Raw genomic sequence first — 144,179 nt, forward strand, 5'->3', positions numbered from 1 at the left:
AGAGAGAGAGAGAGAGAAAGAGAAAGAGAAAGAAAGAGAGAGACAGTGTGTGTGTGCGTGAGTGTGTGTCAGTGTGCGTGTGTGTGTGTGCGTGTGTGTGTGTGGGGGGGTTAGTAGTGGGTATAATGGGGGATAAACGAGGGATAATTGGGCAGATCGAGAACAAGAGGAGCGATTGATCAGGTTGATTTGTGTCTGCAGAGAGAAGCGATGGGAAGAGAGGAAGGGTTAAAGGTTGCACACTCCTTGTATGTATGTACACACATGTCTGTGCACACCCATAATACAGATAACACACACCTTTGACATGCATGATTTTAAGCTCTTTAGACCCACACACACTGGAAAAAGTTGTGTTACACTGCTATTGTTGTTATTATGTGTTTAACTTATTTAAACTTGAGACACAGTGGTGTGTGTGTGTGTGTGTGTGTGTGTGTGTGTGTGTGTGTGTGTGTGTGTGTGTCTGTCTGTCTGTCTGTCTGTCTGTCTGTCTGTCTGTCTGTGTGTGTGTGTGTGTGTGTGTCTGTCTGTCTGTGTGTGTGTGTGTGTGTGTGTGTGTCTGTCTGTCTGTCTGTCTGTCTGTCTGTCTGTGTGTGTATGTGTGTGTGTGTGTGTGTGTGTGTGTGTGTGTGTGTCTGTCTGTCTGTCTGTGTCTGTGTGTGTCTGCTGTGTGTGTCTGTGTGTGTGTGTGTGAATTCCATAATGTAATCAATCAGCCTTTAATCTCTCTGACAGTCACTGTTGTCTCTTTCAGATGGTGTAACACCAGCATCACCTGCAGGTTGCACACAAAAATCTCTCAGCCTGCCTGACCTGCTTTCCCATTAAAATCTGAAACTCCCGCGATCAAAAACACTTTTCAGTCAATTTTTTCTTTTTCAATTAAACCTCAGCCATTAATCTAAACTTCCTTCATCAGTACATAAAGGTGTAATATTAAACCTTCAATGTGGTTCTCTGACATCAACTCAAAAAAATCTTCGTCAAGCAAACTTTATTTACTTGAGGAAAAAGAGATTCAAGTTATTTTGATTTCATCTGTGTTAAACTCTTACAGCTCTATTGACAGTTGTGAGAGTGCAGGCTAAATGGACTGCGTCGTTTGGACCCGTGACAAGTATACAATTATTAATTTCACTTTCAACTGTCATTCTGTCTTAGAAATTTCAAACTGTAATGTTTATTTGTTGCAATGGACACATTTATTATCAAGTAAATAGATTCAGATTTTCTGGTTTAATTTTGTATTTTTGAACTGCATAGATTTAGTAAGACAGTTATACTTTACATATTAACCAGCTTATATAAACAATAAGACGTTGATGAGAAATTTATTTAAAACAGTGAAAAGTAAAAGTGTGAAAGATACAAAGTAGCCCAAGATGACACCCTCTAAACCTGTCTGTGCAAGAGTTTGAATCTGTGGTTTTATATCACCATCTAGTGGCAGGACTGTGAACAACCACTGACAGAGACAAGAGAAGATGAGTTACAGTCAGTCAGTTGTGCATGAATTAAGAAGTTTCACATCACTGTTGGTTCACCTGCAGGGCCACCTGACAACAGTACAATTTCCTATACCATAAGACAGATTTATTTTCATTAGAAACTTGCAGTAGTACTTTGGGATAATTTTAACAAACCTATTAGAAGCATTGCATGACAGATTCTAGTTTCTCTACATTCATTATAAATAAAGCTCATGTGAGGAAACAGACTGAAATGACTTTAAACCAGCAAACGAGACCATTAGTGCAAAGATTGTCTATTTCTAAATAGTGATTTCTGTAATGGGTTAGCGTCGGACAATGCAATGTACTGCACGCTGCTGAATCAGCTTTTGTTTACATTCAGTGATAACCTTGGTGAGTGGTATGTTTGACTGTAACAAGACCGATTTGTTTCCCCGAACATAATATTAGTTAAGCATGTACAGGACAAGATCAGCAGGAGTTTGTAAGATTGATTGATTGTATTTTATTTACATGTCATGCACAAAGTGCCCAACCCTCATGGGTCTTTCATGGGGCGGCTGTGGTGCATTGGTAGAGTTGGTCGTCTCGCAACGGGAAGGTCAGGGTTCGATCCCCCAGCTCCTGCAGCTACATGTTGTGTTTGTCCATGGGCACTTAACCTCAAGTTGCTCCTTCTGCTTTGTTGGCGGCATATGAATGTGTATGAATGGGATAAGCTAATACTGGTTGACACTTTACATAGCATCCTCTGCCATCAGGCTTTGACCTTGCAGTGTAAAAGCGCTTTGAGTAGTCAGAAGACTAAAAGCCATTTACCAAATTACCAAAAGTCGAAGCGTTTCACATTTATGTCTGGATATCTACACAAGATTAAACTGCCTCACAGGAGCTTTAAAAAAATGTTCTATTTTTTGGTTGATAGTGTGGAGAAGGTATTGACACAGGATCTAGATTAAGTGATTAAATGAATAGAAACCTAACTGAAGAGGTCATTATGATTGTCTTACTTTATTGATAAATGGGTGTGGAGGTGGATATTTTTAGGGCACTAACATTTTAGCTATGGCTTTGGTTATGACAGTCATTTTCAGTGAAACCAATTTATGTCCAAAAAAACCCAAATCATATTTTCTTATTTTGCTCACGTGCAAACGTGCTCACAGTCTTTGAGCATGACGTAACGGAATAAAATGAATAAACTCCAAATCACTGGCACATAGTTTGTGTCTGTTAGGGAAACATAAATGCATCTGTGTGTGAGGCAAACTGCCCTATTGATCGATCCTGAAAAACAGCACGTAGCGACTCCTGATTGGCTGTTTCTGTGATGGACTGAAGAGGGAGAAGAGAGGAAGGCAGGACGAAACCACTTATCCTGTACAACTGGAAAATATGTAAAGATCTGTGTGGGCTAGACGGCATCTAGATTCGGATATCAAAGGGGATTATGTTCGCGTAGCGGAATTAGATGGTAAGATTACAAATACGGGTAATTTCAGTGTTGATTAGCCCCTCTGACACGCGGTCATCGACGTTTAATCCCCCCTCATCCACGTGAATAAAAACATCCAAACAGGCTATTAGGATGCGGAGATGATTCTGGTGACGCTGCGATGGATACCTGCGAGGATATTCAAATAATCATGAGAAATCGATTTGATTTCAAGTTGTTACGTTGTTTTATTATTGCCTTTTAAATAAAAATCATTATCAGCCATGATTTTCTTACGGAGGCTGCTGCAGCTGTCGGTTTTGGTGAGCCATATTGGATGGTGGGGGGTCGCGTCGAGCCCCACCGATGAGGGAGCACTCCGGGCCGGCCAAGGGGAGCACGGAGAGCCGGGACACCATGAGCCTCACAAGGACTCCTACAGCACCTTCGCGTCCGAGTTCCTGGAGTCCAGATATCTGTCAGACGACGGTAAGGATGGAGCCGAGTGCTTCGTACTTAAGGCTGCTAGCTAGAGGATTTTGTTTACGTCTCGTGCTAAATAAGCAAGATAAGAAAAATGCACGAGGTGATAGCATGGGCCAGAGAAACAGAAACGAAGCATATGCTGTTTATTTTGTCCTGCAACCAACCTGTCTGCACTTTGCAAGGCTTTTCAGCACCCAGGCCAGCTCCCCTATGGGGCTGCCCACCCCCCTCTTCCTCTCTCTCTCTCTCTCTCTCTCTCACACACACACACACACACACACACACACACACACACACACACACACACACACACACACACACACACACGAAAAACAAAAGCAGCAAGAGAGAGAAAGTGCAGATGCCCTCATCCTAGTTGGCCCTTTCCTTGTTGGATTCTGTGTCCTGTGTTAAAAGACAAAACAAGTGCTTCTTTTGCCTTTTTGCAGGTTATCCGTTCCCCACTGCTCCACCAGTCGACCCCTTTGCCAAGATCAAAGTGACTGACTGTGGAGTCACAAAAGGCTGCATAAGGTGAGAAGAGGAGACATCCTTTTCCTTCCCTCGCTGCCTGAAATCAGAGCTCCAGTGCAGCTGTTTTCCCTGAGGACGCTTTATCCTACATGCTGTGTCCTAAATTATTATTTTTTTCAACTTATTTTTTATTTCATTCTTCCAACTTTAAGAGCGCTGGAGCGACACATGGACTTCTTCTCAGTGCAGTCTTTGTTCTCTGATATCAGTTTGAAATTGATTAAGCCCTGTTGTAAGCCTCACCATCTCAGCCTACATCTCTACTTCATGTAAAGAGAGTGTTTACATTTGTTTATCTTCATAAAGGTATGGAAAGCCAGGTTGTGATGCAGAGACGTGCGACTACTTCCTGAGTTATCGTCGTATCGGGACAGATGTGGAGTATGAGATGAGTGCAGACACAGACGGCTGGGTGGCTGTAGGTTTCTCGTCTGACAAGAAGATGGTGAGAAGCTGCCAAACTTTTTCGGCTTTGTTGAGAGAGTCCTTTGTCCCTGACTATACTTGTTGTATCTGAGCAAGTTTCTGTAAATTGCATATGATGTAATAATACGTATTACGAATTTTGAATCTTTTTAAGGCTTGCTGTCCAACCAAATATGACAGAAAGTATCATAGCCTCTATTTCAAACTCAGTTTTATTTGGAATATAACATTTTTTTTCTAAATTACTTTCTGTCAACCCTTCTCATTAGAATAAACTTCAACATATTCTGCTAGGAGATGAGTTTTACAATAAGTAAATAAAATGATGGTCAACTGTGCTGGATGGTGAACAAAAGTTTATCGATACTGAAGTAACTGTATATTCCCCAGTAATTGTTATTGCTATTATTTTTTAAACATGTATGGCCTCCTTTTACAAGGCATAAACCTCAGATGTAGCATCATGTGCATTATAATAATATATATATATATATATATATATATATATATATATATCTAGGGTAACAGTCTAGAAAGTAGAAAACCCATCGTCTCTCCTTTGATGAGCAGACATAGTCTCCTGCTGTCTCTTCCTCTAACTGTGTTTGTACTTTGTATCAGAATGGTATTCTTTCAAAATTCAACAATTCAAAGGTAAGCTCATTGCTTTTGTTTTCTTTCCCCAGGGAGGGGACGACGTCATGGGTTGTGTCCATGATGATAACGGACGTGTGCGGATCCATCACTTCTACAATGTGGGCCAGTGGGCTAAAGAAATAAAAAGGAACCCTGCGAGAGATGAAGAGGGCATCTTTGAGAACAACCGGGTGACCTGCCGCTTCAAACGGCCGTTATACGTCCCCAGAGAGGAGACTCTTGTAGACTTACACCTGTCGTGGTATTACCTGTTTGCATGGGGACCTGCCATACAAGGTGAATCATCATGCTTAAGGATACACTTGGCTAGCTTCTCTTTGTCTTTCATGACATTTACTACATCTTCTTACCTTTTCCAACAGGTTCCATTACAAGGCACGACATCGACAGTCCACCTGTCAGTGACCGCATGATCAGCATCTACAAGTATGAGGACATCTTTATGCCTTCTACAGCCTACCAGACCTTCAACTCCCCCCTCTGCTTACTGCTCATAGTAGCTCTCACCTTTTATCTACTAATGGGAACACCGTAATAAAGCTCAGCATGTGGTGGCGGGAAAAAAAGAGGGAAAGAGAAGAGGAAGCAGCAATAAAAAATGTTGTCGTTTCTGTCAAGTGTGCTTTGCACAGAGAGACACTATATTAGATACATTTAAGAACTTAGAGAGAATATATTGTTTTTCAGAACTCAAACAGAGGATCAGGATAAAATGATGAACCAGTACTGTAGAGCTATCATGTACTGGTGTCAGTAAAAATACAGGGTCTGATAAAAAGTAGTATCATAGTTTAAGCACACCAGTTATTTTCAGTATTTCATATAACTACCAAGTATCAATAACTATCAGTACCGATGACTTAGCCTGGCAAGTCTTCAGAATACTGCATGCACTAAAAAGTCTGGGAACAGCCCCTGTTCACTGGAGAAGAAGAAGAGAAAGAAGACAGTATCTCGTGTTGAACTTGACTACATCATGAAAGATACCTGTGGAAAAAAAGGACATAAAGCAACCACACTTAATGTTCTTTCACGATTATGTTTTCAAGGATATCATCCTTTGCAAAAGTAGCAGGAAAAAGATGGTCTATTTCTTTGTTTTCACTATAACAGCATGTAGTTTCTAGGGACTGAATACAGTATGTGTTTACCACGTTAAAGCTCTTTATTTCTTTTTCAAATGTTAATGTTGATGGCACTGACAAACTCTTGGCTCATCTTACTCAAACCTTTTCCTTTAATTATATTTGTTTTCTCAACCACAGTGGTTGTGACTTTGGCACTGTGACTATGTTTAGCAGACAGAGAGAGACTTCTACCTGAGTTACTATTACCCACATAAGCAATAACACACTGACAGGAGCAAACCAACGAGTGAAGAACAGTTTACTGGGACTGAGACACATTTTCCCTCCAGTTTGTTATTGTAGGAAATGTCATTATGCCTCTCACTTAAACGAATCTACAATGTTTGAGTTTATTATCAATAAAACTTTTAATGAAAACAAATACAGTATACTCAAAGAGAATAATGATATTTCTTTGCATGAACAGACAGATCTGACAGTCAGATATTATGAGGCTTTATACACATTTTTAAAATTGCTTTATTTACAAACGCATTTAACCATTTGAGTTGATATTTCATTTTATATTTCACTTTGAAAGTGAAAGCAGTCTTCCGGTGAAGTGCTATCCTTACCCCACTTGAGACTTGTAAACTTCATATGCACAATTGACTATTATTCACAGTTGCCAATGCCAAGTATAATTGATTTAAATAAAAATGAACATTGCTTAATGTACTTTACATTAAAAGGGATTCAAGAGACCTGCTTTCTTTGCCACCCATGCATGCATTAGCAACATTGACATAAAATGTGGCCATTTCCTAAAAATGTGTCTTATCATGATGGTCAAATATTGTCTAACAATATATTTTATGGCCCCACTAAATCAACTTTTATCTGTGAATGTCACATGTAGGACTCTTATAGGTCTATTATAACGCATATTTACTGACCGTGATGTAAAACAGTTGCTAGGAATTCAAATCTAACATTTTTACATTAGTGACTTGCATGGCTTTCCTCCAACGTGTCATGAGTTGGTATTACCACTGCGGGGCACCAAACTCTGACATTAAAATATCTCAACATCTCAACGTTACTTATGATAGTAAAAAAAAAAAATAATAATAACATAGGTCTATATATAGGTCTATATACAGCCTGTTCAGATGCAGAGATGAAAAAAAAATACGCTGTCGATTATTCTAATTATATTTTTAATATCAATTTCAACAACGGTAATACAATACAAATATTAACAACAACAATAATAGGTATAACTATAATTGTTATTATATCAATAATAATAAAAAATAAGTCCCCGGAAGCGATTATCTTTTTTTACACAGACCGACCCCACTTCCCACAGTTCCGTTGGCAGCTTCAACGTGTTACGTCATATGTTTTCCTTCGTCACGCGGTGGATCCCTCGGGTGGAGCGACGTTACTGGAGCGGAGTTGGAAACATGGCAGACGAGGAGGACTCGGCACCGGAGCCTGCCGCTGTCTCTCCCCCGACGAGCCCTCCCTGCGAGCGGCCTCACTTCGTCTCCTTTTCCGAGAGCGTGCAGCCGGCGGTCGGGATGATGAGCCAACTGCTGAGCCAGCCGTCTTCTCTGAAGTTTGATAAAAATATCAAGCAGGCCTTCTATAACACCGGGGCGATGATCTTCGTAGCTATCTGCTGCGGAGCTGCGGTGCTGGTCTACTTCATCCTGGAGGCCTTCCTCCGTCCGCTGCTGTGGGCTACGCTCTGCGGAACCTTTCTCCACCCCTTCAAGCACTCCCTGGCCCGGCTCGGCCGCTCCTGGCTCAGCGGCCTACAGGAAACCGGGACGCCCATCGTGCTTGGGACCCTGCTGGTCCCTGTGTGGTGTGTGAACCACGGGATGGAGGCGATGGGTCGGCTGGTGCTGGAGAGGCTGACGGTGCTGCTGGTGATCGGTGCCGGAGCGCCGCTGATCTACTTCCTCTACCTGTTCTGGAGCGTCATCGGCATGCAGGTGATCCTCGGGCACGTCTGCGGGATCATCGGGGCCGTGCTGGACTGTTTCCACACCGTGTGGGTGAGTAAGTGAACAGTGGCAACTGGGTGCACACATGCACCCTTCTCTAATGACAACAAAAGCCCCTCTGTGTGGCTGCGTGGATGCCACTGGTGGGTGAGGTCAGCATGTCAACCCAGTCACCCAAAACTGGCTGCCGACGGCTCAGAGAAGAGCTGGGCCAATTGGTTGAGATCATTTCAAATATTATTGATACTGTTATTATTTATACCATTAAAAATGTATGTACACAAAATGATGCAGTACAAAGAGCCATGTAGAAAAGTATTATTTACTTTACTACTAATTTATTATCTGTTTAATTAAAAACCAGCAACAACAACAACATGTTTTATGTACAATTTCTCATTTAATTTCTTTTAAGAGTAAAAATGACCACAGAACCATCTGCTGTTTTTTCTGAATGTGTACAAGTGTACATGTTCAAAGATTGACTCTATGTGATGTTATAATCTATACGCTATCCTAGAAATAAATACTAGTCTTAAAATGTATGAATTGCATTTCCTTGAACATGTGTCTGTAATGAGTTCATATTTTAACCACATTTTAAAAACAGAATATTCTAGGAACTTGTGACTTAAATTTTTCCTCAGCTGATCTAATCTGATCAAAAAAGAGTTTTTTTTGTTTTTTGTTTTGATCAATGCCTCATGATTCCCAAACAGCTCCAGGGGCATGAGCACATCTAAACCTGGTATAGTTACAAATAGTGTTAAGTGGTCTTCCTAAGGCAGTCTGTCCTTTCTCTAGACGTAGCGGTGGATCCACACAGGGTCCCTGACTATTAATAGGCTGAAGGACGGTGTATTAAATTACTTTCAAAGCTGCATTTGTGTGGAAAGAAAGACGTTTGGACCATTGTGACCAGACCAGAAGACGTCTTATTTCATACTTTTCCCCTTTTCCCGTTATCAGAGGTGTGGGAGACCTGGAGGTCGCAGTTTGATCCCTTCAAGGCCTTAAAAAAATGATATTGAAGCAGTTTAAGAAATGATCAGGAAAATGACATTGTCACTGACTTTTCTAATGCCTTGGATTGATCCAATCCCATCTGCCAGCAATCACTACTATAACACAAAGTTGTGGACATGATACAATACGGCTGAAAACTTCTAGACAATAATAATGAATCATATGATCATCACAAACACTGGCCATGTTCTTTTAACTCAGTCAGAAAGTTCAGAAACTCTGCAGCAAAACATCCTGTGATGCAGGAGTCACAACATTTGCTTGTACCCTGTGTTCATAATGATTCTTTGGCTTCTCCTCAGGTGTGCACTTTGGTGTTTGGCTACCTGTTGGCTGTTTGTTTCAAATGGGGTCCTCACACTGAGCATTACCTGCGGGCTCTGGCTGTTCCTGTTTGGTCTGTCCTGCTCTTCTACATTGGTGAGTGAATGAGTGAGTTTGTGTGAGGGGGGAATCTGCTCTGACCTGTTCGATTTCATTTCATACATTTTTGTAAACATTGACTTTGCCGATGGGTTGATTTTTTACATTTTTGCAAACTTGAGTAGACATGTCACTGCAACATTTAGTTTTTCTGAAGTGGAAGGAGTAAAGTTGTCCTCCAGTAAATGAAAGAGGGTGTGTCTACAGGTCCTCTATCAGACGGCGCACATGCCGAGTAGATGAGGAAGTCCCCAGTATTTTTAGCACACTTGACCTTCAGGCGTGAAATGTTAAAAGTGACTGAGTGCATGTTCAAATGTTGCTATATGATAGTGTGATTATAATATCATCTTAGAGTATCGTAAAGACTTTAAAGACTTTATAGTTGTAAAACAATTTTTTTTTGCAGTGCACCTGAAGTCAGTATTTTCCAATAAAATGACCAGCAATGTAAGTAAAAATGCATTCAGTCTGTTAATATTCAACTCTTTTTTGATTTCTTCATGTGTTTTAGTGTCTCTGACTGGCTCGTGGAAAGTGCCCATATTTGTGGTAATGGTTATTCTCATGATCCTTGGCTCTCTGGAGAAACCGCCTGTCCCTGGCAGAGGTGAATACTTGTGAACACACGCACACACACACACCACACACCACATACGCACACACGCACACCCACGGCCTCACACACACACACACCACACACCACATACGCACACACGCACACCCACGGCCTCACACACACACACACCACACACCACATACGCACACACGCACACACACACACACACACACACACACCACACACCGCACACGCACACGCACACACACACACACCACACACGCGCACACGCACACACACACACACACACATACACACACACCAGTTGTCTTTACAAATATTTACTAATGATTAAAACAATAAAGAAGTGATTTGTTTGTCTGTGATCTTTAAATATGTTGGTACAGTAGGATTATGCTACATTCAGTCAACGCTAAGCTAGCTGTTTCCCCTATGTATAACCAGTATGCTAAGCTAACTGGCTGCTCGGTATAGCTTCATATTTACTGTTCAAACATGTTAGTGGTATTCTTCTTCTAAACCTACAGTTGTTTGTATTGTAATTTATGTATACAAGGTATTGGGTGGAGAGTTTGTCATTCAAACGGTGAACGAACAGCTAAGAAATGTAAACACAGAAATGATAAGTGTGTCTGGCATAGTGTGTGACTGTTCTCTGCCTCTCTACCTCCCCAGGAGAGCTGTCAGGGCAGGTGTTGTCGTTCGCTGCTAACACTATTTACATGGCTATCTCCTGTAGCAACCTTCAGCTGAAAACTGAGCCCAGTGGAAACTCAACTACAGGTAATATAAGGCAGCTTCATTTCATTTTCACCTGTTCGCACCTTGATTAACTACATAACTGCAACAGTGATCAGCACTTGCTGCATGAGACCAAACCAATGTCAGTCCTTGTTTCTTTTTCTTATTATCATCCCCTGTGTTTTCTCCATGTCCTCCTACAAGATGGAGTGCAGTCTGTTGGCCCACTTCCCTCCACGCCTGGATTCCCTCGCGGCTCTCGTTCGTTTCCAGCCGGCCTCTTTCAGAAAGAGAAAAGCTCCCACAGAGCCAGTGACATCTACTTCATTCTGCTTGTGTGGGCCATCGTGCTGGTTCAGGTGTGGCTAAACCTATGGATCCTACAGCTGCTGCCCATTCCTCTGGCCGGTATACTGAACACACTGCATACACATGCATGCATGCACTGTTTTTTTCACCCTCCTTTTCTCACACCTGCTCAGACTAATGTTGCATTGATGATTCAGTGTGGGTGCTAAAGAAGCTGGTGGTCCACTTTGGCCTGAAGAGCTTTGCAGAGCGGACTCTCAGCTCGTGGTGGGTGGTGCTGGAGAAGCTGGGACGTGAGCGAGAGGAGGCCCTGCTGCCTGGACCAATCAAAGGCCTGGCACAGTTCCTGCTGCGTGTGGACACTAAGGTAATGTCTCTGACCGATCTCCAAGTGCCAGATGTGCAGGTTGCTCTCCTTAATTACACGATCTCTTACTTTCACACATCATCGTCAAACTCACACACTTCTTGTTTTGTAAACTGGAATATTTTAAACATGTTTAAGGTCCTCAGTGGCTACGAAGGTCTCTTCGTACTATAAATGTTTCAGCTCAGCTCAAAGACCACACCATAAAATATTCAGCAAGTGTTGAACAGCTTTGGAATTCTAATTCTAATGAGAGAACTCACAATGTTTGGAGCATGCAGAACTTTCTTAGTGAATAACTTTCTGGGATATTTTGAGGTTGAAGAAAATACATCTCTGGTATGTAGTCCACTAAATAAAAAACAAACAACTAACAAACCCTACAAAATAAGGTTACTGCAATCATTCATTCATTCAGAATCTGCTCTACACTATTCCACAGAAAATATAGCTCTTCGTAAATAAAGTTTAAATACCCGTACATATTTGATACATTTTTTAAAATTGAAATATTAGAGATTAAATAAAAAATGAGAGCAAAATCATCAGCCTGGTGGGGCGCTGTGTTGCTCCTTGGCCACATGTCATTCCCCACTCTCTCTCCCTGATATCTGACCCTATTCAATGTCCCATCTCTGTGATAGAGGCATAAAAGCCCAGGATAAATAATAATAATAAATAAATAAACAAAACATTAGCCTGTACGCATATAAATCTTTTGCATCGCTCCAGTCCTCAACCCCTCCTTAAATAATATTGATTACATTGTTAACATACAAAAAACAACAAAAGCAATACATTCTAGTTTAAAATAAAGATTTTGGGCCATTTGAACCATCATGTATTTCTCATTCTAGTTTATTCTTAATTCAGTCAAAAACACACTGAAACTGAAAAGATGTTTTTAATATTAAACTGTAGTGAAGATTGAGCTCTTATGTGAACGGTGTCGGTTATTTTGATGGTCTGTTCACTGCGCTGTCCTTGCAGGTTTTAGTTTTTACTGGGTCTTTCTGTGATCTCCTTCCAGCCAGAACTGGCTTCGTTCACTGCTCACATAGTGTTGTTTCGAGACACAGAAAGCTTCTGTACACTACCTGTCTAGGACAAACAGAGTAAGTGACTCCTGCTGGTGAACATAGTGGAGCTTTAAAAAAAAAAAACAGATATTTCCAGAAATATTGCACTTTGCATTTGTCAAAGAAAACAAACACAAAACTCATAGCTGACAACTTACACATTAAAGGATGTCTCTCCCTTGATACTAATGGAGAACATTCTGTCATGTGTTTTCCACAATGACTGGCATCCCCCCTGTAAAGCCACACTCCTGTTTGCTGTTATCCTTCCTGTCACTCTTCTCTACCCGACCACTCAAACCCCATAACAAAGAGGCTGTGTTCTTCTTGCACGGGTACTTGTGATGACTGCTGCACAGATCTTTCCAAAAATAATCTTCCCAATGTCTCTTTGTCTCCTCCCCAAGCTCTGGCATTGGCTTAACAAGCAGGTAATGACTTTGGGGAGCAGAGTGCTGAGAGAAAGAGTGTGTATGAGATAACTCAGATCAACCTGTTTATATGTGTGGGTGTAGGTGAAGGTGTGAGCACACCTCGTAGTAGCTTGGACTGGCACTTTACCCATCCACTGTCATCACCCTGTCATCCTGTTTGTGTGTTTGTCCTCACACTGCTTTCCTGCTGCCTGCTTTTATTTTGAAAGGAAGCTACGGTCAGGTCGAGGACTATTTTGTCCCTAGGCCTCATCCATACCTTCCCTGCTGTGATCTAACCGGCAGGTTTGGCTTGAGAGTGAATGGGCCGCATGGAGCAATGGCTGATGTAAAGAGCGGAGATGGAGGAGCGGGCAATGTTTCTGAACACATGTTGGTCCATAACCCTGAGGTTGATTATGCTCTAATACAAATGAAGAAGAAAAACGGCTCTAGGTGGGCAGGGTTGGGATGTGATCACGCTGGATGGGAATGGGGCAGGGGATTCGCAAAACATTGGAAACACCATAAAGTTTGGATGGATGTGAAAATACTTGAATAACAACCTTTATCTTTAAAAGAGCTGAATTTCTTTATAATATTATATGATAATGTATCTAGCAACATTTTATATTATATTTATAATTTAATCTACAGCCAACACAAAGTATGTTTTACAAAATATTTGAAGATACTTCAGGCTCCCCTCTTTAAGTCAGTGGTCCCAGTTGGGCCACCTAAGGTCTGCTTACCTGTTTTTGTCACCTGGCAAAACTTTTCACATTCGAAAGGAACAGTTTTGATCAGACTTAGAAATGGCTCATCAGACTGTTCTCCTCTTTAATTCATCTTCTGAAGGACAAGATTAGCATTATTATACATGAATATGTTCTTTATTATTATCAACAAATTCCATGAAAAGACAAAGGCTTACACAGACAAAAACGTACTCTAATAGAGTATTGTCTGGGCATCCAATCCAAGCAATGGAGCTCCAATGTTGTTCAATGGTTAACCTTTTGGCCTTATTGGAGAGAAGTGTCCAATGGAACACATCCTCTTTCATAAAGTAACTATAATGTCCAGTCACTTCATTTTAACACATGGCTTTTGTGACATTAACACACAATCATACAGATACTGACGCTGTCATAGGTTTGCTGTTGATGCAGTTATTTGGAACACTGAGAAATCTGAGTTAAGAATCAACTTTGAAATCATGCAAAAGTCTTTGGATTAAACATTCTGCACACAGCCTGAGTTTTCACTCGCATGTTTGCTAGTGTAAGGATGTGTGCATGCTTGAGACGGACATTGTGGATGTTGGTTGACTCAACTTCACTCAGGGCCAAAGTGAGCACTTTTAGATCCTAAATGGGAAGGACGCAGGTTTCTCCATGTGTCTGCTCTCTGTATGTTTTCAGTGTCTTCAGAATCCCAATGACTTTTTATCTTCTCTTTTTCCACACCTCCCTGTCTTTCTCGTATATGGCTTCTCCTCCTCTGTGTCTGTAGATGATCGTGTGGTTGGAGCGATCTCTGGATAAAATCATCAGCATCTTCATCATCTTCGTCCTGGTTTCAGGGACGCTGCTCATGGCTCTTCTGCTCACTGCTATGGTATGTTTGTTGCTCCTTTGAGTCACTCGATTGCTACTCGGAGACATGGTCCTGTAGAAGTGTTTAACGTTGATCTTTTTAGGTTCATCATGAAAGCGTTCACATCGTCGACGTAACGAGTAACCTCATCAACGAGACCGTGTCTAATCATCCAGAATGGGCAAAGTATGACGGTTTAAACTTTTTTCTTAGTATCTTTATCTTTTGGGGTTTATAATTCATCTGCTGAACTCTTCCTGTCCTGTAGTTGGCTTCCAGAGGCTCATGTGGTTCAGAAGGCTCTAAATTCAGCTGCCACTAATGTCTATCAACACGGTCGAGAATGGATAACACAGAAGGTAAGAATGATGACTGCCACTGTACTTTTTCATTGATTTCTCAGACTTAAAATATGGAATCAGAAACAGAAAACTGCTCAATTCATTGAATCTTTCCTCCTTTGTGCAGCTCCATAAGATGTTAGGAGACAAGGTGAACCACACAGCTGTGATTGAGAAACAGGTTTTGGAGCTTTGGGACAGACTGTATCACTCCTGGTTTGTGAAGGTATTGTGAGGAAGACTGACGCCAGGCCTGTCTTTTTTTAAGTCCCCCCCCCCCCCCTTTAAATTCACAAAATATTTCCTGCGTTTAACAGAACACTACCCACACTGGACGCCTTCGTGGTCAGAAGATGATGGCTCAGAGACAGAACAGCTGGTTAGGCGACATCCTGGACTGGAAGGACATCGCCTCCTTTCTGCAGGAAAATATTGAGACCCTGCTGTCTGTAAGTATTTGTGTATAACTCTGTCTTTAAGTAGCATTTATTCTGGTTTCTTTGAAAAGTGTTTGCCAGAAAAAAGCAACATCACGTGTCCTGATATTTTCTTAGAATCAGTGAAGAGATAAAAATGAAACATGTTGGATTTCATGCCCTGGCTGGCCTTTAATTGGTGTCGCAACATCTGGAAGTTGTTGACAGATTTGCAGACGTGTGTCTCAGAGGGTTGTTTTCACAGTTTTCCCTGTGGCTGACATGTTTACCGTCTACTTGTTTTATAGATCCTGGAGTCTCTGTGGGTGGTGATGAGCAGGAATGTCGGCCTCCTCATCTCCACCACGACCACTCTCTTCACCGTCCTGTTCCACAGTGGCACTGCGCTGCTCAACTTCGCTCTGAGTCTGGTATGAGACATTCACTGATTTGAACTATTAACATAATAATCAATGAAATGACTTCATGAATATATCACCTGAGGTGGTTTTAGTTTTGCTTTTTGACAGTTTGAACTCAGTAAAAACTACAACTTAGGGTTTACAATCAGAGAAAAAAAGTTAATATTTGCTGCGTCTTTATACTTTTTATTACACAAGAGTGACACGTCCAAATATTTCACTTCAAAATCAAGTTGTCAGACCTCATAAGGAATGAAACAGACTATATTTGTGTTGCAACATTAGCATTGCATTGGTGTTTTTTGTTGATTATTGATCAGTTATATTTGCTATCATATACATGTAAAGCTTTGTTTTAAAAATATGAATATATGTAGTCTTGGTCTCAATGGTGCAGATTTACCTTTCATTCATCCTCTTTTCTCACTTTGGGATCTGGAAGGATGGATTTAGTTAAAACAAAATAAGCTAAAGCCCCGTTCAGAGTCAGAAAAGGCAAATAAATTATATTGTTGCTGCATGCTTTATTGTTTTTAACGCTAATCTTCTGATTTCTGCACAGTTGTTGAATAATATTGATCACTGTCTTTGCCTTTGTCCGAGTAAAGTAAATCTATGTTTACTCTTTATGTGCAGGTGATTTTCCTCACCACTCTCTTCTACCTGCTGAGCTCCAGCGGTGAATACTACAAACCTGTGAAATGGGTGATCAGCCTGACCCCCCTCTCCCAGCCTGGACCCTCCTCTAATATCATAGGCCAGTCTGTGGAAGAGGCCATCAGGTAGACACACATACAGAATCTCCTCGCAGCTACGCAATCACATGTAAACAGTCTAAACAAAGACATTCATTTTGCCCTTGTGTGTGTTTTATCTTGAAAGAGGAGTGTTTGACGCATCTTTTAAAATGGCCGGCTTCTACGGTCTATACACTTGGCTCACTCACACCATCTTTGGCATCAACATTGTTTTCATTCCCTCTGGTGAGTCTTCATGTTTACAGCAGATTGTGACGTTTCAATACCTGGACTTTACCGGCCACAGTCAGTGATTACTCACTCTCTTTTTAATCTCTTCCCCCCCACCCCCCCCCACCCCACCCCACCCCACCCCACCCCACCTGAAGCCCTGGCTGCCATCCTGGGTGCTGTACCATTCCTGGGGACGTACTGGGCAGCGGTGCCAGCAGTGTGCGACCTGTGGCTTGCACAGGGAGAAGGCGCGAAGGCCGTGCTGCTGCTGATCTTTCACCTGCTTCCGACCTATTTTGTAGACACGGCGATCTACTCGGACATATCAGGGTGTGTACGCCATGTTTTGGATGTTTATTGTTCCCCAGAATAGCATTGGCACATTTGTCCGACAGACTTCGATATTCAAACGGCCTTGTTAGTAGGGGAAAACTGCTTAGAAAGGAAAGTATTCAGTGTGAAGTCTATAAATAGTGTTTCTATTAGCAATCAGTTTCATAAAAATCAGCTGTTTGAGATCCAAAGAAAACAACACCAGACAGCCGGCCAGATTATGCTCCAGATTTTATTGGCAGCCACCTCTTTATTAATCACCAAGGGGAAATCAGCTTTTTCACTTTGTTATTGGACATGCTCCACAAGCACGATCCTATGGACGTGCACTTATAGAGAGAAGCTCCTCTACAGTTCTTTGGGAACTTCTCCATTAACCCGTCCCAGATTCCATACTTTGGTCCGTATTGTGTTGTGGAGAGATGTTATGAAAAGGATGTTTTTGAGACATTTCTGTGTTTTGATCTCTTGTCTTTGTCTCAGGGGTGGACACCCATATCTGACAGGTCTGGCGGTGGCAGGAGGAGCATACTATCTGGGTCTGGAGGGCGCCATCATCGGGCCGATCCTCCTCTGCATCCTGGTGGTTGCAGCAAACATCTACAGCGCCATGCTGATGAGTCCCAGCTCGGCTGCACCAACACCCGTGCAGTCCACCTGGCCGCTCCACCCCACGAGGTAAAATTGAGATCTGAAACCCTTTTATACAATTGATTGGAAAGCACCCCTACCATTATTGTCTTTGTTAACTGTCGCTTATAGGACCTTCACAGACTCCACCCCTTCGGTCCTGAAGAAGAGCAGTGAGTGAGAGGATTTGTTCCTGTGGCCTCTTACTGGCTGATTCCTCGCTGGAACTGCTCTCCTCCATGAAGCTCCTCCTTCGCCGCTCGCCCGGCTCTACAGGAGCCCCCGGCCCGGAAGAGAAGGCAGCCGACTGCTTACCAAAGCTCTTTCTCTGAGCAGTTTGTCTCCAGCTGCTCTCAATCTAGACCCAAAAAATGACGGACGTGAGCGTTCATCCTGATCCCAAATATTAACCAATGACTGCACATTGGACTTTGAATGGTGAAGATGTTGGTGCTAATCAATCATCACTCTGTGCCATGTGCCTAAATAGGTTTTGATACATTTGAAAAAGCCTAAAATGATCGTCCAGTTTGTGGTGAATAATAACTTCATATGCCCCTGATGTCCACCTTCACTCCCCGGCTGTGTTTCAGCTCCAGAATGTGCTCGTGCAGTATTTGTACTCCCTACCTCTCTCCTCATTGAGGCTCACTTAGAGTTTATAGCGACGGTTGGGCTGTGTGGAGATAAACCTAAGTCCTCAAACCTGGCCGGGGGGGGGGGGGGAGTTGATAACTGTTTTTATTAACTTCATTCACGTTTCAGTGATTGTAGCCCCAGATCGCTGCTAACAAGACTCCTACTCCTGCTCTCCTGCACCAGGATCCGTTACCACTTTGTCACTTTTTTTCTTGTTTTTTTTACTGTATGTCAATGTTTCATCTTTTCTTCTAATGTCTACAGGTTCAGACAGATGACGACTACTTTAGAGGGTCGGACAAGTTGTCCGGTTAGGGAATTTGGTCTGAATTTGAGACCAGGGGATTAACGAGGGATTATGTTTTAACATTTTTCATTGTTTTATAAAACACTGAGTGCAATTGAACATATCGAGCTGATTCAGAAGTGAGAATATCGATAACCTCATTGACGAGATTGACTGAGTAATTTTGTCAGAATTCCAAAGTCTTGGTATGACTGTGATTTTTTTTTTTCAGTAGTTGTAAATCCAACAGGAGAGTCTTTATGTTTTCTATTCACCTCATCCACTCTTCGCTCACTCCATTCTTAAACATCAGTCTGCGCACTTTGAACAGAGTATGAAGTTGTTTACATCATTTGAAGCAAGCTGTACATATGAACTGTGTATGTAATGTGACACACTAATCAAACTTGGCTACTATGTTAGCTGCCTGGGGGTGGGATATGTCCTGGGTTTGAACAAGCGTTAGCAATAGTTCACTGTTCAGCTGAAACTGTTTGCATTTGGTCCTGTTGTATTTTATATCACTGGATATGCACTGACACAATAAACGTCATTTAAACCAATGTGTCCTTGTTGGTACTTTACTTCTTGGTAAAGGATCCAACTTCAAAGTATTTTCAATCATTTTTCATAAAATGTAAGAAAATAGTGAGGAGTACTCTTCACAATATGACTTTTTGTTTCCAGCCCCCAGCTTCTATTCCATCACTCTTAAATGGAGGCTGTCATATGATTAAATATAAGGATATCACGTTATTATTATTTTTGGGGAAATTTATTTCATTCATCGACCAAACAATAGAGTATAATACAAACATAAAATTTCAAATCTTGAATTAAAAGGAGCAGAAAGAAGAAAAATCTTGAGATTCTTTGGTATCTCTGTTGAGATTGTTACATAAACTGATTCCTTTCAAAGTAAAACAACGTTCACTCAATGTGGTTCTCAATGTCGTTTTTTTAAAGATCTCTGTTGCCTTAAAGGTACATATGAAAAATCCACTTTTACAGTGTTTTTGAACATATATTTGGGTAGAGTGTCTACTGACCCACAAAATGTGAAATAAACCCATCCAGTCCTTTGTTTCCGGACTGCACAAGTGTCATTGCATTTAAAGAGACACACACCAAAACGGAGCGTTCTGAGAGAGCTGATTTTATACAGGGTCACAAACCTCCTCTGGTGCTTGATTCATGTTATATTTCGAACAAAGCACAGCACAGATGTTTCATTTAGACCAAAGGGGACTATTTTAAAAGGTGAAAAGGGGGTATAATATGTCCTCTTTAAAGCTATAACGGCTTTCCCTTTTTTCAAATCTTTTTTGGGTGTTTGTTGGCAACGTTTTCTTACTAGCTTTGTACATCATTTGCAGAATACTGTTATCTACTAATTCATCACATTGAAACAACTTTAACTGATTACAGGTTTGACAGATCTCTATAAACGCTTTTTATGGCTCTTTATTGCTAAATGAAAATTGAACGGTTGTTATAATTACTGACGGATTACAGTCTGGCTTAAAGGTTGCAGTAGGTTCAGACTGAGCTCATTAAACTGCTTCTACAACGTATTATGTTTTACTAATTAAAAACCAAACATGTTTATTATGGGTCCATTTTTGTCTTGGGAGCAAAATCTTAATTTCTTAAGAAACTAAAGATATTAAGTAAATGTAATGGATATAAGGTTTAACTTCATATTAAAGCACGTATAAATACTCAAATAAAAGACAAGTAGCTCTTCACTGTACTTTTGTAATGTAAACACATTGAACAGAATGCAAAACAAACTTCTCATTTGAGGAAACACTGAGAACGTTAATGTAAGATCGTTTGGCTCTGCAGAGGTAGTACTGTGAACAACTTTTAAATAACTAATGATCTGCTGACCGATTTATTTAATTATTTAATTATTTGTTTGAGGAAAAATATTTACTTTTCATTTCAACGTCATCGTCACAAAATCAGTCAGTCCATGCAAACAGCAAACCGGTTGGTCTGAACGTTTGTGTGTTAACTGCTGATCCTCCTTCTAAAGTGCTAAATGTAATTTAAACACATTATTACTTCAAATTTTGCATAAGAGTGACGTGAGTTACAGAATATTTGATTTAGTGCAAAATTAGAACCATTCATGAGCAACAAGGACTCAGAGGAAATTCTCGCTCTAAAACCATTTTCACCTGTGATCACAGAACAAGCTCTGTCCAAAGGGAAGAAGAATACTTTTTATTTTTTATTTTTTTACAAATGGAAACGTGAAATCTCCCTTTACCTAACAGCCCATTCTTTACTTTCTTTTCTTTTACTTACTGTCCTGCAGTGGAAGACTTACAATAGTAGCTTATGTATGGTTCTCTGCAGCTTTCAGGTGGAAGATATGCTGAACTGTGTAAATATAAAGCTAGTATATACAGGCTTCAAATTAGACTAAAACAACATGCATTAAAAGCTCGTCCCCTTGATCAATAAAAGTAAAACCCTCTGTGTTTGTGTGAGCTGAGTCACATGGTGTCGTCTGTTCTGTGAAGATTTGACAGATTGTCGATGTGTCAGCGAGGCTCTGGACAGATGGACAGAATAAATGAAGACACAGCACAGCTGCTGCTAAATCCACAAAGAACCCTCTCATTTGAAGTCTCCAGTTAACTAATTAACAAACACATTGATCACAGGATGATATTCCTAAAACAGATATCTCAAGTCAAATGTAAAAGCACTCTCAATAAGTGATCTGAACAGGAAATAGAGGAATGAGTTCTCGTCTGAGTACTCAGTAACCCCTGTGATCTCTGTATTATACTGCAGAGACTAAGTCAACTACAGAGAGAGAGAGAGAGAGAGAGAGAGAGAGAGAGAGAGAGAGAGAGAGAGAGAGAGAGAGAGAGAGAGAGAGAGAGAGAGAGAGAGAGAGAGAGAGAGAGAGAGAGAGAGAGAGAGAGAGAGACAATGTGACCTGGATGAGATGAGCTTTCAATGTTTTTGACAGGAGGTAAAGTGAGTGAAGGATGCATCGTACTTTAAATCTAAAGAGGATGCTTTGTGAAGTTTGTTAATTTGGACTTTTGGGATGATGCACATATTCAAATAATGATGAGTAATAAACATCGATTTGACAGAGGCGTTTGTGTAAGATCATAAAGTGTTACCTGAGAGCCGATGCTGACATAAACCATCGCCCTCCAGGTGACGGCAAATAATGATGATCTGTTAAATCACAGATCCCATTTCATTGGATCTTATCCCAAGATCTACATCTTTATACAAATCATTGAGACAAATGATCAAAAGACCCAGAACTTACTGCTTGCAAACCTCAACTAGAATTCTTCACCGATGACGCTGCTGGTAGATCTTTTTCAGGTTCAGGTTTCAATTAAGAGTGGCTTGTAAAAGCTGCTGGACAACAAGATACCTTTGAACAGTCCAAAGAATGATGTCAGTTCTGTCAGTACTAAATATGTCTATGATTAATTTAATTCCAAACTAATTACTGCAATAATATGTAATGACATCATCAAGAATATAGAGTACATTTCTCAGTGAGGAAACCACTCGGTCCTAAGGTGCAACAAACAATTATTTCAAATAAAGAAAGGATTCATTTATATTAATTAGTGAAGTTTCCCAAAACAAGAATAAGAGGATCAATAAAACAACAAAATCAGAGGGACCCACAGCTGAGTTCATAAATTCCCATCCTTCATTATTCTGAGTCTTGGTGGAGTTCTCCTCCGGGCTGCAGTCTGATTCTCTCTAATCCATTTCTTCACATCAAAGGCTCCACACAGTCACAGTTCCTCTGAAGTCTGCAGCACACACACACCACAGCAGAGTCTTCCTCAGCTCGAGCAGCTTAAAGCTCTACACAAAAGATTCAATCGTACAGTGTTTCCTTGCAGGAGACTCTTTTTGAATCTCCAGCACAGATCAAGTCTTCATCAAGGGGATGACATCAGAATAATTCTTCTTTCTCATCACTGAATATGTGGGGGGAAAATTCTATTTGGACATCCATTTTTATTTTGGCCTTACTGAGGACAAACGTTTACCGAGACTGATTCTCTTACTATACAGGATATATTTAGAAAACAAAATGCATATTTTATTAAAGATGTGTATGGAAGCTCTGTGATGGCTCTCTGTGGGTGTCATCCTCACACATGAATTATTCAGCAGATCAAGTCTAGGAGTTGAAATAATCCAACCACAACACAGTGAGTCTACTGCTCAGCTCTGTTACCTCCACACAGCACCGTCAAGTTTATAGAAGGACAGCACTCATCGTGCTTTATGGCACAATCACTTCTGCTAGAGCTATATGGGGAGAAAAAGTGAGATTATGATCTCTTCACACCCATAGGTGCCTTCTGCAGCAGCAGTGCGAGTCCTTATCTCGGTCTTTCTATAAAAACAGAACCGTCTTAAAGGAGAAGTTCCTTTTTGTAATAATAAGACTTCTCACATGACGACACACGTTTGCAAAAACTTCTCACCACTTGTTTCAACATTTTCCCGCCCGCAAAAGAAAGACAAAAGGCAGCAAGAAATGTAGCAAATATTTAGAAAATGTGATTTTCAAATAGTTTATGAGGAAGTTATTGCAGTGCAAGACATTTGTTACACCTTAAGGATAGACATAGGGCTTGTTTGATTAAAGAAAAACTTAATAGTAACCAATATATTGGTTGTTTACAAGCATGGGGAGATTAAATTATTTTCAGTCATGAATGAAAGTCAGGGGCAAAATTTGCCAATATTTGTTTCCCTCTCATGAAAAATCATTGGCACTTTATTTACTTTGTTCAGCCTTGGCCAACACTGGTCAAAAAATGTCAGCACCAAAGTTAAAATTCACTCCTCACTGACAGAAAAGAAATGGTGTTTGTTGGTGTGTGCAAACAAAAAGAGGCAGAAATCCACATTTCTCCCGTATTGTTCTGTAAACTTTTTCACTTTTATTTTCTACATTTGGATCAGCTCAGTGTGGAAGCTTGGACAGGTCAGTTGAATTAAAATCCCCCACCCCCAAATATCAGAACAATCGATCCACTTTCTCTGTCTCACAATATAAAAACAAAACAAGAAACGTTCACATCTTCAGCACACAGTCGTTCACTCCGACATGAAATCAGTCAGTGGCCTCATCGAACTACTACCACGTCCAGGACAAAGATGAACTGGGGACTTGTCCTACATGTAAACCCTCCTCCACTGGAGGAAGCTGAAATGGTAAAAACCTTTATGAAATGACCTCTCCTGCCCTGACTCGCAGCGGCAGGAGTGATAGAGAAGAAAGAAAGCATGATGGTTGAAATAAGATTGACACACTGATGTTTCTGTTCAGCAGTCTGTGATATGAAATGGGAAATACTGCAGGTGCATGAGATATACAGTCATGATTTCAGATATGTCTGCTGCTGCTGTTCTTTGTAACCAACAGTTCAACCCTTCCCTCCCCTCGGCTCTCTGCATTTATTATTCCGTCCCTGATTAAGTCACCGAACACACCTCAGCAACATCTCTTTGATATTCTAATAACGGCTTCCTTGGCTTCCTCTCCTATTGTAGAAATGTCCTCAGGAGAGCGTGGAAAAAAGAAGAAAAGCAGCATTTTGCTTTTTATATGAAGCATCTGCAGTCAGTCTATGCTACCGAGTCTGGCTGTCCAACAGCGAGGAATCAGAGAGCCATTTGTCCTGGTAAACAGGGAGCTGATGGACTGGGATTAACAGAAATCACACACTCTCACACGCACGCACACATGCATCCACGTACTCACACACACACACACACACACACTCCACTGGAGGAAAAAAAGCCCTTGGAGTGTCTTGAAGAGGTCATTGAGAAGAAGATATGACAAAATGGATTAAAGTATGAGGCTAGTGCAGCCTGTTTCCTATATGTTTACAGGTCATGTGTATGTTTGAGTTCCTTATGGTTGAACACATCATTAGGCAGTGAACATCAGTTACATATGCAGAGTTCCTGTTTGTGTGTTAGCTCTATGTTAAACATCTTAAAAGTCAACAGAGACTGATAGACATACTAATGTTACTGCTCTGTGGCACTCTCACAGGACTGTAGAAACACAAAACCATAGAAAAACAAATGGACATAGAAATCTCAAGATATCGCAAACATAGTTCTCTATCTCCAGTTCTCTGCTGACAGCAGAGGTCAGTCCTCGTTCTCTTGTGATTCGTTTGTGAAATAACTTGGAAATTCCTCAGTAGAGAGGCTTCAGTCTGAGGGATGAAATACTGAGGTGTCACACCAGAGGGAGACACACACTGCTGCAAGACTGTAGGAGGGGCGCTCTCTCACACACACACAAACACACACACACACACACGCACACGCACACGCACGCACGCACGCACGCACACACGCACACACGCACACACGCACACACACACCCTTCTTCATTGGAGTTCACCGGAGTTCATTTCATTACAAGTTTAAATAAAAAAAAAAAAAAAACATAAAACAAGGAATTTAGCCCCCCCTCTCATTGCATACATTCATCTTAGAATACACATGCACGCGCACACACACAAACACACACCTAAGTGCACACATTCTCTCATCAGAGGCAGTCAGTAAACGTTTAGTGATGAGTTGAGAGATGGACTACTTTGTCCAGGGAAGCTGTGAGCACAGAATCTCGACTCTGTCCGTCAGTCTCATGTTCACTCCCAGGAGTCACGTCACACTCAGCGGTTAAAATCTCTTTAAAAAAACAAAAAATACAAACGTAAAATAACCAACCACAGTCTCCTGGTGGGAGTCTTTGCTCTTTTGTCGCACTGAGGGGGGTCAAACACACTCCTCCCTCCAATCCCAGTCAGAGGTAGTACCATCCGATCCATCCTCCTCTCTTCCTGAATCCCTTCATGGGAAGTCTTTTCTTTCCTTGTGCCCAATTCTGATAAACACCGACTGTTCCCCTGATTGCTCACTCTGGGCTGCTGTGTGTGTGATTGTGTGTGTGTTTGGGAGTGTGTGGAGCGTGGTCAGAAGACCTCTGGTAGTGTGACATTGCGCAGTAGCCACTGTTGGGAGCGTGTGTGTGTGCAGTCTCTGACGCTGGGCACCTGGCTATCCTCCTCGCTGGCCTTGTCCAGACACTGGTTACTGTTGACGTGGATCAGGGTCAGCTTCTGCACAGAGAAAACAGAGCGTGTGTGAGAGGGCATGCAAATCAAGCTGGTTCATATTTAATCACAAGGACAAGTACATTTATAACTAGATAGATAGATACAGTATATCTGTTTACAAACTCTGTCACACTTCGTTTGAGGCTCAGTGGAATTTTGGCTCAGCTCTCAGCGAGAGAAACTCTTTGGTTAAGTTGGGTAATGTGTCATCTACAATTTATATCAATCACTAACTAAAGACAATAAATATTCCACCAACTGAAATGACAGCTGGTCTTAATTTTTTGTCGCTATATCGTGTGACAGTGGGTTTATAATTTTGATATGATGAAAAATGGGAATTCATTTTTAAGGGCTTTAAATTTATTACAAAACTGTTCAAAAATGCAGTCAAAGAAACATTGGTGCACAATCAGTAACCATGGAATGTATCAAACATGGACACTGTTTCAGTGACGTCACCCAATTGATTCTAAAGAGACATTTGAAGGTGAATGATGTCTGTCACCATATAGGTAATACTGTATCCAAAAAACTTTCAACAGATATAGTAACAGGAAGGAGTTAAAGTGGACCTTAAGCTTACAACACCCCCACCTCCCTGGTAAATCAGCCACGCCCCAAAGTATGCAAATGTAAGCATAAAATAATATAATCTCAACAGATGAGTAAAAAAGAACCCCCCCCGCCCCCCTACATTGTGTATGTATAAATAAATGAGCTAGTAAGATCCATAACATGAGGACATTCAGCCCCACATGTGTGAGCCTCAGTCAGACTCAAATTCAAAAGATGATGCACCAAAGTCAGTGGCTGTCAGAGGTATCAGTGACAGGTTTAGTTTGAGTCTTTTTTATGTTGTTTGTTAGCTCGTTAGCTTATAGCTTGGCGTAACTGACACAACTGGTAAGTGTTCAGAAAACAAACTGACATCAGCAGATGTGTTTCATAGTATTTATGGTACATAGGGGAAAATAGCTCCAGGGTCTGGTTTGATGAAAAACTGACAATCATATTTGCCATAAAATGAAAAAAGGGTTCTATATTTTTTTTTCTGTTCCTTTAAAGAAAGTCTTAAAGAGAAAATCTGCACACTGTTCTTTTCTCTTTTCTGCAGTTTATCTTATTTTTGTCCTGCACCTGTATGCATATTACAATTTTTTTCCTCTTTTTGAAATGTTCCTTTAAAGACACAAATGTTACCTTGTTGTTTCTGTTAGTATTTTCATGTTTAGATTCCTTATTTCATCACATATACCATAATGTGTTATGTGTAATATTTCTTCCACTCACTACAGGGTCGTAATCCCAGAGCTGGTTGCCTTTGAGGTGATGACACTTGAGCATCATGACAGGTCCGTTTAACTTGGATACATCTAGACACAAGTCATCCGTTCTGATCTCCTTATTGGCCGTGTAGGAAAAAACCTGAAAGTCACACAAACAAATGTCAGATGAAAAAAAAACCCAAATAATTCCCATCATTCTACTCCATAGAATTTATTCTAGTACTAAGCTTTCATTACTTCTGCCAGAAATGAGGCTAAAATCAGTTTGTCAAAAACCTTTCACTGTATGCATCTCATGAAAAAATCTGTTTATTGCTTTTTGAATGATTTTTCAAAGTCATGTTCCTCAGATACCTGGTTGCCTCCCATGCCATGGCAGTTGAAAATGCCAACTTTTTCATTCTCTTTGCGTGCCATGTTGTCCAGGCACTGGTTGGTCTCCACGTTACGGATCTGAGCAGAACACACAAACAAAAACACACATCAAAAAAAGACAATAACTTGATTCTTTGTGAGTGCTTGGAAGTCAGACTAAAGGTGTTGAAGCATTGACACTTTCTGTCATTCTGTCATGTGAATTACAATATGTTCAAGTATATGAGTCATGTGTTATTTATGAGTCGTGTGTGTGTGTGTGTGTGTGTGTGTGTGTGTGTGTGTGTGTGTGTGTGTGTGTGTGTGTGTGTGTGTGTGTGTGTGTGTGTGTGTGTGTGTGTGTGTGTGTGTGTGTGAGCGTACCTCTCCCAGAGAGTAGTAGTGTCTGGGGATCTGGGAGTCAGGATAGACGTTCTCCAAGTACCAGCTGAAGGGTTTACATTGAAGCTTTTGTCTCAGAGCCGAACGAGACGTGATGTCACCATAGTCCACTTTGGTCACACCTGCACGCACATGCACACACACACACACAGACACACAAACAGACATTAAAATGAAAGTCAGCAAATCAACCACCAAACTAGGATCCAGAGCTAATGTTTCCATTAGGCGTTATTTAAAGTGTGTCACTGCTGGCGAAGGAAAAGACGAAAAAATGATTTAAAACACACAAACACAGACTTAATTTCAGAGCTTATGGTCTGATGGTAAAATACCTAAAAAGCCTAATGTTTAAAAGTGACACTTGGTCAAAAATACATTTGGTGAATATCAAACTTACATAGATTGAGTGGAGCTGGCTTTTTGCCGGAGGGCAATTTAGTGGAATAGTTTCCAAATAAATAATAAAACCTACCTGCCTAAATTATTCAATTTGCTAACACTGTGCACAACAGGGGTCTTCCACAAGCTCAAGCTAGTAAGCTAGTAGCACAAGAATGCTGGATTCCTCTTGGCGCTCTCTTGAAACTTTTGAAAAACACATCAGGGCCCCTACAGAGCCAGTGTTTCGTCTGCATGTTTTGGGTTCCTGTAGAAACAGGATGTAGCAACATGACAGACTACTTTAAAGACAATCATTCTGTCAATAGCTCATCATAAGTGAATGAAACATAACTTTTCTTATTTCAGGTGATCATACACTAATGAACACATGAGAATCATAGTCCATTTCTTCCTGTCAATTACAAAACACAACTGCTTTAATAACCCATAGGTTGCAGTGACTCTGACAGCTTGGTGGAAACTTATGGGACATTACACCACATAAATGAATCCCAAAGGGCACTTAACAGACTTTCAAACCAATAATATTTAAAATAAAAAGGAAATCCTGCCATTACACATCTGGCTCGCTTATTTGAAGACAACTTAACAATAATATTTCATGAAACCCTCAAACAGACAGGTGTGATATCTGTGGTAACAGCTTACTTCAATACTGACAACACACTCTCAAAGATCAAATCAGCCTAGTCAATAAAGCTCTAGAACCACCTCAGGCGATTGAGCAGATCACACAGATAAAACATTCACACTAGGCAATCTGTACCGTGCAGAAACTCGTTTGACCCCCAAGTCCAACTGGCACAGTATGAAGAGGTGTGCTTCAACACTGACATGACTTATAATCGATCCCTGTCTTGCATAACTGAGAAATCCAGGATTGTAAGAGGGTTGTATTTTTGAAAAAATACTAGAGCGCCATTCCTGGCGTGCTCTGGCAGCATTACACGTTGGGCCTGGAGCAGTGTGATTGCCGGCCTGCGGGGTCTGGGGAGTTCGGACAATTGTGCTTCAGCATGGTACTGGGCAATGTGGCCTAATGTTAGTGAGCCCTTAATATTAAATGAAAACAGCTGTGAGTATCCTTGTCTTCAGGTGGCGATATCAAAATGTCCACAGACCTCAACTGTAAGTGCAGACTTTACAAGTTCAGAACTTATTTGACAATACCAGAACAGCTCCCCCTTGTGGAGACTCTGCAGCTTCAAAAAAAGAAAAGAAAAGAGTGACGGTACAGAGGGAATCCTGGGCTAGCTCTAAGAGCTGCTTCGCCTCTAAAATTATTCTCTTTAAGGTACTTTTGCTTAACTTTTAGTTGTTTTTCCCGAGCCAGCTCGTGTGTTCGCCTGTGTAAGCGTGTGTGATTGCATGAGTCAATTGATGCTTTGCAGCGTGAAATTACTCACCGCCCCCGTCCCGCACTGTTAGGTCACCACTGCTATATCACACTGACGCAGGGTTAATGGATAGATCAAAACCGCCACGGAGATTAACCTCCACACATGAGCACATGCATGCATACTTTCATGAGCACAATCACACACACACACAGTCGTGCACACACCTGGAGAGATGATATAGAAGAAGTTTTTGAATTCATCCATCCAGACTTCTGCCAGGCGCCGGTTGTTTTTGTTGATGATCTGTCCTGTTCCCCCAGGGAACGTGTAGGGCGTTGCCTTTCTGAACACGTGACCAACATGAGAGCATGTGACGATCTCTAGAGTCCCACCACACTGCCAGATCTGTGAAGTAAAAGCCTTGTGAAAACACTTGTACTCCATTCTGTCTCGAGTAGACACACTGCCTGACAGTGAACAAGTAGAGGCTGACCAGTGACACAGAATGGCTCTGCCAGTGTTTTGACAGTCTGAATAAGTTTGATTAATCGGCAGTCAGGATGACGCCTGAGAAAGTATTAGTCAAGTCAACAATTTAGTCAGACAAGTCAAACTCACAAGTATAATGAGAATATGTGAGTGTGTGTGGGTTTGTGTTTCAGACACTCCTGAATGCCTGCCAGGCCATGGAAGAATACAGTCATGTCAGTTGGCTGCGGGTACGTTCACTCACTCTGAAAGAGATTTCCAGGTTCTCTCCTCCCCAGATGTCCATGCCTGCGTCATATGTGCCGATCTCCTGGAAATAATCTCTGTCTATGGAGAACAAGCCACCCGCCATGGTGGGAGTTCTGTAGAGAGACAGGAAGTAGATTAAGAGCAGGGTAAATTCAGAGCAAGGTGGATCTGTGCAACTTGATTCACCAAAGGCCAACTTTCTAAAAGGTCAAACAGTATCTAGAATATTGTATTTCACTGCTCTCATCCCCTGTTTATTTGCAGCTTTACTGGTTTTTGATGTTGTCTTTTTGATCTTAATACTCTTTTGGTTGTTCTCCCACTTAGATAATGGTTCCCTCTCTTGAAGAGCCTGATTATTTTCCTCTTTGGTTGTTTTTGCTTTCATTTGGCATCAAAGTTAATTTACCAACATGTAACATTGCAGACAAACTGACAAATTCAGCACATCTGATAGCAAAGAGGTTAAAGGATTTTTCTGGCAGCACTCATAGTACAGTGAGTGTTTTTACTGAACCATTTTTCAAAGGTCATTTGTGATGCTAAATAAATACACTTTACAATGTTTTTCTTACACTAATGTGTCCCTAGTCTGTCCACAAACCCCCAAATTAAGAGAAAGGTCCATCCTCTCTGTCTTTTGCTTACTCCACTTTTCAGAGAATGTGAACTCAAACAGGCCGTTTGCAGATTTTGTCTTGTCACAAAGGGCAGTAACCCCTCCCCCTGGTGGGTGACACTCCCACAGCTAGGTGTTTGTTCTGTCCTCTGAGTCTGCCTTTTCACCATAAACAATTGGGCATGGTGCTAAAAAGCCCAAGCCACCCAAACCCTTCCAGAGGGGCGTGGTCTATTACAGCTCATTTACATTTAAAGCTACAGACACAGAAAAAGCCTGTTCTGAGTAGGGCTGAAATAAAGGGGTTTATATGTATGAATCAATACAGGATCAAAGTGGATATTTGGCTAGAAACTTCACAGACATGTTTTAAGGACCTCTAAGAATGATTTAGTACATTATTTGAAAACAGCTTGTGATGCCCCCCTAACATCCAGTTTAAAATCAGACACAGGGCCAATGAACACCCATGTCAGTCTACACTGGTGTGAGACACATATATGGTTTACTTGAGGGACTTTTATGCTTGAAATACTAAACTTTGTTTAAAATCAAGCCTGGGGACCGCCAATGTGGAGCCTGGCCAGAAAGAAAATGGGTGTTCACCATTCTCAGCCCCATTCTTCCACCATACAATCTGCAGTCAAGCTCAGGTCTGAAACCCCTACATCAGCTGCTAACCGCTCATCCTCAACCCCACCCATCCCCTACAACTATCACCTTTCACACAAATATGTGTAAAAATACCTACTCATCCACAGATACCTATTCATACACCCCCCTCTCATTCTTTCTAGCCAACCTCTTAAATGCCTTCAAATATAAATGACACAAGGTCATTTCACATGTTAACATGTTCAAGTCTCCTTTAGACCTTGGACACATGTTTTCTGTCCATTATATTTCCAGAGACTTTCCAAGTGACCTCAGACTTTTGTTAGTTCAGTAAATTACAGGGTAGACGAGGCGATAACGACCGGTTTAGTAGTCAAGGTTTTTCTTCTGTAGTGACGCTCTATGGGGTTTCGCATATTGTGTCAGGAAATGGTTGGTGGTGAAAACATCAGTGTTAATGGTTACATAATGAATCGATTCTTCACCAAAGGAAAACTCAGTGAACTATATTGAAACCTAAAACATAAGCGTTAACTAAACCTAGTTTTCATGTCATCTCAATAATGTAGAAGCCCTTTGTGGCGGGAGAGGGCTTATGTAAATTAAGTCATTTATGTATAATTGTTCTTAATTCCTGACCTGACACTACAATCCCTTTCTTGTTTATTTAGGCCACTTAGAAGAAACCCTAAGGAGCGTTTTGTTATGCAGAGCTGTGAAAAACAAGTGAAAACAGGGGCACAGTGTTATATAAGATATATTATGTGTGTGACCTTGAATATTGGCATCAACAACGCTTAAAAACAAGAGCAGGAAGAAGAGATGATAGACAGGCACAAATATGTTTCATTCGGGTTCCAGGATCGGGGTCATGAGAAATCATACAACAATATTATACTGAGTCTTACATAAACATCTTGACTCAAGCTACAGAGGAAGTTCAACCTCTTTCTTCAGTGTTTCTGCCTTCACAACATGTTATGACTTTTAAGTGGGATAAATGAAACGCTGCTCAGAGTGCAATTACTCTGTGCACATCAATTGTAAATGCCTATCAGCAACACTGCAGCTCACAGCATATAAGTTATGTTTAACAGCTGACTGACTGAGTTAGTGTGTGTGATTCATGAGATATTTTACTAATGGATTCATTTTGTCCCTGTAGGCAAATTCTCTGCAAATTCTCTTCACTTGACCCAACAGTTAGGTCAGGGTTAACAGTTCGCCAGCAGCCTCAGAGCTGCCGAGGATTAAAGATGCCTCTGAATTTCTCTTACCCCACATCAGCCGATTTTAAAGTTTCATCTCGCTTTATCACGTACCTGACAGGCAGCGTGCGGTCTCCTTTGCGGCGATCCATCTCTCTCTGGGGTACAGGGTACCAACGGAAGTTTAGCTTCCAGTTGAAGCCCCCATATGTCATGTCGGATCCTGCCATGTACTCAAATGTATCATCGCTGATCACATCGATGATGGGGCAAACCACCGTTCTCCTGAAGCAAACACAAATACAGAGAGAAAAACCTCAATTCTCATATATGGGACCATGCTGCACTGTGACTTCTCATCAGCTATCATGTGATCTTTTTACCCCTAGGGTCTGTAGCACATGGTCTAAATAGCATTCAGGGTGTTGTCCCACCCCTGATTTTCTAGTTCAAACAGTGAATGAAGTAAGGCACAGGACACAAATGATTTTTATTAAGTGTCTTATATTTACTATGGTGTGTTTGAGGCTTTGTATAAATGAAAGCAATCAGAATGTAATCTCACAACTGTTGCTTTGCTATTTATTTGGCCATCATTTTTATATACCCCACTTGAGCCCTGGTTATTTGGGAATTTACCCAGGTCGTCAGTGGTTCACTACATTGATTATTTGAACATGGCCAAAGAATTAGTTGTATCAATGTAACATTCTTTGTGAGTACAACAAAGAAATGGAGGCTGTTTATCTTTTTTTTTACCCATTTTTGCTACTGGTTTGTACTTTGTTTATATTCTCTTCTGAGTGGACCCTGGACATTCTGTGGAATGCTTCCCTTTTTATTGTCCCTCATGTGACCCACACAAGCACCAGGGAGAGAGCTGTTCTGTTTTTATGCTCCTAAATTGTGGAACTCACTGCAGAACAGAAAGCTCTCTGGGTGTTTTTTAAAAGTAAACCAAAGATCTACCTTTTTAATCTGGCTTTTCATTAGGAGTGATTTTACTGCCTTTCCTTTTTTCTTAATCATTTTGTTTTTACATTTCTCATGTTTTTTTATCGTCTTTGTCAACTTCTGAACCACGTCTTATTCTGATATTTTTTCCCTGTTTTATACATTTTATTTACTTTATTTCATCTATATCTTTTTAAAAATACATTTGATTCTTTTTATTATTGTATTACTTTCCCTCTCTTTAATTACTGTTCCTTTCTGTCTCTTTTGTGAAGCACTTTGGGCAGCATGTTTTCATTTGAGTTTTTCGTTTGAGTAGTCCTTTTCAGATTGCAGTTCTGCAACAGTGCAGTTAGTTCCGCCGTCAGTACACCAATATTACATTCGCAATGTGTGCAATTTCACATTGCGTTACAGTGTTTGGAACAGTGTGCACGCCTTTTGGTGTGGTTTGGGTTAGTTTGGTTTCAGATGTACAATAAATATTTATCTGAGTGTATGTTTCACTGTGCAGAGAAAGCATGCAGCAGTGAGAGTTTTGCTCTGTCTCAGCCTGTTGGTTGCAGCCCATGCAGGTTTCTATCATTGATCTAGCAAAGTTCCCTGAGGTGAGGAAGGTGTAAGGAGGTAGTTGTGAGTGTGTAGTACCACAACAGCCACACAATGCTGACGGTGGTATATTGATGGAAGGAGATGTGAAACAAAAGCTTGCCATCTCCCAACACCCTTTTCCATCAACAACTCAATTTGATTGCCTATGAAAAATGATATATCACATACGTTAACTGAGGAGTAGGACTGTTTCTGTCTCTGTGTGAAACAAACAGAGGGTAAGTGAGTGATGAACCTGCCTGTGTAGGCGATGATGTATCTTAATATCTGAAAAATTCACTGTTCAAATGGCAGGATTCTGCACATCTTATTTTAATAATATAGGTTTTTGTAGATCATTATAACAACTTTTTCTGCTGCCTTATGATATTAATGCAAAACAAATGCAACTGACCTCAACAGACATTTGCCTTAACACAATCTTTGCACTGAACGTGAAAATGACAACTGCAACACAGAGATACTATCAATGATAGATGGGCCTGCGTGCTTTCACTAGGCCTAAGATAGGGCTCTGTGTGTGTGTGTGTGTGTGTGTGTGTGTGTGTGTGCCTAAGTGAGTACCTGCTTGGGTAAAGCGGTTTACAGAGAATAAGTAAGTAAGCATCAAATTAACACAAGGGCAAGCCCCCTGCAGGTTTAACATAGTTTATCGATTTTTTTTATGCGTGCAATTGGGATGCCTCTTTTGTAGTGTGTGTGTCAGTGTGTCTTACTTGTCTTGCTTTATGCGGGCCAACAGAGGCTCGAGCCACCCTGTAGTGCATTCACAATGAGCATCCAGGAAGGTGATGACCTAGACGCACAGAGAAAACACGAGACAAACCAAACAGTGAACACCATATGGAGATTAGGTCACTGGTCAGTGGGTGTCAAGTATTTGCATATGCACACACACATTTACACATCCAGAAAAACGCACAACACACACACACCTGACCAGTGGAGAGGGATGCTCCCTTGAGGCGAGCACGGATAAGGCCGGAGCGCTGCTCCATCCTCACCACTCTGACAGGAACCTCCAGCCTCCTGACGTACTGCTCCAACGGCCGCTTTAGGAAATCTTAAAGATAAGAGATAATCACATAAATGCAATTAAAGAGCTAAATTAATACACAAGACTGACAGAAACACACAACGAAAGGAGAATTTTAAGCGTCTTCTCCAAAATATTACTTAAAAAGCAAAAGTCATCAAAAGGTAAGTGTGTGTTTGTGTACATGTTTCTTAGCATGCCTTCTTAAATCACACCTGTAGAGAGCTCCCCAAATACACACACACACACACACACACTTTTTGATTTGCAAGACGCCAACCTGAGTGTCCATAGGGTTAAACGGTGCTATTTGGTGGCGGCTTGGGGAGTGTGTGTGTGTGTGTGTGTGGGGGGGGGGGATTGAGGGTAATAACAGAGTGTAATCCCTGCGGCTGGCGAATTAAAGACCTAATCTCCCCCAAACAGGGATTAGCAGCATTGCACAGGGTGGAGTGGCACACACAGCTCATATATGCTGACTGGCTGTTGGGCACTAGAGCCAACACACTCTCATAGACACACACACACTAACCCAGCAAAATCATACAGTAGTAAAAATAGGCTAAGCCTCAAACAAGAGGAACAAACATTGAAGGACTTGTGTGTGTGTTTATATGTGTGTGTGTATATACCTCTCTCGCTCGCATCGTCCACCAGCACAATCTCCTCCAGCAGTGTGTGTGGTGAGCGGTCGATGACGGAGTGGACGGTTCGCAGAAGCGTGCTCCAAGCCTCATTGTGAAAAACAATCACCACGCTGGTACGAGGAAGATTATCTGGGTATAATTTATTCTTGCACCTTCAAAGAAAAAAAAAATCAGAATCAAACACTTGAACGCAAAAACAGGACTTCTATGATAGAAGAGATGCTTCATGCATGTAAGCATGTGGAAGCTAAGTACATTTCATTACCAGAAGAAAAGGAAAACACACTGTCAAACTGCAAGAACATATCACACGGCTCAAGGGGAAGAAATGTGAGAGTTGCATCTTAACCAACACAGACAAAAAGACAACCACATGTGCATGAAGCGAAGTTGTTTGCTTTGAACACCGACAAAACTGAGCTGACAGAGACGGAAAGAGATAAGAGAGAAACACTCGAGTAGAGACAACACAATCCAGCCTCTGTTTGATTGTAGGTGACTGCAACACAGAGAGGCAGAGCTGCAGCTAAAGAGAATCAGCACACAAGAGAGAGCTGAACAAGAGGGAAAATAGCTTGCACTAAAACATCAGCTCAAGCGCATTAGTCAGTCATGGAGTCCCTGCACTAATCAGATCATCATTTATGGCCTCGTGAAAAATCATATTTTTAGCAACTTCCAACAAAGAAACTGAGGGGGAGTAATGAGGGAGCGAAACTGAGCATATATCCCCAAATTTAGATGAAAAAAGTCGATACAGAAATAGCGGGGTCAGCATGATGACAGTTGATTAGTGATGCTAATTAGACTGTGACTCATTATCATAGCCGTGTAGAGCAGCACACACATCGAACTTGCTTATTGAGGGACAGAGGAGAACAGGAGTGAGTGAAGACCAGAGACGATGAATATGAGTGAGGTGATAACTGTGTCACATGCTTATTTATATATTCCGTTTTTAATAATGACACAGGTGGGATTGGATTGTAAGATCATGAAGAAAAATAACATAAATTGTGTTTAAACTCTCTATTCAAACCACATGTATGTCTTTAAGATGCATTTTATGCTTTCCAGGCAGCCACTGATAAAGGATTATTTAATAAGTTGAAGAAAATCAGCCTAACATAGATGTAAAACTTGCTCTATGTAGCTTCTTTAACAAAGTGAATAATCACGACAAATTAATTTCTGGTTATTTTATCCATAATAAAGATTCTTAGGTAATTTTCTAGGAAACAATTTGAGTATTTTAAGATAAATAAAACAACTTTTAATGATACATCCAAACAGGTTCAGAGGATTGAATCCATATTGCAGCTTGCAAAACCTTGTATGGCTCTGGAAAACAAGAACAGGTTTGGCGTTGCATTAAAGACAATGTTTCCATGTGAGAATCTTAAAACAAACGTTTGAAGAAATTTTAGGCAGTTCTATTTTAGCGTTGCAGACGGCACACAAAACTACACCACACATTAACACATGGTACTGAAATATTATATATAAAAGCCCTGTGTCCACCTAGCGTTTTTTTCTGAGTGCCAGCATTTTTTTTTTCAAATTGTGTTCAATGAGTAGAGCAGCAGAAGGACACCTGGACAAAAAGTGCAGCACCCAGAGTCTTTTTTCCGATCAACTTTGCAGAAAGGCGCTGTTGACGTCATTGGCGCTCTTTTCCACATGTATGATATTCCCCGTATTTTTGCCGCCTGCGCCTTGCGTCTTGCATGCACATCCTATTTGCTTCGTGTCTCATAGGGTAAAAGCAATCTCAAATCAAAAACGTGCAGTAAAAAGCAACAGAGCAGTGTGGGTCATACAGCGGCTGATGTCAACAGACTGTTGTCATGGAGACAGGACGGATGTGCAGCACTTTCTTCTCAGTACTCAAACGCTTCATGCTAGCACTCCCAAGCGCACAGCCATTACTTCTGAAAAAAAAAAGAACGCTAGGTGGACACTGGGCCTAAGGGTCACAAGGTCACACAGGCTTAAACCTCTTTCACAGTCATTGAAAAAATTACATTTTAGGGAAACAGCTTTAACAAACAATCTCAATCACTAGGAACAATACACACATTACAGATGGATTGATTTGCACAGCAGATGGCAAACAAAAATGTACTCATCCAATCACAAATGAATGTTAAATGTTACTCACAAATTGCAACAAAAAAAACCCAATTGAAGCAGGGATCCATTTTATTGAAGAACACAAGTTAGAGTCACGTGGAACACTGCTGACTGCTATGATACCTGCATGCAGCGCTCTGACATCAAACTGTGTCAGTATTTTTCTCAAAAGACACTCAGAGAGCGTCTCAAACTTTCATGTAGTATTGACAACAAAACGAAGCAAGCTTGTGACTTCCTTCCTCTGGCAGACTCGGCTGTCACAATAGCCAAAAGGAAAAGGTTCTCTCTTCCTCAGTCGTCAGAGATCCCTCACTCGATGTGATTGAGAATGCAGGAATGCTTCCTCTTTCTCTCTGCTGCTGCTGATTCTGACTGAAGGAATGTATCAGCAGCAGAGGAGAGGAGGTCAAGAATACAGTCCATCCTGCAGCTGCCTCTGAAGCACATTAAATAACACACATAGAGACTCTCAGTGTGTAATATGCATACATGTGCTTGTGTGCGTACATGCGCTTTCTGCAAGGAGGGTGGGTTGATGAGCACACACGATGATTCACTGTGAAAACAGAGACAACCTCTGAGTCTTCCAACTTCTACACACGTCAGTTCGTTTTTCCTCTCTTCTTTGTGTACAACAAACCAACAAAAAAAACAAGAATTTTTAGGCTTCAGACATGATCTGTGCTGTGCAGCTCATGGAAAAACAAGCATGCCTGTGTGTCAACAGAGCCTACATGTGTTGACACATGTTGTGACTATTTGTCACATGATGTGGATTCAAAAAATGAGGGGTGGTTGTGAGTCCTGTGTATCCCAAACAGCCTGGATGCTGCTGGAGAAACATTTGGCAGACGCGAAGCAGCATAATGAGTTACAGGCTGTTTCTCCAGCCAGTGGGTTGTGGGTATAGTAAGGATAGGCGGGCAGACTGGTTCTGATTAAATCACTCTTGCAACATTTAGCTCAAACAAACACGCTAATACACACACATACATAAATCTATATATTTGACTCATTAAAATGTTGCAGTCAGAATCTCAAAGCGGAAAATGTCATGTCTCTGAGAGGTGTGGTCATGGAAAGTCTTTCTATATACTGTGGACCCACCCAACCACATGTACACACACACACACTCAGGCTTGACTGTGATGTCAGAATGAACTATTCTCTCTCTTTTTTTTCCCTTAAAAAACAACATTGCAGATTACAAAGAAAGAAAGAATGTGTGACTTTCCTCTTGAATTTTCAGCTAATGGTGAACCATCATGATTTCATTCAGAATTGTCTCAAACTGCTGATCTACACACATATGTGGACATATCATAAAAATAAACACATACATACATCCACCAACACATTGCCTGGCTTGATATTGACTCTCTCTTATCTCCTAATTGGAAAAGGGGATAGACGGAGAGAAGGCTGAGTGAAAACACACCTAGTAATCAACTCTCGCTCTAAGACTAAACCCCATTTCACGGATCAACGTCCTCTTTCTTTGCTGCCTGTCTGGTGTGCATGTGCGCCTGTCTGTCACTCTTGTGTCTGTCAGTCAGTCTTTCTGTGTACCGCCCAAAAATACCTTCATTACCGATTCATGCGTCTGTTCTTTTACAGAAGCACAGGTAAGGGCTAAGGGGGGATGGGAGGCCAGAGTTGGTTTACATCTGGTTGAACTACTCTTGACATATCTTCAGGGCTGCAGGCTGGATGTGGGACTGTCTTGTGTTCTAACTGCCTCTCTCTGTTACTGTTTGCAAGCGTGACAAACCTGCAGCCTTTGGCACTGACACACACTTTAGTAACACTATACTCCTCATTATGTTAATTGCACATTCAAGGTAGTATTACTGAAGCAAAATAAAAAGGAGGAAGCCAAAAAGCAATCATTAAAACCTCCTTTGTAATCATTACCCTTCGAATTGACTGTAATCTTTGTTTTTTTTTTTTCTTGACTTTCTTCATACTTAAATAAAACTGTAAGCCAGTGAGCTTAAGGCTCTGTACTGCTGAGTCAATGTTTGGCGGCAAGGTCTCATCAAAATGGATTCATTTCTTCCTTAATGTGATGTATTTCCTGTAAAAACGGGACTGACAGGATCAATGTTGATGGTGAGCCAATCAGCTTTTAATCATGACGACAAAGATTTGAAAGGACAGCCAGAGAAGGTTGGATTGTTAAAATCTATTGTTTCTTTACAGCTTTTAGTGACACCCACTAGTGCAGCTTGATGTCACCTCATAAAATCCCTGGTTAGCTGTTTCCCAGTTGTATATGTCCAATTCATAATAGGACTTGGATTAAACAAAATTGCAAATACTTATGTGTTCAATAATGAACGGCGGTGTCACAAAGAGCGCCCAAAGAACGAGGTGATTGTCTACATATGTAATTTATACTATCAACACATACGACAGGATGGGAAAGAAGCCTCTGTACGGCAATATTACAGTGGAAATCCCCTGTTATACACTTTAAATGAACCAATAAACAATGAAAAAAACACAAAGGACAACAGATAAAGACACTGCATTTTTTTTACTGTGGTCAACTCTATGATTCACAGTGGAAAATCCCCACATTCACACAGTGACATCACCAGGCTTAAACTAACAGCTAACACACCAGACCAACGAAAATAAATTAACTAGCAAATGCACCACAGTCTGATTAATCTCTCTTAATACGGTTGATTTACGTTTGATTGGTCTATTTCCCATGTTGCATTGAACAAGAAAAACTATGGAGCTTCTCACAGCTGGAAAAAAAAAATCAAATGAATTGTGTATGACAGTATAGCAGCTATGGGAACATAGCAGAACAACAACAACAACAACAGCAACAGCAACAACACAATAATTAAATCTCTGGGTAGCTGTTTGCTGTCTGAGTTGAGAGTAATTAGGGAAAGTATCATAAAATCACAGCCTCAATGAAATGCATGTCGACTTGCATAATTATTTTCTGTTTGCTTACAATGTTGTAGTATTTTGTAAACTCAGTACAGGAAAGCATATGAGGACAGTTATTACAAAGAACAAACAGAGAGCAATCAGATTGTGCTATGGAATGAGACACACTTATTTCTTTTTCAGGAAGTTCAAGTGCTCATGGATTCTTTCCCTCCACCACACCCCGTCTTATCCAGTGTCTAACTGTTTTAATGACTTCCTCGGGCAAACCTTCCTGTTAAGGATGGTCTTTTGATTTTCGATGAATTGCAACTCTTTTAATATTTCCAACCATTTGTGGTCATTCTTAATGTGTTAGGGTTTTGCAGAACAAAATGCCTGACGTTGTGACTGATTGTGCAGGTTTCTGACCAGACGTCTGGCTTACAGACTATAGATCATCACCAGTTGGAACTATCCCAGAAGTGGACATCAGTGAGAAAAGCTTGATGAGTGCAGTAAGAGTAAGTGACAGGGCAGATAATAGCTGTAGGGAGGCTGCTCACCCTTCCAGTCGGACATCAGGCAGTGACCGATTGAGAGCAATCATCTCGGAGGCCATGAGGTTGAACTGGTTGATCTTAAACATCTCCTTCATCTTCTCCTGGTTCTCTTTAGGAATCACCACAGGCTTCCCCCCCTCACCGGGCCCATCCCGCGGCCTGGCCAGGGCGTCTGCAAGAGACACACAAACATACAAGCCGGTCAACAGATGCTGCTATTTGTCTCTGTGATCACATTTCAATGGTTGGAAAAAGACACTCACCGTCTCTCCCGGGCAGTCCTCTCTCTTTTTTGTCGTCGCACTTGTTGCACTCGCTGAAGTATAGCAGGATGAACATGTCCAGCATCACCCAAACCAGAGAGGTGGCCAACACCACCTTACAGTAGGCGAACCTCCTCATCCTAAAAACGGAGGGACAGACAGAGAGAAGAGGGTAGAAATGTTAAGTCCTGGCTGAGGTGAGGAGTGATGGGATGTCCAGAGGTGCTACAATCCCAGGCCTTCCAAAGCTCTGTAGAGAAGCCCGCACTTAATTTCTTCTCATATCCCCTCTCTTCACACCCCTCAAATCCCAATCATCCTAAAGCTCTGCGCCTGAGTATCTTCTCACTGCCTCCATTCAGTCAGTCTGTCTAACTGACTCTCCTATCTCCCGGCTGTTTATCAGCCCCTCTCCAAATGGTCACCTTCACACTCAGAGAGAGCCTCAAAATCTGCACAGCGCAATGTCAGATTTCAGTATTTTATCACTTCCATACAAAACAAAAACAAAAAACAAAAAGGATATTTATAATTTATGAAGTATCAAATGTGAATTGTTTTTAATTTCAGGAACTATTCCGAGCACTATGAATGAAGACTTGTGTTCTGGAGAGGAAGTTTTATGGCATTCAGGCAATGCTTTAACTGTTTTCAAATTTAAAGTAGAGTAAGATATCTACTGGATCAGAGTTCCTATGCACGGTGCAGAGCAAGCTTATCTACTTTATAAGTTAACATACAGAATCCCTGCATGCAGCGAGACACACACTCAGGTAAGCACATAAATACACACCAACACACACAGCCGAAGGTGGGGGCTGTGAGTGTAATTGCTTTTCTTTGGCAGCGAGAGACAGACACAGCCACATTAAAATTCCACTGCTCCCTTTTCCTTCTCTCCTCCAGCACCATCTATCCTCTCTTTGGCTGATTCTCTGCTTCAGTGATCCCGCAGGTTGCAACAGCACAAGCAGAAGGGAGAAAATTAATTTGGCTTCGGCGCTTTCTCTCTTACCCGTGGGAGGGAAAAAAGGTGTTTGTGCATAGCTAGCGTAGCTTAGCTTAGTGTAGCTTTGCACAACATCCACTGAGGATGGGGAAGTGCAGAGCAGCATTTCTAAAGTCCACCTGATAGGATTCTGGATGCACAAAGTGTGTGCACAGCATAAAACAAAAGTGAAGATCTGTTCTCTCAAAGTTTGTCTTGTCTCAGACTTTTGTGCCTGTGGAGGCCAATAGTTTGAATGCTGTGACAATTTCCTATTTTGAACACTTCTACCCGAGGAAAGACAGGAACCTCATGCATGCACAGTGTGTATTTAATCAGAATTCAACATCAGTATGGTAAACCACAGCTTTAGAGATAATCTGTGTGTGTATAGGATGTATCAGAAACTGTTTTAGAGATGGACTCAACATCATTAAAAAAACAAAAACAACATGCCTCTCTCATGTGTAAGGTAATCAATCATATTTACATTTTTGGACTGAAAGTCACACAAAAGACATCTCGAACAAAACTTGGGCCTTAAATTGGGAAAATAAAATGAGCAATGCTGATGATTTTCTTTACAATTTAAGGTGAAAATAGATCTCACACTTCAAATAGCTTCAAGGTACAACATGTAGAAGTGCATTTTGCATTAGAAAATTTACATTCAAATATCTAAATTAATAAATTTTTTAATTAAAACAAATATTGTATATTTCATTTTGTTGAGTTCTTACATTACCTCAAATATTTCAAACAGTTATCATAGCCAGAGAAATCCTTCATTTTATACTTGTAATGGCACGTGTCTTGTCGTGGCGGCCGCCATGATAGAGCTGACATAACATACACGTGATGTCAAAGACCGCTACATAGGGAAGCGGAAACTGCTACTGAAAGCTGCCGTACTGTAACTGCATGTGCTGCTGTGATAAAAACATCATGTAAATTATACTTTGACACATCTTCAGTAAACATATTCTCTTCCTCAGGTCTGTTTCGCCCGTTCCTCTCGGCTATGGTCAACTCCGAGTTCGTTTTCATCGGGGGTAGGGGGGAGAGAACTCCCATGATTACCCGCCGGCATGGACGTCTTTTTGTTATTGTTTCCATTGACAGCCCCCTGGCGTCGGAAATCACATACTGGTACTTACATACTTAATTCGAGTAACAAATCCTTATTTAAAAAAAAAGAAAATGACATTTATTATCCTTATTTGTAATATTTTCCCTTCATAAAGTAGTCCCTTAATTAACATATAATAATATACATTTTTAACGCTCAGTGTGTTATTTCTGCCACAAGCAGTTTCTAATCAACAAATATATATACATATACTTAAATACATGCTATACCCATAACATATTGCTGTTATTTTCAAGCTCAGGATCCTGTCAGTGTGTACTGGAGGAGACAGATTCTGTGCTGTCTGGACTGTTAACAGCTCAGCGTGTTCACACCCTTGACTGTAGATGTGGTTACACATACAAGTGTTACTCTCAGTGTAGAAAGTGTGGAGAGAGGGCGTATTTGATGGCCGAGTGCTTTGCTGTGTGTTATTTGATACTGTATATAACCTCTGTATTTTCTGTGAGCCACAAAGTATGCAAGTTCAGTACGATTTCAAGGTTCCAACCACATCATCGAAACTCTCAGAGACAAACTGACAGCCAGCTTTGACACAGCCGATAAACCAAAAAAAAACATGAAAGCATGGTATTTTGCTGCAATATTATCATAAGTAGAATTTTTCTGGCTATCCTCAAATAATGAATCAAATTGCTTCTTTTACTGTTTGGATCACTCCCATCGAAATTGTTGAAATTCCAGGATCAGTAGGAAGCCTGAACTTCAGTTCTAGCTCTGCTCTCTGTTTCTGTGACCTCTGCAGGATTGTGCCGGCCTCACTTGACCTCCATGCAGCAACATGACACGATCTCACGGCAGAAACTTGGATGAGACCAATATTTTTACTTTACGTTTCCTCTATCTCTCCCAGAAGAGCCAGGCACATATGCCAAAGTGAAATCAGCACATTCCGGCAGAGACAGACACGGACATGGAAGCACTCTGTCACACAAACACTCACATATACTCTTGCTCACAAAGTTGTGTCGAAAATGCTGTCAGAGAGATGTCATCCTGTTTCCTTGGATGCTATTAGATCTCAGTGAGAGTAAAGAAACAGACAGCTGTGCTCCAAGCAGCAGCAGAAGATTTATATACATGTACATTGACTTAATCCGAGCTCACACACTTTCCTACTGCTGTCTTCCTGCTATACGGCTCTACTCACAGTATTTCTAATCAGGCATGGCAGCGGACACCTCAGGTCTCCTCTGCGCTCACCCTAACAGCCCCGGGTCATCCTTTACTGCTTGTGTAGCATGTGTGTGTAAGTCTTGTTTATGTTAGGCGCTAATGTCTTTGAAGTCTCTTTTAAACAGCCTGGCTCCTGATGACATTAAACAGACTCACAATTCTCCAACCTTCCTTCCCCCTGATCCATTAACATATCACGTTCTCTCCATCCTTCATTTATACCTCCACCCAGGCATCTCGCGCTCTCTTTCTCTCAGCCACACACACCACCACCCCTTCCTCTCCGTCTGTCTGTCCGTCTCTTAGTGATGTAGTCTCCTTTCAAGAGCGGTTGCCATCACTACATCCCTGCGAGAACACAATTTCCCCCTTCACATCCTTCTCTGTGTCTCTCTTCATATCCCCCTCCTCTCCTGTTCTCTACAGGCTTAATCCCCCTTTAGAGATTGCACAACCAGTGTTTCTCACAACCACTTGGAAGAATGTCTGGTCTAAGAGTAACCCAGAGCTTCAAAATGTATATTTGGGAGTGAGGAGTTTCCCTTCAGGGATTAATGTTTATATGTGTGTAAAAGAAAATTAAGAGGAAGGGAGGGAGATATTATTTATACGGGGGAAATTAAAGAAGAGGACTATTTGGTTGCTATTTAAAACAGTTTACGCTGCTAAATCATAAACTATTAACTTAGCTCAATCACAATTAATTCGTCACAAAACCAGCCGCCTTTTTTAACAACTTTTTCCACCATAAACAAACTTGTATATTGTAGATCTTTCATGACAAAACCAGAGATTATGCCATTAAAGTGTTTGATCTGTCTGTGGGTCATGTAGGCTTGATAAAGCTCAACAGTTGCTACAGCAACTCTGATGGTTGTGGTTATCATTTATACATTTGTAATGCCTATCAACTTGAGCAGAGCAAGTCAGACATCAGGGAAGGGGTGTGTGTGTGTGTGTGTGTGGGGGGGGGGGGGTACAGCTAAATGACTGGAGTCCATTTATCTAGGTCTATATCTTGACTAAAAACTGTTCCCATAGCAGGAAGGCAGAGAGACAAGAACTGTCTGGGTAAGAGAGTGTTAAGACCACCCTGTCATTAGTTTAGAGAGAGAGAGAGAGAGAGAGAGAGAGAGAGAGAGAGAGAGAGAGAGAGAGAGAGTCAGAGTAAACTGTCATACTGTCTGTGGATTTATTAAACATCATGCAACTAGTGGATGAATCACTTCAGGTACCCTCTGCTTAAGCTTTATATCAGTGTTTCTCAAATAGGGGTATGCATACATCTAGGGGTACGTGGGAGTACTGCAGGGGGTACGTGACAAATGTCATAAAAAAAAGTTGCATCACAGCGAACTAGTGGTGTGCGAAATAACGATCTTAGATCGTGAAGGATATAAATGTGTTGACAATCTGCAAAAACACGGAGATCGTAGAATGGAGCTAATTTGTTCATTTTATCATGCTGCAGTTTATGCACCTAAACAGACCCGTCTCCCTCTCCCCTTCTGCTGGACGCATTACCCGAAAACAAAACTTAAGAGTTAGCCCGTAAAAAGAACTCCATTGCGGTTATATGCAACTGTTTGAGATACAGGATGCAATAGACAGTTATCTGAAGAGTTTGCAAAGTTAAGGTTTGTACTTCGGGTAGCGACATAACAAACCCCTAACAAGCAACAACATTATTAGTCTGCTGAGAGTCAGACAGAAAGTCTGTGATGGGAGATGTAGGGCATAGTTCAAGTTTATTAAAGCCATTTCAACAACAGTTGATAGGACTTTGTCTTGTAATCCCGTTATTTAAACTGATGCTGCCAAGTGTTTTCTGCTCTCTCTCAGTTTTTAAAGTTATTAACAAGCCTCTCTACTTGAAGCTCATCTGTTGTGATAATGGAAACGAGAATGAAACGGTGGGAGGCGATAATATCAGAGAGGTCTGGACCTCGGTTGTTAAAAAATGTTTGAACAGTCACCTACAAACATTTATTTCCATGCATTAGTATCTATGCATCCTGCTTGAAGTGATGTCAGTCAGTAGCTCTTTCTGATCTCGTTCAATGTGCAGCAGGCAGGTGAGAGTGAGCAACCATGGTGACTGTCTGTCCGTCAATCAACGATGTCCCGCCCCCTCCGTGAATAAAACTCTTAATTCAGTAAAACTTACTTTGAGCATGTGTCACAGAATAAGCACATTTTGGATTATGTTTGAAGTCTACATGTTTTTAAATGCATGCATTACAGTATAAAAAGGTACCTGATGAACCCTAACATAGATTTAAAGACATGAAAGAGCACACAATACTAAATCATTAATTTAAAGTGGTGCATAAAAGCCTACAATTGTACATACAAATTTATCAGAATGCAGGGAAAGACATTTCTGCTGTAAAAATGTTCTGGGGAGATGTACAGCCCCCCCCCAACAAACACAATTTTAAAGACAGTAAACTTATAAGCACAGTATTTGTGCAATTAAAAACAAATCGTGATAAAATTGTGATCGTGATAAGATATTTTTTCCATATTGCCCACCACTAATACATTTTTATGGGATTTACCTCCATGTATTCTGTTCCTCCTGAAGCACTGTTTGTCTTTTGCAGGGTGACATAAGCCAACAGCTTTATGAAGACCACATACATTTGTTTAGTAATGTTCTTTTCCCAAATTATTTCCTGAAAAATGTCTTTGGCTGGATAAGGGGGTACTTGGCTGAAAAGGCAAAAAAAATCTGAAAGGGGGTACACAAGCCCAAACAGTTTGAGAACCCCTGCCTTATATCATAAGAGTTAACACACTTCTGTGAGATAAAACATTAACCTTGGCTTACAGAAAGCTGGTGAGAGAAACACAGAGAAAGAGAAGCTAACAGTTAAAAGAAAGATCACTGCAAAAGTAAAACAAAGACAAATACTCATGCAAGAGTAAAAGTCACAAATGAAATTGATTACCATTTGAAAATCTTGGCACAGGCGCAACGCAGAATTAAACATCTTCAATTGCTCCTGCATTTTCAGCCAAAAATCAATACACATTATTGTCACAAGGGGGGGTTCCCTTGGCGGCTATGGAGAGCCCTGCTGGTTGACTATGCAGCGAACCACAGACATACAGGAAGGCAAACAGTATGTTAAAAAAAAAGTAATACAGCAGACATAAGGGCACACAAACCACAACAACATGCCTCTTAGTATGTGTGACTCCAGTGTGATGCTTCTGTTTAACAACTCAATCACACATTTCTTCTACATTCATTCTACAAACTTTCATCTAACAAACATTGGAAGGTACAGAGTTGAGGCGGGGGCACCACAGTTCGTAAAAAGAAAATGAACAAAACATGTTACAGCTATTTACAGTATTAACACACCATCACAGACCGTGTGTTTATTTACTGTATGTAAACACAAACACATATGATCATATCACAATACTTGCAGACTGATCTGTTTAACATGTCTACTTGCTTGTATGGCCTCAGCTGTATGTGAGCTGCTGTCAGCATTCCCACTCTTACCACCAGTGCTAATGCCGAGCAGACAGGATTTACGAGGCTCTTGCTTCCCAGCAGGGTCTCCCTGCTTACTAGCTATTTTAACAGTCCACCTCTAAGTTATCCCAACACAAAAATGTGGAAAATGTGTCAGACATCACTTTGCTTTTCCTTTTAATTTCAAATCGTCTTACAGTGCCATGAGCAATTGAGAGCAATGTTCTGACTACATCAACTTTATAACCAGCTATTTAAATTGTTAGGTACTCCTTGTACTAGGAAGTACAGTGAGACTGTTGTCATCAGATCAGAGATAAAATGTTTTGCTTTTCTTAGGAGGCAGAACATAATGCTTTTGCATGTTTTAGCTCTACAAATAATACATTATTAACGTACTTGCCCCATATTATTTAAAGCACTTAAATGCATTATTGATCTCCTCACAATTCTTGCATTTGGATATAATGACATATGGAGTTCTACTTTGTTGGTGTACTGCTGCATGATACTTTGTGATTTTTTTATTAGTGTAAACGTACTGTGGATTTTTTGTGATTACATGTTTTATTCATTTCATTGCTCATCTATTTTTTAAATATAATAAAAACTGACAACACACACAAATTCCAACGTGCCTGTATTGTCCTGTAACTGCAAACGGCAATATCTGTTCTATTGTATTCTGGCTCTTATGAAGCTTACTTAACCTGATTCTCCATTACCTGTTCAGACTAAGGGGTCTCTGGTCAGATGTGCAGGTTGCTCCACCTGCAGGGGGGCGGAGCGTCAGAGATCCCACTTCCTCCTTGTCTTGTCACTCAGACATGCTCCTTAAACAAGAAGAAACAGACACAGACTTAAAACACTGTTTAGCCATAGGTGTGAAAAGCCAGCGTGCATGCCAAGCAGTTAAATATAAATTCTTAATCCTCAGGTGAGCTTGACACACACAGAGATTCTAAGTCAGGAAATATCCTAAAGGAGCTTTGTCTTGCTTTCATTCATCTCGGTAAAAGTAGCGTTGGTTTTACCAAATGGCTGGGAAAGGAGACACAGAGTGTGCTGATCACAGCTCGGAGATGTAAAACCACTCAGCACCCACAGGAAGAACTGAGAGACGTTGTCAGTCAACGGCCTCAAACACACTTCCTGGCTCGCACGCACAGTAATAACACTCATCTCTCTCACATAATCACACAGTCAGAGTCACAATGTCACCACGCATGTTTCCAGTTGTCAATCATTTACATTTGTCAGCCCGGCCCTGTATCCGTTTGTGTTTTGATATAAATCAGTCATCCTCCCTTCTTTCACGCAAAACCCAAAGGTCAGACACAGCCAAAGACTCTGCCAGCCTCAGAGAGGGATCAAAAAAGAGTGAGGGAGAAGACAGAGGGATATAGGATGGACAACTGACGGGTTCTCAGAACCGCTCATTTCACTGGATTAAAATGCTATTTTTGAGAAATCTGCAGAGAATGAAGATGAGAGAGAATATGACTCCGTTTTGGCTTGTGTGTGTGTGTGTGTGTGTGTGTGTGTGTGTGTGTGTGTGTGTGTGTGTGTGTGTGTGTGTGTGTGTGTGTGTGTGTGTGTCCTTCAATCTGGTCCTTGGCCTACTTTAAAGCCAAGTCATCATTGGGTCCACTGGGATTTTGTATTGCCAGGCTGTGTATCTGTGTATATGTGTGTGTTTCTGTGTGTGTGTGTGTGTGTGTATTAGGAGATTGTAATACAAGAAGAACCATACCATTAATCTCTTCCTGCCAGCCCACACACTTCTGCATTAGTGAGTGTGAGGAGGCTGTACTGCAGTGCAGGTATGCCTCAGTATGTGAAGGATTCTGGCCACCTAAGGTGTCTCCTTCTGGGTGAGTCATAACTCCTCATTTGCTCTCTTCTTCACTCTTCCTCTCTCCCTCTATCTTTTACACACATGTCAAAAACCTTCTCGCCCGTCTCCTTCCTTTCCCTCCCTTTGTCTCACACACACCTCCTCAAAGTTTGAGTGGTACATAATCCATCTGCAAATTGGAAGCAGGACGAGCGAGAGCTTCTATAAATACTCATGAGATTCCCCTGACAAATCACAAAAGAAACCTACAGAACCACACGCAACACTGCAGTGCAAATAGCAACCCATCTCTGAGTCTGCCTGCAGAGCAAAGTCCTCTTCACTTTCTGCTTTCCAACCAGCTCATGTGGTAGACAATGCATGATTGCCAGATGTTGAGCAGCAAAAACCAACAAGAAAGCAACCACAAAGACACCTGTAATTAAACACATTAAGATAGAGAATGAGATTAAAACTCATAGTTATTGTTGTGCTAATATAACAAAACTGAATTCAAAAGGACATTATATTTCACACGTGTGTTCAACTGGGCTTAACTGTTCTTTACAACCTCAAAGGCTAGTTGTAATACAGAGTGTTGCTGTAAAACAGACCAGCTTTCAACATAAATACACACGCACCTCACAACGTGATGCCTGGGTGGTTGGGCTAACAGATGGACACTTAGTCAGATGTGTAATGCAGAGCAAGTGAGCAGAGATGGACCTGTCCAAACAGTAAGCAGTGTCAGTGGAACATGACAGTATGTAGGCCAACACTGCACTGACTCAAGCTTCGAGAAAAAAATTGATATACTCTGTGTGTTTGTTTGAGCGTATGTCTCATGCCGGTTAAGAGAGTCTGTGTTGTTGTAGCCCAGATACTGTCAAGCTCTCAAAAGAGAAAACATTACAAGAGTCCACACTACGAGATGATCCACATTTTTTACAGCAACAGTTGGTTTTTCAATCCCACTTTCTTTGTAGGAATGGACAGTACTGGGTTAGGGTAATCTGTTGGATTGGCATCAGTACCCATATTGACATCATAAAGCTGAAAAGGTTAAGATTAGGTCTCAGAATTGGTTTTGTGAGTAAAAAAAAAAGTTCTATGAGTGTAACGCCAATTCTTTGCTTCCTAGTGTTTCTTTGAATTCCTCTCCTTTGTACTTTTCTTTGTTCCAGCTGTGACCAGCTGAGAGCCAATAAGACAAGGTATGGGAGCCAAAAGGCTTGGCCCTCATCATCCCACCCTACTGTTGCCCCTATCTTTGTCAAACTTAATACTCCCTAAGTGATTCAGCCAATTCTTTCTCTTCTCCTACACAGGGCTCTTTTCAGTCTGCGTCTACTTATGCTGACATATGTCCAAAAAACACTGTGAGCGAGTCGGACTAACAAATGCAGAGGTAAACTTATGGGATTACTAATGATGAAATCTCGGCTAGTAAGCACATGCCCTTTAGCAGCTAGCAGAGATCACTTAACACACACATATGATAATGTGCATTATGCGTGCTCTTCCAACACAACACCTTGTAGGATGAAGCTGGCATGCTAAAGCGAGGGATCCTGGCCTTTAAAACAGGACTGGAGCCAGACAAGGTGGAGGAGCCCTGAAACAACCTTTGCTCTTAGAGGGTTGTGAGTCCTTAGCCTAAACTAACAGACAGTCAAATCGGTCTTGCACAATTCCCCAAGCTCAGCATGAACAAAGTATGACCAAGCATAGCGAAGCATGAAACCAAACGGTTCCGCTCTCTCTCTCTCTACAGACTGCTGGAGGAAGACACAGAGGAGAGAGATGAGACAGGGTAAAAACAAGAAGAAAAATGTGTCTTTTTCAAAAAAAAATTGTGTGATATCTTGCTCAAAACATAAAGTGTGTGAATTTATTTTATGTGTTTGGTTCCCAGCCAGGGTTTCTACATGCGTAATTTGACTCTGTTTGAAGCATATGTTGGAACAGAGGGTGTCCAAAGAAGACAACAACAAACAGGGCTCTGTCAATCCTGTTCCAACTCCATGCAGGCCCTCTGCCCTGTCACACCCCTCATGACTCTAGTGGTGTGGGAAAGGAAGGCCCAGAGGAGTCTGCTGTGCCTTATGCACGCACAAACACCATGCTAAATAGGGACTAGAGGAAACGTAAGAAAAGATGACAACAACAGTATCACGGGGAAATCTAACTGCAGCTCAACATTTCTGACAGCTTTCCAGGGGAAGCCCAGGGAGCAAAAATAGGAATACCAGGAATAAAGCATGGAGAAAAACAGGTAAGAAGCAGCTGGACATGCCACTGTGTCACACTTTACCTGGATGAAACACAACAGCTTGCTTTACTTTCTATAATAAGGACGTGCTATGGGAGCTGGGGACCTGTCATTTTTTTAGATCTACTGTGTACTCACGGGAGGGTAGGAAGAGGAACAAAGAGGAACCAAGGGAGGACAGAAAAGGACACATGAAAGGACTGAGTTACAGGAAAAAAATATCTGCTTCCTGTTTATGTAGAGAAGGGGGAACACAGTTAACAGGCCTGACAGGGATGCCGTTTTGGAGTCATTTTTTAAATATTTGAAAAGATGCATAACCCTATTTATAGTAGGTTGTATTTTAATTGACCATTTTGATTGTGCTGTATTCTCTGCCTTATTTTAGATTTTAGTTCACAATGACGTTAATCTGCTGCTGCCCTAACACACTCACTCGCACACACACGTACACACAGTCATACCTTTCCTCCCCTGTCTTCTGACTGATTACACAAAACAGATTTCACCCAAAACTCTCCCATCTATCTGTGATCTGTTTTCGTGATATCTGGAGGTGTGTCGTTTGCTCTCTGTTATATATCTCGCAGCTTGTCCCTGCTCTGGCCATCATCCATGGCAACAGGATCAAGCTTAGGTGTGTGCATACCTCCAGCTGTGTGTTCAAATGCTCCAGGCATAATTCTCAACCAAGGTCAGACGGCCTAGCAATTCTTTACAACATGCAATCCCACTCTTGTGTCGGAAGGCAAAGTTTGGCTTTAACCCTTTTAAATGGATGTCTTTTCTAAGGGTGGGACAAAATATCAATATGCCAATATATCGTCCTCCTGACTTGTGTAATTAAATCATTGATGATCCCTGAATATCAAAATATAAGAAAAAGAAAAATAGTGCTCTTAGCAGATTCCCCTCCCTTAGACTCTTAGCGTCACTTCTTCATGAGTCCTAACAGTGGCGCTTTTCACATGAATGAGGGTAACATGAGCGGAAGTTATTGGCCATCAGCACACAGGACCGTGGCAGAAACTGGTATATGCAGACCTGATTAGTAGTAGCACAACTTTATAGAAAGCATTATCTAAATTAACACCTTTTGTAGTTACTAACAAAAAGGTGGAAATGTATGTAGCTGTCACACATACAGTTAAGTGAGCAGGTTAACCTTAAAACATTTTTATTAGCAAGACATATTTCATTACTATCATCAGTAATCGTGATCTTTAAGCTTTTAGATTCTTGGGATAAGACGGATTTGAAGATACCTCAAGAAATGATACACAATAGGCAAAATCTAATATAGGCATCAGCTGACCATCTATACTGCATATTTCTGTGATAAAAAAAAAATATTCTGGAGAACAAAGGCTGTTTGTATCTGCTTACACTGCAAAAACATTGGATATCCTTTTTCCTACAAAGCAGAGTAAGGGCTTTTAACATAACCCAGATTCAATAGGCATAGAGTCATGATGACATCTGTGACAGACATCTGCAGACCCCAACCTATAAAATCTGTGAGCTGAGCCTGTTGAGTCATAGTGGGTGTGTAAAATATCCATCTACAGCCTTCAACAAAAAGCTTGTCTAAAGTTCTTTCTCATGAGTCAATGATATTTTAAATCTAACTGTTCAAACATCACATTAAAAGCCATTTGTCAACAAAAACAAATGTCAATTTAGGCTGCAGCCATCATGTGACCTTCCTGTCTGTTTGTATTCTTGGTCCTCATTAATCCTGCTATTTACAGAGAAATATTAAGTAGTTTGATCTATGAATGTAGGTTTATTTCCAAACGTGAGTTTTTAAATTGCCAAACAAGCACTGAGCAGGTTCTACACATTTGATCCTACTCAAACGAAAGCCATGATACGTCAATTAAGCAGCACCTCCATAAAGTCAATAGCTCCACCCCAGTCTGAAGGACTTCAAGCATGGATGGCTTTCAAGTTTCAACTTTTAACAAAGGCAAAACCAAGTGGATGTTTTTTGGAACCAGTGGTGTCTGTGATGCCCCTTTTATGGACCTTGGCTCCTTGCAACCATTTGTAAAGCCAGTGGTTACGAACCTGAATGTAAAAAATGATTTTGATTTTAAAATGGACAAACAGATCAATTTGGTTGTTAAAGGGATACTTCACCCATTTGCATTAATCTTTGTATCATTAGAAACCTGGTAGTATTTTTGAATGGTCGTGCAAACACCCTCATTTTCCCCTGAGATGGGAAATCTTTGTATTTTTAAGTCTGAAAAGGAGCTTCTGATGACTTCAAGCTTCAATATTTTGCATCTTTGGAAGCTGTTGTGGTTAGCGGGGTGAAACTACATCGCTAGTTCCTCGTATTTTCGACCAGTGAAGCTACAGACCAATCACAGATCAGTGGGTGGGAACTCACTCCCAGAATCGAAACTTCAAGTCTGCCATATTGCTTGGAAGCTATGCTAACAGGCTCTATGGAGAAAGCTGATAATGGCGAAAAAATATAAATATAGCGGTGAGACGGCTGCTGCCGACAGGTTAGTCTTGTGTTTTGGCTGCTGCGGCCGCTGGCCACCGGGGCTGGCGCTAGTCGCTGGGGCCGCCGTGACACAAGACCGGCCTGTCTGCAGCAACCGTCTCGCGGCTATATTGCTACATTGCTGGCTGCCGCCAGCTGGTAGTGTCGGTGCTCTCACTGTTTGCCTATGGACACAGACATGGTCTGTTTTCTGCCAGGAATTTCCAAGATACCAATTCAATTCTGGAAGAAATTTCGGAATCAGATGAGGAAATGGCCTCATGTGTTTAAGTAAATATGTCTGTAAATGTTTTTATTACTATATTTCTACTGCTATACTGTATATTTTGGAGAAACTGTAACGATTGAATTTCCCTCTGGGATTAATAAAGTATTTCTGATTCTGATTCTGAAATAGAGGACCTTAGTGGGAGTGGCCTGCAGTGCTGCACATTCTGGGATTTGGAGTCTTTCATCCACATGAGCCAAAAAGACACTTTCTGCCTTTTCTCAGTCAAGAAGGCACCAACTTCAAAATTTATTTCACATTTCCACTACATATATGAAACAATGTCGATACAGATTCATGTTCAAGTATCCATTTAAAACAATTTATTACCAACTCAGGGTTTTATCCAAGGTAAGTCCTTTAAACTTTAAATGTTTTTGAACGTCTTATTCAAGCTCTTATTCCCCGGCTCCATGTTTTTTTTAGGAATCATTTTAAAATTGTACTATTTGTTTTAAAATTGTTCAAATGGTCAGTGCAACAATACATCTCAGAACTTTTGCAGCCCTTTACTCCGTTGAGATCACTCAGATCTGCTGTCCATTTGTTTTTAACAATCCCAAAAACGAGGCTGCAGACCAGAGGAGCCAGGCTTTTTCAGCTAATGCTCCAAATCTCTGGAATGAAATGCGATTTGATGACATTTGTAATTTATTTGCAACCATTATTTTTTGTGGACTGTAAAGCACTTTGCTGAACTCTGCTGTTTTTAAAATGTGCTCTATAAATAAAGCTGGTGGATAACCTCCAATAAGCCTTCTTTGTGGGCTCCAAACGTCGAACAATAACTTTGGTTTATTGGCTGTAGGTGAATTCCACTATGAGCCCTTAGGTACAGCTAATCTGGTCATCCATCCTCTTTCGAATCTAGCCTTATTAAGACGGCATGCAGATCTTCATCTCCATTTAAAAACCATGCCTCTTAGGACCCTATTCCTATCACAGAATAGGTGGCTCTTAAACAGCAAAACCAGAATGTTTCAGGCCTATTTGAACATGCACAAAGAAGGCACAAATTTCAGCAACAAAAAAAGCTCAAGTGGGTGTAGTCCCCTGAGCTTTGTAATTTTTCTGAAACCTTTTATTTTTATTTTTCATCAATCCAGTACAGTCCCTCTCAACTAGCACAGAGGCAGTATCCTGCTGCTGCCCCTCCTCGCAGAGCTGCAGCCACACTGACCCACATCTCAGCCTCTGGCAGATTACACTGCAGCACCAACACACAGACTCACACAACACACTCACTCCAAAGATATATGAGCTCAGTGCATCTGACATTTGTGGCTTGTAGAAATGCAATTTCTGATGGCTTAGCATACACGCCCACACACGCACACACATCAGAAAAACAATGGGCCTGTTGTTCTGCAGTCCATCAGCCAGGAGTAACTGTTGATACAGCTATCAGTGTGACCAGGCCAGAACAACTGCACTCAAAGAGTCCTCAGACACACAAACACAGAGACCCCACACACATGCATGCAGTCAATCTGAGGAGCAGCCTGGTAGCAGATAAGAGCTCGAGATGGATTGGTGTGTGTGCCCAAAAGGAAGAAGTGAACCTGGGTCAGGGTGAGCCTGGGGCAGCTATCTCACTCTGTCACACAACAAAGACAAAGCACAGAGCGGCTACAGCAGGGGTCTGTCCTCTCTGCCCTTCACTAGTTCCCTCTCTTCATTTTTTTTACAGTACTTTTCTATTTGGGAGATTTATTTTGCTTCTGGTTATCTTTTTTGCACATTTCCATGATCTAAATTTCCTTGAGATTGCTGCCCCATCTTTGCCATTTATTCATATTTTTTCCCATTGAATATTTAGTAAGACGCAAACATGGTTGAAAACAAAGGCTACTCATTTCAGTCATCGCAAGTGTAGTTAATAGGAGTTTTTGTAGGGAGCAAGCAAATTCCAAGTAGTTGGTGAGAAAACACATTTTTCTCTGTGATCATTGATTTGAAAAAAATAATGAGATTTTCATCATTTTTATCTTCATTTTAAACATCTTCTGTTTTACATTTCCTTTCTTTCTGAAGATTTCAAACATATTTTACTTTATTTATAAAAAGTATTTGATGGTTTGTGTCTTTATTCCACTCAGTCTAGCATTCTGTCACATTAATGCTTAAATTGTGGGCTAAGTTAATCTAAAACTTATACAACAATCAATCTTCCACAATCCATCGTAGGGTAAATTTAAAACATTTGTCCAACTAAAATAAAAAAAAGAAGGGGTTGAGCACTTTTATAACCTTTGTAGAGAGATGTGAGAACTCTTCACTGACAACCAAAAGTGAGCAAGTGACCCTTGACACTCATCTTTTGTTCCAAGGCCTTATTACAGCTCTACATCTACAGTCCTGTGTCCACAGTTCCTTAAGCTTTCTATCAAAACCTCTCGTGGATTGGTAATAAAGTTTGGGTACTTGGTCTCGATATCTTGCCAGTTAACACAGTCCCTCTTTTTCAAATTACACACTGTGGCTTCGGAGCGTCATCAGGACCACTCCATGATAATCCAAATTTTAAATAGTGCTTGTAGTTCTCCCTTCTTTTCCGCTCACCCAAAAAATCTGTCGCCTCCCTCTCTGCAGTTACTAAAAATGTATCCATTTTGCCCAACACATTGCAGAAGTCAGCTAACCAGATGTTTATGCTGGTCCTATTTTGGTTTATTTTTTCTCACTTTGTGCTTCCCGTTAAGTCCTCTGGTAACCCCCAGGGATTCTCCTCTTACAAAAGAGCAAACTTTCAATGTTTGCCACCAGGGATGACTCAAAATGGGCTCAAGCTTTAAGGATAACGATAAAAACAGGCACAACAATTTTAGACAATTAACTAGTAATATTAGTTAAACAGTGAAAAAAATTATATGTGTTTTAATATTTCATGCATCAGGTTGTTGTGGATGTCATTCTGTTACATGTTGGTTTTGGATTGTTTTGATACTCTGTCATTAACAACAAGCCTTTTCTAAAGGCTTCGATTGGGAGCGCAGGTGAAAATATACAAACACAAATTGTGGTATTTGAGCAACTTTCTGAAACTTACTGCTGATAAAAAAAAAGAGTAACAGCAGACAGGGAGAGAAGTGAGAGGGGAACAGAAAGAGAGGGTCAAGCTACTGTGTGCATGTGTGTTTGAGTGTGAGAGTGTGTGAGGGTAGCAGCAAATTAACATCAGTGTGGACTAAAAACTACATAAATAAGGTGGTGAAAACAGCAAAAAATGTATTTTAAAAGACTTTTGCTACTGTTCATGCTTCAACTTAAAATAAAACACAAATCCAAACATTAGAAAGGTCCATATACAATATCACCAATCCAGAAGAACAAGCTAGTGTGTCACACAAACACTTCTTCCACTTCCATCTTATAGCATGTGTGTGTGTGTGGTGGTGGTGGTGATAGTGGTTGGTGGGGTTGGGCAAAAAGCAGGACTGTCTCCATGGAAACCACGTCTCTTCCTGTTGGGATATATCTCAAGTCTGAAACTGATGCTGTAAGCAACACAGGGACAAATGAACATCACTTTCCTACAGAGAACGTTATTGTTGGAGCTGAACTGAAGGTGGTGTAGGGTTACTCAATGCTGCCAGTGTTAGCTGATGCAGTTAGTGTTACTTCACTCTGTTCAGATTTTCAAAGTTCCTCTTGAAGCTTCCTACAGAACTCAAGCAATGTACCAGTTTCAAACACTAGTAGTAGCAGGAAAAGCCAGTGAGACTTGGGAAAACAAGTTAACTACAATTTCAGGTTCAACTTAAATTTAATTTAAGCCAATAAAGTTACTTTGACACTTCTAGGTGTGAAGTGTAAGGAATGTAGAAAATAGGATTTGGGTACTAATAATATCCAAGACCATTATGTGGATTTGAAAATGATCATTCATTGAATTTCGCTCTGTCAAGAAATAATGATTGGACATTTATCATGACATCAATATTGACTGATATTACATTTTTTATAGTGATAAAAAAAAATAAAAAGAAATAAAAAAAAATCATATTGCCCAGCCCTACATGAAACATGGTCTGATACTTGAATGATGAGCTATTTCAAATCCCTAAACTAAGATAAGAGCTTGTGCCTCTTTGGAGGTTGCTAATGAAAGATGTCAGTCCTTAAAGGTAGTCAGTAATGTTATTTGCAGCTTGTAAGTGCAACATTCAAATTGGGCCACACTTCCTGGGCTCATTGCCATCAGAAGTACATTCCCACTGCAAGGTTAGCATGTATGTTTACAGCTTGTACGTACTGTACACTGCAAGTTACCTGAGAAAATTACATTTGTTGTGATGGAAAAGCCCATGAGCCAGCTAGCCAGGGTTCGAAATTAACTTTTTCACCTACCTAGACTTACAGACTCTATCTTTAACCTTTTGTTTTCTGTTTCTCCTCACTGTTGCCATGTGCAGAAACTAACCGGAGTTTATCAAGACCATTACATCACAACAGAACATTTGATAACTTCAGCTTTAGGCAGTAAAAAATGCATGAAATAAAACTTGCTGGATTATGGGTCGCTCTAATCAAGAGCAAAAAAAGTTTTGTTTTTTTTAAATAGAGAAAATATTTCTCAAACAAAGTAAAAATGTATTAAAAATTTAGTAAGTTCAACATCCTGATGTGTGTTCAACCACTCTATATGTTTTGAATGTTTTCCCCTTGTACTCAGTGACATCAATAAGCAAGTCACAGTGTCTGCCGAGGGAAACATCATTCATTTGCTGGAATGCAGATCACGAACAAGTTTGGACTCGTATCTTCAAAACATTTATATACTCCAAACCACAGTAATGCATCACAGATTTGAGTTCTCCCCAGAAAGTTCCTCACCAAAGTTGTGTAAATAGCAATAAATTACAGAGCACTTTTTGCTGCTGACCAGTTCAAACCCTGGTAATTTCCACATCTAAACACAACTGGACATGTGGTGGAAGAATATGAGTACAGTACCCACCACAAGACCCTCACATTGTTAGATAATAAAATGAAAATGAAAATCGGAGAATTATCCAAGAATCTTAGAACAAAGGTAATTGAAGCAGCAGCTGTTACTTATATTGGATGGAGGTTGGGTGTAATCTCTGCCATGTTTTCTATCATTTAGAATTGTACTGAGCCTATATTACTGTCGACTTAATCCTAATGATGTTCTCTCTATTCAACAGCAACAACAGGGACGTACAGGCAAGCAAACTGCAAACAGAAATAGAGCATTCATTCCTCGTCATCGGAGAACCACTGCAGAGAACAAGAGGCCGTAGCGAGGAGATGAAACAAACCTCAGCTGAATACTAGGCTAAATCCTATTTCCTTATCATTACTCCAGCAGAAACAGCGTGTCCATCCAGCTGAGGCACACAGAGTATGACAGGCTCTGAATCATCTGTAGAAGCTCTATATGCAGTCTGAACATCCTGCACCATAGCTCAGGCCAGCTGCTCTTTCTTGTCTTGAAGGCTTTACACTTCAAATGAAAGCTGTTTAAGAGAAGTCAAAGTACAACGAACAAGGCAGGGACATGTTATCTCAATGAATGAAATACATCACATACACACTGTGTGCCATAAACAATTAATGCCCAAAACCAAGCATAGACACAACTAACATTTTGAATTTCCCTCGGGATCAAAAAAGTATCTTTCTAACTAACTATGGTTCACATGTTTGTGCTGGCCTTTAGTTGGTCCCAGCCTGAGAGGGAGTTGACAAGACTCCCTGGTGGCACTAGCTGACCCACTTCTGTGCAACTCTATCCCTAATATGACCTGCTGGAAAGCTAGAGGACACACACATAAACACACGTGCACACACAAGCACTGACACTAAACTTGAACTGCCTGCATGCAAAGCCTCAAGGACAGAGGAAAAAACATTAACTGCTGCTGATGGCTATCTTTTTCTCCCTCATCTCTCTGTGTCCGTTTTCTGTTCCTCTCACTGTGTCTGAAGATCAACCATTTAGAGGATTTGCCCTATCTGATTTTGCTAAACTATCCATCAACATCAAGAATGAGTTTCTGCGCTGTTTACGCCTTATTGATGCAGCCACTGGCCCTTATTGCACGCCATCCCCCCATCCCTAGACAGTACAATTCTCCTGTCACCCTCAACTATCTCCTTTATAATGAAGGCTGAAAATACTTAAGGAATTATCTTATTGTGCAGATAATTAGGTGCATCATTGAAAAGAAAATTAAGCTATTGCTTCACAGCTACCTGCAAAACCTGCAAAGTGTAAAGTGTTGAGATAAGTCTGCCACGCTGTGTGATCAGAAGTCATTAAAAAAACAAGACCCTACCTCTGAGAAGCAAGTGTCAGGAAAGTAGTCAGTAATAACTTGTCTAACTGACAGCTGGTGATTGTTCAATGTTTTCTTGAGAAAGAAGGGTTTGATTAAAGAGACAACGTGGAAGTAAACAAAGTCAGAGTGACATTTCAACTGACTGGAACAGATAACAGAGGAGTAGTCGCTACGCTCTGCTTTCTCTTTTACATAATACATCCATATTAATGAATTTATAAATCAATTTCAAGGTCACTGTTTCTCCAGTTTGGTTGTATTTTTGCTTGCAACTAACTTGATTTTTTTTTTCATCAATTAATTTGTTTATAAAAAAAGTTTGATAATTTGAGATAATTTGTCATCATAATTTTCCGCTGCCTCAGGCTCAAAATTCTTCACATTGAAGGTAAACAGTTGTGCTTGATTAATGACTAAAATGATTAGCTGCTTCTTGCTTTACTTCTGATTGATTGTATGTCAAGCAACGTGTTTGTTAATTGAGGAATTGTTTCTGCACTAATTGCATCTAAACCACTTCTTACTCACTACAAGTCTTAGCAGGTTAATCATTGGATTTAAAAAACTAAACTAAAAGCCAAAGTTTAAGACTTTAGCTCACAGATACTTACTGTGCTTTGATGCTTAAAATACAAACCCGTCCCTCAGTCAAGCCTATTTCTCTGCTGCTAATGCAAGCTATCAGTGGCTGTATATATTTATATAAGGGATGACAACATCAAAAAAGAAGGGTGACCTAAGGCTTTGGGACACACAGGCCAATATTAGGTCCTGTTGTATACTGTGTACATGCGTGTGTGTGTTTGCATGCGTATCTGATCCGGCCATAGTCTGGAAGAAGGAACAATGGCATTCCTGTGCTCAGAGCTCCAGGTGGCTGTGGAAACCCAATCCCGAACCAAACCCCACTGGCACACAAGAGTGCCGGGAACACCGAATACTGCTGCCTCCCTCCGGAGACATGGGCCAGAATAGAGCTATTGTTCCAAAGCCGCTCGGAGCAATAAATGCACCACAGCCACCTTTTATGACAAATACCTACTATTAGAAGTTGATATCGAAGATTTTCACCATTACATTTCACCTTATGTTACCTACTGTGAGGAAATATTGAGAAAATGACAGTCTGTTCTGATTAGAAATGAAAGACCTTGTTGTATTAGTTCACATAGGAGTTTTGCAAAGATTATAGTAAGAACATACAATTATTACCGCCTGCATCAACATTTCACAGTAGAAACACACAACATATTACTTAAACACACCCTCAATGTGAGCTAAAACCACAATCATGTAACAACACCCCCACACACACACACACACGTTCTTGTATACATATGTCCGATGCCATGATGTCATTCATTTCTTTGGCACAAACCTTTTGTCATCCAAATACTCGCCTAACTAAATATGTTCCCAACAATGGCAAAAAAAACAAAGTGATTCAAATCAAAAATCAAAAATCAGTGCCCACTCAGAAGCACACACGTACAAAAGCAGACACATCTGCCGACGCCTGACTACACAGTCAATACACACAGGGAAGGAAACACATCATGCCGACTACACAGCCTTGAAATGAGGAACATGATTCATTTCCTTTCAATGCTGGACAGTCATGCCTTAACACTGAGCAGGATTCGGATACAGCTCTGAGGCATGGTCCGAAACCTGAACAAATAATATCCTGATCAGGAAAAATGCATCTGCTGACAACTGCTCTTGATTCACTTTCCAACCAGCATATTAACCTAAAAGGTCAATTCAGAGCTTCTTCAACGTAATTAAGCTTTAAATCACATCTTCTCAAAGCGTGATCAAAGCCATAAGCTCATCTTCAGGCACCATGGGACCGAAGCTACAGGTAGCAAAAATATACAGCAGCTTCCTTCCAGCTACAGTTCAAGCACACTTTGCTACGACACATGTACAACACCACACACGCTGGGGATAAATAATACATGCTCTTTTCTTCTCTCCCTTTAAGGAACATGACAGATTAATATAATTGGTTTCCTGTCGATGCTACATCTTCATCTGCTACTGCAGTCTCTTGCAGGATTGATAGAGGATCCATTTTCTTATCTCTTGCGATAATTACAGTTAATGCCTGCTCACTCATGCAAACTCATTCCCTCCTCTTTCACTCACTCAATGAGCCTCACTGTCTCCAGCACATACACATACTGTAGGTCAGGCCCCACTTGCTTCAACCAAACCCTATCAAAAGGTCTCTTAGTGATTGAATTACATGGAATGTGATTAAGCGATGTTGAGCAGAGAAGGAAGGCCCTCAGAGATCCAGCAAGGAAGGATCTGGTCACTGTTTAGTTTCCTACTATAAAGGGTAAAGCTAAATCAGCTGACCTCTAATCAGGACATGCAACCAGCACCAAGCATGGGGTTAAATTCCGGGTGTACAGCTCATCTTTCCAGGCTATGATGCAACACTGAAGCTCTTAAAATGTTCACACAGAGAAATGAGGAAACGTCCACCAGGAACAAGAGCACTCATAGGTTACAGTCGGTTTAATAACCATTGAAGTTTAAGGTTTAACCCAGACATTAATGTTAGGGTTTTGATATCACTGTGTCCTGTCTCTCAGCAGTCATTTGAATACACCGTTAAGAGAACTCGCTGCAGTCAAATGCTGCAACTGTGAGATAATGTGGCAGTGGCCCATTCACGAGAAACCAAACCAAAAGTAAACGCTAACACAAGGTGGCTTAAAAAAAAAAGTATCTAGCAGCATCATTGTCGTCGACTTAGAAGGCTTTCTATTATTAGACCCATTCCCCGCTGGTTATGAGAAAGCTTGTGTCGGCTAAAATAGCAGAAAGTGACATAATGTGTGTTTAACGGGGGAGTCGCACTCGCATCACATCTCCGTTGCTTGGCTGCTTCTGTCAACAAGAAGCCTCTCTGACATAGCGCCACAAGCCCGCTATTTGACAGTGTGGCTTAAATAGGAAATAACCGACAGTAACACGGTGTTTTCAGGCGTTTTGTTGGCTTACCTTGGGAGACAGAGCACCTCAATCCACCGCGGTGGCGCAGGAGACCGCAGGCTAGCGTCGAGGCAGAAAACAGGCGCCGATACGGTTCAAAGTATCACAGCTAAGTTAGCGTGGCTAGGTAGCTTAGCGAGCTAACGATTGGGGGGGATGGGGGGGGAGGCTGGTGGGTGGTGGGGGAGTGTGGTCCTCTCTTATGTCGTCGAGGCGAACCAGTTACCTCTAACAGCAAGCCGAAGAAGAGGTTTCCACTCCCGTTGAACGCAGCAGCAGCAGCAGCAGCAACATAGTCCAGTGTCAAAAGAGAGTATGAATCAAGACATCCATTTTAAAGAAGCGTTTAACTGACTACGCTATTGATCAGTCGGCTGCAACGCGATGTGCTGTTGTGTGTGGCTGTCTCTCCGGGCGGACGAGCTGCCTCTGCCTGGCCTGGCTCTGTGTGACAGCGAGAGAGAGAGAGAGAGAGAGAGAGAGAGAGAGAGAAACCAGGGTGTGCGGAGCAAACGAGAGGCAGCAGCATCACTACTCATCCCTCCCTCAACCCGGAAGAAATTATTAAACTGATCCCATCCTCTTTCGCATAGTCTAGTAATATTACAAATGCATCCAATTACTGAACCGTCCATCGAGGTGGATGTATAGTTTTCTATTGTAATAAAGGCAGAGTTACAACAATTGGCCTACTTAGTCCTGCATTGTTTGGATCATCAGATTATTTTGACTGAAAAGATACAAAATGAAAATGTTGTAGACTCTGTCCTAATCGATCTCTAACACGCAGTAGCATAATAGTACGATAACTCAAACGTCAGTCAGGTGTTGCGTGATTGTAAATAACACTTTATAAATCACTGAGGGTAAGCTAAAAAAAAAACAAAAAAAACTTGCAGTCCAACTTATTTAATACAAAGAAAGAACCACTTTTATTACAGCTTTGTGAGCTGCAGGGAAGACATTTTTTGTATCTTGCACTTTCTGTTCTGTGACTTATATTGGTTCTAATTGGAAAAGAAAGTCGTTACATAATAGATGGTGGAAATGAAAGGGTTGTGGCCATAGTGTGGTTAACACTAGAAAGACCAAGGCAGTCATTTTGACTGTTTTTTAATTTTGCACTGTAATAACTTACTTAAAATAAAACCTATGTAACTACAGGACCATGACTTTTCCTAAATGTGTCTATATTTTATTCTAGCATTGTAATTTTAGCAAAAACACAAAACACAAAATAGTTTTGAGTATTTCTACCTTGAAAGTCCATAGCGGTCATATTGACTGCATGTATTATAGCCAGTGTATCATTTCAGTATTCGCTACTTTTTCCCACTCTTGAAGGTAGAGGTGGGCGATATGGGGAAAAATATCATATCACGATTTTTTTTTGTTGGCAAAATCACGATCACGATTTTTTTCATACTGTTCTTTAGACAAATTTGTAAGTTGCTGACCAGTTCAACCAAACTTATTTCCCTGTATAATGTTTTTAAATGCACAAAAACTGCTCTGACAAGTTTAATCTATTTGAAAAACATCTTTGTAGGAGGTCTGGAGGTCTCACCCAGAACATCTTTAGCAACAGAAATGTCTTTCCCTCAATTTGATCAATATTTATGCACAATTTGAAGGTTTTCCTCACCACTTTGAAATTATGATTTAGTTATGTGTCCTCTTTTTATGTTCATCAGGAACATTTTCACGCAGTGATGCATTCATTTAAAAACATGTAGACTTCAAGTTCTTGTGTTTCTGTTCTATTTAGCCCTGCAGAGTTCCTACAGCTGGAGCTTCATATACCTGCAGCCTTTGTTGTTTTTTATGACATCATTTAGTTTTGTTTATATATAATCAAACATAATACAGAATGTGTTCATTCTGTGACACATGATCAAAGTAAGTTTTACTGACAGAAGAGTTTAATTCATAGATATAACTGCCGGTCAGTAAAAAGTCCACGATTCAGACTGATGTCCACAACAAGCTTTAATCTTCACAGAAGATACATCATGGAGACACCGTGAAAACTAGAACAGACAAGTTTTTAGCCTTCAGCTAAAATCACTTCATGTGTCAAAAGGTAAATTAAACATTACAATGTAAAACAATATTTACCGTGTTCGCCTGCTGACCAACGCTTAGAAAAGAAGAAGGACGGGAAAATAAAGTTCTCGGCAGAACCCGCGATTTCACTCTCTCTCTCTCTCGCTGCTGCACGTAGCCTAGCTTTCCGGTGATGTGTTGCTATGAAAACCTATTAAACTTAAACAGCGCCAGCTACAATAGAGGGGGCGGGACATTGTTGATTGACAGACAGACAGTCACCATGGTTACTCACTCTCACCTGCCTGCTGCTTTGTAACAATGTTTAGCCTAATCCCTATAAATTCAGTTATCACAACAGGTGAGCGTTGGGTGGAGAGGCTTGATAAGTAACCTTTAAAAACTGAGAGAGAGCAGAAAACACCGACAGTAACATTTTAAACACCAAGGTTATAGCTCCCATCACTGTCTGAGCTCCGCCCTGTCTGACTCTGAGTGTTAACGCTATCTGAGATGTAGACTAATCTTAACTGTGCACACTATGCAGATAAATTGACTGTTGCTCACAGCGTGTCGGTTTGGAAAAAATATCAGAACAGTTGCATATAACCGGGATGGAGTTGTTTTTGCAGACTTTACTTTTAAGTTTCGTTTTCACCGCTGCGGAACAAAAAATGAGGAGACGTATCTGTGTCGGAGAATAAACTGCAGCATGATAGAATACACATACACATTAGCCCGGTTCTACGATCTCTCTGCTTTGGCAGATCGTCAGCAAGTTAAAATCCTTCACGATCTAAGATCGTTATATCGCCCACCACTACTTGAAGGTGCGCATCGCTGTTGCCCATAGCAACTATTGTTTATAACGCTCGAGCCAAGGAGGAAAGAAAGCTTACCCGCCTAAAACCATATAGAAAGAATAGGGGACATATATTTGAATTAATCGACATTGAAAAGGCTGACTAGAGTAAATTAGGATCTGATTTAGAACAGAATAGAACAAAATGTCAGGAAGGAGGAGGATTGCTGCCACAGAGGCTCCAGAGCCTTGATGAGGCAGAGTCTTATGGAGGCGCAGGTTCGGATACGGAAAGTGATGTCTCCTGGTCTCTCGAAACTTCATCTGACACTGGCTCTGAGATTGAACCTGAGAATGATACAGAGATCATTCCCATTCGCAAAAAACGCCGACTGCTGTTCCCGTGGTTGTCGATAAACTATTCAAATTTCAAATTCATTAGAATTTAATGTTTCTGTCCTGAAGTTTATTATACCTTTCACAACATTACAGATCCATTTATTCTTATATTTGATACTGATTATTGAAATGATATGCAAATAATTCGTAAACAGTCAAAATGACCGCTATGGCCTTTCTAGTAGTGATAGAATGCCGGCCGTTCTAGTGTTAAGAGTAAGACGAACCAAAGAGACCAGAGATAAACAAGTAGGCCTATTGAAATAATAGGATAAATCATGCCAATATCCAAGTCATGTTAAAGAACCATGTCAGCCAGTGTTTACTTTACACAAGAAGTCAGCAGTAGTTACAGGCCTATAAGGGCCCGTTGAATGATATCATAAGCAACACCTAATTGTTCTAAAATAGAAGATTGTTGAATGTTAAGGTTTTTAACACTAATAGCAAGCATGTATATGTGTATTACAAAGCTCTATCACTGCTGAACATTGCAGATTGTGGCTTGAAGGTCTATTCTGCTTTAAATTAATTAACCCTTAAACTGCAACCTGAACCCTCAGTGTACCTTCTTCTCCCGATAAAATTAACTCAACAAAACAAGCATATCTGGATTTATTAAACAAGTTCATAAAAAAGAAACAGAATAGGATGGTTACAAAAATTCAAACATGCCTCATTATCTTGTCATAGCCTTCATACATTTTTATTACACAGATTGGTGTGAATACATGCACCCCATTCTCTACCAACCAATCAGTCTAGTTGAAGTGTTAGAATGTTTCACTAAAAACATATCAATTTTTTGTGATTGATCCAATTTGCTCTTGAACATATCAGTCATGGATTAATCGAAGTCTGATCCTCACATTAGGTGCTTATCTCAGTTTTGTTCCCAACATATTCCTATTCAGAAACATATTCATTAAAGCCTGCGTTGAAAACTCTCTGAAATAAACCACTGTGTTGGAGAATGTAAACAACCTGTGGGAATCTCTTATCAGGTGAGCATGACAGAAGGCTCTTATTCTTTAGCTATATAGGTTTATTGGCCACTACTTGCAAACAAAAGAGCTCGGGTACAGCTGAGGGCTTGTCATATATTGCAGCTGCTGAGGATAAAAATTGTACTGAAAAGGTTGGAAATAAAAGAGTGGAACAGAAAATTGGCTCCTATTTTCTTCTACAGGGAAAACAACTGTTTACAGCAAACAGGGAAGAAAACTGTAAATAAGATGTCAACAGTATTGCTCACTATTGCCTGTTCCATCAGGCGAGTGTTTAAATGTCTCGACTTGAGGCCCAACCTTTTTCTCGTCACAATTTATTACCAGAATAAGAGAAGCACTTGGGAGTGCTCAGACCGCTGCCGGTGCCAGGCATTGGATGCAGCCTTACTCAGTGAGTTCATTTTCAGCAGTTGATACCATTTTAGTGGCCGCTCACTCACCGGGATGGTAAATTATGTTTCTGATTGGCAACACATTTCTGGATGTAATTCTTTAAGCCATTCAAGGTGGCTGATATGACACGATCAAGTCTTCTTTTTCAGTATTCCACATGCAAATTGGTTTGTGTCGGCATCACTGCCAATCTCCTGTTGCACATAATGAAGTCAGTGAGAAGACGTGTCTCATTTTTGTGAGTCATCGTTCTCTACCTGCACAGACAGAAAACACTCTGCCTCGACTTGATGAGATGTGAATAGCAATACAGCTGCACTTCTGGGTCGGGTCACGCACAATGTATTCAGGAAGTGAGATCCAGCACGGTGAATGATTAAATATGTGATACACAAAGCTGATTTGCATTCTCTGGCAAGCTCACCATCTTGTATTAGTCAGTGTACATCTGCAAAAGGTTCATACAGGCTTGGGTGTTTTGTGGTCTGTAATTATAATGTTTTATTTGAAATAGAAAACCAACTGACAGCTCCTTTTTTTTCGCTTCCATACACGATCCACTTTAATTGATTTCAGTTTATTTTACAATGAACTCTGTCAACATACTTTTTAAAATACCAGTGAGCGTTTAAGAGTCAGGGCTGGAGTTGAAACGTTTTAGATCTAGGGAAAGAGAATGACTCTGTTATCCTTGCCAAAGAGAGAGATTTGCAGATTGTAAGGCTAAAATTCTGTTTAAAAAAAGAAATGAAAGAAACAGTTTTCAATGCCTTTCAATGATAAAATGTCTTCTTTACAACATTTTTAACTCTGTCTTTAAATGCCTAAAGAAAACAGCAACTTAAAAAAAGCTAATCTTTCATACTTTACTATTCAAGTTAGCTTTCCACATATGCAAATGTATTTAGAGGGGGGATTTACACCTACACAGACACACACACACACACACACGTGAGAGCTATCCATCCCCATTACAAACATTGACACATATCCAGCGCCAGTCAATGGCCTGCTGACACGGATCAATAAGCAGTGCCTCAGGCTGTTGCTTACATGTTTGGCTTGCATACCACCCGGAGTCAATAGAGCAGAAAACTCCACCAACCTGCTTACATAATCTGCTTCAATACAGTCTGTATGTGTCATGACTTCTAGGAAAAGGACGCATCCTAGTCAGCTTAGATCCACACAAAACAGCCTCGTTTGTCAGCAGAGCTCTGTGAGGCCCCCAGGTGTGTTCAGGCTGTGAGCAGCTGGCGCAAAGGCTTTGATGTTGCTGGTTTTATCATTCTGCTCTCATCCGATACAGTAGGTGATGTGTTTATAAGGAACATGGCGTACCGGTCCAATGCCCCGCAGTTAGAGCTCATAGTTTAACTTCAAACATTAAACATTCATATCTGTTTGCAACTGAGCTCCAGCACAGTCATCTATACTTTATTCATGCAGCTGGCAGCAGCAGTGTGCCAGTACTGAAAAATGAATGAGACATTTGAAAAGACCTCCCTCTGAATCAGCATGTCCCCTACAAGCTAAAGTCTCGGCATGACAAGGCCAGAAAAGTAGTGGTAAAGCCTCGGAGTGTGTGTCGACAGAACACACACACATACATAGTCAGACAAAGCATCATCCCTCACTTCATCCAGGTCCCTGCAGCAGCTCAGAGGACACTGTGTTAAATTAAGATGTGGTAGATCTTTATAGGTTAGCGATGTCTGGATGCTGACAGGTATGCGTCCCAGCACAGACTGATGGATACGCTGGCGGCACATTCCTCCCAAAGATGTTTGTGAGCAAATGACAAAAGAATAACCTTGTACCTCCCAAGGCACCCTGCTATAATCGTGCAGCAGACTCCCAGAGGCCACCTCAGCCTGCACAGTTCTGCCAACAGGTAATCTTGTTCACTTTTACCAGAACTACTTTATAGATCGCTGCAGGGGAACTTTTTTTCCTCCCTCGCACATTAACTCTTTGGCAAGGCAGTTCAATTCAAGCATAAATTGCTCAAGTTTGTGACAGGACAAAAAAATCCCCAAATGCAACAAAGGTGCAAATCATTAGAGGGCCTGTATGTTTCATTTTAGGGAGCATTGACGTTCTATCAAATATTTACCATAACTTGCCTGCTCCAGGACTATTAGGCTTTCTTCAAAAATGTCTATATTTTATGTAAAGCATTTTTTTTTTCTCCACTGTAATGTTTACCACACTATTTATTATCATCTATGTTTGACAGAAATCTGTAGCGGTTACACATTTATAGTAAAAACAGAATTCTGGGTATATCTCAGTAGAAGATTGAAAGAAAATTGCACGTGATATTTTATCAACTTGGTTGTGGTTTATGAGATCATTCTGAGAATAAATTCTGTGGTATAGGATATGTCGGGATATGCATGAAGCCCAAAGCATTTCTCTAGCTCTAATGTGGCCTTTGTTAGAAGGCAATGACAGAAAGCTTCACTGATCTGTTTTTTGGTGGTTGCTGCCTACAATAATATAATCAAGAAGACTTCAGATAGGCTACAGCTTAGAATTGTTTTATTTAGCTAAATATTTATGATATGAAGTGGATGGAAAATACATTTGTCCCCTGGGTTATTTCTTTAACTTGTTACTATTACATGACAAAGTAGCTCAATCACAGACTTGCAAGATCACAAAAAATGTCCATGCAGAGTAGGCTAGCCTATCACAAGTAGGCTACTGTGACCCTTCAGGAGGTTAAGCCGAGCTAAAACCGTTTTCTTCCCAGTGAGTGTCCATCCATTATCCTCCAGTTTGTACCGGTAAAGAGCTTTGTTTGCAGCTGGTATTAACAAAGTGAGTGATCCGATAACAAGCAGTGCCGTTATAAGAGGCTGTTTGTTTGCACAGATTGCTTTAAACACATGGTGGCAGCAGCGCTCCACCACTAAGAAGGACCTGGGGACGTCTTTTGTTTTTCTTTATTATTTCTTTGTCTTTGCACATTTATTAATGTTTGATATACTGTATGCCTACCCCACACTAGGCTCTTTCCCTAAACAGCTTATTTTAACCAGTCATCACAGCACCATAATGCATGCTCAGCGAGGCCTATTTCTGCGCATGCGCCGTGCGAGCGCAATGTTCCACAAATTAGTGTTCACAGTCAAGAGTTTGGCATGATCAGGGTGGCTTTGATACAAAGCGCAGGTCCATGAGAGCTGGTTATTGAAGCTGACACAAAGCAAGGGTCTGCAGAAAATACAAGAATGCAAGTTTCAACCAACACGTATCAAGCTACAGATCAAAAGATGTCGTCCACAAATAAAGGTAAGTGGTTGTTTTAAATATAGAAAGTGATAATGTGTAACGTTTTCATGTAGTCGGTGAGGTTGGCTTTTTAAGTTTTGTCTGATGTTTTAAATGAGACTTGTGACAATGTTTCAAAAGACCTTAAGAAAAATGCAATCCAGCCAGTCATGACGATTCCCCTCAAATCCAAAAAAGTCCCTAATATAAGCCTACATTTAACTATCTCAACTTTGAATTTGCAATTATGTAGTTGGCCACATTTTTGATTAGATTAGTACTTAGTTAAAACTTGTACTCCTCTACAGAGAGTATAAAACAAATACTGATTGAAGACATGAGAGGGAATAAGGCTCTTTTTTTTTCCAGATCTGATGCTATAATGTTGATAAAGACCTCATTAGTTTCTATGGCTTCATTGTTGTTTGATGTGTTTCATGCCATGCCTTCTTTGAATATGACTAAACCTCCCTCTCTCTCCTTTACAGACATGTCTAGAAGAAGCTCTAGACTGGAATCTACGGGGTATGATGACCCAGAAGGAGAGCCACAGATTTCCTACAAAGAGAGATCATATAGGTAAGCTAGTCATGCATGATATGTACACATGGTTTGGATGTGTTTAACTCAATATTGTCCTTTATTAAATGTCTCCCCAGCGCTAACTCTCTCCTTGTTTTCATTACTTCCAGGATTTACAAAAGGCACAAGACTTCCTGTAGACCCTGGAGAGAGAGAAGAATCTCTAACAGTGATACGCACAGCGTGGAAAGTTTGCATATTAACATAAACTACAGCCTAGACGTCAGCAGTACAGCAGATAGTGTTATATCAGATAGTGACAAAAGCCAACATGGCAACACAGACAGTGTGAGAAACAGTCCCAGCAACTTAAAGGGCCAAATCAGCAGGAGCATTGACAAATCCATTCAGGACATCATGCACACCTGCAGAACCATCAACACAGACGAACCTGCAAGCAGCTACAGAAACAGCAGCATGGATAGAGCTGTAAAAATCGACAGAAACAGCAAGGGCAGAAGAAGCCAGAGCCCCACTATGTTCAACTTAAATCCCTAACCCGTCTCTATGCATTGTTTTTTCCCTTTTATCAGGACTCGCTTATTTTGTCGGCACACAAAGTGACAACCTTCAGGTGCCACAACACTCAGAGCTTCCTGATTCATCAGCCCCCACTCATAAGGTATGTTACATACAACCAGCTTGTAATTCTCTTTTATATAGTGACTTGTTTGGTTATTCTTATATTCAGTGTGAAAACAATCAAAATCCAAACATATTTGTACCTGAATGTGAAATAGACGTTAATATTTGCATGATTATATCCTAAAGTTGCTAGCATGCATTCCTAATACCTCTCCACACCTCTTACAGGACACCAATGCAGCATATAAAGACATGGCGGAGCAGCTCAGAAATCTACTAGACGAGCTCCAAAGAATGAAGACAGACATGAAGTTCCTGCGTCCTATGGCAGACACTTTACCGAACTTCGCTCTGTATTCGCAAGGTATGACATCTAAAACATCCACTTTCTTTTTTTTATATCTAACATTATCATTCATACATATTGTTTATAGTTTTAAGATCGCTTTCTAATGCCTAATTCCTGTGTTCTGCTCTGTGTTCAGGAGCCAGTATTGTACATCACTTGACAACACAAACATATGCCACAGCGGAAAAGAAAACATTTTTTGGGATACCAATCGGGACACCATCTGTAACTCCAAAATGTGTACTTAAGGTATGTATCCGATGACCATGTTGTAAAGCTTTATTTTTGTTCAGATTGTTTTCTTTCTTATTCACCCATATACATAATTCAAAACCATCTAAACTTGTTCTTTTATTCTTTCTTTCCTCAGAGCTGGTTCCAGGGAGCTGCTGGGCCTTCAAAGGTGGGCAGGGTCATCTAGTCATCTCCCTTTCCCACCCCACTGTCATCAGTCATGTTTCACTGGGTCACATTTCAAAGACTTTGTCCACAAATCTGGCCATCTCCAGCGCCCCGAGGGAGTTTACCGTCTATGTAAGTCACAAATGTATTTATTCCCCAGCAGACACCCTGTGTATTTGTCAGTTTTACTGTTGCATACATACTGTATTAAATAACAAAATATTAAACTTGATATCTGCCTGTCCCTCCTGCAGGGTTTGGAAATGAAAGAAGATACAGGAACCAAACTAGGAAGGTTTCTCTATGATGAAGACGGAGACCAGCTACAGACTTTCGAAGTGCCTGTGAGTTTCACGCCATACTATTTATCACACTAATGCCGTGTTTATGTATCTGTTCTTATCGTTTTCATTATATCCTTTAATTTATATCAGCTTTTTTGCTGCCATTCTTTTTTATAACCCCAAACTAACTCTCTCCTGGCTCACTTCTCTTGTCCCACAGAGTCATAAAGACAGAGTCTTCAAATACGTGAAACTGCAAGTGGAGAACAACTGGGGGAATCCTGAATACTCCTGTCTGTACAGCTTTAAAGTCCATGGAAGGATAGCAGAATTAAGACCGTGACAGGTAAGTATATTTTGTCTGTGAAGATGAATCATATTTACAAACATTTTCAAATTGAAAGACGCTTAAATGATGGCAGGGGGGATCAGGGTGGGTGGGGGGTTTGGTGCTGGGGGAAAGTATGGTGAACTGGAAAAATAAGGAACTGGAACCAAAATGCAGCATCCAAACAAAAATGATTCATTTTAACAAAAAGGCAAAACAAGGCTTACTTCTTGGAAAAAAAAAAGTCCAAACTGGAAAAAAAAAAATCAACAAAAGGTCAAAACACAGGGAGACACGAGGAAAACAGTGGAAAGAAGAGAACTCACACTGACATCCGACATGGGGGAAATCTGACAATGAACTGACAACAAGAGGGAAGGAACACTGAGACTAAGGCTCAGTCCCATTTCACCCCTTACCGTTACCCCTACCCCTACGTTTTGCCCGTTCACCTGTAGGGGTAGGTTGTCCAGATTCTTGTTGCAGTGGAGGGGTAGGGCTAAGTGGTAGGGGTAAGGGGTGAAATGGGACTGAGCCTAAATACACAGGGGTAATCAGGCACAGGTTAGACTAATGACACAGGTCATTCATACTGGAGGGAAACACACAAAGGCAAGAATAAACAAAAGACTAGAAACATTGGGGACAAGATCTACAAAACAAATCAAAAAACACTAAAGACACAGAGAACTCAAGAGTTTTACAATACACACTAGAACAGAGAAACTTTATCAAATAAAAAACAGCAAACACTTAAGATTAAACCAGGAAACATTAAGACAAAAACACACAAGGGAAACAAGCAAGACCAGGGAAGAATGAGAACTAAAACAAGAAAAAGACTTTTAAACTCTGAAATAAATGTCCAAACTGAAGAAAATCCCAAAAAGGTCAAAACACAGGGAGACACGAGGAAAACAGTGGAAAGAAGAGAACTCACACTGACATCCGACATGGGGGAAATCTGACAATGAACTGACAACAAGAGGGAAGGAACACTGAGACTAAGGCTCAGTCCCATTTCACCCCTTACCCCTACCCCTACCCCTACGTTTTGCCCGTTCACCTGTAGGGGTAGGATGTCCAGATTCTTGTTGCAGTGCACGGGTAGGGGTAAGGGGTGAGGGGTGAAATGGGACTGAGCCTAAATACACAGGGGTAATCAGACACAGGTTAGACTAATGACACAGGTCGTTCAAACTGGAGGGAAACACACAAAGGAATAAACAAAAGACTAGAAACATTGGGGACAAAATCTACAAAACAAATCAAAAAACAGTAAAGACAGAGAACTCAAGAGTTATACAATACACACTAGAACAGAGAAACTTTATCAAATAAAAAACAGCAAACACTTAAGATGAAACCAGGAAACTTTAAGACAAAAACACACAAGGGAAACAAGCAAGACCAGGGAAGAATGAGAACTAAAACAAGAAAAATAAATTTAAACTCTGAAATACAAAAAATACAGAACTAAACAAGACAAAATCATGACGCTATGGGTGAAACCTGGTACACCATATTTCCTCCCGGCTAAACTTCTTCCCTACCAGGTAGAAATACACCTCTTGGGGCACCATGTAGATCGGAGGAGATACGTGGCTGTCTCGCTGTAATGCAAGTCCTCCACCATTTGCTGGGATTTTTGTGCTGCATGTTCTGAAACACAAGTCATAACTTGTTTAAGTTGATCCCAGATTTACCTTCACAGTGGGCGGCATTGTGGCGCGGTGGCTAGCTCTGTAGCTGCACAGAGTACACAGTTAAATTAAATGCAAATTATGTCAATTTGAAAAATAAATTAATAAAGAATTTGGATTGTATACATTTGTTTCTGCTTGTTCTATACCTTGAAATTCTTACCCAATTAACTTGATCCATGATAACATCTTCATAGCAACATCACCAGATGCAGAGATTTTAAAAGAGAATCTACATCTGAAAAGCTCACGAGCATAGTAGATCAGTTATATAACAAGAGCTTTGAATTAAGAAGTTATAAAAATTGGATTAAAAATGTCCTTTTTTTGGTTTCCAACCTTTTGTTAAGGACAGATCTTTGGACAGATTCTTTTGTTAATGTAAGAGCTGGTTGTGTAGGTAGGTAGGTGCTGTAGCTATGTTTGATGTGGTTTTAATGTTTTTGGGAGGAACAGTGCTGACGGCTTCTGGGGCGATGTCATTTCCTCCCCAACTGTTTGTGAGGGGCTGCTGGTTGGAAATAGGGTGCACCTGGTCAGGACACGGAGGAGACAGTCAACAACCAGCGCTACACACTCTCCAGCTGCTCTTCACCAAAATAAAAATACAAAAATATATATCTGAACTCAATAAAAGGGGAACGGGCTGGTGGCTCGGGGAAGCTGAAGATGGTGTTTGTCGGACTCGCAACATGACGCCTTGACCAAGGTCCAGAGCTGAGCAACAACCGATTAAGCATAGCTGCCTTGTTGTCTCTCGCCTCTTGTTTGCACACCAGCTCCTAGTTTATTTTCTTTTCCATGTGATAAGGTTGCAGCATAACACTTTAATTCAAAGTCAACATGTCAAATGGAAAATGAATGAATACATTTGTGTGATTTGCTGGTCCTGGTTTAAATGTTGTCTTTATTATTTTCACTTCAGGGAAAAAAAACACCCTCACATGGAGGAATATATGGTCCAATGTTTTTCAGACATAATCAGATATGTCAACATTTCTATTCATTTCAAATTAAGATCTATTCCTGGGAGTAACACTGAGCTTTTAAGTTATACTGTATCCTGAACATTTAAACAACTTTGGTTGAGGAATAAATCTGCCAGTGTGGAAGCGTAAAATCCTGCAGTGTCATTCAAAAAAGTCTGTTTTTACAGCAGAAATTAACATGTTTACAGCTTGGTTAAAAAAAGAACATTGGTCTGATAGCTCATGTCTCTGTTGGCACACCCTGTACTGGTCAATTGTTATCTACATTTAAACTTTATAACCGGAAAATAAACCATTTGAAAAAGTGGTCAGAATAAAAGCAATTGGAAAAAAACAAGAAAAACCAAACTATCATAATAATACTAAGCTTAGGATACACATAATTCAATAAAATAATGCACTTCATATTACATTCATCAGGTCTCAGAGTATGGAACAAAAACAGTCGAACATGTAATCTTTAATTGCCAGATGTATAAAACAGATAGAGAAAGTGTAAATGAGGAGGGGGGATAAAGCTCTGTTTGAGATTTAAAAGAAGCTGGATAAGTTACCGGTACCCTTTTTTCCCCATGTAGGCTAATAGTAAGTACTCCAGCCCACACTCCAACTCAGTAGGTGGCGGTAATGCACCCTAAATGCTGGCGTTACCCGCCATAAAACATAATGGAGAAGAAGAAGAAAAGAATCCATGTACATCCGGATTCAGTTTTGTTTACCACTTTTGGTTACCACGGTGCACGGCTACTGTTAAATGTTTTGAAAGAAAGCCGCATATACCTATCACAGATGGCATCTCAGATCCCCATAACAGTCAGAGCGCAGCCGGCAGCTGCCAGCTGTGCCGCTAACCGGGGGAAGAAACGTCCCGGTAGTCCGGCGGTTTCTGCCGCTGCACAGACCACCGGGGGCAAGAAGAAGAAAGGACAGCTGACAACAACACCAACATCCCAAACACAGGTAATCTTATCTGTTTGGTTTTTGTGTCCGAACTAATCCCTTACACGTTTTGTGTTAAATATATATTATTTATTTTGGCTGAATGTGTTCTCTGTTGGGAAGTTAACGTCACAATATGAGCAGGATTTGGTTAGAAAAGAAACTTCCACGTTACACGAAGATCTACAGAGCTATCTTTTTTACATAGAAGACAATAACCTGTTTCCATGTGTTACAAATTACCTCCTTAAATAAATACTTCTAAGAACTTTCTCATCAACCCATGAGAAAGTTTACCATGGTACAGTACCATAGTGGTACTATAGTACATGTACCAGGGTATTACCATGGTACAAGTACCATGGTATTTTTGACAGTACGATGGTACATGTGCTACATAAATACCATGGTACATGTACTACATAAATACCATGGTACATGTACTACATAAATACCATGGTACTTGTATCATTGTAATACCATGGTGCATGTACTACATAAATACCAGGGTACTTGTATCATTGTAATACCATGGTACACGTACTACATAAATACCATGGTACATGTACTACATAAATACCATGGTACATGTACTACATAAATACCAGGGTACTTGTATCATTGTAATACCATGGTGCATGTACTACATAAATACCAGGGTACTTGTATCATTGTAATACCATGGTACACGTACTACATAAATACCATGGTACATGTACTACATAAATACCAGGGTACTTGTACCATTGTAATACCATGGTACATGTACTACATAAATACCATGGTACATGTACTACATAAATACCAGGGTACTTATATCATTGTAATACCATGGTACACATACTACATAAATACCAGGGTACTTGTATCATTGTAATACCATGGTACATGTACTACATAAATACCAGGGTACTTGTATCATTGTAATACCATGGTACTTGTACTACATAAATACCATGGTACATGTACTACATAAATACCATGGTACATGTACTACATAAATACCATGGTGCTTGTATCATTGTAATACCATGGTGCATGTACTACATAAATACCAGGGTACTTGTATCATTGTAATACCATGGTACTTGTACTACATAAATACCATGGTACATGTACTACATAAATACCAGGGTACTTGTACCATTGTAATACCATGGTACATGTACTACATAAATACCATGGTACATGTACTACATAAATACCATGGTACTTATATCATTGTAATACCATGGTACACATACTACATAAATACCAGGGTACTTGTATCATTGTAATACCATGGTACATGTACTACATAAATACCAGGGTACTTGTATCATTGTAATACCATGGTACTTGTACTACATAAATACCATGGTACTTGTATCATTGTAATACCATGGTACTTGTACTACATAAATACCAGGGTACGTGTGTCATTGTAATACCCTGGTACATGTACTACATAAATACCAGGGTACGTGTGTCATTGTAATACCATGGTACATGTGCTACATAAATACCAGGTACATGTACCATAGTAAACACAATTGACATTAAGTGATTTATGGAAAAAAATCAGAAAAAATTATTGATGTATGTATGATGATTTTATAGTGGTTTTTGTGTGTGTGTACATTTTTGCCACAAAGGTGAACAGAGGGAGTCAATTTAAGGTCTTAAGGTAAAAGTACCATAGTCCAGCCAAATATCTCAGTTCATATACCATACTATTCTCCAAAATTCCATGGGACATTTTCAAATATTTTCAAAATATTTGAACCATACATCCCACAGTTTATACTTTGACAAAAACCAATTTGATGAAATAATGGACAGAGGCAAATACACGATACAGTAACTCAATTTATTTATTTATGTAATTGATTTAAATATGATACAAAAAATAAAACTATTAAATCAACCCCAGTTTTCAACCTCACCATTTATCTATTTTTTTATTTGTATTTTCCTCTCACCTTTTTTTAATCTCTCCCTTTCTTCCTCTTTCCTCTTTTTCCTTATTTTTCTTTTGAGAAGGGGTGGGAGGTGTATGTGAATTAAAGTTAATAAAACAATTGTGATTGTCATAATAAATGGGATAATACAAAACGCAAACTTTTGGAGCTTTAAATGTTTTTGCGCTTCATGATTTTGGACGAATTTGATAGCTTCTGTCATATGAAGGCCTTAATTTCTGCCTTAGTCTCTTCCTGACAGACAGATTTGACTTCTTCTTAAGAGGGAAGAGAATTAAAGAGTTTGTGGAGTTAATTGGGCTAAATTGAGACTAGCAGAGAGTGGAGTCAGTCTTTTGACCTCTCCTCACCTCTCTCTCTCTCTTTTTCTCTTTTGTTTTTGATCTTTTGTATAACTTTGGATTCATCTGTATCTGTTTTTAGTTTATTTTAATCGTAGTAAACACTTAAACTTTGACCGAGTGGTCCTGTTGATTTTTTGGATGCGAATACGGAAGAGGGATTTTTGGGAGCGTCAAGCTTTATTACTATTACACAAACTAAATGATAACAAAGATCATCTGAGAAACTAATATGATAATACAAGACAATACACAACAGACAATACACAACAGACGGAGAAGCACAGCAGTCCCAACTCCAAAGAGTCTCTCCTCTCCTCTCCTGATTCTGCCTGGTGTGTCACAATTTCCTTTCAGAGTGAGCTACATTGGTACTGCCATGGCAACCTTCAATGTACTGTGGTGTGGATCACACAGGTACCATGGGACCTAAGTGATTAAAATTATTTGGTAGTAGCCTAGCTATTATGTGTTGACACTATACAAATAAAGATTGATTGATTGATTGATTGATTGATTTGAGGAACCATAGTAATAACTGGAGTGCTGCAGTTAGGTAATGTGATATGTACCATAGTAATTTGTGAGGTACTATGGTATACCATAGTTATTACATAGGTACTATGGTATGATACCATAGTACCTATGTAATAACTATGGTATACCTGGGTAATTACTATAGTATACCATAGTACATACTATGTACTATAGTATACCATAGTAATTACCTGGGTACTATGGTATGTACTATGGTATACCATAGTAATTACCTAGGTACTATTGTATGTACTATGGTATACCATAGTAATTACCCAGGTACTATCGTATGTACTATGGTATACCATAGTAATTACCCAGGTACTATCGTATGTACTATGGTATACCATAGTAATTACCTAGGTACTATGGTATGTTCTATAGTATACCATAGTAATTACCCAGGTATACCATAGTAACTACCTAGGTACTATGGTATGTACTATAGTATACCATAGTAATTACTATGGTATACTATAGTAATTGCCTAGGTACTATGGTATGTACCGTGGTATACCATAGTAATTACCGAGATACCATAGTACGTACCATAGTGTACCATGGTACGTACTATGGTATACCATGGTAAACTTTCTTATGGGAAGTTACTTTCTTTCACAAGCTAATTTTTGTGCACAATATAGCGCCTCAGGAACCAACTTTTGAGGATAACGTAAGATGCTGATTTGTGCCCCAAGATAGCTCATTAGTTTATACCAGAGCCTCAGGGCACTGGTTGATACCTTTTGCAAACTAGCTAAAATATGACTATACGAGACTGAGTGTTAATAAGAAAAGGAAAGGTCAGCATAATCGTGTAAAAATGACACTTAAGCCAGAGTGTTAAATTGTTGCTGGAAAACAGACTTTTATGCAGTTTAGACTGCTAAATATATCTTAAAATGAATATGCATGTCATAACAGCTAAGTAGACATTAATTTTTCCCACGACTGTTTCTCTCAGGGTCATGTTACACTGTGTTTACCCAACTGTTGATTTGGGATACATTCAGAACACAAGACGGTTAAAGCCAAATGCTGTGACTGTTTGTCTGAAGAGTTGTGTTTCATTTCTCATCAGGTGGCAGCTGAGGAGTCTGTGACTGAGGTAAAGACAACAGGAGCAGTAGACAGCAGTCCAGCTGTCCCCACAGAGTCCACAGCAAAGCCTCCTCCATTCAAAGACCCCGCATTTACGGTGAGTGTCTATTTGGATTATTTGCTGTTGTCAATGTTTGGCCACCCTATTTTAATACCCCTCTTAACCATGGCAGCATTCTGGGATTGGAGGAGCAGCAGCAGGTAAAAAGAACAGGACCTGGAAGAATCTCAAGCAGATTCTGGCTTTGGAGCGGATTTTACCCTGGAAGCTCAATGACCCCAACTGTGAGTTCATCTTTTTTTAACCTGATACCTGAACATTTTCACAACACTTTACAATTGTACCCTCCATCTATACAGAGTGCAGAACATGACTTTAAGTAAGAAATGCCCATACTGGTATTGTTTCTAATGGTTTTTTCATCTTATAACCTTTCTGTATTCACAGACTACAACATTGAAGCCCCTCCCTCCTTGTTGCCAACAAAGAAGTATTCTGATATTTCTGGACTCCCTGTGAGTACTCCAATGTTTTATTTCCTCATTATGCAACAATCAAAGTAACTCTTAAGTCTCCTATGAAGCAAATACTGACGACCATCTCCTCTCTCCTAAGGCAAACTACACAGACCCTCAGACAAAACTACGCTTCACATCCTCTGAGGAGTTCTCCTACATCCGTCTCCTTCCCACGGATGTTGTCACAGGCTACCTGGCACTGCGGAAGGCGACTTGCATCGTACCCTGAAGGCTGAGCAAGGCCTGAAACCTGAAACAGGTTTCACACCAGACTAGAAGCTGTTGGACCAGCCAGAAGATTTTGGGAGCAAAGGTTGCTCCCAGAGTGGCAACCAAGTTGTCAAAACCAACGCAAGGAAGATGAATTGAAGTCCCACACTGGCCGCTGCTTAACATTCACACTGCTGATTGACTGAAGGCAATTTCATAGTTGTTGCTGTTTAACAATTAAGTGGACCATTTGTAAACATATATTTTATATGTTCTGTTCCTTTGAGTGGCGGCTTCTTCCTGATTGAGTGATGAGACAGTGTTTACTGGATGATGATTTAATGTCACAGCCAGAGAAAGAACATCCAAAAGTTGTTAAGGTTCATTCAAGTTTCAGCTATAAGATTCTCTTTAGTTTGTTTGCTGAATCACATTTCCCATTATCCTTGATGATTTTTTCGCAGTATAGTATTTTTATAAATACTGGGGCAAGTTTGGGAGCTTGGGTTGGATTTGCTCCAGTGAAATCCTCAAGGACTTAATTGTTCCTCCAATACTTAAACATTACAGGCTACAAGGCCCTCTTGTGGTTAAACTGTTACTACACAGTTGAAAAGTTTTTTGTTTTTTTTAAATTTCAAATTGAATTATACTGTTTTAAGTAAAGTAGCAAATAAAAAGATAAAATCAATTTTTTAAGTTTAATTCCAGTGTCTCCCTGTCATCTAAATGTTCTTAGAAGCATCTTTTAAATAAAAAAATGTTCTCGGCTGAAACATTGCTTCCTGAAATTTGTTTCAGTCTCTTATTTTTTAGCCTCAACTGAATACCATCCCCATCTGCTGCTCTTTCTCAGATCTGTAGTAATGTATTGTGTCCTGCATGTTTGTAAGCCTTTTAAATGTAGCTGTGCAAATAGTCACTAAGCAGGCCTAATTTCACATGTCATATGTAAATGTTAAATTGGTTCCACATGGTTTTAATTCCATAGCTATATTTGATGTATGCTCTCTCTCTGCGACTGCTGGACTGAGGATGTCTCATTAATCACACATGGCAGGCGTCCAGGATCCTTTCCATGGTAGATTTTACACCATTTTTCACAACTTGATGAATGACAGCCATGTATGTCTCATGTAAATGATCCCTATTATGCAAAAACTAAGAAAATCTGCGACCTTCATAATTCTTAAAATCCTTATCTGTCGAGAAAAATCAAAGTATTACCTTTTCAGCGTCTTTAATTCTTACAGAGGCTTCGTTTAAAAGGGCCCAGTGAATACACATTGCCCTGTAATCTTTATTCACAATAGCTCAGTTCTTTGTGGTATTGAGAAAGAATAACAAGGTGTTTTCTATACAAACTTAAAAGAGCCATGAATAAAACTGATAATGAATCATTAAGACTAATGGCGTAATTACAGTTTTGGGACTCTGTGGATTGCTAGTCAATGCACTAATTTGATACCATAGCCCTCTCAAACATTGACTTATTTTTTAAATGCCAAACTGCACAAGTACTATGAATAGACAGTTGAACTAGCAACTAGTGTTTAAGAGCGTCCAAAAGAATAACATATTGCTGTTAGCAAAGAGCAAATGTTAGCCAGCAAATTTCTGCATTACAGTGATCCAGCCAAACGCTGAGGCAGTTTACTTTTCAAGTTGAAGGTGAGATTATTAAAATTGATAAAACACAGAACATATCAGTTTTGATTTGAAAATGAAGTGTGTCTGATTTTTTCTTCCAGGACACGGGATATTTGGTAGAGGTGCTTGATGAGCTGCTACTAACGTTAGCTCAGATTGTTTCTTGGTGATAAACATTCTAAGGCTGTATTAAATTATCAATTTAAAGTTTAGTTAATTGAAAGCTGGTAAAGAAGAAATACCGAGTATGCAGGTGTAGTTTTTTAAAATGAAGGGCTTCTTTGAACTCCTCTTGGTTGTCAAAGGACACCAGGAGCAGCTGTTGCCCATAAATTATGCTTGCCGAGCTGCTGCTAACGTTAGCTAAGCTATAGTTTGTAGTTTTTTTGGTGCTTCCCCGCTTTTTTTGGACAGATAGATCTATTACTTTATTAATCACCAGTGGGAAACCGGATTGGATTTATTAAAGGATTCCTTCAATGACATCAAAACTATAAAAAACAATAACGTTGCACTGCAGTGTGATGTGTTCTTGGCGCACAAACTGATTGGTATCTCCACCATTCCTACTCGTGCCTGAGAGTTACTTCTCTCAGCTCTGGGCTTTGGTGGAGCTGATGAAGGCAGTATCTATGAGAGTCAGAGCAGCATTTCCATTCCTGCTGTGGCATCAAAACCTCAACATAGTGATTAATGAACAGTGCCAGGAGTTTCTGCTACCCAAGCACTCAAACCACCGGTGTGTGTCTGCAAGCATGTGTGTGACTGTGTGTGTGTGTGTGTTCGTTAAAACATTTTTGGGACTGCTGCTGTTTTTTCTGCCCCATAACATATGTGTCCTTATCAGTTAGTCTGTCTGTGTTAAGGGTCTACAGATACAGTCAGGCTGTAGGAATAGAGTATAAAAGAAGGATGCTACAAAAGAGGAGTGATTTAAATCTGTACATGCATTTGTTTGCAGTCATATTTGTCACCACTTGGGTGTGCCAGAGCTTTGCTCAGTCTGTCATCCAGCTGAGTAAATTGGGTGTCTCAGTCCTCATGTGAGTCAGTCAGGTAGTGTGAGTGTCCATTTCTGAGGAAAGTCTGAGTCTCTATCCACAAGGACAATTTAAATCATAAGCAGCTCTGACTGCTGTGAGCATTGAAAGGCTGTTATAAACCAAGTGAGCAGACTAAATAGAGCTTTAATCAGTGCATAATCTACGTGAATAATATGAGAATAACTGTTATAGTAGATCTTGTTTTCATGAAAGTGATGTATTGTGTGTACTGGCGGCAGCACATAAAACATCCACAATAAGCTTCAGTGAAAGAACAAGCACCCTGATTTTAACAGGCTGATGGCACTCGTTGCTAGTTAAAGCACGGGCACAGAAATGGATGAAAGTGATTTAGGACTGTAGTTCAATCATAAAATAACCGTCATTAGGAAACTGATTGAGGTGTACATAAAATGGCTCATCTTTCTTTGATGGACGATTCTGCACCTGCTGCAGTTTACAGGATGTGTGTTTGAGCTACTTAGCTGAAATCTGTCCACTACATTTTTCCAAAGTAAACCTTGCAGCCATTATTTTCCAACACTGAAGGCAAACACTGTGTTAACTTCTGTGATTTGTTGCTCACTGAGGTCCTGTCTTGCCTCTCAGGTTTTTGTCACAGTGTCATTCTGGCCATGACGGAGGTGATATCTGTGAGTAAAATGGTTACAGATAAAATCACATGATGCCCTTCCCTGCAGGATGTACAGTTATTCCTGCAGAGATAGTTGATGGCAGGATTCAGGACTTTTCTCCAACCTGGCCTTTCTGGAAGAAGAGAAGCTGTCACAACTGTGATGGCATAAGGAAAAGCCTTTTTCAACAAGTTAAGCCATTTTGCATTTCTTATGGGTTGTATCTTATTATATATGAGAAAACTTCAAATGTCAAGACAGAGAAAAGTACTGAACCACCAGCTCCAGGCCGCTGATCGATAGTCCAGCTCCAGTGCCTTCTGAGCCTGCAGGGGAACTTGAATATTTATGTTTTTGACCTTTTGGAACAGCAGAAGTTGCATCGTGAACTCCTTTACTCCATGCTAACCAAGACATGACAGTAAGAGTAGTTGAGCCACATTGTGTATTATCAGTTCTTTAGCTTCAACATGACACTTGATACCTAACCCAAACAGCTTTCTGTTTTAGAAACATGGGGAATGATCAGATTGTTAACTTTATTTGGCAATGATCTTCTTCAAGGCTGCACTCAGATAAACATGGAGCTCACAGAAGTTGACGTCGAGGGATGCTAAAGCAGAATGCTTCCACTGATATGCTGTGCATAAGTCGAGGAAAAAAGCTTCTTGCCGTCTCGGTAACGTCCTGATAACAGCTGTCACCCCAGTCACATTCACTTAAACGAAGTGAATGGTAAAGTGCAGATAGATGTAAAAAGTGCAAAGAGCTCAAAGTGCTGTTTAATCTCACATCCACAATCCTCACATAACCTCTCTGTTAGAGGAGGGAGGAGTGCAGAGGTAAAGTGAATCAAGTTCTGAACAAACAGACAGGACAGTTGCCTGGAGACAACAGGAGGACCCTCCATGCATCGCGACTGCATGTCCCTGAACAAATGGTACAGCTGTTATTCAACACATCCCAGAACATGTTGGGACTCTATAAAATCATAACTTTTATGTAAAATGTATAGTCTGCTTAGGGTCCTGTGCCAAGGATTGCTTAAAGGTGCACTATAGAGTTTTGGTAGAGAAATGTGAAAGTTGGAGAAATGTACAGATTCTGTGGTATATGTTAATAACTCTATACACAAACTGTCCTCAGAGGGAAATGTGGTCCCTGGAACAACGTTTGATGATAAAATGCTATGCGAGAAGTTATGGTGGGGGGGGGGGGGGTCTGCAACAGTGAAACCGTAACTCTCCTGGTAGCTTTTTAGCTCCAAACAGTGTTCCAGGGACCAATTTTTTCCTTTGAATAAAGTTTGTGTATTTAGTTCAGAAAATATATCATAGAATTGTTTCACTTCTCCAACTTCAGACAAATTTCACTACCAAAATCTACATAGTGCACCTTTAACCTTTATGATTCATGATCATCGTACTTGTTCAGCCTTCATTCATCTAAGAAGTTTATTGTTGACTCAGTGTTTCATGCAGAGGAAATGTAGCAAATATTTCTCACAGGGTGAACTGTTTTTAAATCTGCCAAAAAAAAAAATCAATGTCAGATCACCCACAAAAACCTGTGGGTGAGGGGATGATTGTGTTCTTACCTCTGATGATTGAGCCGTGAAGTGATGACTTGATGGACTATAAGTTGCATAATACGCTGCCCCTCAGCAAGCATTTTGTTAGATTTGACAATTTTTACTCACACAATTCACATCTTTTATGTATTTCATAATGTTTGTGTATATTTTAAGTTGGTCGTTGGTCTGTTACCCATTGGGGTTTTACTTAGCTGCAAAAACATTTTTAGATGTTGCATGTAAAAAAAAAAAAAAAAAGCTAAAGTTAAAATTGAAGTGGTCGATCAACTCAAAATGTAGCAGAAATCCATTTAAAAGGTTTTACAGTTGTTCATATAGCACATGTCATCTTTAGTAAATACCTTTGCTATTGGTGTTTGTGCTGTCACGTTTTTTTCTTTTTAATTCTTTTCACTGGAAGCACTGCCTCTTTAGACTTTACTTTATGCAAGCAGAGTGACAGGGCACTTAGCTTCCTACATTATAGTGACTGATTCAGACCAGAGGGTCCACCAGTCTTCCTTTCACAGAGAACAAATGCAACATCAAGAACTTTCCTTAGTTTTAACTTCAGCAGTTTTGTTGTATAATAACTACCAGATGCAACCAAAGCATCTACCTGTAAAAAATAAATGAAATAAAAGCTATAGGCTTTTTCAGAGTCTTGGTGTTTTCAGCAAGGAAATCTTGTTTCAGTTGACACAGGGCCTGAAGAAACATTTGCTATTTTGGAAAATATTCTAAATATGTTTTGTCATTGTGAAGTCACAAGGCAGCCATTGGCAACTTCAGGAAATTTGTTCAGAAATAGTGAAAGAGTATTTTGGTGAATACTCCAATGATAAAACCAACAACTTTTGGTTTTTCACACTTTAATTTTGTACCTGCTATTGAAAGCTTAACAATTACATCAGGTGCTTTAAGAGTGCCAGTTTCAAGGCTAGCTGTTTCCTAGGTTTTGCTAGTTAAGTAATTGTCATTATCTGGTATAACTCTTACAAAGAAAAAAGCAAATGTAAGTTTATTTTCCTAAAATGTCAAACTATGCCTCTAAAGGTTTCCCCTTCTCTTACTGTACTTTAGGGCTGAGTACCAGTCTTGCTTTGGCATTGATTTCCACCCACCAACATTTCTATCCTGCCTCTTTTTGCTTCATCATCATTATCATAATGTCCTTGTGTTTTTGGCTGTTAGCTAATTACAGCGCCATTTATTCTTGTACATTCTTGAGAAAATGTTGTCCTTTATGGTCCTATCAGGAGTCGTATTGTTTTTTCCTTTCAGAAATGAGACAAACTGAATTAAAAAAATTACGTTTCACCATCACTAATCATGGCATGAATGCCCACACAGTGACACAGTTTCATGGTTCATTTAGGAAAAATACAGTTTTCACATGAAGGAGTCTCCTGTTATGTCTTTCTCTTTCTGTTTGGATGCAGCCTGAATGAATGAGATGAGTTACCAGTTGTTCTTGTTCTTGGGCTTTAGAGGTCAAACAGCAAAGTGTCATCAGATAGCTAATCAACTCATTCAGATATCATTACACTGGGCTAAATCCCTGTTAATCCCACTGAAGATTCCATCAGTGTTCCCTCACAGGTCAACTCGCTCCCCCGTGTGTGTGTGTGTGTGTGTGTGTGTGTGTGCGCTCACATGCAGGTAGAAGGGACAAAGAGAAAGGTAATTCTTCATGTTGATAGACAATGATTGTCCTTCAATAGGCCATGTTCCCCGTCCTCTCTGTCCTTCTCCTTCTCTCTGTTTTTCCCTCATGTCCCTATATCTTTCCTCCTCTCCTTCCCCCGTCTCCTCTCCTCTCCCCTCACCTGGCTCTTCTTCTGTCTCTGTTGGCTGGAGGATTAGCTCTCTGCTTTGGTCTTTGATTGATCAGACTTCTGTCAGTCCATCTGTCTCCTTGTAAGTTTGTGTTATCCCCTGCCTTCGTCCTGCTTGTTTAAAAGGTGAAGGTACCGGTTCAGGCCTCTTTGTATGTATAAGTGACACACTGGGACTGTTGCCTGGAGAAAATGACTGTTATGTTAACTGACAATTTTCAGCTAAGCCTGTTTAACCTCCAGGAAGCTTGTTTATTTCTTATTGAAAAACCGAGTGCTTAAACCATCAATCTGTTAAATTGATTTAAAAACCTAAATCATAGATAGCAGTTCAGATGCGATTCTAGAGTCTGTTTGGGCCCTAGACAAAAATTCACAGGGGATTCCCCATTTTTTCCAAAGCCAAATTAAGTAAAATTTTCAAAATATAAATATAAGGAACATTGAAAACCTCGTAAAGTCAATATATATATATGGAGAACAATACAAATGTCACAGAACAAACACCATAATAGTTGAAGTTATGTTATAAAAGTATCTCTCCCCCATATTTAAGGATCGACTAGCAACATTCAGTCATTTGCTATTCTGAGTGAGTGTTGTTGGATGGGGCCCCTTAGGGAGGTTTTCAACTGTCATTGCAAAATATGCACATTTTGAGCCACTGCTGCGGTTTAAAGTTTGTTAGCCCTCTGGGGCCCCCTACTGGCCCGGGGTCCCCAAGCAGATGCCCGCCTTGCCTGTTGACAAGCAGCGCCTCTGCTGTCTGTCTTTCTATCAATCCTTAACATCTCTCCCTCTCTCTTTAGCTCAGATAAGCTCCGCCCATTGTGCTCTCACACACTCCTCCAGGTGAATAAAGCGTTGTTGAACAGAGAGAGAGGTAAAAGAGGGATGTGACCCTGCAACCCTCACCATGACAGATGGAACCAATCTCACCAGTCCCAGACACACCATCTATCCAAGCACACACCTACCCTCTGTTTGTGTGTGTGTGTGTGTGTGTGTGTGTGTGTGTGTGTGTGTGTGTGTGTGTGTGTGTGTGTGTGTGTGTGTGATAATAGCAGACATCCATTCAAACTGCTGCTGGTGTTGCCACACAATGTCTCACTGTGCTTGTTGTTGTTGTTGTTGTTGCTGGTGTGTGTGTGTATGTGCAAGTGTGCAAGTGTGCATTAAACCTGCATTAAATGTTCTGATATTTTATCACCAGTCTACTGTCTGATGATTGTTGTATGAATTAAAACTGACATCTGAAAATAATAATAATCCTGAATGACTTTGGATAAACTTTAAATGTTCTGTTTCACTGGGAGTGTGTTATGATGATATTTAGACCATTACTTTACCTGAACCCATACATTACAATAACACATCAAAAGGAGCATGACATACTATAAAAGTAACCGCCTCTTTGCAAAATAAAAATGAAAAGCACTGCTTTTGCTGTAAAATCCCTCTACCCTGTGGCTGTACAGGAATTTAGTATTGACACTGCAGAGGCTTTTATTAGCCATTAGTGTGTGTGTGTGTGTGTGTGTCAAAACCTTTCATCCATCCATATCAGTGTGCATACAACCTATAGTCCATTCTGCCATATGCCCTTGGAGAACAACAAAGCACCTATTGACTCACATTGATAGGAGCAGGCCGGTCACTATCATTTACCTTTTAATCATGTGTGTGTGTCTGTGAGTTTGTGTGTGTACATGTGTTAAAGTGGGAGTGAGACAAAGAGTATATATATATATATATATATAAGGAGAGAAGGAACGACCCTGAGCACCCACACGCACATACACAGACACGCACACACACACACTGAGATGCAGAGTTAGTGTTTTAGGAGAGTGTGATGGTAAATGAAGCGTGAAATGAAGAGTCAGAGATGTTAGAACATTCCTTCCCAGGGGATCCTCTACAGCGGACTGACACAGACCGGGCCAAGATGGATCAGGACGGTCTAACCCAAACTATTCAGTCTCGCTGCTTTTGAATGCCCCCTGGTGGAATGAGTATGACGTTTCCCATGTTTACTTTTTTTTATATCCATAAAATAAAGGGATGAAAGTGTCAACACTTCAGAAATATCAATATTTGTTTTCTGCCAGAGGATTGGTGTTGGGAACTAAAAATGACTTTTTATTTTTGAAATCACAGTGGTCAACAACCAATGCTGCATACGTGTTTCATACTGACCAGAATAAGACTAAAGTGTCTAACATTTTTTGTACCGTCTCATCTAGTTTGGCAGCTACTGTGATTTTGATCAATAGGAACTTAGAATGCTCCAACACTGTGAATATGTTATCCAATGGACACAGAAGCTGCGGTAGATCATTCTTGCAGTAGTTACACTGCGTGGTGTGAAGGTGTCACATTTACAAGAGAGTACAGGTACAAGTAGACAAAAACTCCCTGCATCTGCACAGAGGTAATCCATACTTGATCAAATTATTGCTGGCTTTACTGATTATTTAAATGACTTATTTACTCCCACCTAAAAAGCACTAATTGAACAATTATTTTCTATAATTGGAAAAATCATCAATGAGCAATTAGTCTGCACAGGTAACGTTCAATCAAATTCATAATAGTAAAAATCAATTGATTAATCCAAGAACCTTAAAAGCAGCCAACATAGTCATGTATCAATCTCTACAGTTTCTTTTGAATGTCTGGGTCAGGAGCAACAAGTTGAACAACATGTGTCTTCAGGTTTTACATATATTATTTCTGTGCAGTGACCTGCCTTTAAAATAAAGACAGACATTTCTACAAGTCATTGAGAAAAGTGACTTTCAAGAAGAGAGAAATACACTTGTTGCTTTGGCAGATTCCTACACATTTTTATTTTGAAAGAAGACAGATTTTTTGGCAGAAGTAACTAATCCCATTCACACACATTCATATCAGACGTGTGGCTGCAGGAGCTGGGGATCAAACCCCTGCCCTTCCGGTTGAGAGATGACCGACTCTACCAACTGAGCCACAACTGAGCCACACAGCCCAACACAACCCCACAGCCGTGGTGTGATTAGATATGTTTATAATATCAGTTTTGGAGGCTACAACCATTAGCATCAATCAACTCTGTAAGTGCTGAGATGATGTGTGTCTGCTGTCTTTTAAAGGAGGATGACACAAATACAGAGCTCAGCAATATGAGTGACACACTCCAACATTAAAAGTAAGTGGTATTCCCCTTTAATGGCCATTGTTAACATTATTATCCCAGACTTGAGTGCTGTAGCAGGTCATCTAATTCTATTGGAGACAGCTTGAGCCTTTCTCTCTTCCACCAGAGTCCATTACATCGGCTCTTATCTCCTCTAATATGCTCTGCTGTTAATGAACACTCAGTCCCGTTAATGTCCTGCTAATTAATGGCCCATCAGCCTCTTCACAGTGGTAATTAAGTGCCAGTTGAGGCGTCTAATTGGCATGGCTTCTGATTGGATCGAGTCACGCTCGACCCTTTGGGACACAGGAAGTGAATTACAGCGTTGTCATCGCTGTGGAGAGGACTTTTTCAAAAACTGCTGACTTGCTTGTTTAAGAAATAGAATTATCTTATTAACCTAAGTCCAAGTGAACTGAGTGACAGTTTCACTGAGTGACTCTGACAGAGGACAAACTGTCAGATCTGAATTAAAGAACAATCAATGACGGAGGCCTGTTTTAAAAAAAAGAAAAGAAGGTTGTTATGGCTCTACTGTGCAGAAATCACTCTTTGGCGTAGTAGGCACTCTGATAATCTTTAAAAAGTTCATTTTAGGAATAACTATATAGAAGAATTAATACTTAAAGTGCAAAGACAAAAAAAACTCCTTTCCAAAGTACACTTAATTGGAATACTTTAATAAATTATATAATGAGAAAAAAATAGTGCAAAATCTCCCTTTCTATTTGTCCCATTGAATTAAAAATATTTTCCCTGGTTTTATTCCAGTTTTCCCGTGTTAAATGTTAATTTATCAGCCAAATGTTTTTCAAAAAAGCATTATCTAAAATTTTAATCAAATGTACTGTATTTTCTCTTCCTGTAATGTGTTTCAAATGAGATGATTAATAAAGTATGGGAGGGTTATTTCTTGTAGCAAACATAATTTCAGTACAAGCAAAGCTACGGAACAAGCTTCACACATGGCTGAAGTGAGCTCCTTCATTAATTAGAAAACAGAATAGAAAAAGATTTCAAGGCAAACACTAGTTCAAAAGCAACGAGAGTTAGGAGATGTATCCACATATGGCGGGATGCTGGCCACGAGCTGCTCGGTTAATTGGTTAAAAAGGACAGAAATAGCCAAAGGTTTAGGGCAAAGTTTAAGGCGAAGAGTAGACTCAATATAACACAAGCTAACAGTGTGAGGTGATAGTTTTCACTCACATATGGCTGACTGGTTGCTTCAAGCTGTTGGATAATGAGAGAGAGAAAGGTAAAGAGGACGAGCGAGGCAGGGGTAGTTAGGGAAAGGAGGTTGAGAGTAGAGGGAAAGGGGGGAGGGAGAGAGGGGAGAGGAAGAAAGAGAAGGGGAGAGAAGGGGGGGGGAGGATGGGGTAAAGTGTTTGTTATAATGAGGGGACAGAACAGACAATCACCTGAGAGGAGAGAGAGAGAGAGAGAGAGAGAGAGAGAAGGTTTGAGGCAAATAAAGACTCCATTTGGCAGCTACTGTACTTACACACACACACACACACACACACCACACACACACGCACACAGTGATGCACAGAGTATACTGGTTGCTCGGAGCAGCTTGGGATAATAAGAAACACAATAAGGTGGTTTTTATAATGAGAAACAACAGCTGAACCACCGATGGCAGAGTGAGCAGGGTTGCAGGCGATGGACAGCTCCACTTACTGTACTAAACAAGCTCCTGCATGGAAATAGAAAGTTGATATAGGACATAGATACTTAGAGAAAGAAAGTACAGAGGTGGGGATGTTTAATGTGCCCTTGACTAACAGCCTGGCCCGTTGTATTACCGCTGGGAACATAATGATGCAGAGTTTAATCAAACTATGATGCAAAGTTGAAATGCTAACAAGAGGCTGTTAGGCAACGAGAATCATCAACTCCTGCCTGTATTATTGTGCAACCGTTATTCAATAAGTATATATACAATGTTGGTTATGTATCTAGAAGTTTATTCTTAGCTTTAAGTCTTTGTAACAACATTTAGACAATCACGCAGAGAAGCAAAATGAACAGGAATAGTAATGAGCCGACTGATAAACAGCTGTGGCAGATGGGTGAACACCAATGAATCTGGTTCTGCTGGCGGTTTCTACCTGTTAAAAGGACGTTTTCATTTTAACTGTTGCATTGTGCTTGTTCATTGGTGGTTTTCTGTTGGGTCTCTGAAAATACTTACAAAGCTTACAGTCATCTGCTTTATTGAAGTTCCATTTGATTACTTTTAACATTATTTGGTGCTATACAAATGACTTATTGATCAATACATTCTGAAATATAGTTAATACATTTGGAGGACTTTGATTTGAGTAAAATTGAAAGAGCTTAAGAAAGGAATGAAACCCATGATGTTAATATTTCTAAAAGGTTTTTACTGGGTGATTTCTGTTAGTTTTTTTTTCTTTCATTATGCCTCATATAACGGTGAAATTTGAGATACAGAGAGGAACAAAAAGAGAAGAAAGTGTGAGATATGACATTAAACAAAGGACTCCAGGGGAACAAACTGGGATGGTGGGGTTTTAAGGCATGTGTCTTTTCCAGAAGGCCACCAGGAAGAGCTTCTATTTTTGTTAATTGGCTTAATGAGTATTGATTTGTGGAGATATGGGTGTCTTTGACCAATATCCATACTGGAATCAGCCCCAAAAATCCCATATTGGTCGGCCCATACTTGAAACTAAAGCAGCTAAATGAAATGCAGCTATTTTGCATTCTCCTTTTTTACACCTGTGGTTTTTCGCACATGTCCAAAAAAGCCTTCTGTGACAAAGGACCAATGCAACAGATTCCTCCAATGGTTTGTAATGAAACTCCATCAAAATGCTGGACATTGCAGCAGGGACACAGATACATAACTTGTCTAAATAGTGAGATGTGGACATGCATTACTGTAAATGTGTGAATGGTAGAGACAGAATGATATAGATATTATGGGACAAGGAGAATGACATTAAAACAAAGTACATGCACGCTTAAGTTAAGAGGATTGGTTTTCGCTTTATGTCACCCTATATGCTGGATACTGAGTTGAGTGTGTGTGTGTGTGTGTGTGTGTGTGTGTGTGTGTGTGTGTGTGTGTGTGTGTGTGTGTGTGTGTGTGTGTGTGACTGAGAGAGAGAGAGAGAGAGAGAGAGAGAGAGAGAGAGAGAGAGAGAGATCAGAGAGCCTTCTTCTTTTTTCCCCTGGATAAGCACTTTGTTGTCCTTGGGAGACTGCTGGTGCTTGGCTTCTCGTGCACACTCGCCAGGCGCTGTTCCACTGAGCCGTGCACGTGAGGTGACCTTCCTCTGCCTCTGGCTCAGTCACGCCTCTATGCACAACATACACACACCCACACACATTCCCACAATTACACACACATACCTTTGGGCCCTCAGGATAACACACCATGTCCCCTGCTATGTTTCAAACATACATCCTGTGTAGTTCACTTTAATGGACCAATAGAAGCACAAACTAACACATTAACATACACAGACACATCCTCGGTGTGTTGCACTGCCCCAACACAAACATGTTGGTAAGAAAATCTACTCCACAATATTCACCATATAACAATGATGACTCACACAACATAGACATGTGTCAGGGTTGAAGAATGTACAACATTTTCTGTCTTTTTTTGCTAAACTGTGCAAAGTGAGCTTTTGTGTATGGGGAAGCTAGCTGACTCTCAATTGTACATTTCATGTTGCCCATTTTTTTATGCTCAACATTCTGATACAACTCAGATGAATTGCAATTTGTTCATGATGACTCAATCATTGATGCTTTTGGCATTAGATCTAAAATATAAGTGTTAGCCACAGGTGTATATTCTACAATTTGAGTAGGCTACTATAACATTTTCTTTCCACCAGTTTTGTCAACTTCTTAAAAAAGTACAGCGACAACCCGAAAGATTTTCATTTGGAGAAACTTGCTGCAAATTAAGAAATTATGCATCTTAAAGAAACACATTCAATAATGCAAAACAAGCAGGACTGATATGTACTGTGAATAATAAAGGTGCTTTTTAAAATGTATTTGCACATGTTTGCCGTTAATACTTTTGTTTGTCCTTCTGCTGCACATTTTCATGCAGCATGTTTCTGTTGTTGTATTTGTGTTGGACTTCTGTGTGTAATTCTGAATTTGCAGCCTTTGAAAACCTATGAAAACCTTGCAGTGCCTTTGCCCTTGTCGGCTCCTTTAGTTAAAATCCCCTCAAGTCCTTAGAATAAAGGGTCACTTAAATACACAAAGGAATACCAGTGCTATTAGAGCGACAGCTCGAACCAGAGCCCCTGTGTTACATCATTGTAATAACAGCCGTGATAAAGTGGTGCAGGGTGTGACAGTTGTTCTTTTAGCCCAGATGTTGACCTCGCTGTAGAGCCTCAGGGCTTCTGCTGTAAACACGGGCAGCAAAATCACCTCAGGGTGGGAGCGTGGTTATCAGGATGGGGCTGACAGATGCTCATTAGAACAAACAAGCACACATGCACACACACACAGAGCCCATAACTTGATAGCTTCTCACTTGAATAGCTCCGGATACTTTCTATCTTGAAGTGTTAGAGACCCTTAAGAAGCTTTTTAAGAGAAGAATGAATTTCACACATGCCACTTAGAGCTCACACTTTGGTTGAAGAACATCGAGACTCTGATTCATGAAGGACGTATTCGATAAAAATGGTAATGTCTTTGAATTTATGTGTCTGGGAATGTTTTGCAACTAATAATCAGTCTGGGAGTTGGGGAAGTTGTGGAAAACCAACATTTCTAACTTTCAAATCTGAACCTCAAAACTACTGCTCCCAGATGAGTGATTATAATCTGACAGTTTTTTTGTTTCACCTTTAATTCAGTTTCTCGTATTTTGTCTCAAAAACACATCTCCTGTCTAAACAGTCAGCTTTGACTGTGATATAAATACGCCCCCGAGCCATATTGTTGTTCATGTTTTTACTCTGTTCATAAAAGTGTTTTTATAGTTCAATTATTTCCAAAATTACAATACAAGCTTATACATAGAACCCTCTCTGTACAGTGGAGCAAGAATTCAACATCTTTCAGACGCAGATGTATTTATTCATAGATTCGCCTCATCAATGTTTCATGTGAGAGTGATCTTTGGCTATCATACTCCGTCTAAATGTGACGAGAAATATATTCCAGACATTTTGATCCCGTCTGTGCATCCTCACAATACACCTGAGTTCCATTATTCTGCATTTAAAAGCCAGCAGCAGGTCATAACTGTACAGCACATTAACATACAGTAGTATCTATGATGGTGTTAATAATCCTCCGAGGGCTCACATATTTATTCATGGATTCACTTCAGCCTAATTCTCTTTTCTATATCCAAATGCACTGTGATGGCCCACCCAATTCTCCCTCCGTTTTGATGTACCTTAACTCCAGCCGAGACACCGAGCGCAGACAGAGAGTGTCAGATGAAATGTTCATCATCCTTTTCCTGCTGAGGCTTTCCTTCTTTACTGTACACATGTATTCATGTGCAGAAAAACACGAGATATTGACAGATTCAGTTCACCATTGATCTTTTAAAATAACAATTTCACAATCATTTCACCTGACTTTGACTTGCTCAATTTTATACAACTCGTCATGTAGTGCTTTTAATGAATTTGACAGGTTTTCTAGTATTCTGCTTCTTGGTTTTTCTTTGACATATTTTACATAAAGACAATGTTTAAGACATGTAAATTATTATCAGGATTTTATACATGATATACATGCAACTAGATAATTTTCCTCTAGAGTATCTGTAGATTTAAAACAAAACAAAACGCTGAATGGACTGAGAGTAATTTAAAGGCACACTTTCTTTTGCACATATCTGGATTTATGCTTATTAAAGCAGTCAAGTTTGCTTAAACATATTCTTATTTAAAGCTATGTTTTGGGAGAAATGTAAAGAGAGTGATTGCCGCCTTGAGGGAGTCTTTTAAAAACTGCATTTTTTCCCCTTTCTGTTTTAACTCAAGGTTATTGCACTGTCAATATGAAGTCGATTCTGATCAAACAGGCAATATTAAATAATTCCTGTATTGATTTTCTCTCACAAATGTGATGATCGTTTATTTTCTACCTCTTTAAAAGATCAAACTTCTGTGATTAAATGTCCAAAGAACATACATTTTTACTTTTGAAATAATATAAAGTTATGACAGTTAATTTCAGAAGCAAATAAAACACAACAAAGGAAGTGATTAACTCTATAGTTGCTATTAAATGAAATCTTAAACACACAGAACAACAGAGCAACAGAGAGTCAACACTTTTCTGTGTTTCTGTTTGTTGTCGTTCCTTTTTTTATGGCTAGTGGGTCCCATGGGTTCTTTGTACAATATGAACTGTAAGCAGACAGACGGCTCTAAATAATCCTCTGTGGCCTCTGAATTTTATTCATACATTCACTCTAATTTTGCCGTCTCATTGTTGTGTCTGTTGCAGGCTCCTCCCTGGCGGCGTGGTGGTTCATGCATATTAATGAGGCCAATCTGCATAATTAGATGCAATGTTATCATCATGATAAAAGCCTACTGTATATGGTATCTCTTACCAGATCCCAGACCTCAGATCAGATCTTTGAGCTTTGACCCAAAAAAAGAACAAAGGTGAGTGAACTAACAGGACCCCTCTTTGGATCTGCAGCTGTGGGCTTTAAGAGGCGCAGACCCAATTCTTGGCTTTTGTTACTTTCTGACTTTTTATTTTTAAATACTTTTGTCTCTTTCAGTCATTCAGTTATTCCTTCTACCTATTTCTTTCTTTCTGTCTTCCTCCTCTTTTTCCTATATACTTTTACATTCCCAATGCCAATACTATTCAAAATCTTGCATCAACCTCTCCTCATCCACTTGTCTTTGTCCCTCCCCATGATGACAAGAGATAAATAGGAGCAACACACACACACACACACACACACACACACACACACACACACACACACACACACACACACACAAAGGGTGGGGTGGGGGGGTACAAGCTTTGAATTTGGAGATGATACGGCTTCAGAATTTATTATTTACAGCAACACTTGAGTCCACTGAGTCACACGCAGACAGACACCTCAGATATATAGCTGGTAGCAGGCACGTGTATACACACACAATCAGGAGCGTATTTGCTCAATTTATATGCATGTACAGACACACATAAACACCCTTCACTTTACGAAATGTACACAGGCAAATAATCCCCTTTACCCCTCAACCCTCTGTCTCTCTCACACACACACACACACACACACACACACACACACACACACGCACACACACACACACACACACCACACACACACCACACACACACCACACACACACCACACACACACACACACACACACACACACACACACACACACACACACACACACACACACACACACGCTGGCTGGCTGTGTCCTGTGGTCTGTGTGAGCTGATAAGGGTTTAATCCTGATTGGAGCCTCAGTAAAAGGCTTTGTTATGAACACTAAATAGACTGGCCCTCGGCGAGCACACTGGGACACTGCTGATAACATAAACAAATGTGCACGGACACATGCAAAATGCATGCACACAAACGTAAGCTTAAACATAGAATATCCATACACACAAGACACAGGAACTCTGACTGTATGCATTATATACCTGTACACTTATCAATGCCCTGTAAATGTATGCATGAATGCAAACATGCATGTCTTAAAATCTTTCCATGGTATCACATGCATGCTTGTGTGTCTGTATGTAAATGTGTGTGTGTGTATAGAGTTTATCAGTGGCTTGATAAAGCTCTGGAGAGAGGTAAGTGTTGGCAGACCTCAGACTGAATATGCTGTAAATAGAGTACTAATAGAGAGAGAGATTAGAGGAGTGGAGAAGAGGACAGCAGAGGAAAGATATGAAAGAGGAGAGGAAGAAGGAGATGAGAGAGGAATAGTAATGTCTGCAGGGGCAGCATTTCAAACTCAAAGTTTAACCCAACATGAGAGGAATCCTCGCCACGTCGCACCTGTAGCAACAATGTTTAACTTTCCTGAGCTCAGACATTTTGTTTATATATTTTTGTCACAGTACCTTAAGTCCACAACAGGAGCCTCAAACATGTCAAAGCAGTTCATGTTCATCATACTGTGTGTTTCCTCAAAACTTGACCCCCCCCGGTTGAGAGACAACTGACTGAACCACTGATCCACAACCGCCCCATAAAGGACAGTGGCGGGAAAGCGGCCATATGTCAGACCTAAACCCTAGCATCCCACTTTGAGGAGCCCAGCCTCTTACAGTAATATGGCACGCGCGAACCAACCACTAAGCCACTGGCGCCCTAATGAAGAGAGTGCATGTTTTCAGAGTGTTATGTATCAGACAGATCATTTTCCTGTACCAGTCATTACTTGCTTCTGGGGTTAACTCAAATTATTGTTTGTATCAGTACTTCAAACATCAATCCCTGCCCTATGCCCTCTCCCCTGAGGGAGTTTTTGACTATTGTCAACAATCAAGGAATAACTACCAATAATTACAGTAAGTAGATCAAGTAACCAACAAAGGACTGCCGTCCCAAACCCTTCTGTTTGTCTTTCTGTCCTCTTTTATTCCAGACTCATGCTTCAAACTAAAAACATCCTTTGAATGATGTGGCTAACCTGTAATCTCTGATAACAGATGCCCGGCTCCCCCCCCTTCACTCTTTCTCTTCCTACAATCGACTGTCCACTCAGTTAATCAGCAGATTCAGTCGCTTCCTGAGGTCACAGTGGCTGAGGGACATCTGCTCTTGACCTTTCATCACTGACCTCTTTCCTGCCCGGGGTCATTACATGTATCCCAGTATCATTACAACTGTCCCAAGAGGTCAAAGTTGAGGTCAAGGTCGCTCCTTGAGGTCAAAGGTTAAAGGTCACTGCTCTGTCATCAATAACAAACGGGGTTTAAGGTCTATTGTTGTCTACAAGTAGTGACAGGCAGAGACGGAGGGTCTGGTCCCACAGGAGCGCATCAAGGAGTGTAGCTTGGCTTTTGTTGGTTTGTATGTGACAGTTTTTTTATTCACAGTTTTCATTATGCACTACAGCTGCACTGTGTGTTGGCCTTTCAGTGTTCAATCCCCTCACTTAAGATGAATGTTCACCTTGTGATGCTCAGTCAGATGTGGCTGTGTTGATTCAGTCCACAGATTTCTTGTTTTTGAATACACACACACACACACAGCCACACACACACACCGTACACACGCAGCCACACACCTGGGAACAAACACCAACTCTACTGTCTGGATTGCTTGCTTTCCCTGCTTCATGTCCTCAATGAATCATTTTTTGCTTGCCCTCCAACAACCACAAATCTTAGTTAATTCCTATGACTCTAGAATTTGTATAAAACATTCAAAGCTGGGAACACGTCTTTTAAACAATTTTTATTATTAAAAACCTCTAACTTTCAATAAAATTGTGTAACCATTAATTTCCAAACTTTGCTCTTACAATTTACCATCAGAGCATACCACCTCCTGTACAAAATGCCGATCTCTGCCCTGTCACTTTTATTGTGAAATGCTGCTTGGCCTCAGTGAAGGAACTTCTGTCGGGCGGTGAGAGTGAAGACAGTGGTGATATAAAAAAGTTTCTAATATTTGTAGATTTTCAATACAGACACCTGTGTCATTTTGAGTTGTCTAAGTCATCATGTTGACTCTTAAGAACTGAAATTAATTGACATTGCCAAAAGATCTTTTTGTTTTTGATGTTAGCAGTGTTATGGTTTAAAAACTGACCAAGTTAACAGGCTTCTATAGTTGAGTCTGGCCCCTCCGTAAAGTAAATAAAGTGTCCCCTCTCCTCCAAGTTCATCATCTATATGTGGACAGAATGAGCTTCGTCAGCAAGAGAGTGCAGATCCGCACAGAGGTTGGAGGTGCTGCGAGCTTCTCTCCACATTCAGACGCAGAACTCGAGCAAACTGCATGGCACTGGACATTGAGACAAAGCAGCTGTAATCCATTCCAATTTCGCCCTTGAATCTGTGGGAAACCAGTTTATCATGACACTGATGTTGTAGTCTGTAAAGCTTTGCTCTTTTACAGTTTCTAACCACTCCTTCTCCGGCTATGCTCTTTTGTCCGGTTACTTAACTTCAACCGAAATGGCAAACTCGAGACTTCAAAAAGAAAGTCAACAACCCAACAGATGACGACACAGTGGCAACATTATTTAAACAGTCTATGGGGGACATGGTTCTTTAAAAAAAAAATTCTGATGTATGAGTGTCATGTGCTTGAGCTTGCAATAAAACTTGCATTCAAATAGTATGTTTGCTGGCTAAAGGTTCCTGTAAGGAGAGTTCTTTTTTTATTGTTGCTGTTTCTGAGTTTCATTGTAAACAGCAAACTTTCAGGCAGGATGAAAACTTTGGAGAGGCATTTCCAAATTGTGCCCATGGCCTCTTTCACCTCCCTGCTTGTCACAATCATTGCTTTGTTTGCTTCTCTTCCCTCGCCCATTCATTTTTTTCTGTTTCATTCTCACCTTCATTTCCCTCTCCTGCTCTGATTCAGACCCCCCCCACCCCTTTCCCCCTGCCATCCCAGCCCTCCCTCCTTGTAACCTTGCGGGGTAAAGCTCCATTGACATCTGGTTCATAAGTATTCAGGACTGAGCGCCTTTGACATTAATCAGCCTACAGTACATTATCTCCCCACTCCTCTCTGCCCCCCTTCTCCTCTTTTTTGCCTCCTGCACCTCCTGTTATCCCCATCGCCCCTCTATCCCCTCTCTTCTCTCCCCTTCAATGCCTCTCTTGCCCCCCCCCCCTTACCCTCTTCTTTTCTCCCCCCTCCTCCCCTTGTTCCTCCCCTCCTATCACACGTCTCAGCTTTCCATCCGCTGTTTTCTTATCATTGTGTGATAACCAGAAGAGAAAAGGGCATTACTAAGTATGTACCATGTTGCTACCTGAACGTCTGGCTGTCCAGATATATTGTCTATCTGTTTACCTGCCAATCTGAAGAGTAAGACAATGTCTTTAATATTACAGTCACACTACAGGAAGGTCAACTCACAGAGTTTAAAAGTTTAAGGCTTAAAAAAGAAAAAGGGGTTTGATCAAACATAGGATAAGGAAAGATCAGGGGTTGAGTCAAGCAAATATTTCTCTTCAATTTTGTTTTAATTTGACAGGACTAAGACATCTCCTGTTTGACTTAATCTCCAGTTGCTGGATGCACATTTGCAAGATTGACTGTAGTAGGCTGGTGACCAGTTCATACCCTGTCTTCACCTCCACCCACACAGAGATAGAGTCCATGACCACATGAGTGAAAACAGAAAAGGATGGATGGGTAGATCTCCATTCTTTATATTTCCTTAACCCAAGCAGGATTAATGTATGAGGGAACCTACATTCACAATTCTACAGGAGAGACACATTTTTAAAAATTTGCCAAGGTTTTTTGTAAACTAAAAATAGACTTTGCTTAATATAGCTGGAGGTAAAAACTTCATAATGCAGCTAGCAACTTTTAGTGTATTTCACTTCAAGAATGAAATGTCATTTTATAGTCAATGACATCATATTACTCTCTAAAAGATGTATGTGTTCTCATACTAATAGGTGCCAGGGCTGGAAATGAACTTTTTCTCCTACCTGCACTGTGACTGGTGGATTCAAAAATATGAATCATTTTCTTTTACCTGCCACTTTATTTTAACCGGCAGCATAATGTATGAATTAAATAATATAAAATCAAGGCTTACTGTATTCAAGTAACAGGCTATTTTATGAGGAGAAATATTTCAACTATTACAGAAAATTCTGACACACTCTTTGTCTCGCTCATAAACAGAAAAAAACATTTATTTTAGTTATTTCTGTTTATTATTTTAAGGCGGATTAGAGTTTCCATTGCAGCCATTTTTTCAAAAGCTAACTCATTTAGGTGATTTAGCTGCCAGTGAACCTCGACTGAGAGGCAAGATAATCAATTTGTTGTTTTAAAAGCAAATGTTTAAAAATCACTTTTATTTACCAGCCACCGTGACTGGTAAATTCAGCAAATTTCACCCGACACGGCAAAAAAAACACCCGAAATTAGCAGGTGATGGGTGCTAATTTCCAATGTTAATCGACATGCCAATGAACCATATGGGTTAACTTTATTATCTGAATTACACAGAGAGCAAAGTGTGCCGAATGAAATTATGCAGTACCTTTAAACTATTACTGAATAAATAATGTCGTACAGAAAATGAAGTGAGCGTGAGGATGATGTGATTTCTCAAATACTACTTCAAAGCCATTATTAAATCCTTCTGCATCACTAAGTGTGGAGAACCACTACAAAGGTAATGTACTGAGTGTTGAATGTAGCAGGGGAGAAAAGTGGACCCTTGAAAATCTCATGTTACTGTGTAATTATGGAGTGAACAAGGGGTGAACAGTGAACACTTAATTAAGGCAGTTCGTTAGTTTGACACTTTATCTAAAACACTGCACAGTATTGAATAAAAAACTATAAGCCAGGGTTCACAACCTTGGTAAGTTATCACATCAACAGTCATTTCATATGTCCTCACTGATCATTGGACACATAACCCATTTTCAAACCCAGTGGATAGAGTTGCAAACTGGGGAGACAGAGTGGGGTATGATATGCAGGAAAGGAGCCACAAGTTGGATTCGATCCATGGGCCACTCGCTTCAAGGACTACCGCTTCCGTACATGGGGTGCGTGCACGAAACATTAGGCCACTGGCCTCCTAAAAACGTCCTGACATTGTCCGGTTGGGGAACCTGTATGAATGCCAAAGGTGCAAACCGTTTAATCAGATTTAATCCAGACTTTTTCCTGTTAGCCTGCCAAAACAAAAAGTCCTCACAAAGTCTGGGTGAGTTTAACACAGCAGATCATAGTTTGGGCGGAGTAAAGTTTTGGGTTAAGGTTCAATTTTGTTGAAAATAAGTTGAATGCACTTTGCTCTTTGTGTGAAATTTGTTTCTGATGCCTGTCTAGGTTAGCCTGTATCTTACAGTAGCTTAACAAACAAAGGAAGGCTTCGGCAACAACAAGGATCTAACAACATGCATTGAAACTGAACTTTCAGAGAGTAGGCTATAACGCATCATCAATTGTACATTGTGACTGTATAGTTTTTGTGACCTTTGGCTGGCAGAATATTGGATATGCCAGTGTGTGTATACTTTACACTTTTAAATCTAATGTTGTTGCTTCATTTACACTAAAAAACGTTTGTCCTTATAACATCTGTGGTGTGCACATATCAACAGCAAAGTATCTGATAAAGAGTCTTTCCCAGTAGGAGTAGATTATGGGAGTAGATGAGGACAAGGCGATGTGTATAACTGTCACATGGAGCTCAGATTAGTTTGGAGGTGTGATGTATGCCTCCGCTGCTAGCTAACAAGGGATTATAAAGCTTCACATAATCCTGGATGGGCGGGCTGGCTCAGGACTCTCACTGTTACTGCATTAGCATTATGCATTAATAGTGCCCTAGCATTAGTGTTAGCAGCTAATAGTGTCCCAGAATACATTAAGAGCTAATAATGTGATGCTGTAAGATTAGCATTAGTTATAATAATGCCACTGCGTGCATTATAAGTGTGTGTGAGTGGAGTGAATAGGATGATGCATAAGGCCTTTGACTGTTTGTGTGTGTGTGTGTGTGTGTGTGTGTGTGTGTGTGTGTGTGTGTGTAGGTGGTGTGTGTAGCTACCTATATTTCAGTGCAAGTGTGTGTGTGTGTAGGAGCATGGTTAAGCAGATGACGAATCTGTACAAAGAGACAACAGAAGGTTACTAAAGACAGTGAGGGAGGGGAGATGGAGGCCTTACCAGGTGAGGGGGTTTAACAGAGTGTGTGGCAGCATGCATTAGTTACAGAAGACATTGATGCAGCAATCATACTACAGTACAACCCACCAACACAAGGTTATCTCACAAAGGAAATTTCACTTTCTTATAGAAAGGTCAAAAGCAATAGAACAGAATCAGATCTACAAATCTGAGAACAGCACATTAACACAGAGTACTCCTTTGGCAATTTTTCAATGAACATAATGGTAGCACTTGTGTGCACAAAAAGAAAACAAAGAGCATATGTAATGATGATGATCAAAAAGGGGTTTGCTTTGGAAAAAAAGAGGATGTATAAGTAGAGATGCACCAATTAACCAGCTGATGACTGGAATCAAGCCGTTTTTCAGGCTGTGGCCTTCAACGGCAACCAACCAGTCTACTCAAATACGATTCTGTGCCAATGTTAGATAAACACAAATGAGCAGCACTCTTCATGCACAGCTACACATGCAAGCTAACATGTTGACATGAGGTGCACATTAGGGACTGTAATAACTGGAAGATAACAAAGATGTTTCCCAGCACTTGATCATCACCACATTCTGTTTCATCTCTACGCATGAGGAAACTTTCACAGGGATGGTTAAAAGATAATTTATCTCACAAAAGCCACCAAAAGTAAAAAGGTAAAAAAGGTATTCAGCATGATGTGTAATAAATATACAGCTAGATAGATATAGGTAAATAGCTAGCTAGCAAGAATGCCTACTAGCTAATAGCTTCTACTAGCTAATATAAGCAGAGCTAACTAGCTATTAGTATTATAATACAGTAAATCCGTTAGTAACTCAGCTATTTTTTATATTAGAAACAAGTAACTGTAACTAGTTATTTATTTCAGTAACGTGCCAAACACTGGCTCCTACATGGTAAGATAAACAAGTAACCTGAGAAGAGCATAGCCCCTTCTGTACTTTAGAGAGCTCTTTGAATTACATGCCCATCTCTTCATCTGCACATTTGTTTTGTCAAATGCTGCTTGACCTACATGAAGGTACTTCAGGAGCGCCGCTAGAGTGAAGACAGACGTGATCATGAAAAAACTCCCTATTATTTGTAGGTTTTCAATACAGACACCTGCATGTGTAAATTTGGAGTTTTCTAAGTCATCATGGCCACATTAGAATTTAATTTGTTAACACTACGAAAAGCTGATGTTTTCATTGTTTCTTTAAAGAGCCCATATTATGCCCTTTTTGGGGTTTGTATATTTAATCTATGTACCTACTTTTGTACGTTCACAATAACTAAAGTCCAAAAAAGTGTCTGTTTTCATGTACTGCTCCTCCTTGCTCCCTCTCCGCTCTGAGTCCGTCAGCTACACTCTGTTGAGCCCCCACTGTTAGACCCCACGTGGGCCAAGTCTGCTCTAATTGGTCTGCCGATCCGCTCTGTCGTTATTGGTCAGTTGCTCAGCACGCGTCTTGGAAATTTCAACATGAGCTGCTGGGCTTGCCACAACGAGCCAATTTAGATCAGTGATCTCACACTGACAATGACGTCGGACTGACACATTTTTATCGAGGGGGGCTAGAACCAAGCGTTACGTGCAGCTAATGCTACAGCTAACAGGAGGACGTAGGAGAAGCTGCGTTTCTGCGGACTTTGAATTTTTGCACATAAATGTGCCTAAACATGCACAGGACACTTGGAAAACACACTAAAGGGCATATAAAACCAGAAAAAGCATAATATGGGACCTTTAAAAGTGGTCAATGTTAACGTTACCGTAATGTTAGCTTCAGTTAATTATTAATAGAATAAACTGATTAACTGCTATTGAAGTTAACAATCTGTTAACAGAAAAACCTTTAACGAAGTTAGACTTCTGATTAACTGAACCAACCTCTGCCAGTAAGACAGGTGGATAATAGGAAGGACAGGTTTTTTTTTTTTATAGCTACACAGTTAGCTAGATAGAAAGTCAGACAGAGACGGACATACAGAGAACGAAAGAAAGAAAGAACTTATAGCATCTAGTTTATCAACGTTACCTGTCATTATGGAAGAAGTGAAAAAACGATTAATGAACAGAGAAAAGAGAAATAATAAGGATAGAGGAGGAAAACATGAACCAAACAAAGAGGAGGGATGCAGACAATAATAATGCAGAAAGGGGGAACAAGACAAACATTTCACAGAAAGAGGTATAATCATGCAGCTATTCAGTGAAGTCATTATGGGGCTGCAGGCTGTTTGGTTCTTTACAGAATAACAGCAGGGGTTCAGAGGAGCTTCTAAACCACCCACAGACACACACAGAAAGGCCAGCTACCAACTATCTTTAGCAACAATTTAAGTGGCACACCACTTGGCGTCAGATTTTCTCTCTATGACCTAGGGACGTAGAATCAGGATTTATGAATTTATAGATTAAACTGTGTTTTCCTGAGGAGGTGTTGAGCCGCTAAAGGCGTAGGCCTAATGCTTATATTCTTAAATGATTAAAGAATAAATATGAGACAGAGAGGGAGAAAGACTGATTAGTTAATGTTTGGCATCAGATGTACATTGACAACATATGTTAGTTACAGCTCTTAATGATAGATTACCATATGACACAGAAAGGTGTACAGCTGAGACAAAGGACAGTCTTGTTTGTGAGTGCGTGTGTGTAATTCATGGTCACCTCCCAAGGTGCTGGAAATCACAGCGTTATTAGAAGTGTACTTTAATGTGTATGTGTGAAAGAGTGTGTCCAGTGTAATTGCTTTGTCTATCCATATCCGCCCACAGCACCATGTGGGACCCTGGCTAAAGTGGCTGCCACTGCTTCAGAAATAGCTGTCTAAATGGCTTGGGGGAGTTGTAAAATACCCCATTGTCTCCGTTGCCACATAGCTAGGCCTTAGGGGACCCATTTACTCACTCACTCCAACAAATAGAGGGCAAAGAAATTCCTTCTTTGCGCACATTTGTCAGATTTTTAGTGTAAGGTAAATTGTGAAGAGTTCTCTGGGAAGTTTTTGAGCAATGAGATTGGAGTTCCTGCTTTGCACAGAAGACCCTTCGTTTAATCCTCAGATACCCCAGACGCCAAGTCTGCAGAGCTGGACATGTACAATTTGATGGCATCGGCCTTGTTAAAATAATATCTTGACATTTTCAATTTAAGGTGCTGTCTATCACAGGGAACACTGCAGGAAAAAAGTTTCCACATAGAAACCACATTTAATTTAATATGTGTAGAATGTTCTAATTCCATCAAGTGGATGATAATATTATATATAATATATAATATATAATATAATATTAATAATAAAATAACTTTTACTTACAAATTCAATTGTTAGTTGCCCTCCCTCGTCAACTTTTTAAAGAAACCTTAACCTACAAGAGACAAGTTAGGATTAAGTAGAGCAAGAGTTAATGTCATTCAATATGAATTAAGGATTAAGACTATTTTGAAAATAATTGATGGTGGAAAAAGTAATTTTTCCCTTGTACTACATGTGGAATGGATTCGTTTGCAAACATGCTTCTAGCATGTCTGTGTGGTCATGCCCGAGATGGAGCTAGTAAACACGAGACAATTAGCATAGCTAAGCAGAAAAAATGGAATTAAATGAAACAAATAGTTGAGGTTTGTCCCTAAACAAAAATAAGTAAGCCTGTAGACACCAATTAATATGTTCCACACAAAAGTGAAATATTGTGTTATTTAACAGAAAACTGATACAATATAATTTTCATTATAGTGAGTTATCCGGCAAAGCACAGGCCAAATGGATCAACTGTTGACCTTTAAGTTGTTGCTACTGTATACACCCACATTTCCCTCCAAAAATACAAGTTTTGATTTCATTTTTATGCTTTTAAATGCATTAAAATTCAGATTCAAAGTGTAAAATCTGGGTGTAAATTTCCTCATTCAAATCCTCCCTTGATTTTTCACAAAATCCTTATAGTGAGAGATTGGCGCCTGCAACCAAGACAGACAACTACCCCAATACTTGTGACTATATTACATTTAATTCGGCACAAATACGGCATTAAAAAATGGAAAAAAGGCAAAGGTACAAAACTGTGTACATACATTTTGTCTGGAGACAAGGAACTACCCATCCCAAAATCCATTGCAAATGATATAGTTTCTTCTTAAAAAGTAACTTTTGTCGGTGTTCTAGTGTTTATACTCTTAATGCAAGTGTTGTACTATCTTGTAGTTTGTGTTGTGGAAAATAAAAACTACATTCACTGTGGCATGACAAGGTTATTAGTACATTTCGTGTTAGCTAACTAACTAGCTAGCCTGCTAGCAAAACTTATCTGTCCGCATACGGCGCAGAGCGGCGGGAAACATTGCCATGGTAAAAGCAAGCTAAACTAATCAGAGACGTCGCTGTGACACTCTATGATCATGGGTACTGTAGTTCTTTGCCCCAATATCGCGAATAGATTATTTTTTTTCTTAAAATATGGTTGATATCATAGGAACATGTTTCTCCTACAGGGGCATATATCATCGTTTTACACTCGTGGTAAGTCTACCTTGGATGGTTATGACATTATGGCTAACAATCAAATCTGCTATGGAGAAAATGAATGTGATTTTTACTTCTGGAACCAAACTGTTGAGCCCTATTGTAACTGTGTTAATGAATTTGAAAAGTAAATCAATAAGTACACTACTAATTACTAAATAGTAGTAGCGTTAATGTAACCTGTTACTTAGTAGGGATTTATTCCCAACACTGCATCGATCCCCTTGTCTTTGTTCGCCTCAGTCTTCTTTCTCATGCAGCTGCATCCATCTTTATCTTAACATTTGCATGATCTACAAATTTTTCCTCTTTTTTCTCCACCCATTGTTCTGAAAACATAAACCAGCATAGATGTAGACTGCATGCATAGAAACACTTTCTTAGTATGTCAGTCTTCTGTGCAGCTCGTTCAGAGGCTTTGTGTGTTTAATGTTTTATGTGAGCAGCAGAATGCGAGTCTTCTCCTATGATGTAGATCATTATGCATTTTGCTGAACATCACAGCGTACTCAGTCCCTATCAGGAGTAATTAATCAAATCTTGTCACCAATCTGTAATCATTTACATCTCTGCAGCTTACTATACGTCTGTCTGGCAGTTTGAAAACGTGTGTGTGTGTGTGTGTGTGTGTGTGTGTGTGTGTGTGTGTGTGTGTGTGTGTGTGTGTGTGTGAGTCACCTACACCATCTGGAGTATAGGAGAGTGTACAAGAGCATGAGGCGACACAGAGGGGGTCCTCCAAAAACACACAGATACATTCTAACATCCCCCTCCAGCCAAAAGACACACACACACACACACACACACACACACACACACACACACACACACACACACACAGATTTATGTGTTCATTACTAACTGTAATCACACCCTACATCTCACACCTGTGTTCTCGTCTCTGTTACATGCTTTGAGGTGTGGATTCATGTACGTGTGTCTATGTTTGCACCAGGAGTCCTGCAGAGAAAAGAACCCCTCATTTCAGGAACGCAAATATCATAAACTCTAATCCACTTGTTCTTTTTTTCAAGAGTGATTTTTCAATTGAGTCATAGCTTTATTTAATAAAAAGTCTGGCATATATGGTCATTAAGGGAGAAAGCAAGGAAGACATAATGCGACAAAGGTCTTGAACCAGGGACGTTAAGTTATATCACAGTAAACAAACATTACATTAGTTGACCAGTAGGACACTGGGGTGAAATCAATTTGAACTCAATTGCATAAATGTAACTGTTTGGAAAAAAGTGGACAATAAGTGGAAACTTTGCAAGGTAAATGTATCATATCTTAAGTCCAAACACATCGACATTGAGCTGTGAAAAGAAATGGGTCTCCCTCTGTCGCGGTGAGACAGCGCGGGTCATAAAGTGGTCCACAAACACTTTTTGTGAGTTTATAATTGGCTCCATCCATCTGCCACCGTGATCGTTGAAGAGGGCGTGGTCAACACACGCCAACATATGCCAATAGTTGGTTAAAGTTAAGCACAGACATCTATATAATTTCTACAACACAACATTGACAGTCTGTAGAACATGGGAGCAGATATTCAGACATATTGCTAAAAAGTCCATTGATTTAGATTTAAAGCGCTTACAGTAAGTATTATTTGTGCAACATTAAACCCCTCTACCCCTCTATCCTCTGCCACATATCAAATCATACCTCAATTGTTCCTGTAGTCTGGAGTTTAAAAGCCCTCTGACAACAGTTTCTTCATAGACAAACAAAGTTAGGGGCTGTAATGCAGTTTGTGCAGGAGCATGAAAAAATTGAAGATTCAGAGGAGCTGCACAGACACGGAAAGTTTGCTCAGCGGTACTTGCAGAGATCTGAGGTCTTGAAAGAGATGCCAGCGTGCTTTTAATTTAGTGGAGTCCCCAGGCAAGAGAGGGCTTAGCTTAAAGAAGGATGCAGTGCGAGGCAGCACACACACTCGAGGACAATAACCTTGATCATGGGAACTCTTCAGAATTCGCCGCTACTTGGAAGTGTGATTTATGTCTGAAAGAACATCTTTGAGGACACGCACGAATAAAACACAGGAGGATGCAGCAGTCACAGCCAAACGGCAGGGGTTCCCTTGTACCCTTTTTCTCTGAGAACACACACTCAGTAATGTCATCACTGTAATCCACAGACGTGTTCAGGAAGAGTTTCAAAAAGAGAGAGCTGCAGCTGGGATGTTTCCTCTCAGAATCAATACAGGAAATAACCTCCAAAGGCCAGCGAGAGTTACACTTTGAAGTGAAACAGATGCCTCTACAGTGCATGTTATAAAGTGTGAGGATGCTTGAAAATGATGACTGCGGAGAGGACTGTAATGAAAGCCTGACACATGAGGAAGACCGGAGAAGAAGACATCCAGTATGGAAAATGAAAACAGTCACACAGGGTTAAAAATGATGGTATAATGGAAACATTATTAAACACACACAGCCATATAGGGATATAGGGATGGGGATAGAATGACATTTAACCAGGTGTAAATAAATGAAAAACACAAGTATTGAGATATAAACTTGACCTTCATCTGCACACTGTCATCCGCTCATTGTTGCATTAACGACCTGTGAGTGTGTGTTAGTGTGTTTGATCAGGAGTTCATCCTTATGAAAATAAAAAGACGACTGCATAATTGCTTCCCCTGAAAAATCACACGCTTACAATCACACACAGAGACACAGCTTGGTTTATAGTAAGTGTCTGCCAGTCAGTGTGTTGGTGAATAGCATGATCCTATGTGAATGTGTGTGTGTGTGTGTGTGTGTGTGTGTGTGTGTGTGTGTGTGTGTGTGTGTGTGTGTGTGTGTGTGTGTGTGTGTGTGTGTGTGTAAGGTTTGCCAAACTATTGTTCACATGTTAATCGTTTCATCTCTGTTCAGCAAACCTCCCTATAGCTCCACATGGGGTGAGCATATGTGTGTGTGTGTATGTGTGTTTAGTTCAGAGCAGACAGACTATGTGTGTCTTGCCATTGTGTTTGACCCCCTGTAGTCTGTCAATGATATATTATATTGCCCCTCTAAAGGCAACCCACTCATTTAAATACAATGAAACTGACATTAAAGCACCAGACAACATAGGCAACATAATCATCAGTCTTGGTTGTCTTGTTTTGAAACACCTGGATCATATTATGGTTTCCATTCATAACAGTTTATATTTGCGACGTTGTTTTTTTTAATTATCTGGTTTTACATTGTATGTGCTGTGTTCCATCATTATCTAAGTGCATGTTGTTGTTGTTTTTTTAAATCACAGAATGTATATAAGGAGTGGACCTGCTGTGATTTCTCCCATTGGTTTGTGGACAACCCTTGTGAAACTGCAGGTTTGTCATCTTGGTGCTCACCGCCTTGGATTTTAGTGCTAGAAGTCACCATATTTTTGCTCCATAAGGTGGAGCTGGAAAGAAGTGGAGGATAATCAAATGAGATGTTTCCTTGACTGGGCACGAAAAGATGAATCAGCATGTGCTGTATATATTTTGGAGTTTGGAGCAGGAACAGTCAGATTTGATTATTAATAAAAGTATCAGAGCCATTCAGCAAAACATTTTTATTTGGACTAAACTGAGATAAAATCCTTCACTCTACATTATATCCCTCAGTCAGGCTTACTCTCTTTGTTCCCATCCTTTATGTATAGTCCAATCACAAACATAGACAGTGCTTGTCCAGACACATGGATGCAGATTTGTTTGCTTTATGGAGTCTTGTGTAATCCTTTCCTTTTATGCAATTCAGTTAAGGTTCATCTGACCTTTTAATCCAGCAGAAAAATTCTCATTAAACAACATCTCAATACAGAGAGGAGAAACACCACAGTAGCCCTGATTTCACCTGATGATATACAGCGGAAAGTAAAGTGGTTGCAGAAAACACAAGGTGTGTGTTTGTTCTTTATAATTGGGAAACTTGTTGCTACCTGTAGATACAAATGTTGAGTAGAAGGGGCCTCAGTGTCCACTATAGACTGTGTAATAATATGGATGGAGAAAAAGCCTTGTGGAAGTGAAGCCAAAGTATTTAGAGCTCTTGCTGACTCGTTGTTTTTTAAGTCAAAAAGGCCCTGCGCTTTCAGAAATTGCCAGTTTTCACAGCCAGTGCAGAAAGTACACTTCTGACTTTGAGCAGAAAATCAAACCTTTGAGTCAGAATACTGTCTCATTGTTAGTCCCTCTCTCATATGGACTGTAGTGACAGTCAGCTGGATGTTCCTCTCACACATCAGATGATTTCTACACATGCAGTCAAACAAAAAAACGATTGTTCAGAGCTAAATGTCAAAATCACAAGGTGCAGATTCCTCGTTGTGTTTTCTGATATGTAAACAAACACACAGTTTACAGCAGATGACAATGCAGAGCTGTGTGATCTGAATGCAGCCAGCTCTGACATTTGCCAAGGTCTACAGAACATTAGGATTTAGAGAACGGGGACATTTCTTTCTTTTTAAAAAGCAGGGAAAGGGCTGCCAGGGAAGTCTATTTTTTGAACCATATCAGCACACTTTTCTCTCTTCCAATGATGAGCTTAAAAGCTGCAGGAAATCCTGACTCAACCTCATAACTCAAATGTTTGACCTTTCAGGACTGACATATGAAGATCACTCAAAATGGAATACAGTAAAATTTTGACATCCAAAGCATGCCTTGAAATCAACCGACTTCTGCTTGATATAATAAATGACAAACACAAAGAGAAGTTTCACAAATCATTTACAAAATGAGTAACAAGGTCCCAACGGTGCATTTTGTCACTTTTCTGCAAACTGCCTTGTTTTAGAAGATTTCACTTTCCTCTGGTTGATGTGACCTTTCATCAGCTCTGAAGGAAAAGACTGAGAAAGAGAAGAAGTTCAATTGGTGAGAAAACTTCCTGAATCCACTTGACAACAGATCTTAATTACTAGGAAGACATCTTTCCTCTACATATGGAGTCTCCATCTGGAGAACATTATATGTGAGACACTTTGTTATGGAGCTATCCAAAAGATGCTACACTTGCCCCGTCTGTCAAAGGGCTCCTCTTTTTCTTACAGAGGAGAATTATTTATTTTAAATAAACCTGTAAATCCAAAACACAATTCTATATTTGGATGAACAGTTTTTTTGGGCCGCCTAGTTAAAGGACTAAAGCTTCCGTACATGGGGCGCATACACTATACCACTATGCTACCAGTGCCCCTTTAAAAAAAAAAAAAAAAAAGAATTAATCCAACCATAATGAGGTCATGCTTTATGCATATTAAACATTACACATAACACCTAAACTTAATTGTTGTAACAGTGTTACATTTCACCTCTCTAGCTGTGGCTTATTAGAGTCACATGGCAGAAAGCCAGATGCCAGACAGATGACCTTCAAATGACCTTTACATGTCAAACTTCGATGTAGCTCACTGTAGACACAGCCTTATTAATAGAAACTATACACAAAATGATCTATCATATATTTTCTAAAGTGATCATATTAGATCAATCACCACATAGATCTCCTATTATATACATATATGATAAAAAGAGAAGAAGTCATTTTCTCTGTCTCTTTTTATGATGACATAACGAGGGGAGGTCTTTGTTCTCCTCTCTTTTAGAGTGAAATTAGTAATGTCATCAGATATGAATTTGACCAGGATTGTAGAAGAAGTTATGCGTGCAAACTCTCTTGTTAGAAATGGATTTGTGCTCTGTGTGAAGATTAAATTCAAGCAAAACTCTCCAGTGTTTCAGATGAATGTCCATGTGCAGCAGAGCAGGCGACCCGGCTCAGAGCCAACTGTCCCTTCTGCTCATACAGACAGGGCCAGCAGCCACTTAAAGCGTTAGTTGAGCTTTTGGGCCAATTAGAGCAATTGGTCAGAGCAGTGGACAAGCAGGAAGTATTGATTTGTGTTATAAGCCAAAAATCCAGACATCATTTTTACACAAACTGGCATATCACTCTTAATCTTTTTTAAAAATCAATTCCTACTTCTTCTTCTAATGTTTTATTCTCCTCTCCTCTGTTGCTTTTATATATTCATTTAACCATCTATCTTTTATTCTTCCTTTTTATGCTTAATGGACTTGTGCCTGTATAGCTTTTCAAGTCTTCTGACTACTCAAAGCGTGTTTACACCGCATTTCACACCTACCCATTCACACACTGATGGCAGAGGTTTCTATGTAAAGTGACCATCAGAAGTAATACCATTCATATGCCACCGACGAAGCAGTGGGAGCAAGTAGGGTTAAGTGTTTTGCCCAAGGACACATCGGGCATGTGGCTGCAGAGACGACCGACTCTACCAACTGAGCCACAGTTAACTTCTCCCTCTCTCCTCTTCTTTTTAATATTGCATCATTGTCATCACCTGTCGACTTTTTATCATTTATTTAATTCTCTTGCACTGTATTGCTTTACAGCTTTAACTGCCTTTTGAGACCTACCTGTTGTATCTATCGTATTCCTGTGTTTTGCATTTCTATTATTTTGACTTCTCTCTTTTTTTGTCCTGACTGTTGATGTTTATCGTGTCATTGTCCAGAGTTCCTGCCTTTGCTTTGTCTTTCAAATCACTTTGACAAAACATCTGTTTTTAAAGGTGCTATATCAATACAATTATTATTATAAAAAAGAAAACATCACCTGCAGATTAGCTGCATATCACAGACCTCAACATCTCGGTGCACATTATCAGTTCATGATAGTCATGTTGGGCTTTCCCCCGGTTGGCTCGTCTCACTCTGTCCTGCAGTGGACAAGCTTGGGGTTGAGGCTTCAAGCCAAAAGAGGAGAGCAAAGCCATCAGAACCACAACGTGAGCCAATGAGACCCTCTGCTCTGCAGCCCGAGCCAGACACAGAGGTCAGACTGGGGTCAGGTAGTCAAGATGGGGGTCAACTGTCAACAGACTCCCTCAGTGACCAGCAGTACTAAATGTCACACACACACATGAACACACACACACACTCTCTAATGACTGTCCACCCTGTCCAACAGTGACCAGTGACTGTGACTGATTCTCCCCGCTGCCCAGACCTTCATTTATCAAACGACCTGCACTGATTTGAATGAGCAGCTAGTTGGAAAGCTCCAAATGTCTTAATAATGCACTCAGCAGCCGGGTCTTTGCAGGTGCATATACCCCACAGTGTGAGATCAATCTATGTGCGATTACATGCAGGAACTATAAGTACATGCTCTGAGAAATCAAAACAAGATAAAAAATGATAAACGCTGATGTAGCGTGAAGTAGAGTGCAGAGGCTTTCGTGTGATGCGAATCTTTTTCTCCTTCCTTCAGGTGGCCTCTCTACACACAACACATCACAGATTCAAGGAGCATAGAAGAGCAATCACAGAACAATTTAACCTCTCCTATTTCACACGCTGCTCGTGTGACGCCACAGCACGAGCGGCAGTAACTGGCAATTCACAAAGCTCCACCACACGTCGGATTCCTCACAAATGATAACTTTTGGGCCCCCTAGCGATAAAGTAATTTCTCCATCTCTCCTGTCGAGGGGCTTGGGGGACAGCAGAGGGCCGTGATAATCTCATAAACAGAAAGCTGTGTAGATACGGACCATCTATTATGGCCGGGAACAGTAGCGCAGATAGCAGCATTTATTATCTGAGACAGCAGACAATACATTTTCATTCTGTGATACTACTGCTGACAGACATAGAGTGATCCATCTTCAACGAGCGAGCGGAGGGAGAGACAGCTGGCGAGTGAGGAAGCGGCAACCTCCACTGTTGAAAAATGAAGCAAATGTGTAAAAAGCGCATTTCTTTGAGTCTCCACTAGAGGCTGGCTGCAAAAGCCAAGGAAGCCCCAATTTGTCCCGTATTAAAATACCTTTTTAACTGCAGAAACAAACATTGGACAGCTTGGTAAAAAAAACACCTTTTTTTCCTTCTCTATAGCTCTTTTCTTTATTCCTAAAATCTGTAACCAATCTGTTTTGATGATCGTAGGTCAAAAGGTATGTGTTAATTTGCATATTAAGGGGCGCGGTTGGGTTGACTGATAGGTGGTGCGGTTTGCCAGGAGGCTCAAGGCCCACCCCAGCTCCAACTCTTTGCCAGTTTCCAGATCGATCAAAAGGTAGATTGAAAAATAATTTCAAATGTGGCAGCCGCCATCCTCGTCCCTTATCATGCCTCTTCAGAAACTAATGGGTGGCGTCAATGAGCTAAGACCATGTTTTCTATAGTCTATGGGAGGCAACAAAGACAAGGAGAGAGAAGGAGAGAGAGTGATGTACGGAGTCAAAGGGTGCAGACAGAGGGAGAGGAATTATTACTCTTCTCTGCATTAGCTCTGCTTCTGTCTGCTGTGGTTATAAACGATCACACACACACACCAACACACACAGTATGCAGACACACACTAACACACACTCAGAGGGTGTGCTTTTCCACTGGTTGATGTAACCAACAGGACACCAGTTTGCTCTTCCCCAAGGCTACAGCTTGATAAATAAATAGGTGGATAGAGTGGTTGTTATTTCCAGGCTGTTTTTTTTTGTTTTTTTTTTACTGCTAATACTAATATTTTTGTTGAAGCAAACTGCCCACCCTGCTCCCGCCTGGCACCCATTTCTGCTGTTTTCCCTCCACTGCAGCTGCTGTATTTGAAGTGGTGCTCAAAGAACATTACAGGAATCATATGCACATTATGAGCACATAATGAGTGCATCATAATTATTATTACAGTGTAATCAGAGTGTGTTGCAGAATGGAGCGTGTAAGACTTTGAAGTTTAAGGAGCTGAATGGATTGTGAGGCATCATTTATGGAACTTCAAATGATACTTCAGCTGAATCTAATAGCCTGAAGATTTGCAGGTTTGTCATGTGACTGAAAAAGTTTGTTTACTTTAATTTTGAAGTCTAAAATATTAAGAGTTACATTTGTTTTTGGTACAGCAGCACATTGTATGTAGAGGCAGCTACAAAGAGAACAATCAAACATAATGTACGCTTGAGATGTAACAAATTGATCCTTCAATGTGAAGAGCCTAGTATTGTAGTAAAGAAAATCAGTCTTGGTCTCAAGACGGGACTCAAGACTTTTTGAAGGTCTCAGTATTGTCTCGGAATCGAAAGCATTTTTACTTGGTCTTGTCTCGGACTCAGACTGGGCGACCAGTCAAGACCAACACTGATGGATCATTACTGTGATTAGAAGGAAAGTGCCCATTTGTAAAAGAACAAATCATTTCAGTTTATTCATAATTAGATTTTTATCCTCTGATTACGGCCACAACCTTCGTGGTGTTACGGTCTAAGTTAGTGACACGCCCACTGCACACAAGTCAATTATTTTTCAGTGATAATTATGGTATTGGTCTTGTCTCGGTCTCCTCTGAGAGTAAGACTGAGAAGATTGAAGTCAATGTCATGTGTGTGCATTAAGTATATAGCTAGAAACAGGAGGCAATTAGAATAGCTTAGCATTAAGACTGGAAACTGGGAAGCAGCCACAGCTCTGTTACCAAAGTTAACAACAATTTACCACTAAACAAAAAGAAAGCTAAAAACTTGAATTTGTGGTTTCATGACCATTATAGCTATTTCTACGGGGAACAACAGTTTTTTGAGCCATTATCTGGCTGTTTTTCAACCTAGAAATTCTAACACGACATTACATCGGCATTTATTTTTTTTGTGCAAAGACAAAAAAAAAGGATAGGTTCAAGCATCTGATGGTAATTTGTGAAATATAGTGTCTTTAAAGAATGTTGTATCAGTAGCTTTGAGAATTTTTGCTAAACTAAGATTATAGCCCTATGGTAACAGCTTATATCTTTGTTGAACAGACACTAAATAAATGCATGTACCAAAATGTCAACTATTAAGGTCATGGAGAAGACAGTGCAATGTTAGCGCTGACTTCCATTCCACCAGTAAATATAACACTTTTGAGTTTTCTCTGCAGGGTTCTGGCAGCCATGTGTGGTGATGCTATGGAGGACTGGAATGTCTTGGCAGGAACCTTGCATCTTCAAAAGGGAAGGAGCCGAAATAAAGGAATAAGTAAACAAAACAAAAAGCCTAAACAGAAAGGTATTAATAGAGAAGTTGGCAAAAAGATAACAAGAAGTGGGACAGAGTGGGGACAATGGAGCGAGTCCAGGTGATATTTTTATGTGTTTCTCAGATTCCTCCATTAACTCACAGGTTTGAGTGTGGAGACATGGACTGAAAGAGAGCAGGTATAAACACAGAGAAAGCTGTGGCTTATTATCAGTGCCTTACGACAGATGAGAAGAGATGCAATTAGAAAGAGCCATATGGAGGATCATATGGTCATTTCATAATTAGCACTATTTTAAAATAGAACACAGACTTGCATAAAACAAGAGTTAGCGGTGGTTGATTTACAAATGACTTTTCTAAATAGGCTGATTTGATTTAATTAACAAACAACACAGGAACAGGATTTCAGAATGAATGTTCATCCTTTTTAGGAATTGTTCCTAATCACTCATTTTCATTGAGAACTTTTGAAGACATCCTCTTAAATTGGTTCATTTGTCATTTATTACGAAAAGTCCAACCCACCCACCAGCTTCTGCATTTGAATGAGAGTGTGACTGACCTCATGGATCAGACAATGCTTCAAGTTTTAATATCTTTAACTGATATAAATCTGAATTTATTTAATAAAGGTGTCCTTGCTCGTGTTTCAAACTTACTGAAAACAGTCCGTTACAGCTACGATTAAGTGAACAAAGAGAAAAATGTTGTGTTCAACAAGATTGTGTTTACTTAAATAATCCTTCTATCACCAAGTTAAATGAGATGACTGAAATCTCTCTCCCATCTGGGCATAATTATGAAAGTAAAGCCAGGAGTTGATTAGCGTAGCTTAGCATAAAGACTGGAAACAACTGGGGGGGGGGGCACAGGGTCTCCTGAGGTACGATGGAAGCGGAATTAACGGATGAAGCAACAGAGTCCACGGCTATATGACACTATACAGAGAATATTTGCCCTTTTATCAATGCTACAAGTAGTCCAGCGGAATGACAATATCTGTTTAAGTACGTACACAGAGATCGTAGCGCTAGCGTGTATACACTCTATGCACTGTGTAGCAGTCACAGTATAAACGTCAGCCCGACTCCCATTGGCTCTTGGTGAATTCTCCTGATAATATCCTGCTGCGTTCTCAAATCAGCTCACTCGGACTTATACTAGAGTGCTGGCAGGAGAAATTCCAGGTGAAGTCAAAGCGAAAAATTTGGCTGTTTGCGTTCACATATACAGATTTCTGCAAGTGTGAAAGACCTTTTACTTGCCCGTTTTACATCTTTTCTGTGAGGTCTCATGGGAAAGCCCTTTAAAGGCGGTCTATGCATTAAAACATTATAAATACATTAGATATGGATAAAGTTATGATTCAGGGGGGCACATTGTTGAGTTGGTTCACTCCTGGTAAAGTTCCTGGTTCAAATGTCCATCTGGCAGGGACTGTTATGTCTAAATTTGACATGTTCTCCCCTGTATGTGTAGGTTCTGGTTAATTGATATCTCATAGGTTTGAGTATGTGAATGGTTGTCTATATGTCAACTCTGTGATTGACAGGTAATCTGTCAAGAGTGTACCCTATCTCTCACCCAATGACAACTGGGATTGGCTGCAGTCTCCTCTACACTTAAAAAGATAAGGGCTATAGATAATGGATTGATGGATAGTTATATTCCCATTGTTTCACCAATAGTTTATCTTTCCTGCTCCCTACACTGTTAAAAGCCCCTCCAGTGAATGTTGTGGTGTATAAAAATGCCTCTTTGTGATAAGAACATAATTCTTTTCTACTGGCCTTCTGAGGAAAATGGTGAAACGACCCATACAGGACAAATTTGCATCAATCTAAACATAATCTATTTTCAACAGTTTTGTCCCCTTGCACAGTGCAGCTCTTACATCTTTGTGATCCATAAAAGGTCACTGCCACACAAAACGCACAATAGCAGCGACATTTTCACATAACAGCCTCCAAACACTGGCGGTAAACCCTGGAGACAAGCTCGCCGCCTCTGTCCCAGAATAAGAAACAAGTCAAGTCCTCTTTCAGCACTCACCTTTACGGTTCACCTCCTCACTACACTTTACTAAACCTCGTTCATGTAAATGCAGATTCCCCCGTCACATATTTTCTGTTATTCTATTTTCACATTCGTCCCAAGACTGTACATGCATGATATGAATCAACAACCTGTTCTTGTGTCGTGAAACTTGAATCAAATCTGCTCTTTTGTGAAACATGGTCACACTCTCAGAGGGCTCAGCCGAACGCTGTTCAGTCTGTCGTGTTTTATAAAGCAATGACAACATGGCGATAGTCTCAGAGAATGTGAGAAAAAGCCTTAACGCCTATTCCACATAACACATTATATGAGTACAAAATAATACAATCATGTAATGGGTTCATTCTTTGGTCGTTTCATGGGATCATAACAGAAGTGTGTTTGTGATCTGTTTGCCCTCTGGAGGCATATAAAGTTGATTTAACAGTATTGACAGCACATAAGAACATTTGAACAGTAGAGCAGTAATGTGTCGTCCTGCTGATGAAACATCAGGCAGCGATGACTCTACAGCACAGCCTCAGGGATACACACAAATAAGACTGTGTGTGTCCGTCTCTGAGCATGAATTTTTGTCCTGCATGTACCCTGCAGGGTGGTTATGTGGATCTGTAATCATGTGAGCATGTGTGTGTATGAGAGACTTTGTGTGTGTGTGTGTGTGTGTGTGTGTGTGTGTGTGTGTTCATGTTCGTGTGTGTGTGTGTGTGTGTGTGTGTGTGTGTGTGTGTGTGTGTGTGTGTGTGTGTGTGTGTGTGTGTGTGTGTGTGTGTGTGTGGGGAGACAGATTGCTTGTGTGCAAGATGAAACACAAAAACTGAGACACAATTGTGTTGTGGATAGAATACAAGAATGAAACCTCTGATATGATTGGAAACACATTAAGAGATGAAGGAGCAGAGCGCCTGAATCTACTGAAGAGATCTCAAATGCTGGTTCCCTTTATTTCTTAATTCCAATAAGAACACAGTTCCAATCCTTGTTACTTAAAGCAACACGGGCAGTGAATAATTTATTGTTTAGAGTATTGAGTAGATGTAAAAAAAAGCCTTTTAACAAATTGCATGACTCATGTTTTTCAGTTCCTCTTTGTATTTGAATTACTCAAACAAGCAATAACTTAATTGTTGGCCTCTAGGGGTCAGTGTAAACAGGCTTACACAACTTTAACATATTGTTATTTTTAAACAGATGTGAATTTATTCGCACCAACTCGCACCAAATCACTAAGGCATGGCAGGCAACATTTGATCAAGTCTGAGGTTTACATAAGCTGAGGAGATTTTCACATTTTGTTAAGTGACCACAATAACCACACCATGACAACATAACTTCAGTTGCTCTGAGTTAACAAGGCAGTTGCTAACACGCAACCTAATAAGACCACAGAGGTTGTCTGGTACTTCAGATGTCATCAGAACAGAAAAATGGAGTAGTAAGCTTATTGGCTATGCGGAAGTCACACAGGTTTAGTGTGAGTCCTTATTAGCCCACATTACTCTGACAATTGTTAATTACTCTTAAACACTGACATTTAACAGTTCACGGTTATTCACATTTAATTACATTTGAAATTCCTTCATTTTACATTTCATAAAGGTTTTTTATGTTTTTTATGCATAGACCATAGTAGGTGGTATGCCAAAACCTCCTACCACATATCACTTCATACGACTATTGAACGTTATATGTATTATGACTGCCAGTAGGTGTTTTTTTGCAGTAAGCCAGACTGCAGCTAGGCTGGTTTCAGATCTTGGAATGTGGAAGTAATCAACAGCCCGGCCGATGGCAAACACCGTTGGTATCTTTGTGTGGTTTGGTCTGACTGTGATTATTTCCCCTGTTACAATGGATGTTGCTGTCATTTGGCTCTATGATCTGATGGATACTGTGATTTGTTTTCCAAATCAGTACGACATCTGTGTATTTTTGGAATACTGATCTCACATTTGTTCACATACTGCGAACTGCATTTTGGCTGAATCACTACGTACCACTTATAGTTGGTGGTTTTGAAAACAGCCTGGGGCTAGAGGGAGACACAACTGGGAGCGGGCTTAGCTACGGTGCGCCTAAAGGGACTAAAATGGCACGTGACCAATGATTATAAAAATGAATGCATTCATTTCCTAAATCACATCCTGATTACGGTTAACGCTGACAACCCTACTTTAAACTTTTATGGAAATATTTTGGACTTAGGCAACTATGCTGTATGTTCCACCTTGTTCACCTGCCAGTTGCTAGCTGTGTCTGTCAGTACAGTTGTTGCTGAAAAGGCAGTGTGTCGGGGTTTGAAGAGCTTTTCCTAACACAACTTTGTGTTAGCTGAAAACAAGTTATGACAACAGTAAAACTTTGGGTGAAAAACTAAAACAGAGAGCTAATAGATACTAAAACATTATATCTATGGACTGGTGGCTTTAAGATGTAAGATGAGTCAGAGTCATTCATTGATGATTCAAAAATATTAAATATATCAGCTAAAAGACTGTGTTTCATTTAATATACATTTTTAAAGCTTGTTTCATTCCATAAACTTTTTTTTTTTAAATTCTGATTCATCCCGAGGTAAAAACAAATCTGCCCTAATTTTTAATGTCGTATTTATGCTTTGTTGTCGTGGTCAGTCCAGTCCTGGAACAAACAAAACCTAAAAACATCAACCCAATGCTTCAGCGATGCCTTTGTACTGTACATGAATGCAAGTTGAATAAATAATGTCCGTTTCAAAGCCAAAGCTTGTGTTTTTTCAAACACTGCGTTTTTTATGTATTGGTAAAAATCTCCACAAAATATTTGATCACGTCCTTGATCAGCTTGATCTCGTCATTCCGTGTTACACAGAGAGTCAGAACGGACAGAAAACAAAAACAATATATGATTTAGATCATTCATCTGTTATTGTCTCTTTAAAAATGGATTGACAAACATCTATTTTCCCGCCTAAATCATGATCAAAGTGAACGCCTTACTTCTTCACTGATTCAATTCATTCTTTCTTGTGACTTTATCCACATCCATCGTTTTGTTCTATTCTCTCAAATAAATGACCAGGTCTGTAAGAGAAATAAAAAAGATGTTACCTGGAATGTTTCCAGAACCGTTTCACCATTTTTCCTTGCTTTCTTCTCACTGTTTCCCCTCTCTGTGTTTGGGAAATATGTCTTTCTTTATCACAGGCGACATGGCAGGATGGGCCTGTCTGAAGCAGGTAATGATTTTTTTGTTCTTATTTCTGCTTTGAGAGGGATCACAGTAGTGCTGGTTATCAGGCCATTTATTACCCTGCCAGCTCGCCACTCTGCTGTCTGAGTAAATGCAATCTCTCCTGATTCACGCAATTACCCCGAGATAGAGAGGGGAAGAGAAATATCTCGCACAGTGGCATTGTGGGTCACAGATGGTTTAGGGAAATGCACCGAGAAGGAAGGGAAAACTTCTGTAGTCTATAGATGTTTGTTTGTGTGCTGAAGTTGGTGTGTATATGATTTAAGGTTTCTACAACAGAAATAAATACCAGGGGAATAAACCATCCACACACTATAAAATCATCTTTAGGGATCCATTATGAGGATTATAAATCTGCATTACACATTCCTCACTATAGCTTATCACTTCCTTGAGAGCACATCCATCCTGATTTCCTTCACTAATTAACTTTCTGCTTGTTTACTACCTGAGGCTGTAAAGACCAAACACAAAGGAATTTAATGTGCGTTTGTATGTTTCACAGTCTGTTAAGTTAAAGGTTCTGAGTCAACCCATAACAGCTATTGCAATTAAATATTAGTATGAAGAATGATCAGACAGAATTTATAATAGTTAATGTTCTTTTTGAACTTTAATTGAATCCAAAGGGCTTAGATAATAATAATTGTAACATAACATTATACCATTGATGCATTTTTTTGTTTCTTATTTCTCTGTCCAAAAAACAAGTGTGACACTTCATCTTAACTTTGAACCAGCAGCTGACGAATCAAGGTCCGGAAAGTTGGTTTTCATCTTTCAGATCAGAAGAAAGCTTGATACAGCCAAAAAATCCACAACCAGTTAGTAAGTGACCCTCGGAGATTGTGAAGATTGTTTCTCTTTGTTTAGAAGGAGATGCAAGTTCATTTCTAAAGCACATTTCAGCAACAAGGCAATTCAAAGTGCCTCACATAAGACATCAAAAGCATCAAGACAAAGGGGAAAAGAAACAAAACAAGCATTAACAATCAGAGAGAAGATTCAATATAGAAATCTGTTAAAAAATATGATCCAAAGGAAATAACGAAATATGACATTCAGTAAAAATAAGAAATAAAAAATACCAAAAATATAAATGAGCTCAAATGATAATATCTGCTCTGCGTGCCTTTCAATGTGAAATTGCTCTTAAGTCCCTGACTATAGAGTCTTATCTAATTGATAAAAGAAGGTAATAAGTTTCCTGTAGAGTTTCCCTGTATGCAGTGTTACTGCAAAACCTACTGGCTGGATTTTCATCAAGCTTAGAGGAAGGATGAAACTTTGGGCAAAGAAAATAAAATACATTTTGGAACATATGTGGTTCAGAGACAAGAAAAAGCAAGAAGTTTAAGACGGGTGTCTAAAATATAACGCACCTGTTTCTAGAATTTAAAGTTTTCTGTGGGTGTGTGCTAAATGACCCTTGATTTTTAGTAAGAACTGGTTTTGATGCTTTATTGTTGATGTAATTGTACTGAAAGCGTTATTTTTTTAAAGTGAGGTGTGTCTTTCTTTAACCGATATGTGTTCAGTAATGGTATCGGTTTTTAAGAACAGAATAAATATTGAGTTAGTTAAGACCCTATTTGGATACAAATCTTATATTTTATCAGATATATTCACATACTGAATGCTTGCAGACGCTAACAATATTGAGTTTTAAGAGCCACAGTTCCATGACATCTGAAAAACTGCTATCTGCTCCCACAGAGGACTGCCTGATCCTTTTGAAAGCTCTGGAGCAAGTCAGCAAGGAGATCTTGGTTAGAGGTTGTTGCTGATTTTCGTTAATTGTCAATAAAAAAAGTGATTATGCCTCTCCTCTCCTCTCCTCTCCTCTCCTCTCCTCTCCTCTCCTCTCCTCTGTTTTGGGACACTCTATCCTGGGCTAATGTACGCTGCATTCTGTTTCACCGGTACAGCGGGAGTCATCAAAAACTGCAAAGAAACAGGCCACATTTCTCCCCTAGCCCAGCACTTCTGTGTGTGTGTGTGTGCGTGTGTGTGTGTGTGTGTGTGTGTGTGTGTGTGTGTGTGTGTGACCATGCATGTGTGTGTGTGTGTGCGTGTGTGTGCCTGATGAGAAGAGCTGCTCAGCAATATTTAGCGTTACTGCGACAGAACAGCTTTAGGACAGAACAGAACAAGGCTCACCTTCAGAAAATAGAGGCAAAAAGAGATGCATTGAGAGAGGGGAAGAGACCGAAATATATTGTGAGTTTTGATGCTCCCTGAAGAAATGTTTTACTTTAAGTGGGAGGGGAATAAATGCACTATAATAAACAGTGAAGTCTAGTACATCTCCTAACAAGAGTCCTCAGCCCTGTTGGAGAAAAAGAGGGATAAGAAAGACATGGCCTTTTATCCTGGAAGAGACGAACCTTTAATATGGATTTTGAATGTCCAGGAACAAGACGGTAGTGGTAAAATTTATTTTAACACACACACAAAAATAGTGATTAAGTCTGTGCAATGGAATTTTTTCCATCAGTGATTCAGAAAACACCAAGTCAGTGATTGTGTGTGTGTACGTTTGGGTAAATGTGTGGTAATGAGACATTTGCGTTGTGTGCTGTGAGTTTGTTTGTGTGTGTTTGCACCTGCTCACATCGGGGTTCAATGTAGCAGAAGCCTGTTTGTCACATGCACCTTGCACCATACACACACCCACGTCCTCCTACACACACATGTACACAGAGCAGCTGGGCAGCGTCCCTGCTTTTGGTGAACAACACATGTGTAGGCCTTCAACACGGTGCAGCATCAATTAAAGCAACAGGACATCAATCACAAGTCACCTCAGAGCTGCAGCTCTCTCTCTGATGTAAGAGAGATGCAAATTCAAAACACACACAGAAATGACAAACACTAAGGAAATCACACTTCGACTGAAATGAATACACTGCAAAATCAACCCTTAAATGTTTAAAAAACGTATAGAGCTATTTTATGTTTTTATAGTTACAGCATTTATGAATTTGCAGAATGTGACCACTGCATTCATTTCAACTCGTTGGCCAACGTAATATGCCAAGAATGCCTAGTAAATCTTAGTAATTTCAATAAGACAAAAGCACAAATTAGACGTTAGACTTTATTGAATGTGTAGCACAACAAACACCCATACGTTTACACATTTAGTCATAGTGGATAACTCCCACGAAGAGAAAATGTGAAAAATAAAGAGGACAGCCATATCCCCTTAGTTTATTATGAACAGCTTTTTTTTGTCTCTTTAGGAATGTAGAACTTCCTGCTTTTTTTTTAAAAGAGGAATTAAAGGTCACAAATTATACTTATTTTCAACCTGTTTAAATAACTGTCAGAGTTTCCCAAAGCATGTTTGTGAAGAGGAAACTCTCACTCTAAACTCTAACTCTTTCTTGTTAAAAATCCTCTCTGATCCTGTATTTCATCATGTCTATTTACCCCTCTATTTCCACCCTGCTCAGAACAAGCTGTTTCTGTGTCTGCAGTTTTAAATACACATGAGCTGTGTTTGACCAACCCCGCTCTCTGGAAGCGGCTGTAGCTCAGGCTTTCTAGCTTCATGCCCAAGAAGGTGGACTCAGAGGGCAGAACAAACACCTAGCTGTGGGATTGTCACCCACCTGGGGGAGGGGTTACTGCCCTTTGTGATGTCACAAAGGAATAAATCTCCCAACGGCCTGTTTGAGCTCACATTTCCTGAAAAGTGGAGCAGGCAAAAGACATAGAGGATGTGCTTTTCTCATAATTGGGTGGTTTGTAGACAGGCTAGGGACAAATATTAGTGTAAGGTGTATTTAGCATGATGTGTTACATTTAACTTGCATTTTAAAATGAAGTATTAAACCTTTATATAAAATTTGTTTTAATGACATGCTTAAAATGTTGCAATTTCTCATGCCATTATCCAGACAAAAAAACTTTATACTGTAAGAGCTGAAAGTTTATCTTTCACTGACATCGATTAACTCAGCTGTACACTACAGCTTTAAGAAAGTTTTTTTTTTAAATATACACTTAGTTTTGTAGTAATTTTCACTGAAGCTTCAATGTGTGCATGGTTAGATTTTCTCTAAAGGTCTCCTGAAAAAAAGAAAAGAAAATCTGTCTTTTTTCCCCAAAATAAATAGTGGTGCTGTTAGAGAGGTGTGAAGATAGCACAGACAACAGAACACCCAGAGCTTTCACCTTTAGGCTGCAGTTCACACTCACATGTGTGCCACAGAGAAATATTGCCCATTTTATCTTGAGAATTACACTCACATCCTAAATCTGGTAAAGACACAATGACTCAGTGTCACTTTAGTACTTTTGTCTTTGCTTGTTGAATAGATAACAAATATGTACAGAAATATTTGCTGTATATTTTACAATTGTTGGTTTTGGGTCAATCCTGCGTGTGTACAAGTGTGCATGTTTGTTTCTGTCAGTGTATCTTGGTTTATGTGCGTTTACATGGCCTTGAATGATGATTAACTATGTTATTAATGTTGTGGGTTATTTTTGTCGACTGGCAGTTGTTCTGGTGGTAGTTATATATCCTGTGTGTGTGGTAAACCAGTTGTGTGTGTGTGCATGTGTGTGTGTTTGTTTAATTGGACCTCCCTGAGCCAGTCTCCAGGTGATGGAACTCATCTGCTCTGCCCCTGATTAAGGACAACAGATGGACTGGTATCAAAACACATGCACGCAGCAACACACAAACGCACTCACTTAGACACACACACACACATGCACGCACGCACGCACGCACGCACGCACGCACACACACACACTATACAATCATGACTCATCATCAGACACGTTCAATGCATGTATTGCTCACGTCAGGTCCTCTAATCAATGATAAACTGTACTATAATATTTCTTCCTCCTGCAGGATCAATACATCTCAGATGTCTCAATCTTCATCATCATCACACGTCTCTTCATCACTGTGAACTGAATTAGGAAACCTCTGTTGAACATCCTCAAGCTGTATGTCGCAGTATGTACTTCTCCGTCTAATACAATCAGACGAGGTTGGATAAAAAAAAAAAAAACTGTATTCCAAAAAAGATGTGAACAAAAATGTTGCAATATAAAGAGCATTAAAACTGCCTTTTCAGGGACATACAGTGTTAAGGGAAACTTACTAAATAATCTAAATGTGAATAATGAACATTTCTACTTGTACATTCAGACTCACAAGAGAGTCTTTGACTTGAGGTCGTCTTTGAAGCACATGACCTCTGACCTGATTTTATAGTAGTCAAATCCTATGGCAAGAACGAACGACCAAAAAAGAAAAACAAATAAAGCAAATATTTGTCTTTACACTTCTTGAAGGACACTATTGCCATGCTTTATGTACTTCCACAACAGTACACATAACACCTTAGAAATCTGCATAAGGTGAAGGACCAGATAAACAAATACAAATTCAGTGCTTTCACAACATTTTGCTGTAGGGGTGTTTCTTTTTTTGGATCAATGTTTTTGTTTGCGTTTCAATAAAACATTTAATTTTTCCTTTATTTATATGTCAAAATGCTTTAAGCAGTTAAATTTACCTGTTATATGTTTAATTCTCACATTATAAAATCTATCTCTCCAAAAAAAAAATCATAACTCGCAATAAGTGAATTATTTTTTATCATAAACTTGGAAAATTGCAACAAAAGCTCCAATAAACTCGAATACCTCAGTGGAAAGATATAGGATGGAAATTACTATGCATACTTCATCTTTTAGGGGTGTATCTCTGTAGATCTGAGTCATCCACTGAGCCTTTTTGAGGGATTTTCGAGACTTTCGGAACATCTGTTAGTCTGTCCTAAAGCACACCAGCTCCATTAAAACACAGCCATACCTTTGAATCTTGGGATTTGTATTAATTAAACATATCTATACACAATCCTGGGTCTCGATGTTCATTTTGAAGGTCTCTGGCTAGTTATCAAAATCAAGCACAAGGTTTTAGAAGGTCCACCACTTAACTTCTTAATAATCATCATCCTACTTGTCATACACTTATAGATAATGATTTTTTTTTTACTGCATTTACAAAAAAATATAATTGGCTTCATTACTACTTAGGGTAGGACTCAATGTGAGACAGCAGAAAAGGAGAATAAGAATAAATAAAGGACACAGCAGATTATTTATTAAGCTTTAATTGATCCTTGATGTTGTTACATAATTTCGACTAAATCCTGGATCTTGCTGTAAAACTTGTCAGTGAACCCAGTGTGACCCTGCGGCAGATATTACCCTGCTCCATATTAATCCTGCAGTCACTGTAAAACACTCAATTTGGTCTACATCCATTCACCCTCTGGGCCACATTAATGATAATTACCACGCTCTCAGCATGTTAATATCTCTTCATAGAGTCCATGTTGTTGCGATAAAAAGAAAATACATTGAAAAATGCTTATAGCACATAATAAAAGAAGATATAGGAATAGAAAAATATAGGATACCTGATATAAAGCACAATGGAGCAATATTTAAAACTCATTCTGCAATAGCTGAATCAAATCGATGAGTGCTTAAAAAACATAATAACTATAATTTTTATCTCCCCCAAACATGGTGACTGGCCTCTCTCTCTCTCTCTCTCTCTCTCTCTCTCTCTCTCACACACACACACACACACACACACACACTCTCTCTCTCCCTAAAAATGTAAAGAAAGGGGATGAAGGAAAGTCGAAGAGGGAAAATGAAAGACAGAGAAAGAAGGGGGGGGTGATAACAGCTTCAATAAATCATCCGGACCAGTCGCCGCTCCCCGGGGATGTGGGATGGATTAAATTAAGCACTCCCTCTACCCGTGTGTCTATCCATCTCTCTGTTTCTCCTGTTTCTCTCTCTCTCTCTCTCTCTCTCTCTCCCTCTCTCTCTGCGCGCGCTATAAATGCCAACAGCTGATCGCGAGACACCACACTCACGGGAACAGCTCGCGGATGCTGTAGAAAGAGAGCGAGAGAGACCGAGGGAGAGAGAGAGAGAGAGAGAGAGAGAGAGAAGAGAGAGAGGGGGACACAGAGAGAAGAAGAGGGGATGTTTGTTGGAACTCTTTCTTTGGTGATGTTTGACTGTAAGTAAGTGGTCGTTACCGGGAATGAAGGACTATTTCTGCAGCAAAGAGGGAAGATCGAGGTGTTCGACATTTTTTTGAAAAGCTTCCAAAATCCGTTTTTTAATACCCTCTTATTTACTTCGCATCCCTCCCTCCTCTTCCACCTCTTCTCCCTTTTCTTTAAGGAGGCCCGCGAGACGCTGCGCGCGCCACAGGGTGCCTTCGATCGCCTCTTGTTTTTGTTTGTTTGTGCGAGGCTGTGTGCGCGAGGTACCCCCCGGAGGGAGCTGTCCGGTGCTGAAGTTGCATTTCTCGCCTTCTTTTGCACAAGGACTAAAACTGAAGACGGCCAAAGAGACTGCAACAGAAAAGAAGCAGATACAATTGGCGGTGAACTATTTAACCGGACCAACTCGCAGCTCGCGCTTCCTCCAAAAAAAACCTGACGACAATCTTTCTCCGTTTCGCCTCTTCGTCTTGTTGGTGTGTAAACGGGCGAATCAGCACGCTGGCCAGGCCGTCGGCGTCCTGCTGTGTTTGTGAGTGTGTGCCGCTGTGTTTGTGACAGTGTGTGTTGGTGTCGCACCACCATGCCAAGGTCTTTCCTGGTGAAAAAGGTGAAATTGGATGATTTCACCACCGGGGCGGATCTGGAGAATGTCTACCGTCACCGGACAGACCTCAGCCTGCGGCTCCATGAAAAAGGTAGGTCAGGCTGATAACAAAACCAGCATTAACAGGTGTCTCGCAAACAAGTCTGTCTCACTGAGGAAGAGGAGGAGGTCAGGAAATTGTGTGTGTCTCTGTAAGAGGTGGATTTACCTGATTTGAGCTGGCATTCCTTGACTGAGATGTTTTGTTTAACTGACCTAAATGGTCGTCACAATGCAAACATGCAACTCAAAACAAAAGACAACTAAAAGTCCAACTCTTTGTTTGCTTTTTTTTTTCATATTTTCCACGATTGAATCCTGTGTTTTTCAGCCTAAATTAGTTAAACCCGAAATATTGGCTTCACGTAGGTCGGTGCATGCAGATAAACAGTAATCACTGATTACAGAACAAATACACAAAGCATCAACCTTTCTGATGAGAAATACAATCTTCAAAGGCCCTCATTATGTACCAAATCAAGTCATTCTGCATGACTTCAAAGACTCATTCTTGTCAGTGCACTTCACAGGACTGCAAGAGGAGCACGTGCAGGATGAGATGGACACAGTAAACTGCCAGTCTCAATAAGCACCGACTCCCTGCTGCTCAGTGAGTGTTAGCACACCGCATGAGCCGACACTTTATTTACTAGGCATGGAAACGCTGAGGCAAGCTTGATTTGAAGTGTTTGGTCGGCTGTAGGAGCTGAGTCGCCTCTGGAGCGGAAAGGTCACTCAAGAAATCAACTAAATCCAGCAAGTCCCGTGTTTGATCGATTGAGGGTCACAGTCAGTGGGGACTCTCCTAGACTCTACACATGCTAAAGTCAGGTTCAATGGATAAAGAAGGGCATTGGGCCTAAGTATACGGTCCACTTGTAGCATACTTTAATTTGTGGAATTAGATCTCAATCAATGTGAAGGGCAATATTCTTTTACAGGCCACTTGATACTTATTCCACCAACAACTGTGTCCACAAACCGCCAAATAAGCAACACTTTAGTAATACTTTATGTAACAATGCTGTGGAAAGAAACATTTTAAACAATGGTCCAGTGTTAGTTGGTTGCATATAAAATATGATGCATTCTGCGTGAGGCTTTTTGCTCCATGTCCAGGTATGCTTGTCTCGTTTTTGCAGCGTCGGCAGATTTTTGCACGCAGAAATGTCGCCTATATTTCCATCTGAGTGTTTTCTTTTTTTCTTTTTTTACATTATCGCTGTGTATACTGCCCACCCTGACCACTCTTATCTCAGCTTCAATCACAGATGAGCTGTTGAATACAACAAGTTAAAGGCAACAGATTGTGAATCTTATGAAGTGACATTTTTATTCCAATGGATTCATTACGTTAGATTATTGAATTTGTACAGATATTTTAATATTAAATGTTCTTCTTTCGTTGTTATGATCCATTGTTTAGTGCTGCTCTGTGCTCCTCTGAAGCTGTGAACTCCCTCTAACCGTGTGCGTCACACTTTGACGAAAAACAAGATATGCTTTTAGTGGTGTAAATTAATCCACTGAATCGTTTCTAACACCTCGGTGACATTGACACACTGTTGCACATGAACATGTGTGTTCAACTGCGCAGCTCCTCCTCTATTTCTGCGCTCGTGAAGCCAAAAGCTGTCAGTCGCCTGTGTGTTTATAATGTTGAGGTTAACAAGCCCAGCTCGCGCTGACACGCGATCTGCCGCCTCAGCAGCAGCGTGCAGCGCGTGCCTGTCCCGGCCACCTTTTGTCTCCATCTCTTACATCTGTTGCTAACAGCTCGATGCGGCTTTTACATACAGAACAGCACTGCACGTCAGGAGTAACACTCTGCTTTTGGAATAATTTATGTCCCATGTCACCCGTGTATGTGAGGGGACTGTGTATTCAGATGGGACGCTGAAGCAGATATGTAGTGGCTGCTTTGTGACATGTATAGAGCTTGTTGCTTCAGCATCTTCCGCAAAGCCTCCAGAGATTAATCAATTAAGGCAAGGACAAACTGAAGTGTAGATCAAGTTTTTTTCCCCCAAAGTTGCACCTCCATGACAAATTAACCAGATGTATATGATGGACCATAACTTCAACTGTTGATAATATGCAGCTTTTTTCAATTTTATTTTTGCCTGTTTCAAATCATTTTACTTAATAACAAGTATAGTTCTGGGTATGCATTGGGTCTGTAATAGCTGTTATTTTCTATAAAGAGAAAACAGTGGAATTAAAAAGCCTGTGTTGCTGCTATTTATGTAACATTTTGTGTATTAATACCAGTAGTCATTGACAGTTAAGTCTTACTTTAAGCCTTCATTAGATATGGTAACAATTAATCCACAGCAAACGACTGTCACACTAATAATATATTTGAAGGACAGAAAGGAGAAACTGCAAGTGGTGAATGAAAGCAAAGGAAAGTAATGTGTATATTTAATTGCACATGCAAAACTGAATAGAATTAATTTTTTTTCAGTTGCTTCTGCTTCAATATTTATTTCCTGTAAACTGATAGACATCACGTGTGAAAAAGTCTCCTCTTGCAGACCTTAAACCACCTCAGGTGTAAAAACCATCCCCACTGTTGCCTGCTCTCTCTGAGCGTGTACAGCAGTCTCACAGTCCAGCTATACCTGCACCTCACTGGATCTGTCCATGGTGCTGAGTTCAGGGTCAGTGTGTGTGAATTTGTTTATCTTTCACAGAGAAAGTGTTTTAACTGTAACCTTTGACAACTGGATTATGTGTGGACTAATGCTGCAGGCTTTCTTCATTTTCACACTCCACAAGCCACAGGTGTGCAGGAGAGAGACACATGCTCTTTGTAACAATACACCAATTCAGATAATGTTAAAGGGTTTTGTTGTCATCTTGTTTTATCTGTTTCAATCTTTAGAAGGGTGCCTTTTGTTTAAACAAAAAATATTGCATATAACATCAAATCCTCTTGTGGTACAGAATATCAGGCTCTACATGTAAACCTTGGAATATTATGTGTCACATATAATGCTGCCGTCTTTGTTTAAATTGCGTCTTGTTTCTCAGAACCACACGTTTGCATGTTAGCATTTGTGTCTGAGCAAGTTACAGGTTGTATGAACCAGCTGTTTGGAATATCTACATTAACCAAACATCTTGATGATTTGTAATATGATTAATGTTCTCAAGTGGGACACAGTATTAGAAAAAAAATGCTATAAAGCTGTCTTGTGGGGCTGTATATCACTAATGGAGTAATAGAGCTGATTACTGGGTTAGCACTTATTTTAACACCGACTCAGTGATCCTGCTCAGTGTAATGACTACTGTCATTACTGTCTCAGTAAAGACAGATAAGCTGGAGGAAAGAGGACTATCTGATTTCACTCTGTTCTTCCTGTACAGCTGGCTGCAGCAGTCTGATGGCATTGATCCAAACTTTCTTTTTTCCTGTTAGACACACATGTGCAGGAGTGTACGTCTGTTACATTTCTTATTAGTTATCTCATAGTAAATGTTCATCTTTTATAACCATGATATCATGACTGTTTTAGGCAAACATTTACAAACTGTACAGAAACTCAATCTACATTAAATGCTTCTGAAGGTTTGAAACACAGTTTTTAACTTAATACTGTTTTCTTTTTTTCGGTATCAGCTGGTTACATCAGTGACTACATCAGCCCTGTTGTGTACGATGGAGAGAGTGACAGTGGGATCAAGGTACCCTCCCCTGACCCCCTCTACGACGGGATCCACAGTGACTATGGGGCCCCTGACTCTGAGTCTCCAGACAGTCCCAGCTCTGAAATCACTGACGGCTACATCAATGGAGACGCTGCGGTGAGCGAGGGTTACTCAGTCGATGCCTTCTTCATCACTGACGGCCGCTCGAGAAGGAAAGCCATCGGCAGTCCCAGGAGCATCCAGAGGCACACCTGCAACGAGTGCGGCAAAACCTACGCCACGTCTTCCAACCTGAGCCGGCACAAACAGACGCACCGCTCTCTGGACAGCAAGCTGGCAAAGAAATGTCCCACCTGCGGGAAGGTGTACGTGTCCATGCCCGCCATGGCCATGCACCTGCTCACGCACGACCTCAAGCACAAGTGTGACGTGTGCGGGAAAGCATTCAGTCGACCGTGGCTTTTGCAGGGCCACATGCGCTCGCACACGGGAGAGAAACCCTTTGGATGCGCCCACTGTGGGAAGGCCTTCGCAGACCGCTCCAACCTTCGCGCTCACATGCAGACCCACTCGGCCTTCAAGCACTTCAAGTGCAAACGGTGCGACAAGACCTTCGCGCTCAAGAGTTACCTGAACAAGCACTATGAATCCGCCTGCTTCAAAGGCCCCTACTCTCCTCTAGGCCCCCTAGATGCATGACCCCCTGCGTAGATAAAACAAGAGACAAAACTGCAGACATGAATTACCATTATCCTTACACTCTGAACTGCAGACACAAACAATCTATTTTTGCTCAGAATATGACCTTGCTTCCCTTCCTCCTTCCCCCCTCTCATCCCCCCCTCCCCCTCTGCCACCTCGCTTTTCCTTGGAGCCTATTCATGAAAATGAAGATGATGAAGATAGCACAATTTTTTCTCCTTGAGATTTGCCCACTTAAGGATTAAACTGATCTACGCATGCACTTCCTCAAAAACTGATCACCTCCTCTTCCTCTGTCCGTTGTGGATAGAGACAATAATAAAACACGGCTTCCTCCTGGCATCTAGATACAGTATTGCACCGTATTTTTTGGGACACTGATGAAGATGAGGATGAAGACAAAGACAATTGTAAGCCTATAGCTTCTGCACTTGAGTGCAGTGAAAGAGTTTTTCATTCTGAATTTGTTTTTTGGGGGATTAATAGTAATAATAATAGTAACAATAATGATAATAATGTTTTGCTGCACCAAGTGACCATATTCTCTCCACTACTGAGGTAAAACAAACTATTTATTTATTTATTGACTTATTTATTTATTTTGGCATTTTTTAGTTTTATTTGTATGTTTATACTTGATTTGATATTAATGAAAGCGTTAACTTATTTGTTGCACTTTAATTTCTATGTATGTATGTAGGATATTTGCCAACCTCTTTCTATCACCACAGGCCAAAGCATATGTCACTTTTTGAGTACATTTTTTTTCTATTATGTTTTTTTAAAAACCTTTTTTTTCTTATTAACGTTACTGCATGCAAAAAACGAAAAAAGAAATCTATGCCAACATCATAAAAAGCTTATGATTTTTTTTGCCAAAATCCTATAGATAGAAACTTGAGGGCAATATTTTTCTCTTGGAGCCTCCGTAGGACTCTTTAAAAGCAATAATCACCTAATGCATGGTATTTTATGATGAAGTTATGAAGTATTACCTACTACTGTATAGCAGTCTAAAAATCAGGTATGTTTTACTTCACCTATAGTCATAAACAGAAAAATAATATAACAGACATCAGGGAACATGCCAATGTAGTGTTAGAGCAACGAAAATAAAAGTCCTGTCTTTCCTCTCTTGTTATGCACTGCCTGCCTCTTAGTAAGTAGAACTAAAGTAGGACGTAGGCTAGAGAGGCTGGGATCAGCTGCTTGCTGGGTGTGAGGCCTATTGTAGGACAACTATAAAACTGACAGACATGCGCTAGACTAAGGCTAGCATTAAACAAGCCTGTTAAAACGTACTTGGAGAGGCCTTATTTTGGATAATACTTTCAAATATGTTACTCAACAAGGATCATTGGCCATACATGAAGGTAAATCTGTATATTAAAGGTTGTGAGATGTTAAAATGACACTTTTGTCATGCAGCAAAGTGATGCAACAACAGGCCTTTATCACCCATTTCAATAATCAATATGATACAAACAACCCAACCTTATGATAACGTTAAAAAAACCATCACATTTGAGAATTTAAAAAAAAAGAGATTTGCACTAGGCTAAAACGATAGTTAGCATATAGTCTGTAGTGACTGTTGGCATATTTTCAGTAGGAAACCTTGGCCAAAGTTTAGCCCAATGTCCAAGTTGCACTGTGGTCAACTCTAACTTCAATGCATTATTCAGCTACACTCCTAGTGCACTTCCAAACCATAAAGTGTGCATTCTTAAGCCACAGAAAAAGCATGCACTTTAGCTGAATGCTCCAATGCAGCTTAACTGTTACAGTCCAATAGTGATGTTACACAGAGTCTTTCTTGATCTGCAGTAGGCCTCATTTCACCCTTCTGGGCCGATCAGGGGCTAACTCTATGAGTGATATACCCACAGACAGGCTAACTCTAATCTACCCCAACCTGTAGATGGTTTGACCTTTGACTTTAGGTGGCCAATACCAGTGTTGCTGAACCCAGTTCTCTGCAGCTCAGAAACCTTTTCTACAGATTCGTGGAGCTTCCTGAGAGACAGACTTAGCACACACAGATCTGCACATAATGTGAAGTGCTTGCCATATACTGTATATTCATTGTCACTTTGCATAGACACATGTGCACAAGGGCATGCACACATAAGCTTACACAGAGTGTCTCCCGATTATCATGTCGGGGGGAACTCACAAGGGGTCTCTGTCTACAGTCAAGTATTGATCAAATGAAAGAAACGGGTTTAATATTGAAATAGGGATCTCTGGCAATAGAACATTTGATAATTGCAGCTCGTCCTCAGGCATGACCATACTCCCTTAGAAGCAGGTTGACTGATATTAAACACCAAATATGATCAAAGGGACAAAAGAAGATTCTGCACTGATGCACAGACACACTTCCTCGTTTCATCTATCACTCCGAGATAAAACCAGTCAGATTGGCAATATTCTTGAGTGAAAAAGTTGACATTTTGTGATAAAAGTGTTGCTGGTGACGTGTCAGTCTTAAAAGCCTTAACATGGAAATCGTTTTTTTTTTTATAGAGGCAACTCTCAAGTCAATATGAAAGAGGCAGTTTTTGTGTTGTGAGTGGAGAAATCTTTCTCTGAGTCAGCAAATCAGAGGTCCTATCTCTCTCGCTAATGTGTGAAGATTTGAGGCACTCTTATTTGAATTGTATCAGATAATTAGTCATAGAGTTCTGACTTATTAGGGCTTCAATGGTATTTGTCTTTTTTCTTTTTTTTTATCTGTTGAATTTCAGCCCAGGCTAAAACTCTCACAACAACCATACATACACAAGTAGGTAAAAACATGAAATTAGCTGCTTTACTACAAGGACTAACCTAAATGCAAAATTAAAGCACAAAGTGTGGCAAAGAGACCATAGAAAATATGCAATAAAAACAAAAGCATGACTTTCATCTTTCTGAAGATATCTCACACACTGATCCCTGGTAGAGATACTTTCTGTTATTATAAACACAGACTCAAATCTTGTTTCTCCATTTACATTTGATTGAAAACAAAAACAGTATTAACACAAATTTGTACCGTAGCAGTGGATTCAGAGTGTGACGGGCATGCAGTTGGTAAACAAACCACTAAGAGTTGCCTCGTATCGTCAGACTCATTTTTCTAATGCATATTAGATCTGAACCTCTTTAGTGTTTGATTTGCAAGGGGGCGAAAGTGCATTTTGATTACAACCAATCAGAGCTACGGTAACATATGATGTAGTGATAGGTTGTTAAGCTAAGTAGCTGGTTCCAACATTTGGTGTATGTATGTTCAACCAAAAACAAAGACGTTTGAGTTGATTTAGTAGAAAACACTTGGCATCTGTAGGTAAAATGTACTAAGGTTCAAACATAACAAATAGAAAATTCAGAGCTTTACACATCAGTGGCAGCGATCAAGATTTTCTGTGGAAATGTGTCAACAATGCCCCTTCTTTTAGCCCAAGATTAGATGAATGTTTGTGATTGGCCTCACCAGAATCAGAGTGGATTGAAATCTCTCTAAAAGGTAGTGGGGCCAGACGTATCTGCCAGAGCAAGTGTAACACAAGCTCACAGATGCGTTTTGTTCCCAGGCTAACTGAGAGTTTCTCCGGCTGCAGTGTCTCCAGCTGTTGTTTACGTGTCACAAATTGTATCATCGTGCATTAAACCTCTTTGCAACTTTGCACTGCAGTCTTCAAGTCTTGAGGGTATTTTGGCTGAAGTTGTTATTGAGTGGCTGTTCAGCGGTTTCAAGGCAGAGTGTGTGTGCGCGTCTGTCTCTGGGTGAGCTCCAGGTCTGTTCTCTCGAAGCACTTCCATTTTAGTCATCTCCACCTTAAAGAAAGTAGCACAATGAAACTAACTAGAATTCAGGTAGAGAAGAATTTAAAAAACCTTGTACTAGCTTGACCTCTCTTCTTTTTTTTTGTATTTCCGAGTTGAAGAATGATGATAACCTAAATAATCGTTTATTGCAGGAGGGTTTGTAAGGAATCCTTGAATTGAGATGTTTTTACTGCTGTATAGCGATATCTGACACACCTTATCTCAGGAGGTTTGGCTCTCTGCTGCAGAGAGAGAATCTCCTGAGGGTTTTTTTGAGCCAGAATACAGACAATGTAAGCACAATGAACACAAAGCATTTTGTGGCACTTCATAATAAAGAATAATCTTAACCAACAGAGGCCATTTGAAGTACTTTGTGTCTCGTTTATTGTACGATTACAACTCTGACTGTTTTGTTTGCATACTTTATTAATGAGGGGAAATTCTGGATTTACGCTCTTGTCTTTGAGACACGTGCTCCTCACACACAGATGCCTGAATTACAAACAGGACCTATGGACATGCATAGATGTCAGAGTGGGACTGCTACACACTGCTGCACAGGGAGCGCCACAGCTATTGGGGGATTTGTGCCTTGCCCAAGGGCACCTTGGCAGTAGTTGGGAAGTGACCTGGCACCTCTCCAGCAACCAGACCAGCCCCCCCCCCCGCCTCCCAAGACCCAACAGACCGAGCTGCTGTCGACCCCCATTTGAATAGTAACTTAGAATCCGCACTGGACGGGAGGCACTTCACTGGTGAGTAATACATGTATTTTTTTATTCCATTTAAACTTTGAGCGAGGCCCATAACGTCTCTTATGTTTAAGTAGCTTTCAATGCAATTCATGCTAATTAAGTACCTTTAAGTCAGCTGAGTGTTGAGTACATTTACATAGAATAACACTTATCTCTGGACTCTTCAGCCCATGCTTTGTGTTAGCTTTGTCAATATTGTAT

The 144,179-nt window shown here is 40.2% G+C and overlaps 5 protein-coding genes across 7 annotated transcripts; 4 read left to right on the plus strand and 1 right to left on the minus strand.

Moving 5' to 3' along the window:
• The first annotated feature begins 2,844 nt into the window (after positions 1–2,844).
• LOC109997423 (DOMON domain-containing protein FRRS1L) lies at positions 2,845–6,844 on the plus strand. Its single transcript, XM_020651914.3, has 5 exons — positions 2,845–3,399; positions 3,846–3,930; positions 4,237–4,375; positions 5,043–5,289; positions 5,376–6,844. The coding sequence occupies exons 1-5, from the start codon at positions 3,195–3,197 to the stop codon at positions 5,546–5,548; spliced, it is 849 nt and encodes a 282-aa protein (XP_020507570.1). The 5' UTR covers positions 2,845–3,194; the 3' UTR covers positions 5,549–6,844.
• A 664-nt stretch (positions 6,845–7,508) lies between these two features.
• tmem245 (transmembrane protein 245) lies at positions 7,509–19,236 on the plus strand. 2 transcript variants are annotated; one of them, XM_020651913.3, is made up of 18 exons: positions 7,509–8,149; positions 9,427–9,544; positions 10,062–10,157; positions 10,803–10,910; positions 11,073–11,276; positions 11,375–11,544; positions 13,031–13,054; positions 14,552–14,656; positions 14,739–14,821; positions 14,904–14,994; positions 15,104–15,202; positions 15,294–15,425; positions 15,701–15,823; positions 16,451–16,596; positions 16,697–16,797; positions 16,941–17,115; positions 17,602–17,796; positions 17,881–19,236. In XM_020651913.3, exons 1-18 carry the CDS (start codon positions 7,550–7,552, stop codon positions 17,927–17,929), a joined length of 2,619 nt encoding a protein of 872 aa, XP_020507569.2. In that variant the 5' UTR covers positions 7,509–7,549; the 3' UTR covers positions 17,930–19,236. The 2 variants fall into 2 exon arrangements, with proteins under 2 accessions (XP_020507569.2, XP_065814202.1); XM_065958130.1 differs by lacking the exon at positions 13,031–13,054.
• Positions 19,237–23,248: 4,012 nt separating this feature from the next.
• galnt1 (UDP-N-acetyl-alpha-D-galactosamine:polypeptide N-acetylgalactosaminyltransferase 1) lies at positions 23,249–65,396 on the minus strand. Of its 2 annotated transcripts, none has more exons than XM_065958131.1 (14): positions 65,161–65,396; positions 49,445–49,552; positions 41,913–42,052; positions 41,653–41,821; positions 36,044–36,210; positions 35,311–35,438; positions 35,092–35,171; positions 32,924–33,094; positions 30,363–30,480; positions 29,854–30,034; positions 27,867–28,006; positions 27,483–27,581; positions 27,133–27,267; positions 23,249–25,842 (listed from the first exon to the last, which is right to left on the minus strand). In XM_065958131.1, the coding sequence occupies exons 3-14, from the start codon at positions 42,049–42,051 to the stop codon at positions 25,696–25,698; spliced, it is 1,674 nt and encodes a 557-aa protein (XP_065814203.1). In that variant the 5' UTR covers position 42,052; positions 49,445–49,552; positions 65,161–65,396; the 3' UTR covers positions 23,249–25,695. The 2 variants fall into 2 exon arrangements, with proteins under 2 accessions (XP_065814203.1, XP_020507572.1); XM_020651916.3 differs by having other exon boundaries at positions 64,944–65,396.
• Positions 65,397–78,754: 13,358 nt separating this feature from the next.
• On the plus strand, positions 78,755–84,484 carry ino80c (INO80 complex subunit C). The gene is made up of 5 exons (XM_020661103.3): positions 78,755–79,045; positions 82,945–83,061; positions 83,138–83,249; positions 83,413–83,480; positions 83,581–84,484. Exons 1-5 carry the CDS (start codon positions 78,875–78,877, stop codon positions 83,710–83,712), a joined length of 600 nt encoding a protein of 199 aa, XP_020516759.1. The 5' UTR covers positions 78,755–78,874; the 3' UTR covers positions 83,713–84,484.
• A 49,756-nt stretch (positions 84,485–134,240) lies between these two features.
• On the plus strand, positions 134,241–141,929 carry LOC136179882 (transcriptional repressor scratch 1-like). Its single transcript, XM_065958182.1, has 2 exons — positions 134,241–135,097; positions 138,674–141,929. Exons 1-2 carry the CDS (start codon positions 134,983–134,985, stop codon positions 139,399–139,401), a joined length of 843 nt encoding a protein of 280 aa, XP_065814254.1. The 5' UTR covers positions 134,241–134,982; the 3' UTR covers positions 139,402–141,929.
• The last annotated feature ends 2,250 nt before the right edge of the window (positions 141,930–144,179 follow it).

The sequence above is a fragment of the Labrus bergylta genome, chromosome 8 (genome assembly GCF_963930695.1).
Source record: "Labrus bergylta chromosome 8, fLabBer1.1, whole genome shotgun sequence".
NCBI lineage: Eukaryota > Metazoa > Chordata > Actinopteri > Labriformes > Labridae > Labrus > Labrus bergylta.

Bases quoted from the DNA above. Each gene is read 5' to 3' on its own strand.
- galnt1 (XM_065958131.1), bottom strand. From the start codon at position 42,051: ATGAGGAGGTTCGCCTACTGTAAGGTGGTGTTGGCCACCTCTCTGGTT. The intron at 35,439-36,043 runs GTATATACACAC...CTTATCTTTAAG, and splicing joins GGACGATGCGAGCGAGAGAG to ATTTCCTAAAGCGGCCGTTG. The intron at 30,481-32,923 runs GTACGTGATAAA...GTCTCTCTACAG, and splicing joins GACCGCACGCTGCCTGTCAG to AACTCCCACCATGGCGGGTG.
- LOC136179882 (XM_065958182.1), top strand. From the start codon at position 134,983: ATGCCAAGGTCTTTCCTGGTGAAAAAGGTGAAATTGGATGATTTCACC. The intron at 135,098-138,673 runs GTAGGTCAGGCT...TTTCGGTATCAG, and splicing joins CCTGCGGCTCCATGAAAAAG to CTGGTTACATCAGTGACTAC.
- ino80c (XM_020661103.3), top strand. From the start codon at position 78,875: ATGGCATCTCAGATCCCCATAACAGTCAGAGCGCAGCCGGCAGCTGCC. The intron at 83,250-83,412 runs GTGAGTTCATCT...CTGTATTCACAG, and splicing joins GAAGCTCAATGACCCCAACT to ACTACAACATTGAAGCCCCT. The intron at 83,481-83,580 runs GTGAGTACTCCA...CTCTCTCCTAAG, and splicing joins CTGATATTTCTGGACTCCCT to GCAAACTACACAGACCCTCA.
- LOC109997423 (XM_020651914.3), top strand. From the start codon at position 3,195: ATGATTTTCTTACGGAGGCTGCTGCAGCTGTCGGTTTTGGTGAGCCAT. The intron at 4,376-5,042 runs GTGAGAAGCTGC...TTCTTTCCCCAG, and splicing joins TCTCGTCTGACAAGAAGATG to GGAGGGGACGACGTCATGGG. The intron at 5,290-5,375 runs GTGAATCATCAT...CTTTTCCAACAG, and splicing joins ATGGGGACCTGCCATACAAG to GTTCCATTACAAGGCACGAC.
- tmem245 (XM_020651913.3), top strand. From the start codon at position 7,550: ATGGCAGACGAGGAGGACTCGGCACCGGAGCCTGCCGCTGTCTCTCCC. The intron at 16,597-16,696 runs GTAGACACACAT...TTATCTTGAAAG, and splicing joins TCTGTGGAAGAGGCCATCAG to AGGAGTGTTTGACGCATCTT. The intron at 16,798-16,940 runs GTGAGTCTTCAT...CCCCACCTGAAG, and splicing joins CATTGTTTTCATTCCCTCTG to CCCTGGCTGCCATCCTGGGT.